The sequence below is a fragment of the Carassius gibelio genome, chromosome A17 (genome assembly GCF_023724105.1).
Source record: "Carassius gibelio isolate Cgi1373 ecotype wild population from Czech Republic chromosome A17, carGib1.2-hapl.c, whole genome shotgun sequence".
Lineage (NCBI taxonomy): Eukaryota > Metazoa > Chordata > Actinopteri > Cypriniformes > Cyprinidae > Carassius > Carassius gibelio.
Window position 1 is genome coordinate 12,386,743 of NC_068387.1, and position 144,179 is coordinate 12,530,921.

At 37.3% G+C, this 144,179-nt stretch overlaps 3 protein-coding genes and 1 pseudogene across 4 annotated transcripts; all 4 read left to right on the forward strand.

Annotated features, from left to right (window-relative positions):
* The first annotated feature begins 39,156 nt into the window (after positions 1 to 39,156).
* On the forward strand, positions 39,157 to 73,332 carry LOC128031442 (prospero homeobox protein 1-like). 2 transcript variants are annotated; one of them, XM_052619706.1, is made up of 5 exons: positions 39,157 to 39,383; positions 41,838 to 43,632; positions 47,317 to 47,425; positions 53,099 to 53,293; positions 69,476 to 73,332. In XM_052619706.1, exons 2-5 carry the CDS (start codon positions 41,906 to 41,908, stop codon positions 69,662 to 69,664), a joined length of 2,220 nt encoding a protein of 739 aa, XP_052475666.1. In that variant the 5' UTR covers positions 39,157 to 39,383; positions 41,838 to 41,905; the 3' UTR covers positions 69,665 to 73,332. The 2 variants fall into 2 exon arrangements, with proteins under 2 accessions (XP_052475666.1, XP_052475667.1); XM_052619707.1 differs by having other exon boundaries at positions 39,158 to 39,383; positions 69,479 to 73,332.
* Positions 73,333 to 90,544: 17,212 nt separating this feature from the next.
* LOC127933367 (N-lysine methyltransferase SMYD2-A-like) lies at positions 90,545 to 100,916 on the forward strand. The gene is made up of 12 exons (XM_052530317.1): positions 90,545 to 90,942; positions 92,026 to 92,092; positions 94,621 to 94,731; positions 96,323 to 96,383; positions 97,443 to 97,567; positions 98,346 to 98,413; positions 98,520 to 98,622; positions 99,019 to 99,129; positions 99,356 to 99,479; positions 99,835 to 100,009; positions 100,146 to 100,254; positions 100,401 to 100,916. The coding sequence occupies exons 1-12, from the start codon at positions 90,770 to 90,772 to the stop codon at positions 100,482 to 100,484; spliced, it is 1,311 nt and encodes a 436-aa protein (XP_052386277.1). The 5' UTR covers positions 90,545 to 90,769; the 3' UTR covers positions 100,485 to 100,916.
* A 7,019-nt stretch (positions 100,917 to 107,935) lies between these two features.
* Positions 107,936 to 116,771, forward strand: LOC127933369 (centromere protein F-like; annotated as a pseudogene).
* Positions 116,772 to 127,444: 10,673 nt separating this feature from the next.
* Positions 127,445 to 142,903, forward strand: LOC127933482 (potassium channel subfamily K member 2-like). The gene is made up of 6 exons (XM_052530511.1): positions 127,445 to 127,750; positions 131,535 to 131,652; positions 136,449 to 136,609; positions 137,784 to 137,970; positions 138,120 to 138,259; positions 140,116 to 142,903. Exons 1-6 carry the CDS (start codon positions 127,562 to 127,564, stop codon positions 140,437 to 140,439), a joined length of 1,119 nt encoding a protein of 372 aa, XP_052386471.1. The 5' UTR covers positions 127,445 to 127,561; the 3' UTR covers positions 140,440 to 142,903.
* Positions 142,904 to 144,179: the final 1,276 nt, after the last annotated feature.

Here is a 144,179-nt window from a genome sequence, read left to right on the forward strand (position 1 = left end):
TTTTTTCTTCTAAATTTTACTGTCCTTGAAACACTCTCATGGAAAACTACATGGTTCTTCTCTGTGATATACTTTCCTGTTTTTTTTTTTTTTGTAGTTTTTTTGTTGTTGTATTTTGGTCACATGACAAAATTGCTTCCTTCATGTTCATTATAGCATGGAAAGTGATTTCTAAATATGAAAAACAGAGTTCATTTTTAAATTATAATTTGAGCTTTACTGCTTATTTTTAATGAAATAATAATAAAATATAATGCCAAAAATGTATATATATATATATATATATATATATATATATATATGTGTGTGTTTTTTTGTGTGTTTTTACTTTAAGCTACACGATCAATCAATCAATCAATAATTAAATAACTAAAACTTGTAAATCTTGTAAATCTAAAACTTGTAAAACTTGTAAATCTAGAAATGTTCAACATTATTCTTCACATACATAACAAAATTTAAAACAAAAAAGACCTGCATTTTATTGGCCTGCATAATCTCTCTCTCTCTCTCTCTCTCTCTCTCTCTCTCTCTCTCTCTCTCTCTCTCTCTCTCTCTCTATATATGTTTCACTCCCTCTGTCTGTTCTCATAAAATTCTCAGGTTGTTGACTCACTTAAGACAGAAGCTCAATTTTCTTATGTTGGCAAACATGACCACCTGCCAAGTCATATTCAATGGAGAGACCTTAACCACAAATGATAATGCATGCAATATATAGACAATAGATAAAGAAAAATTAATACAAAGGAGTTTTCTGTTCAAGCCCTGTTTTCTTTACAACTACCTCACTAGAAGACAGGGGATAGTCCATTAGGGACACGTTGATAAGACAATATTTACTCAGGAGGAACAAGTTCAAAGAGACCATGCTTTTTAACCCCGGTCTTGAAGCCGAGGACATTGAGACCGGCAGGTGTTTTTGCTGAGTTGTTATGTGGTGATTCAAAAGATCCTTTTTCCTCAGTGGCATTAGTAGCTTGACTTCTGTGTGAACCATTATAGTTTGCATATCTGTCTATATTTATTCAGCCTAGAGCATGAGTTATTGTGATGTTGATGGGATTTCTCATATAAATCCTATTTCCAGGGCACAGTTTAGCTTTGTCTTAAACAAATAAAGATACAACAGAGAGGGTGTGACTTAGTCCAGAGCATGACATAGAGGAAGACTTCGGTTCAAACTGAAATTTGCTCATTATTTACTCACTGTCTTGTTGTGTTGTCATGTGATCCTATGCCAATAATTAAGTCAGGTGAAACATAGCTTGTCATAAAATCATTTTAGTATCATTGAAATTGACACCAATGTTTTTTTTTTTTTTTGTCTGGACAGTAGTTTCAAAATTGAAATACTATTTTAAAACCCATACTTTCATTTATCTTTAAAATATAGATATATTTTAAATGAAATCTCAGGGATTTCTGTCCCACCAATTAAAATCCAGTTTATTTATTTATTTTTTTTTTTTTTCATGCATCAAGCAAGTACCATTGAGCTCCTGTTTACCATCTGATCTGTGTATTTGTGTGCTCATAAGTGAATAAAAGTATCTCTAAGATTTTATTATTAACTATCTTGGATTAAATTTCAAAGATAATGGCATAAAGATGACAAAATGACAGAATATTCTTGTTTAGGTGAACTAACCTTTTAAATTTCATTCACATAAAGCCATCAAATGACTTGGAATGTAGCATACATACAGTATCATATTGACTACTTTTTTTGGAGTTTTTCAGACCTTATTATTGTATAGAAAGACAATTTCTAATTTTGCTGAAATGTACAGGTTTGGAACAACATAACAGTAGGTAAATAATATCCAAATGTATTTTTTTTTTTTACTAAACTATCACAAATGTACAGTGCATAACCATAATGATCATCTATCATCCTCTGCCATGATGAATCTTATGCGAGAGCTGTACATGCGCAGCGTCTTTATGGTGTGGTAATACACTGAAAGCTCCAAGGGCACTGCATCCCTGTGCAGATGTGCTCTTTCTTCCTCATTACCCATCAGTGCTCCAGCAGAGCCCTGATTCGGCCGGCCACAGCAGGCATGATATCACCCATCCTCTGCACGCGTGTATGTATGTGTTTCTTATCCATGTTTGTCCCTGGAATCCTTCCAAAAGTGGCTTTGCCACCCTGCTAGCCAAATAAGCAGAAGAAAGTGCAGTGTTTTTCTGCCTGGATGAACCCGACCTTTGCTTTTTCTTGTGCAAGTGAGCAAGCTGGTGACCGTTGCCCAAGTCAATCACCTCCTCCGAGTTCACCCGTGTTTACCTTCATTGGCGCTGTCATTCTCTTGATTCTGGACTTTAGCATCCTGTCTCCCTGCCAAAGGCCAGGCGCTTCCAGGGTCCCTTCTCCCGGAATCAAAAAGCAGCTAAAGAGGTTAATGCACTCAACTAAGGATGAACAACCAGCTGTTAACATTCTCATATTTAATACCTAACTCATCCAGAAGACATCAGCCACAGAGATGGAAGAGAGAGAGTCTGGAGCTTATGGCGCTCACATCTGCTTTGTACATTTGGGTTGGAAAGTATCTTAAACACTTGACAATGACAATACCCGAGATGAGCTGGACTTAAGCAGAGATAAAAGCAGATAATGGAGGGTCAATGTAAGATGATGGGTCAAGAGAGCATAAGTGTCCTTTTTTAATTTTGTTTTGGTTGATACTGCTTCTTTCATATCATTTTAATAGCGATAACAAAAACAGCTCAGCAAAAAACAAAAGCAGCCCTTAAAATGTCATCAAGTCTATAATCAAACTAAAGTTACCAGGGAAGATCTCACGTCCTGTGTTTGTCCAAATGATCTCCGCCGGTATGCAAGCAGTGCATCAATCTGGGTCAGATCTCCAAGCTGAGACGGAGATGGGATAGGGCTGTTTTTCTAGTAAAGCAGAGATGGAAAACAACTCTTGGATGCAGCTGTGTGCCACTGTGCCACCTGCCCTTGACCCTCCCAAACCTGAATGGAAAAAAGGAGATTATTTTTCCAACTTTCATGTGATTCCAAACAGGACGTTTTAGGAAGGAGGTAAGAGAGGTGGAAAAATAGCTGGCATGTAATTAGATGTTATTAATTTCTTTTTTCCAGGTGGAGATTTATGACTTGATGGTGTTAGAGTAAAATAAAAATATCTGCTTTCTTGGCCATGACTCTTTGTGCACATTTAATCATGCAAAAAAAAAATAAAAAAAAAAAAAAAAAGATTATTTTTACTAATAAAAAAAAAACAAAGTATACATTTAATCATACCATTTTATAATACTAAGTAAAGTCCTATGGCTGTAAAAGAGGAATAAAAACAAGTGCTTATTATTGAAAGAATAGCTGTAAAGTTCCTCTCACATGCTTGTCATGATTTAGGGGGTGAATAGACATGACAGCTGAGACTGGAAGGAGAAAAAAAGCTCACACACACACACAGATGCAGCCAGCACCATGCCTTCAGCCCATGACCATCAGCTGTTTAGCAAATCTGTGATCTTGAGGGGAGTATTGTCCATTATATACATGCCGCACTAAAAAGGACACTTGGAATTTTTTTTATCAAGACATCCAGGTTATTGTACTATTTTATGTTTCAAAATCTAGTAGGAGCTATTTGAGAAATATTGATTATTATGAAATGCTTATATTTCATTTACTACATAAATAGTTAATATAATAAAATAGTATAATATGTATGATATAATAGTTAATCTGAATGCAACAAAATACTAAAATAGTTATTCTTTTACCATATTTGTACAAAAAGAGGTATAAAAGCTGTAACTGGGGCATTATTATTAATATAAAATATACAATGTAGGCACTAATATGTACCATTAAGTTACTAATACGAACCATTTTTGGATTAAGGTACAAAGGTGAACCTTTTGAAAGGGTACTTCCAGTTTTGTAACAATTTATAAATGCTAAGTGTTTTTTTTTTTATGTGTGTAGAGTATTACAGTGTTATCAAAATGCTAACAGCTAATTCTATTGAAACTGAGTTGAGTTAAGTTGCTGTTATGAGATTCATAATGGTTAGCATGCTGGGTTAGAAAGAAGCTCCATAGTTTAGTAGTGCACTGCCCAGGGTGTACTGAGACATTTTTAGGACAAAGCTCATATTACTCTATATGCTGTTCTTAAGAAAAGGCCTGCTTGATCCATTGCGGTGGCCTTTGAATGTGTATACTCAGATGTTTTTAGGTACTTCAGAAGAGTCTTTGTTTGAACTAGGCTTGCAACCTAATAACTCTCATTGTGTAAAAGCAGATGCAGATGCTCACACACCCACACACAAGGAGCGTTTGCCATTATGCACAATACATGGTCGGTTGAGAAGACGAAAAGAGCCGTATATGACTCTGATTCACACAGCCTGTTTAATGATATTTATAGCCCATTTAGGGGTGTTTCCTCAGTTCAAACACTTCAAAAATACACTTATTATTTGCAAATGGACAAATGGGAATACGTTTTACAGTCATGTCAAAAGTCACTTGTACAAAACAATTGTTAATACCTTAAAACAAGGAGTTTCCAAACGGCTTCTTTTAAATGACTCCTATTTGGGAAACTCTACCAGTATTGTTGTTTTTATCCTTTCAACTTTTAAACCTTTTATTTTAATTGATAATGTTGTGTGTGTGAAGTAGAACCCACATATGGGAAATCCTTGCAATTTTGTTGTTTTTTAAACATTAAATCATTATTATTATTATTTTAACTTTTTCAGTCTCTCCCGTCTTTTATGCAAATCACTCTGTTGTGGTTTAGGAATTGGAGGACCACAGAGGTCATTTCATTGGCAGACCTTTTCTACAGGGGATAAAAGAACACTGAAAACAAGGCGTGTGCCAGGGGACCGAGGTGAGGAGGTGGGCTTAGCGATCTCAGAGGTGCGATGGAAAGTTTGGCAGCAAATTGAGCCAGGTGGACACTGCAAGGCCCCCAAGTCACCTAACAATTTTGTCACTCTTACACAGCTCAACATGCCCGCAGTATTAACCCAACGCCAAATGTGCCGGTGTCAGACAATAACAGCCTTCTGATCATAAAATTATGTGAGGCAACTGAAAAAAAAAAAACGACTTTACAACTAGTTCTAGTTCTCCACCCCTGTAATTGAAATCTACCTCTCAGCAAACAAAGAGAGGACAATAGCAGTGTTCTCCCAGTGTTTAGAGGAGCCACTCAATATGTGCTGTTGGCAGAAGAATAGAATCGTTCTATCACAACCTTCAGTATTCTTGGCCGTTAAACAAAAAGAGCCATGTGATATTCTGAAGACATCCTCATGTGACTGTGGAATAAAAAGAGGACACTGTGCCGGACAATGACGGACACCGGCATCTCTTCCATTCTTTTTTCTCTGCCTCATTCCGTCTCTTGATAATGTCTTTTTCTGCCGTCTTTTTTCCTCTTCTACATGCCGAACAAAGGCGAGAGGCTTGGCTGAAATGATCTGTGCACAAAGCAGGAAACTTTGTGATTCAGAAGTATGTCATATCAAAAAAGGCAGGGATCAGGAGGATGTGTTGCTAGGCGCCGTGATTGTGTCAGCACTGCTGGCCAGAACATTTCCTTACAGGTGAACTTTTAAATGGAGACTGACAGATATATGCTTCCTGCTATTTTACAGAACGGCGGAGCCCCCAAGATCCTTTGCATCACTCCTCGGGCCAATCATCTCTGTTTGAGGTACGTGACATGCATGGCAACTGCCCTCCTGTAAAAGCCGGACCCATGGGATTGCTCTGTTTCTCTGTGTTTGGGCAGCTTGGCAAGGTTCAAACAGGGTTCAGTAAAGTGCACGCTCAAGAGGCTATGCAAGATCTACAGGAACCCCTTCATGTGCTAGGTCTCTGTTGAAGAGTCAATCCCACAAATGAAGAATTGTGAATTTTTGAAGAATTTGTCATCACAGGCGTCCAGTGTCATTACAAACAAGCTTCCATTGTGACCCGTAAAGTTGAAAGGGCATCACCAAATATGGTTAATGACGTATATTCCTGTGTCTGTCAGCATGTGCTGCTCTGCCAAAGTTTAATTTGACCCCTTTTGAAAACAACTACTTTCCTGTGGAATTCACATTAACTGTCCAGAATTAGGCCAGATGATCTTTACAAGAAAGCTTTTCAAAAGGTGGACAAGGTGTGGAGGAGATATTTATGTCTTTGACGTAAATCGCTGGAATATGTTGCTCTTTAATTCCCACCTTAAAAATTGAGATAGAAAAATAATATAGGAGTTATATGTGTGTGTGTGTGTGTGTGTGTGTGTGTGTACAAGAAAGTATCAGCACTGTTGGTGAATACATTAAAACCCTTTTTTATCTTCCTCTTAGGGGTATTTTGTTTTTAAGTAAGTTAGTTAGAAAATAATACTTTCATACACCAAGGACACATTGAATTGATCAAAAGTGTCAGTAAAAACATTATAATGTTCCAAATGATGTCTATTTCAAATAAGTGCAGTTCTTTTGAACTGAACTATTATTATTATATTTATTATTAAAACATTGATTTTCAAATATACTGTATATATTACCATATATTATCACAATATGTTTGCTGTATTTTGTATCAAATAAATGCTTTGAATTGTGTGTGTGTTTTTTGTTTTTGTCTGGACCACTTTCAGCAGCTAAAGAGTTAAAAGTACAGCAAGACTTTGCTAACTTGTTTGTCTGCAGTAGACTGAATGGAGTCTTGAAGTAATTCTTCCCAAAGTCAGGCTGTTGAAAGATATTGCAACGGGGGAAATCCATAACGGCTCCCCACAATTATGTATCCAGGATGTCCCATTTTTAACTGACAGTGTCCTCACTGGCGGGACCCCGAGGGGGAAGAGGGAGGTACAAGGAGGTGAAAGAACGTGCCAAGGTCAAATGTGTCTATGCTCTTATTTTCTTCCTCTCCTTTAGGAAGAAAACACGTTCCAACCAGATGGCCGAGTCGATCGCAAACGAGAAAAATAAAAAAGTCTGATTGTTACTAGTATCTAAAAGGTCCTAGGGGTCAAAGTTGCTGGATAATTCAGTGAGAACATGAATGGCGTTGACAGGTGTTTACTGATTATAAACAAGCCAGTTAACTTAATTGAATTTTGTGTATAATCTTTTCTTTCTGTTCTAGCAGCTCCACAAGCGCAGCCTAAAACAGCCCTGAAAAAAAAACATCTATTCTGAGGCATTTGCCTCGACGTTAGTCAGACTATTGACGCTTTCCTGTTTGATGTCTCTCCTAGCAGTAACATCAAACAATGAACAAGCAAAACCTCTCTCAGCGATGACAGAACATTACAACTATTTGTTTAATTTTTCCGAGGCACTGAAGTGCTAAACGTGTTTAAAGAAACCTCCACAATGCGGCTTCCCAGGAGGTATTTCGAGGCTAAACGAGGTTAAAAGGAAGTTTTGTTATCTCAGACAATGTTGCTATCTGTCTCAATACATGATTTCCCTTTCAGTTTGCATGTTCTTTTGCCTCCAAACAATTTTCCTTCCCCTTTTATTTTTTTCCCCGTTGCTGAGATCAGGCATAGACGGCTGTTATGTGGCAGTCAAACCAAGAAGCGCCGAGTGCAAAAGCGCCATTCAGTAGAATAACCTTGCCAAAGGGTCTTTCCCCCACCCCTCGCGCACAAAGCTGGCTCCATCTTTGTGTATTGAGTGAGTTAAATCAATGGCAAAATGCTGGCACTTTTCACAGGACAGTGACCAGGAAGCCCTCCCCCGCGTGATTGACACTTGAAACGTGTGCGCGGACGGAGCCAGGGGCGCTGCTCCACGCTTGAAGTCTCTGCTGGGTATAACAACTGGTGACATCTGCAGAAGGGGCCGACAGAAAGGCAGTTGAAAGCCATGTTTGTTGCCTTGGCCCGCTCAGATCTTCCTGCTTTTATGAAGCCTCCACCCCCCCACTATTCTGCTTTAATATTATGATTCAGCACCTGGCTCTTTTGAACCTTGCTTTAAAACTTCAAAAGAGGAAGGTGGCATTAAACAACATGAAATAGGTATGGAAGGGGGACGACGGTAGGGTGTTGGCAGTAAGGGCTGAGAGGGCACAGGGACGCGGGTCAGATGACTGAGGTAAAAAGAAGAAGGACGCTCATCTTAGCGGGGATATTTCTTTTTGTCTTTGTTTTTTTTTTTTTTTTTTTTTGTGCGACCGCTTCTCTGCCATCTTTAGAGTTGTGTGCCATTACCGTTTTTGTAACATCAGATAGCGGTCGGGCATAATGAGGGTTTTGAATATGGGGCCAGTGGGCTAATGCATACACAGTTGTAGAGATAATAGAGACAGAAACCGATAGGGGTGTGTCTGCCAAAAACAAGTACAGGATGGCGCATTTGTAAATGACTGAGGAAAATGGCAGAGGAAAAAAATAAATAATGGAATGATATGCTCTCATCTCGCTGCCTCGAACATATAGTGCTAATGACTGCTGTCTGTGTGTCGTAGTTTGTATCTGCTGAACTTAAACCGTGTAGACTTATTAATGGGATTAGTTCACCCAAAATTAAATTTTGTCATCATTTATTCATACTAGTGTCTTTCAAAACTTTTTTGCTTTTTGCTTTTTCAGTGGAACACAAAAGGAGAAATTTAACACAATGTTAATGCTGCTCTTTTCCTTACAATGAAAGTCAATGGGGACCACACATTTCTCAAGCAAGATTTTCAGTGAATTATTACTTAAATTTCTGTGCATTCTTCAAACATAGAGATCACATTCAGCTTTAGTGGACACAATGTACCGGTAAGACAGTAATAAGACACCCCAGTATGCAATATTCCCAGTATTCAGTACCAGGAAGTACTGATCAAGAGTCCTTTTTGTGCGCTTTTACACTTATGGTTATTTTGAGTGAAAAAAAAAAAACCTTAATTCTTCAGTTTTGTTCTACAGAAAAATGACTCTTTAATGTTGTCACATATGATTACATTTTTATTAGTAGTAGTAGTAGTAGTAATAGTAGTAGTAGTAGTAGTATTGTTTAATTTTTTTATTGTATTTTTTTTCAGATTAAGTCAATAGATCTTTCTAGTGATAAATATTAAGTTGTTTTAAACTGTCAGAAAACTTTTTCGACTTTTCTGATCATCATAGTTGACTTGCTAAATAAGATCTAATATACAGAAAAATAAAATAAAAATTAAATCTGGTAACACTATGAATTACATATAGCTCCATTTATACTTATTTATAAGTAAGTGTTACAATTTTATAAACAATTTTATAAAGACTCGTTAAGACCTATACTGCATTATTATTATATAATCATTTATATATATTTTTTTATAATTACCTATAAATCATGCATTTTCTTTTTCTGTGTGCATGTTCATAACCCATTATGAACTGATTAATAAGGATTAATTCATCAGCCATGTGGTTCCATGAATGTATTTATAAAGATGCAGCTGCATTGCTATAATATTCACATATTAGTTGCAATGGGTTTTTAGAAATTCAGACGTATCTTTGTCAAATAAGTGAATATATTGTTACTAACAGCTTGAGTACTTATACATTTATAATCTAGTGTACAATGGATTATGAGCATGTACACTGAAGAAAATGCATGCCATAGAAGTAATTACAAAAATAATACAAACATAATTATAACTGTTCTTATAACACTATATAGGTCTTAATGAGTCTGTATAAATATATTTAGAGATTAGTTATACTTACATATAATTAAGTATTAATGGGGCTATAATTCATTATAGAAGGTGTTACCTGAAATCTTTTTGAATATTAGCAGTAATTCTGTTTCAAAGAAGCATGAATCCACATATTCCACCAAAGTAAATGTCCAGCATATTTTAATAGCGCTAGCACTGGGAAGTGACTGTAAAATTAATTAAAGACACACATTATACCAGCCTCCATTCAGCAGAACTGCACATTCTTTTGACGCCACTTACCCTTGATACTCACTTTTAATAGTGATCTTTATTGTGACAGGATATGAAAAGTCAAAAGTAATCACTTCATCTCAGCACCGTTAAAGGAAACTCTTCCTTTCCGCTCGATCTGTGCACCTTGCTCTCAGACCCGCTGTTGCCATGATGCCCTGAGCTGACCATAAAGGCCCTGGGTAACGACGAGTCAAGGGCGCTTAATGGATGCTAAAGCACAAACAACGGAGCTCCAAGCATGCCAGAGCAGACCTAACCTGGGGCACAGACATCAAAATGCAGGTTGGAGATCTGACATTCCTGCAGGCACTAAATGCCTCACCAGTGATTTAAAAAGAAAAAAGAAAAAAAAGAAAGGAAAAGTCAATATCCCCCTCCTGTTTCTAAACGCTCACTATCTGATGAGCACGGGTAATGCAGATCTGATTCTGCTGTGACAAAAGGGCCACACTAAGGACAGCCTGAAATGTCTCTCTCACTTTTTTCCATTTCCTCTTACTCGCACACTCCCTGTGTGTGTGTGTGTGTGTGTGTGTGTGTGTGCGCGCACACACAAAAATGCTTGCCACTATTTGAGCCCTTTGATAATAATAACGACAGTGGGAAAGATTATCACAGTTGGCCGCTCCTGAACTTCAAGGTTAAAGCAGCACTGCAATTGTGGCTTTGTGTTTACCAAAGAAAGGCTAATGATGAATTAATTAGCTGTGGACTACGTTTGCTGTCTGTCTCCAAATTTATCTGAGGACCTTTCACATAGATAACTGGAAGAAGGCTTTCAGTCATAAAGAAACGTGAGGTACTTGTGCTGTATGTAATGTTCTTAATATAAACCCCCTTATGAATATACATTAAATGAATTAGCATGTCTTCTAATCAAATGCGCTATTAGCATTCTTACCTAATTTAAGGGTTAAAGACATCGAAATTTCATGTTATTTTCTAGCTTTATTTTTCTCACTGTAATAACTAATGGATTTTAATTTATTGTAAAGATGTTCTAGGTTAGATAATAACAGCAGAACTTGCACGATGTAAGTCCTAACTCATTTTTTTATGTTTAAAGGATGGTGGATCAAACACCATTCACATATTTGTATTTAATAACCTGTTAATTAAATATGTATTGAACTTGATTTGTGTATTTAGTGTAATAGTGTATGAGCTACAGCTCTTTTTCTGTCCTAGACTCACTTTTTGCTATTTTTCACTGCCTTTTTCCCAAGTCATATTTTAGATATGATATCTGTCGCTTTTAAAAATGACTTTTTATGTTTCATTATTTACATTTTCAACACAATTTCTTTTGATTACTGCCTGAGCATTTTACATTTGAACTTGCATTCGTGCAAACCTAGTACAACATAAACAAATAAATAAACAACTTGGACAGTTTTAAGGCACTTACAATAGAGGTAAATGGGGCAATCCATAAATGTAAAAATACGTATTGTTTCAAAATTGTTGCCACAAGGCATAAACAAAACGTGTGCCAACATGACATTAGTCTGAAAAAAGTGCTTATTAACCTTAAAAAAAAATTTCTTGGTTGCCATGACTAATGCCTAAAACATCATTAAAAAAGAATAACTTCATAGCTCAAATAATACAGACATTTTAACTGAAGAATTAATGTAAGTGCTTTTATAAAATTATAAGCTTCCCATTTCTGCTAAATTCTTGCAAATTGGATTTTATTTACCTTTACTGTATTGACTTGTTTCCATGACTTGTCTTCCTTAAATGAAGGTTTTTTTTTTTTTTTTGTGAGCTATAATGTGGAGGTGGTCGATACTAAGATAAAGGAAGATCTGAAATATAAGAAAAAGAGGCAGCAGGTGTTTCCCTAAACAGTTTCAGCTCTCCTTCAGTGGACTCTGGATATGGGGTGGACAGCTTGATGGATAAATTACACAAGAAGTGGAACTTAAAACCTGCTGTAGCAGACTCATGCTGCACTCATGCATGCTGGGATGAGGGCTATAGCAATTGCAAAGGCACAGTGAACAGGTCTCTCTCTCTCTCTCTCTCTCTCTCTCTCTCTTTGCTCAGCCATCAGCCACAGCTAACCTTCATTTACCTTTGCATTGGGGGAATCTGGAACAATGCTGCAAATTAGAGCTCAACCAAACTGTCACTTTAGTTCCATTGGACCTTCTATTTCAATTGACAAACTGATTTTTTAGTAGAACTGTGTTTGAAGGAAGATGATCTTGAGAAATGAAGTTCAGTAAGGTAAAACTTGTTGGAGAGTCTTATATTATAAATATTGCATACACATTCACAAGTTCACTATTGATGTGAAGTACTTTCTGCATATTTTGAATAAGCAATCTTATCTTGAAACAAAACAGAAGAAAATGTGAGAAGGTAAACAACGAAGAATAAATAAGTTAATTAAAAGTTATGCTATTTAACTGAAATCGTTTCACCCTGCTCCTTTGAGACTGTCCTTGGAATCTTTTATTATTATAATAAGACGACACTCTAGCACGATTCATATCAAAACAAAACGGAGATACTTTTGAAAATTCCTTAAGCATATCCTTGTTAGAATTTGTATGGGTGCATTTCTCAAGTGCCAGAAACACACACTGATGCTTTGTCTAGAAACCTTGAAAAGATTTTTCTAAGAAATCTTTTATGGCTTTGTATTGTGTGGATTTTAAGTAATGTTGAGTCAGGATTTCTTAAGCCAAAAAGATGAAAGGAGTGAAATATGTATAAGAGAAAATTAAATATGTACACTAATCTGAATTTGTTTCTTGTGATCATATATATACAGTATATATACACACATTATTTTAAAGGCTTATGCTTAGTCTACTATCTATAAAAAAGTAAAGGTCTATATGTCTCAAAACTGGATTATATGATGCATATTTTCTGATGAGAAAGATTTTTTTGAATTTAAGATATTATATACAATAAATATAAATAATATATATGTGCTTTCTGGTGAGCTGAGGGAGGTAAATCGGGATGGTTACAGTTGTCCCAACCTGTACTCTAATGAAAAGGGGTCACAGGGTCAAACTGATAGTGCTGCCCCTCTTGTATAAATATTTTACTCCATGTGAATCCCATCTTTCAGAGCTCAGGACATGCTGACTGAAGGTTTCTTCAGGGCGAGGCCACACGTTGACGGACATGCACAAAAAACCAGGCCCACCAAACAAAGGCCATTCAAGTCGCTCGAAGACAAGGCCATCTACTTTAGTTTCTTCATGCACCGCCAGAAGTATTAAAATGGTTGAAAGCCTTCAGTGATAGAGTCTCTGAGCTGCTGATAATGTGAGACATTGTTCTCTTAATCATTGTGGAAAAGATGAGAGAGTGAGAAAGTCACCCGTATGTCAGGGTTGAGGACAAGCCTGTGCGGAGGAGCGGTATGAGGACCATATGTATCATGAAACAAGATTTCAAATCAAGATAATCAACAGTTTCAGCATAGTCCCTATTGTGCCGGGACACATCCTGTCTCGATCGTCAACAGAGGTGTCAAAATGCAAGACAATGCACAAAAAGTGAAGAAGGGAAACAATAGCTTCTTGTTATTGTGATGGCATGTAACATGAGCTTCTTAGAAGTCTTCTTCTTTCATCTGAGCTACAGATCATTTCTCATGCTGCCTTGCCTCCCACAAGGTGTCGAGAGATTCAGGGTTCACTAACAGGAGGAAGACCCTTCAGGTGTGCTGTTATAAAATGCACACATTCGCAGCGGTTGCAAGTTCTATTTTTGCCAATAAAGTTAAATGGAACTTACCCCCAAAGTTAGCTGTAGGTAAAAATAAATTAAAAAAAACAATTTTTTAACACATTGTGGCAGAACCAAAGTTTGGTCAGCAGAATCAAACCACACAATTCAGAATTTAACAACAGGTTCCTTTTCAGTTTTTGAATCAGACTTTGAATTTAATTGACCACACCTAACAGGAAGATGAATTTACTAAATTCATAGAATTCAATACAGGGAATGCACCATGAAAAATGAAAAGTTTTCACCTGGACAAAAGTTTTCACCTGGACAGATACTGCAAAAATCGGTTTGCATAACCAAAGAATTTCTTCACAAACTCTCAGAAACCATCTCAGGGAAGCTCATCTTTATGCTCGTTGTCCTCATGAGGGTCTTGATCTGGTGGCAGCTCATTGTCATAACCGATCTGGCATTTGTAGAGTTGTTCTCTTCACGGATGAGTCCTGGTTTCCCCTATACAGGACAAATGGCATACAACGTGTATGGTGTTGTGTGGTTGAGCGGTTTGCTGATGTCAACATATATATATATATATATATTGTGACGAGTCAGCTGCCTCCTCCCTGATTGTCACCGGCACCCCGTCCTAAATCGCCGCCCTTCACCAGGCTCCCAACTGGAGTGGGTGTGTGAGAGGAGGGGCGCTGGACGAGTCAGGGCTGGCGGCGTGTGATGGGGCACACCTGAAGGAAGTGGAGCCTCATTACCGCCGCTGTTTAAAAGCCCAACGCGCCTCTCCTCAGGAGACGGGTCTCTTCCCCGTGCATGCACACTGGTGTCCTCGTGGGTTCAGGAAGGGTGCGTTGAGGGACTCCCGCACCACCAAGACGTGAGCTGCCGGACCCGCGATCCGGAAGGGAACCGCACCCGTATACACGGCCGACGGGCCAGGATGCCGGGCCGTCCATCCCCTACCAGCGCCGCGGCCGACGAGAGAGATGCGGCCGCTAGAGGAAGCCGCCGCCCCTCGCGCCCCGGACCAAGGAGGGGAGCGCGTGCGGCCGCCGGACTCCGCCCCTTACCTGGACCCTTCCTTGATGAACACTGCCCGACCCACACAAACCCCGCAGCACAACGAGGACACCAGATTCCCTGTTATTTTGGACACTTTCCCCCTTTGGCCACTTTTATTCCCTTTGTTTTATGATTTCTGTTAATAAAAGCCTCTCCGAGGCCTGACGCCACGCCCACTGTGTCTGTCTTGTGCTCCTCCCGTGACACTGGTGGAGAATGCGGGCAGGCGGAGCCTAGACAGCGCAGTTGGGAAACGTCTGGTGACGTCACTCCCTCTCGCTTGCAAACGTTCGTGAGAACCCAGACTGGGACGGAGGAAAACTGGGGACAGCCTCCCAGCCACACAAGGGGTAAGTGACTTTTCCATTGTCATTTTGCCCGGTGGTTGGTTGAGGCTGTCACTAAAACCCGGTTTCTCTGTCCCTGTTCTGGTGCGCTGCGAGAGGGAGGACCGCCCGGAGAGGAAGCCCCGCCCACTCCGACCGTTTGGAGCCTGGTTGAGGATGGTAGCACTCCCGTGTGGGTGGCGCCCTGGGGACGGGGATGTCGCTTGGGAGGGGGAATGTGACGAGTCAGCTGCCTCCTCCCTGATTGTCACCGGCACCCCGTCCTAAATCGCCGCCCTTCACCAGGCTCCCGACTGGAGTGGGTGTGTGAGAGGAGGGGCGCTGGACGAGTCAGGGCTGGCGGCGTGTGATGGGGCACACCTGAAGGAAGTGGAGCCTCATTACCGCCGCTGTTTAAAAGCCCAACGCGCCTCTCCTCAGGAGACCGGTCTCTTCCCCGTGCATGCACACTGGTGTCCTCGTGGGTCCAGGAAGGGTGCGTTGAGGGACTCCCGCGCCACCAAGACGTGAGCTGCCGGACCCGCGATCCGGATGGGAACCGCACCCGTATACACGGCCGACGGGCCAGGATGCCGGGCCGTCCATCCCCTACCAGCGCCGCGGCCAACGAGAGAGACGTGGCCGCTAGGAGAAGCCGCCGCCCCTCGCGCCCCGGACCAAGGAGGGGAGCGCGTGCGGCCGCCGGACTCCGCCCCTTGCCTGGACCCTTCCTTGATGAACACTGCCCGACCTACACAAATCCCGCAGCACGACGAGGACACCAGATTCCCTGTTATTTTGGACACTTTCCCCCTTTGGCCACTTTTATTCCCTGTGTTTTATTATTTCTGTTAATAAAAGCCTCTCCGAGGCCTGACGCCACGCCCACTGTGTCTGTCTTGTGCTCCTCCCGTGACAATATATATATATATATATATATATATATATATATATATATATATATGCACACTTAAAATGTGTTTTCCCCATTTGGTCCCCCATCTTTTAGGGCACCAAGCACGTCACGATTGCAACTGGTGAAACCTCAATAAACAAATAATGAAATAAACTAGAATAAAATAACTAAAAATAAAAAGGTGCATACAACTCCTGGCTATTTTTTTCTTTTTAAGTGTTCATTTTCATTTTAAGTGTTTAAGGTTTGTTGTGGAAAATTAAAACTCATTCAACACAAAACAACATTTATTTCTTTAGTTAATTTCTTGCAAAAGCAAGGTTGTAAATATAAACAAAAAATATAGCTGAATATTCTAGATGCTTGTCCATCGCCATAGTAATTCACATCTTTAGAGACAGCATCCACTACCATGAATAAAAAGAGGGCAGTATTTGTGAGTGGCATATATTTTAGAGAAGTTATTATCTCAAAGCCTCACTGGCTGAGGTGAGGAAAGCTTTCAGTGTAATTTGCTCTTTCCGCTAGCCAGTTAATGTACCTGCTCTGTGGACGGAGAACTGCAATGTATAATTACCACTGCATGCACTCTGCTTACTAGCATTCCAATTATTCTCACCAGTTAGTCTAGTTCATCTAATCATGTTTTTTGTTACTGTTGTTTTTATTTATTTTTTTAGTATTTTCTTTTTTCAAATGATTTTGGGGGGGGGGGGGGGGTCTGTTTTTACTCCACCAGCATTTTTCACCCTATCTGTGTGATCTGCGATGTGTGCCTGACAAAAGTATTCTATATTCTATACGTATCGCTTCTGTCTCAATGATAGCCTGATGTTAAGCACAACTAGCACATTTTTAATTGCTCAAGGCCACCTGTTTGATGGAAAAAAAAGAGTTGCTTGTTTCTTCCTAGTTGCCCAGTTAATTGTTAATTTTACATCTGTGGCACCGACAGCTAGAAATTAAAATCTTAGCTACATTTGAGAAGCCAAAAAACAGAATGCGATCTACGATCAGATGTTGTAACAGACGGAGAATGCGTGTGCGATAATTTGTTGGGGTCTCTTTTGCCCGCTCTATCACTTAGCATCAAGCTGTTCTTCTCTGGTTGGAAAAGAACGGGTTAAAAATAAATAAGCATGTCACAGTATGTCACAACAAACAGAAGAAGGGGAGAAAAAAATGCGAACACAAGAAGCAAATTTGGCTGAAGAGATATTCAGGGGTCTCCCTCTTGGTCTGAGCGTTCTTGCACTAATTTGTGTGAGGGGAGTGTAATCATGACAAACATTTCTATCATTACCAGGTAATACAAGTTAATAATTTGGTGTACACTCTCCGTCTGACATACCATTAGAGACTGTGCAAACACTGTAACTAGAGCATTAATAAATTAAAAAATATGCCTATTATGATGACAGCTTTGGAGGTGCAAAGGAATAACAGTTATCACTTGGCAGAGGCTGATCTCGCCCCATCTGCTGAGACTTTGCATATATTTTCAGCTTCCTGAGCAATGATTAGGGCTGTCAGAACCTCTTTAACCTTCTAACTGCTGGTCCCAACTGGCCCTAATTAGAGATTAATGATTTCTAAAGACACAGGCTGTGATGGAAACTGCCTCTGCTGTTTATGTACAAATTAAGCACCAATTACTTTCAGCATCAGTGCCACTATTGACGTGTGGCTGAAATATCAGATGCAGAAAAAGGCCAATTGCGAGACTACAAGTGAACCCACTAACATTGGTCTTAGCCGGAAGAGTCGGATGAGTTGGTGCCGGTGACATTCCTTCTGAGACTGATCTTGCCAGAAGAGACACCCACACCACTCACGGTTTCCTCTTAGACACGAGCCTTGATTCTCCCGAAAAACAATCAAATCGAACCGGCGTTTCCCAATACCCTTTTCCAACGGTCACAGCGCTGGAAGACGATCCGACTGGAAGACACGCCTACAATGTTCATGATTTCCTCTCGGCAAAGAGCCCGAATTTTCCTGAAACCAACCACATGAGCCGTCATTTCACCAGCCCCTTTTCCAATGGTCACAAAAGTCAATATATCAAACTATGCACAACTGTTTGATCTAGTTTTCAGATTGCTATCCAAAGTCGCTCTCGAACAATCAACCAAGGTGCTTCTTTCATCTCCCTAATGCTCTCCACTCATCAGGAGCGAGTAAACAGCGCTAGTATTGAAAATCACGGCAAAAAGGTGTGATTAATCTTTCATCAAAATCTCTTTTATTCTGCTTTATGATATGCAATGTCTGTCATTACTTCATTGTGGGAATGTGGAATATCTATAAAATATTTATAGTGCATTTGCTTCCTTTTTGTGTGTGTTGAGACTGAAATATTGGCTGAGCCGTTCGCTCGACTCTTTGAGGCCATCTGGAGAGCCGGCTCACGTGGGAGAAATCCAGAGAGGGTCTCTCTTGCGAGCCGCCCAGCCTGCCCAGATGATGGTAACCCCAGAGATTTGGTGTCGTGCTGCATTGTGGGATCAGACAACTCGCGGGGACGCAGAGAGAAACAAAGAGCCCCAGCTCATGCCAGATCAATCCGATGACATCAAAGAGGCTGACAACTACACAGCGCCTATCAAAAGTGCACCACTCTGCCTGGCTCACAGGTTTGCTTTTTTGGGCGTCCCTAGTTTAGCATTTCAACTACAGCCTCACCCCTGCGAGGATACGGCGTGTAATTTCGCATGCATCTGTATTGTGTGTGCACGCAGATGCGGGTGTGAAAGCATGTAAACGTGTAATAACTTCATTACGTGGATTCCTGGGGTCGCTAGGGGAATTGACATGACTGGTTTGGGTGAAAGAGATCTCATGTATGCTGTATGACAGCTGGGCCGGTGGATTACGGACAATTTTGCACAGTGTGACTGTGGCTGCATCGCTCTCTGTGGACTCTTTTAAGGTCATGATGAATTGACCCTCATGTTTTGTTTGCAGACCCCAAGACCCTTTTAATTTCTCACAAAACATACTAAACACTTTTCGAGGACTTTTTTTTTAAAATATAAAATTTGATTTTGTCTTGTTTTCCAGTACAGATGTCTTTAAATGAACCTAAATGTTTGTATGCTTAAACATTTTTCAAAGTGAGTTTAAGCTTAAAATGAATGAAAATATCAGCCAATGGGGTAAGAAAAGTAAATCTAATTTAAATGGAAAACAAGTTTCCAGTCATACCAGTCATAAATTGTGGTAAAACGGAGTCAATTAAATTTTGATTAGGTCAGGGAAACTTATTAAAAAGATTGGCAGCCATATATATAAATTCAGATTGTTCAATATTACCTCCTTTTTTTTTTCTTTTTTTTTAATGAGAAATCATTCTCTGATCAAAGTAGACAAAAATGAACTGAATTGAACCGCTATTTTTATATATATAATGTTATTGTACATAAGTTATAATTCATTTATAGATTGACTTTAAGGTTTTTATTTATTAATTTCAGGGTAACATTGATGTGATAACATAGATCCCAAACAGAAATTGTTATAAAGTTTAAAAAGTTACCAGTCATAACTTGTGTTAAAACTGAGTCAGTTAAGTTTTAATGAGGTCAGGGAAACTTATTAAAAATCCCCGAAAGGAAATAAGAGCTTAATTTTGACATTAATATTATTATTTTAAACATACTTCATTGTGGTCTGTGGGACTCAAAAAAAAAAACGTATAAAAATGTTGAAAATAAAATTCAGAAAATAAACAATCAATTCAGAAGCTTGAGTGATTTAATGTCCTACCACCACAGCAATGAAAAAAAATAAAATAACATATTGTAGTCACTATAATAGTCCTGACTGAACAGGCCACATGGATGCTTTATACGGCAGCAAGATCAGAGTAAGACCAATCTACTCTCTTCTCTTCATGCCGATCTGCTCTTGTCAGGAGGTGTTGGCCCAAACCTCCTTAACTTGGCATAGCCTGGAAAGTCTCATGAACACACACTCCCACACACACAAGACAAAGAGGTCTGAAGGCCTGCCAGCAATCGGGCACTTTTGTTATGTGTGCTCATGTGTGACGGGGTGAGATCACCAAAACCACATGCACCTGAGTCCCTTTTCTCCAGTATTTATTCACACTAATCTCTTCACTTTGGAGGAGAGAGAGGACATCAGTTCTCACTGGGAAAATGAGGTGTTCAGAGAACGACTGCAACAGTTTGCACGACTTTATTGAGTTGGATGTATTCAGTTATTTAAATACAAAGTCAAGTCTACCGTCTTTGTAACAATTACTTGATATTGCATAACCGTAAATTGAATATAGAATTCTGAAGTTGTATCAACTTGCAAAGAGTTCAGTCAGCTGAACTCATGTACAAATTATTCAAGGTCATTTTTGTCAAATGTATCAACCAATTCATTGAAAACTTAATTAAGATTTGTTCTTGAATCACTATTTCACATATGAAAACGTCAAAGAGAGCCAGGGTGGGTGTAAAGATTTTCAGTGAATAATACAACATTAAATGTAAGAAATGACTGTTTCACTTTTGGGGCAAAACGTTAATTCAGATTGTTCAATATTACCTCCTCGTTTTTTTTTTTTTTTTGTTTTTTTTTTTTTTTTGTTATGAGAAATCACTTTCTGATCAAAGTAGACTAACATGAACTGAATTGAACCACTATTTTTCAATACAAGTCAAATTAAACTGAGAAAATTACGCAGTAATCCCTCTCATATGTTATGTTTTTTACTTTCACTTTGTATTTTAGAATAGCTGAACACCAGCATTTGTCTGCATAATGAAAGTATAGGTTTTCATTCAAAATATTTTCTTTTGTGTTCCACAGAATAAAGAAAATCATAGTCAAAAGTCATCACATCAATATCAAGTAAATGACGGCAGAATTTTCACTTTTGAGTGAACTATACTTGAAGTTCTCATTTCAAACAAAAATATACATTCAAACATCCACTAGAATAGGGTAGAAATGGATCTATAAGGTAACAAACGCACGTTAGCACTATTTATGGCATTTAATTGAGGATTTGACCATAACCGTGACATTCTCCATTCTTTTGAAATCAATGAATTTGCAAAAAAAAAAAAAAAAAACATCAGTTAGTTTTAAACGAAAGTCTTTCATCACAGAATACTGGATAAGCACATTAATAGAGGTTACCCCCCCACCCCGAAACCCTCAAGTGCAGAACATTTTGAGATTCACCCCATGAAGAATAAAACACTAACTTAATTGCAGTCAACAAGTCCTGAGTGGCCTTGGCAAGACCATAGCGCACTCTCCTTTTTGAATTATTATTCCTTACTTTGTTGCAAGGTAAATGTGAAATGTTTTTTGCTCATAGTGGGGAAAAATGACCTTCATAATCTAAGGCCATTTATGGTAATTAGATTATGTTTTCAGACAGGATTCATATGTATGCATAAAGCAATGGATGTTTGAACAATGATGGTAAAGTACTGCACATAAGGAGCAGACCCTTAACTGACTTCTCTAAATTAAGACTAAAAGCACAAGTGCCCCCTCTCCACGTCTTTGTAATAAGACTTTTTGAAAGCAGCTCAAACTGTTTTTTTTTTTTTTTTATCTCTAATGGATTTTTTTTATTTCTCTCAAACATGCATAATAATTAAGTTCTTCCTTATTAATTATAGATGCGGTTTTCTTTCATGTGATTTTTCCATCTGAGCTCAGAGCCTGTCCATAACAGCAATGCTTTGTGTCAATGGCATGCAAGGTTTTCCTGTTATGTGCACAAAGCTGCTTTGCCTGAGTCTTCAGAAAGCTTTACTTAAAGAACGGTTTCTGATCAAGTTGGGGTATTAAATCTCCTGGCAATCGAAAATGATAAAACATCTTTTCTGTATATTTTGGTCTATTTTCTCCCACGTTTCTTTCAAAGCAGCCATTATTAAGTCAAACTTCCCAGAAATGTTGTGTTCCTGTCGGTGACTCACACACGCTGCAGAACATTTCCTCAGGTCTGGGTTCATCTGTAGACCATTGCTAATGGCTACTGACAGGTCAAGATCAGGTCAGAGGGTAATGTTTGTTGGATGTCCTTTACTTTGCTTTGAGGTGTTAAATGCAGAAATAAATAACAGGTGGAAATTGCAAAAACGTAATACTAAAAACTTTTCTAATATATATATTTACATATTCAGTCAAAAGTTTGAAATATATATATATATATATATATATATATATATATATATATATATATATATATATATATATATATATATATATATATATATATATATATTGTTTTTGAAATAATTTTTCTAATGTCAAATAAGGATTTGTTTGATCATTTGTTTACTTACCTTTACCTTAATTTAATCAAAAATGCAATAAAAAGAGTTACACAAGTGTTCCATTCTATTATATTTGAAAATGTATTTTCTTTAAAATACATTCTTTTTTTATGTATTATTGTGATGGCATTACTCCATTACTTCTTCGGTGTCACACGATCTACCAGAAATCCTTATAATATGCTGATTTGCTGCTCAGTTATTATCAATAATTATTGGTGCTCAATTATTAATAATGGTTCTTATTATGAACGTTAAATACTATTTTTGTTGCTCAATATTTTTGAGGAAACGGAAACTTTTGGAGAGAGTGTGTTTGTGTGTGTTTTTTCGTGTTTTATACAGGTATTCCAAAAGCATGATATATATATCGACATGCTGTAACTTGAAACAAATTCTGTAATTTATTCAGTTTATATACTATAACCACATTATATAATATAACCACATACCTAACATGTATTGTCAAATCAGAAAAAAAGAAAAGTTGAGCAGCGTCTCTAGCGGCTGCCGCACAGATTTTAGTCTTCACTGGCAGTTCTGTATGTGAGAATCCTTGGCACAGAAGGCCATCCCAGATCCTTACTCAAGAAGCAGATGCTAACTTACTCCTAACATATGCCCAGGAGTAAGAGGAGCCACTGCGGAGGATATTAAAGCTATGACCCTCGTACCCGGCCACGGCGGAAGATTTAGAGTAGAAAAAGCCTTTAACTTTCTAATGAATGCCCTGAACGCCAAGCTCCTTCTGAGAGAAACAAGAACAGATGGCCATGAGACAGATTCCGAGAGAGACGGAGATAAGGATTTCAGCAATGTTTGTATCTAAGCAGGCTTAAGGTCTGACGATAGTGTTTACCGTATTCACACTATAATACCGCATGCAATCTCAAATCTTCTGACTGCACATGCATTTATATTGTGCTCTCTGTTTGTTCTGTTGTTTCTCCTAAACATCTGACCGATTTGTGTGTGTTACTAATTAAAAGAAGTGGTTAAGTAAATATTACTCACTGGGTCATTAGTAATTTAGTAGTAATTTACAGTAGCATGTTGAAACTTTTTCATCACATTTGTGTCGAAACACATTTCCGCACACATTACAGCTTTACAGTTATATGAACTGAATTAACAGCAGAACATCCTCGACTTTCTCTTGTCTATATCTTTCTCATGTGAATCTTTTAGATGTTAGTCATTGAGATGTTTCTGAATTTACTGAACCATTTAAATGTACATTTATTACTGATTTCAATAATATTACAAAACAATAGAATTCTGTGTCAAATGTTGCTGTTCATCATAATGTTTTCTAGTTTTATTAGTAGAAATCACTATATACTATTTATTGGTGGTATTTACTATGTGTGTATATATATATATATACACTCAAAATAACTGAAACACCAGTGAGAAGGTCCTAGAAAACTGTCCTAGGAAAGTTTCACAAGTGACAGACCTAGATCCTAAAGCACCCACCGGCCTGCCTGTGCTGAATGGGCTTTTTCATTGTTTTACTGTATTATCTATAAATTGAATAACTCCTTAATCTGGGGATCTGATATAAGGGATTTTGCCACAACATACAGCTGTGATAAAGTTCACAGTAAGTGGGGAGGGAGGGGAAGATTACTCATCTCATAAGAGGTGGCCCTGTCCAATGTACCAATATGTTTATATATTTGTTTACTTACCTTTACCTTAATTTAATCAAAAATGCAATAAAAAGAGTTACACAAGTGTTCCATTCTATTATATTTGAAAATGTATTTTCTTTAAAATACATTCTTTTTTTATGTATTATTGTGATGGCATTACTCCATTACAGGGAGGGGAAGATTACTCATCTCATAAGAGGTGGCCCTGTCCAATGTAGGTAACATTTTAACATCACAGGTCTTGGGCAGTCATGCAAGAAACCAATAGCTTATAAAAAAAAAAAAAAAAAAACACAAGTTGCATATTGTGACAGATGCGTCGAAGATTGGGACTCCCCAACACACACACACAAACGTTTGTTTTTGTGAAAACTGGGGACATCCCATAGGCGTAATGGTTTTTAAACTGTACAAACTGTATATTCCATGGCCCTACACCAACCCTACACCTAACCCTAACCATCACAGGAAACTTTGTGCATTTTTACTTTCTCAAAAAACTCACTCTGTATGGTTTATAAGCGGTTTGAAAAATGGGGTCACCCTCTCCTTGTAATACCTGTGTCATACCCATGTCATTATACAAAGTTGTGCCCTGATATGTCACAAAAACAAGAGCACACACACACACACACAGAAATTCCCCCATTCTCCCATCCTACTCTCTAAGCTGGGAGAGGACAGTATGTAGGCATCCTTGACAATTTAAACACAAATCATGTGACATCCATAAAGTATAATTTATTTCTACTTCCCTCAGTTATCTACTTATAACTTAAAAATTCTTGGGTAGATTTTTCACACTTGTTTTACAAAATTAAATTATGTCAATGACTTGTCGATGGGCCATTTATCCCCCGTCCTATTAATTAAGTGTAAAGTAGCTCTCACACACACAGTTTATTATTAAAGTATGCAAAGCATTTAATTAACCTTTACTGTAATTATACAGAGTGTCTTAAGGACTTAGTTGTTTTTCATGAATTGTATCTTGATGAGGACAGTGCTTTAAGACAATGCTCAATTTATATGATATTTAAATTAGGCTTGGAGATTATGGATAAAGTTTTTAATTATACTGATCTGCAATTAATGAATAAATAAACAACTACTGTTGAAGATCAGCTTGGAATAAGTGAACCTGTTTACTTCATGATGAGTTCCAAAGCCCCCTACATTTTTAAAAATTATTCAGGAAATTAAAAGCTTGCTTAAAAATCAGATCGTTCTAGCTCTAAATTCTGATGAGCTGTGGGCAAGCTTTGTTGTAAAAAGTAATCATAAATATATACCTGTTACCCATAATATATCCATGCATTTAAAGGACAATGTACGCAACTGAAAACAGCCAACCGTTGCAATAAAACCAATAACACCAATAATAATAATAATAATAATTATTATTATTATTATTATTATTATTATTATTATTATTATTATTATTATTGTTGTTGTTGTTGTCATTATCATTACAAATATATTAATGTAGTTATTAATAGTAAATTAGAATGTATAATAATCATTTTAATAATATAACAACATTTTTATCATTAATAATAATGTTCACCATCTCTATAAAGTGATCTTGGGTTTTAGAGAGATGCAATATATATTATTATTATTATATACATTGAAAATAATTATACAGAAATGATATATATATAAATAATAATTATTAATTTGTTATTAATCATTTAAAAAACTTTTTTGTCACCAATACCCCTCACCCATGGTAAAATCACTGTAATTGCTTATTTCTTCATAATAGATGTAAATGCATGTCAAAACAACAAAATTATGTGTTCTGTGTGTATTAGCACTTCACGTTCCTTTTGTGTATATTAAGATATTAAATCAACTGCCATAACAAATTTCCAATGTGCCTGAAAATATCTCCTGCTCCTGCTTCCTGTAGGCCCGTCTCCTATTAACCCTAATGATGTGGGATTATGGAATTAAGGCTCCATGTTGCACACACTCCCCCCAGTCCCTCAGTAAATACTGTAAGCCCATTCCTGCTCCACAAAAAAAGTGAAAGCTCACCGTCTGCTCTTAAGCTGCACACACAGAAGGGTCGTGATCCAATCCAGATCCAGAGCGAGTATGAGAGAAGAAAGCGGTCTGACCATTTTTAATCCTTGTCCTTTTCATTTCTCCTACCCGTGGGATTGGAGTGATTTTATTTAAACTGTCGGCTTGAGCCAAGGGATTGAAGATCAGGATTTGAGTGATTATCGTTTTATGAAAAAAAAAAAAAAAAAAAAATTATGCATGTATATTGTGAGGCACTGGTGTGTACAGACATCCGGGCATGATGGGAGATGGGAAATCTCTATTGTCCAGGAGATTGTGGAAGTGCATTCTAGTTTAATATGTATATAAGGGTCTATGAAGGTGGCAAATTACCCGCTTGACCCTTAAACTGTATTAATTTTGCCCTTTTAGAAACCAAAAAAGGGAAATGGGGATACCATAGCACTTTCAGTTCAGTCTGCTGTAAGAGATTAGTCGAAACATGTAACAATGCTCCATCGCAGGGCTTTCTTTGTTCTGTCAAATAATTTCAGTAAGTTTGTGTGTTGCTTTTACAAACCATATTTCTCCTTTAGACAATAGATATGATACAAAAGAGGAAGCAATCCAGCTAATTCTCAGAAATGGTCTCTGGTCTCTTCCTCCCACTGCAGACTCTTGCTGGATGGCTGAATCTCCTCAGTTATTCCATCTGTTTTAACAAGAATGGGTTTAAAGGTGAAGAATCAAGTATTTGTTTTAATGAGTTAGCCATGACTAATGGTTGGAAAAGATACTCTAAACCACTCCAACCGTTCAATCTCACATGAAACAAGGCAACTGTTTGAAACAAAAAGGACATCTGGTAAGTGTAGTTCACATACATTAAGAGGACCATTGTGCCAGCTTTTTGGGGCCTTTTAAAACTAATTGACACTTTTTGGCAAAATCCATTTACTTTGCTAAAAAGCAACATTTTGGCTCTTGCTCAAGAGATCCTTTGCATCCTTGACACAGATTTTACAGAATTTATAAAATGGAGAAAAATATTATGTTAAAAAATATTTGGAGGTATCTCACGTAGTGCACACTTGATTTCACATTAAGAAAGTTTTAAATACAAATATAAAGTTTGGATTTATGCACTATGCATTTATTTTTGTCAGTGAAACTTTCTTGACAAAAGCAAGCATCATACATTTTAAGATATTGTTATTAACATAAAAATATTGCTACTGTAATACCACTTATAATGCATACACTATATAATGATTTTTGCATTCATTTAATCAGAGAGGAAAATATTTCCTAATGCATTGTTTGCTGAAATAACCAACAAATTGCATGGAATATGGGACTAAAAGTTGAAAATACATTATGTAAGGCATGCTTGTTGTTTCATTTAGATGCATTATGTGAGGCATATGCACTGGGTCTCCCTGGTGTCATTTAATGATTTTGATGTGACAGATGTTTACTTATTATATCAAAACATGACTATTAAAACTAGCTTGTGCTAAACCACACAAATATGTATAGTGAAATTTGCTGTCAGGCTCGGGAGGTCACCCAAATATTGAAAAATGATCTGTTGAATTATAAAACATTCAGTGGTCAGATAGTTTAATACAAGATGAAAACAAGATGAGAAAAAGAATATTACCATGTTTATTAGTTCTTTCAATCTTTTATTTTCTCATTACATAACATAGGCTATTATAGCCATCTGACGATAATCAGAAGACACACGGTTCTTCCTCTGTGTTTACTGCCCAACACTTTCACATAATAGGATGAACAAAAAGGTTATCACTACACAATCTATCGGTTCTTTTCTTAAACCACCACTCGAAATTACCTCATCATCCAAAATAAACTGCATGTCATCCCCATTATACATGACTGACTGAACCCAAAGAAGCTAGTGTCCGTTTCAGTAAGCTAGCCCATTATGGCATACATACATAATCCCCTTTAACATCCTTCCTGTCCTCTCTTCATTCCACTTGCATCCTCTCCACAGAGTCTTGAAACAAAGTTTTTAACAAAAACGGGTTCGGGTCTTTGGTGCAATTAAGCTGACATCATCATAGAGGCCAAACCAATGAAGTGGGTCAAGATATTGGGCACTTCTGTGTCTTTGTGAGCTGAAAAAGAATGCTGATGCCAAGTCATTTGGAGTGGGGTGATTGTGGCAGATGGGCCAATGCTCCAAACTGATTCCTCTTCTCTCTGTTCTATTTTATGAGATATGATCACCAGGGATTATGGCTTGTCACAACTTCATACATAAGTGACTGTCCTCAACCCATAGTTAAGGATCAAGGGAAAATCTCCTCTTTGGGGACAATGTGAAATCATTCTCGCTCTGGCAAAAGTTTGATCTACTCAATGCTAAAGATGTTTTTCTGAACTCTGTTGTGTCAGTTTTTTTTCTGCAGCATGCATTTTCCCAGTTAGATGCTGTGATGGTTCTGCGAGCCTTGTTTTAAAAAAATCCAGTTTTTGTAACTCTTCTGTCAATTATATTTTCAGTACTACTAACAAGGAAATATTTTAAATAATAAAAAAACCATATATTATTATTATTATTATTATTATTAAATGTTTATATTAAACAGGTCTACTACTGTCAAACTCATAATCTTTAACTACACAATGTCATATGAACTAACTACTTTGTTCATATGACTGTACTTTCAGAAAGTACAATGATCTAATCTCACGAGTCTTATGGACAACAACACAGTAAGCTGTAAGCAAATGTGTTTGACTCATAAGAGCCATTCATTCGAGAATCAGACTTTTGTTAATGATTTGCTCAAAAACCGACTCTTAAGAGTCATTCATTCATGAATCACGCGATTGGCTTGTGTATGTTTTTGTTTATTAAAACGTGTCGGTTAATTATAGTTACTTGTTAAGGAATCGCACATCACAGGTAGTGCTTTATGTTTTTGATTCACTAATCAAACTGTTTTCTTCAAAAATCAAACTACACAGTCTGCTCTCTCTTGTGTTTCCCAACGTGGATGCAGTAGCTGTTACAGTGTCATGATCGATAATACAAATTTTAAAATACATAATTAAATACATAACTATTACAATAAACTCTGTCAGAGTATTTTAGTGAGTTTTTTTCTGACTTTTAACTGACCTTTAACTGAGTTTATTTCAACAACATTTCTTAAAAACTGTACCTTAATGACAAAAGATATCACATGAGTTTTGGGGCATGATTTTTAATCAAAACATTAAAGTGTTCTAGGTCATGGAACTTTTTAAAAAGTAAAAAAAACACTTGTGGTGACTTTCATCCATCAAAACTTAAGATGATTTGGGACACCTCTTAACGTAGAACATACTGTAGTAATTAGGGAGACTTTTCTGTTCCAGAAACACAAGACTTGCCTGCAGGGACTATTTTTCAAGCCGCTACAGTCAAAAGCACTGCAAAATTAGATGATAGTGAGAAGCCCATATTTCTGTTAAATGACCACTTCCCCTATTTAGCTCTTCAGACAGGAAGTAGTCACTATAAGAGTGAGGAAAAAGCTATTCCTCAAAACGGCCAGACCCGTTTGAAGACACGTGCACTGCTCACATACTCAGACGAACGGAAGTGACCTCTCCTGGCTCTGACACACAATATGCAGGATGTTATGGTTTACTTAACGCTTCACGGTGGTGCACAGACAAGGTGCGCACTGCCCTCCACTCATGTGCTGCCATGATTTATAGCAGAAATGACCACTTTTCCTATTAGGAAGTTTTTAAGAGCTTTAACAAAGGATGCAGCTTTATAATTTGGGGGTCTCCTTTTATACCTGGGCAAAATTCATGTCTGCAAGCCCATAAATCAGGTGTACAGAAATGGAAGGGAAAGGTAATTTGTTAAGATCAAGTAGTTAAACCTCAGATAAAAGGGTAAAAGGCGAATAGTAAAACAATCAATCATAAGCAATACAAAACATGTAAAAATATAATATATTCTGAAGAATTAGCTCGCTAATCATCCTCGCTGCTGCAAAAATGCAACCCTTCATGCTCATAAGGTGGCAGCAGACAAAACAAGACATGAAAGAGAGGAGGACATGGGTACATGCACCTGTTGTTTGTTTTTCTCCAGAAGGAGCAGGTTGAGAAAGTCGATTGGCTCGTTGGAGAGGCTGAGCTCATGGATAATGCATAACACTCAGATGATGCGTGTCATATGGTCAAACATTGGTAATGAGCAGAACAACACATCACCTTAACACAAGGAACAACAGACACTTAATCACGCACCCCCCCCCCCCCCCCCCCGTCCACCACCTCCATTTTTCTATCATCTATTATCACTGAAAGACACAGATTTACCAACTGTGCCTATTATAATAAAGTTGAGTATACATCATTATATATGATATTGTCATTAAAGAATATTGTCACTGTATGATAATCCAATCAAATAAAAGAAGAAAAATGTTGTGTACAGCGGAGGTCCCTTAAGTTGTTCAGGAGACAGACCACTTAAAAAAATTTTTTGAAACACACTAAAGTACACTGCCATAATAAGAAGAATAAGAATAATCATAAAGGTGCAGGAATTTTCAATCAGAAATTGCTAGTAAAATTTACAAATAATTATGAAGAAATGGCAAATAACATTGTATTAAACATTTCCTTTCATTTTATTTACAACTTTAATGAAATACTATTTGAGTCTTTCTAGTTTAAACTTTCACATTTCATTCAATTTCCTTTTAATCATTTTTTAAATGTATTAGCAATTTTTGAGTGACTCAAAGTAAATGATTTTCAGTGTAGCCATAAGAGGTTAAACCAAACACTACATATTACTATCAGTTATTGAACAAAATACCTTAATTTTTTGTTGATTAATTTGTTGATTAATTTAATGCTAAGAAAAAGAAAAGCACATTTGATGATTCTTAAAAGCTTTCTTACCTTGTATCTAGTAGTAGAGGTGAATCAGTCAGGCCTACTAACACAGATTCCATTCAAAAACAACAATACCTTTTGCCACTGTACACAAGCCAGATGTCCTGCTCTCTGTACATGCCCACACCACTGTTTAGCAAAAGACCACACGGTTTTATCCTGCTTCATTGATGTTTTTGAACTAGTGCTGCTTTGAAGAATTGCACTGTCATTTATTTTTTCTTATACATCTATGACGAAGGCTATATTACAACCTATAATAACACGTATTTATATTTTGCGTGGCAGCTCTGAGCCGACCTCTATGCATTTTTCCAAATGTCAGTATCACATTGTAATTATGGAAGCAAATCCTCTGGGAGAATAATTATAAGCATCACGTACACAGTCTTTTTTTTTTTTTTCATCTCAGCAGCAACAAAATAAATAAATAAAAGCTCGTAAACAAACCGCCAAAAACCACGAGAGGATGAGCAGTTTGAGTGCATCGCCATTCACCTGTACTGCTAAGGTAAATCAAGCATGGGGCATTTCAAGGACTAATTGCAAGGTACATCTCAGCAGAAAGAAGTGTTTATGGGTAATCATCAGCAGGTGGGGTGCTTAATATGGTGGATGGGTGGCCAAAAAAAACCTCTCCGTTTTACCAAGCCATGGAAAATGACCCAAATAACTGCAGCATGCTCTGAACAAAACCTGGAAACCTTGCAGTTAAATAAATCTCGCTAGATTCCCTATGGCTAGTGGACATTTCAAAGGCATCTAATACTTATCTATAATTTTTATTCATAAAATAAATTATTTTGATGCCAGACCAATGGTTGATTTGTCCAAATTTCAGCAGGACATCATTGTCAAATTACAACCACCAGTTCACACCAATACATATTTAGCACATACTATGAATACAAACAAGGTGTGTCTTTTATGATGAATGCCTACACCTAGAATGTTCATTTAAGAATGTTTAACTCCAACAACAATAATCCTATACCTTTCTAACCCTCTAATCCATCATCAAATGGCCATAAATATCATTTTCTGCAAATTAAATGCACACATTGTTCCTTATAGCTGTGACCTGATGTAGCTCCACCCCTAATCAAATAGATTACCGCTTAAGTCAATTTAAACAGTGCATTATTTGATCCAGAGTCAGAAATAGACATATTAGTACTTGCATTAACATAATCAGGCATTAACCGTTTCATGTTCAGTACAGCAAGTAAAGTATCATGTCCTCCTTCAAGACAAATTTAATTCCAGTAGAGTGAGCATAACCCTAATTTGTAATTATTTACTTATTTTCACTTTATTATGTCAGCGTAATATCCTTGTTACTGTCCAAATAGCCTAAGGTTTTTCCTTACGTGCTTATCGGAAGAAAGAGTCAAAGAGTATTGTGATTTCATTGAGAGTGGAATAAAGATAATCCTAATTGATTTTCATTAAGTGCGCTGCTGTAGAGCCCATGACTGGCCTACTTTCTCGATGTTCCAATTAATCCTTTATCCCCATTTATACAGGGGGAAAAATCCTAAGGACTGTCTCAGTAGCGATTTATGTATTCAGCAATTTGATCAACAAAAAAAAACTGAGGTTGAACACTAATTGTCTATTGTTTTATGATTATTCATTCTACGGATCTCTGTGATCCATTTTTGCTATTGAAGTGTTCATAGCACACAGAAGATTATATTCTGACATTATTTTTAACAGTTTTTCTGTGATGATGATCAAGTAAACAGTATTACTTTAGCAGACTCTCAAATATGGTTACCACAGTGTAGCCAGAAATCGTTTTAAAGGGCAGAGCAAGCATTTCCTTTTATTTATTCTTACTTGAACGATACTGAAGTTTCTGAACATAGTCAAATATGCAACTGAACCTAACAGTTTTCCTGACAATTTTCAATATCATGTAGATAAACAGACCCAACTGTAAAAATCTCTCTCTCTCTCTCTCTCTTGTTTTAAGCAAATTTGCTTTTCAAAACATCCATTAAATTGCCATGTTTATTTTCGTTTTATTCAGATCCACAAGCACATGCATGAGCTGACAATTTCATCAAGGCTAACACCGTGATGCAACAACCCTTTCAATAAGGTCCTCTCCCCTCAGTATTTTTGGGGCCATTTCCAGCATTCTAGGTCTTTTTTTTTCTCTTTTTTTTTTTTGCAGAGTGGGAAACATGAAAATAAAACAACAAAAATAAGCCCCCCCTGACAAACTGGACGAGTTCAGTGAAGTTGCAGGAGGACTGGAGTGGAGAGGAAGCAGATAGGATTGTTTGCTGAAAAGGCTGCCTCAGTTCAGTGCAAGGGTGTCTGAAGACCTCTATTCATTCTGAAGGCCGTGGCAGTCTGGGTAGGGTCCCGCAGGCACTGAGGCACGGGGCCAGGCCTGGTCCTCTCCGCACTGCCAACTCGCCTCAAACCCTGACCTAGCGGCCAGACGTGACAGGAGGGAGCAGGAGAGCGAGAGCAATTTAGTCTCAGCGGCTACTCATTCATTCAAAAGCTTATCACAGGCAGGGCTCACGATTGTGTAATTATGTGTTAAGTTTAAGACCTCGGCAGTGAATTTTAGGGGGGGGGGAAACACAGCAGAGAAATGAATAAATACATACGGCCACTATGGAATAAGCAACCAGTTAAAACATTGGGTTGTTTTTGGAGGGTGCACAAATGAATAATTTTAAAAGTCTTCCTGAATTGTTTTGTGTGCCTTGAGAGAAACCGAAAAAGAAGAGAATTTGGTTTTCAGGGAAAAAAGGATCCATAATAATAAAAGTAAAGTATTTTGAAAATGACATTAAAGAGTTTGCTGCCACTTCTCAAGCTAAGTATTTATAGCCCAAAACTATATGCAATTTAAACTTTCTTTTCCACCATAAATTTAATACCAATATACAAAGATCATATGGGTTTCTTTGCAATCTAAGTGTTTTTAACATACAAATTGCCAATTTAATAAAGATCTCTCTCTTGATTTTGATCCTACTGTCACTTGTTTAGCTGAACAAAGTGACCTTTCAACCTAGAGAGTGTTTGCATTAAGGCTTCACTCTGTCCATGGCACAAAACAGAATTGATTGTTAATGTTTACCAGGGAAAGTTTTGGTAAACAGTAGATATAATCATGTAGAATTAAGCCGGTATCTAATAGCACAGAGCGGGGTTCATCAGTCCCATAAGAGTCCTGAACTTACTTTGGTCACATTAGAGGCAATATCTCAGCCTCCAGGTACACTTTAAACACCTTACATGTTCTAAAGCCATTATATTCTGTTACCTCACATCTTGTCATCAGCCTGTTCTTTTATTAACCCTCCTTATTTTTCAGTGTGACGGTAATGGTTACATGTCATAACATCGTTTCAACGTCCCGTACCATATTCGATTCCCTGCTCCGGCAGTCTTGTAAATGAATCCAGCATGTCACATTGTCACATCGAGAGCCTCCCATTTTTGCGGAGTACCAGGGGTCTCTTAAACACTGCCCACTCTTAGTGCCACATCCTTTTTCCTGAAGACCTCCAAGACCCCTTCAAGCATAAGAGCTTTTAGCTAGCCGGCGCTAATGTGTAGAATAATAGCTACTCCCTGAATCTTGATGGCCCCTGGAAGCTGACTGAATTTGTGCACAACAGCATCTACAGTGCAGTAATATTCCCCTTTTTATATCTATTCTTGTGTGCTGCCACCCCTAATCTAGTCTTATTACATCTCTCCCTTCTATTCTCTTTGCTTCATATGGCCTTTCAATTTTAGCGTGATTAGTAAGGTGGAGGGTATTATCTGTTCTGTTCAGAGACGTGATAGAATATTATGGAACAAGACTAATATTACAATTATGCAGTGCTTCACAACTAGAGACAAAGAAACCAAAATTGCTGTCATATCAGCACATAGACTGGGTAAGCAGTAGGCAAAATCTTGCAAAATATCCTGCCGAGTACATATACTTAAGACAGTACTCAAGGATTTTTGTCTGTTTGAGCTTTGAACTACATTTGAGACCAATTTTTCCAGTGGTGTCTCACGTTAGGGTTCAGGTAGCAGGTCACAGATCAGCATGAAAGGCCAACATCAGTGTCCACACGGCGTTAGATACTGTTTATCTGTTTGCAGTCTATCCCACTGATCCTCTCTTTACCACTAGCCCCCAGGACATCTGTAATCCACAGAAATGACATATGAAGCCCGGTTGATTTCTTTTTTGCGCTGTTTGTTGATATTGCATCTGAATTGCTAATTTATTTGGGCCATCTACTTTGGTCCTTTGAATAAATGTATGCTCTAATAGTAGGATGGATTTAAGTTAAACAGACTGCACCAGCTTACTGTGAATAACTGTCACATCTTGGAAACACCACAGCACAAACTTATCCTGAGCAAAACGCATTAAATAGAATAGAAATCCAACTCCGTGTCAGCTGCGTTTCCGGATGGCCTTTTGACAAATCTACCCACATGTTGCCAAAAAAATTTATAAAAATAAAATAAAAAAAATAAACGGAAGGATAGTTTTAGATGTTCATTAAAAATAATAAATAAATAAAACAGTGCTTCCACTGCAATTATGTGTGTAATACAATTGTAAAGGCTACACCTCTTCTAAAAAGTGATGAAAATTGTGGTGCTAATAGCCTATCATTTCTGGTTTAAAAGCAAGAATCTGTCTATATTAAGCCCACAAAAATAATATAATAAACAAGTAAATTCTCGAATCTCACTTTTAAGATAAGATAATAAGATATTCATAATATAGCCTATATTATAATATAATTATATTATAAGATATCCATAGTATATATTATAATATAATATTATAATATTATAAGATAATTCGAATTCTATTCGAATTAACACGGTTCGAATTATGGAGGGGGCGTACTCAGGAAGTGACAACAAAAGGTATTGTTTTACAAGCGTTTTATATGTTTCAGTAACGTTCAGTTGAGTAACGTTTAAACAATACCATTAACCACAAAAAAAAAAAAAAAATGATTACAAGTTAAAGTTTGCTAAATATAAACGCGCGCAAACAAAACTCGCCTTTGCGTGATTAGCCATAGCAACACATGTTCCATGCGTAGCCTACATAAACAAACACAGTAGCCTACTGTTATCATTTATCGCGTTATTAGTAGGCTATTATTATTTTACACAACAAATCGGTTGGTATTTTGAGAACATCGCTAAGGTAGGCTACTTGATGTTTAACTATTGCATATGCGCTAGGGGCGCCAAAAACAATTCGAATTGCGCGAGACGAAATAATCTTCAGAACAATTATGACAGAAATGACTTTAAAAATGTCCCTCTCCTTTAAGTCATTAAATAAATCGCACAGTGCATAGATGGAGCCTTTGCTCAGGGGGAAGTCTAACTGTAGCTGTTCAGTGCAGCGTTGAAGCAGGGGAATGAACGCTGAAACTCAGACCCACAAAGCAAATAAAGTTGCAATACTATCGGAATTTAATTATAAATAAATAAATAAGCTACATTAAAAATGAGCAATTTCTGTTGATCTCTTTAAGTCCTTCCTTTCTTGAAATATCTGTGAACTGAGTGAGAAAAAAAGACTGTGGATGCAGGTGAGCACATTGTCTTTCAAAAACAGACCGCGTCGAGAAACCGGTGAAATCATTTGGTTGAGATAAAGTTACGTCTCTTTGAAAATGTATTCTATTTCTATTTCTAGCCACAGTTTAATGCAACAGTAGTCCAACTTGGCAGGGTATATTGACAACTGAGAATTGTTGCGCAAAATGAAATCAATCACTTTGCGCAGACATCTTATATTTATTATTATATATTCGATATGATATTTAAGTGCTTAGACTTTATCCCTCACGAAATGCAAGCGAGTCTAAGACATTTAGTGACTGGGTGTCCAGCAGAAAGGTGACAGAGAGATCAGAGGTGGCGGTGTTAATAAACAGGTTTCCTCTACACCTAAGAGGCGTTTTCCTTCTCCAAACACTATTGCTTTAATGTTGTCATGTATTTTTCCACTAAGCTCGCACTCCGAGCGTGCCTTTGGGGAAAGATGCTAACAAAATAAGTTGGAACACCTGTTTTGGAAAAGAAATTCATTGCAGCTAAAATCCTGCCTTCCCAGTCGTTTATTCACTCACAATAATATTTGCTTGCGACATGGAAACTGAGTGAACAACACGCCTTTCCTTTTGTCCTCGTTCAAGGAAAAGAAAAGAGCTTGTTGCTGTGAGAGTGAATCCTATTGTAACTTAAAGGAAAGTTGTATTTTCATTTTTATATAAGTTATGAATACAAATAAAAACACATAATCCAGTGCTTGTACGTACTGAAGAAGGAATATTGTCGGGGGGAAATACTCACCATTAGGTAAAAATCTCGAGGGATGCACATCTTTAATAAAATAGCTAACATACTAAAATTGTAAGATAATAACATATGTGGATAATAATCGAAAACAATAATAATCTAAATAAAAAAATGTGCAATGATATAATCATACTAATAATTATAGATAAAGTTTTGTTTTAAATATTTGCCGATGTCATTTCTAACCCAAATTTGCTCAATAATTTCCATCAACACTTACAGTAAATAATCTCATTAATAGGTCAAACAGCTGCGCTCCTGTCATTTGCACTGACAGCCCAAACATGCTTTGGAATGAATGAGACAACTGAAATGTGCTTTGGAGGATTTTTCAATAGCGGATTTTTTTTTCAGGAAACCGCAATTAATTATGTCTGGTATCACATGAACTGCTTGATTTATTCCAGGCTGGCAAATTATAATTTTATTTTGTATCAATAAAGATATTTTTATCATTAGGCTACTCACAACACTCTGCAGGGTCACATCACATTTCGTTCAAATGAAGAGGGGCAAAACTTTTACATTTACGGAGGAAAACGAGTAATGTGCGACGTTTTGCATAAACATTTTAATTTCAACAAAGAGCAGGAACAGCGACTACAGAAAAGTAGGTTAAGGCTTTGAGAAATCTGCTTACATGCTGAAGCACCTGATAGGATGGTGAGAAATCAACATTTGATTGGCTAATGGCTCTCTAAATAATGTGTCCAAATAATCTTATGTTTTTTTTTTTCTTCCATAAAGCAGAACTTTATTTTAGCGTGGTAATTCACATCTATAAGCAAGACAGATGTAAATGCAAGTTAATTGGTAATGTTCACGAGTGCTGCACAGCAACAGTCTGTTTAAATCTTCTGTGCGTAAATCAAACCTAAAGGAACTAGGACAGACACCACTTTTCTATTATAGATATTCAAATGTTCAAGATAGGGACCGAATACATCACACTGGTTATTTTTATAAACTTGCCTTATTTACTGAACATAAAGGCACACATGATGGATATATGCTCTACTTTACAATAAGAACCTCCCAGGTTTTTTTTTTTTTTTTTTTTTTTTTTTTTTTTTGGATAATTTTATAGTTTTATCTCTTGAAGAATAAGTCTGTCTTGCCCTATTCATAACAATTAAATAAAGCATGTCAAAGCTTCAGTATATTCTTCATATGTTGACTGTGAAGGCTAGGAGGAGGTATAAAGTAAAAGCAAGGTATTACGTAGAAAGAAGCCACTAGCTCAAAGACAAGTGAAACTATTTTCACGATCCCATGCACGCACCAGGTCGCGGCTGCGGTCACTTATCGGGGCCCTGGGGCCTGCATACCACATTTCATGATTTTTTTTATTTTTTTATTTATTTTTATTTTTTATTTTTTGAGAATCTTTTTTTTTTTTTTTCAAACATGTAATATAGCTAGCTACTGTTCGCATTTATGAATACATGATGATATAGAAATAATACGAGAGTAATTCGAAAACAAGTTGTTTTTAATTTTCTGTGAAAAAAATATAAAGTGCACTTAATAGTATACATTGGTGCGATTTATATTTCAAATGCATCATGATGAGCATGCATCTACAATAAAGAAGTGTATAAAATTTCAGTCAGCACAAACAGCGCTTGCACATATTGTGAACAATAACTTTAACACAATCCACACAGAGAACATAGGTATTGTTTAAAGAGTGCGTATCCTTACAGACATCCCACAAAGGTCCCCGTATCATTCGCTTTTGCTCGAGCGGAGTCTTCAAACTTCACTTGTTTTGTATTCCTCTAAATCCAGCGGACTGCTCTTATTGGTAGGTGCGAGCGTTACATCACAATGATTATGACGCGCCGTCTTCCTGCTTCCTTCTGCCGTGTCTTAAAGTCAATCTTGTTGGTACCGAGCGCGCGCTCTCAGCCTCCTCCTGGCCGCGTGCGCTGAGACACACAGTTTTCATGCAGAGAGAGGAGCGGCGCACAAGAGCTCGTTCTCTATCTCACTCCCTTCGCTCTTGCTTGTCCTGAGAAATTACAATATTCATCACTGGGCGAACAACCCTCTGTATTCTCTGTTACACTGTCGCGAAGAAGCTCAATTCGCTCTCATCTTCAGAGTAAGTAACCTTGTCATTTGCGCTCGGCTCGCACTGAGTTTTGTTCTACTACGATGACTTTTCATGTGATGCGCTGTTATCGCTTTACCCTTTACGCTCTGCGGTCGCTGTTATTTTAACTTTATCATAAAACCGTGTCATTTTGGAGGGATTGCATCCTTACGTTTTCCTTAAAGTATAAATACGCTCTTGTAATATTGCTTGTAGACTTTGGAGAGGCGACGCAAACATTACGTTCAGTTCTGAACTTGCAGTTTATTCTTCGCGATAGGGCAGTCTGTCTGTCGTGAGGCTTTATGCCGTTTTTACATTTTCTTTATCTTTATTACTTCCGTATGCTTTTTGTCAGGCGTCTGTTGTTTTTATGACAATAACAAATCACCGCGTCATTTACATAGATGCGCTCGCTGAATTTACGGTATCGCGTAAAAATAAAGGTTTCAATAGAAAGGGGTTTCCAGACTGATGTCATAGGAGAATCTTATAAGTTTCACAAAAAGCTTATTATTCATTAGTTGTTTAGAAAGGCTTGCTATACCGCTTTAAAGAGCCATGAAACAGCGACAGTGAAGTGAGGAACCTATCATATCAAGAACTTTTTTGATCAATCATCCAAACTGCAGAAGTACAAAATAATGTTTTTTGATAAGAATGTGGCTATTTGCTGAAACTTCAAAGGTGCTACAAATAACCATTGATGAACGGTTTATTTTTAAGGGTGTACGCTTACATTGAGCCTCTGACTTTTACTGCCACTCCAGCTTGACGCGTTACTTCATCATCATCATCATCGTTTTCTGACGTGAAAGCCAGATACATCAAAGCTTTGCTTCAGTTTACGGGCACATCAAAATCATATGTTTAAGAAAGAATTGCAGGCGTATAAAGACGTGAAGTCTGTTTTAGATGTTGAGTGTCTAAATGAATGTCAAGCACGTGGTTGTTTATATATATAAAAAAAAAAAAATAGGTTTGAGGTGCAATGTATAACACTGTTCCTCTAAAGACGGAGTTTCAATCAGACTCCGATTAAAAAAAAAAAAAAATCATAATTTATTACATTTGTATGACATTAAACTAATGTCGAACTTTCTAACAAAGTATATTTTAAACAATGTATAGTGTTATTTAATGTTTCTTATTAGAAGTTACTGAAAAAAAAAAACTTTTTAGTGTCTAGTGTGACTACATTAATATTTTGACTGTTTAACACAGCAATTGAATCACAATAACCGTGTGATCACATATACATGTAGTTACCCTATGAATTTTATTATCAATTTTATTATTTTATTATTCTTTCTATCACAATTTTTTGGATTTAAGTTGAAATATTTGGAGAGAAAGGGTGCGCATATAGGACGCAATGGCCGTGTGAGGTGAAAGGTGAGGTTTGATCTAAAATTAACATATTTTGTTTCTCGTTTTCTTAACTTGTCAATTGTCTATATTTAGTTACAGCAAAACAATTGTTACAAGTCTTATATGGCGCATGTCACACAATATTAGATATTTATTCAAGATATTTACAAACGACTGTTTGTCATGGCCGTACTGGTCAGTATGAAGACACTATCTCTTTATATAACTGCACTTTTTCTTTTCCAAATAACATTTCATTTGTATGTTTGAAGGAAGTAGTCACGTTATTCAATACCTGCTTAGCAAAGCTGTGCACTTTATGCTCAGTGCGAAATGAAATAGCCTAGTCTATTTAAAGTGCGCTACATTCATAACGAGCAAAGCTACATATTTGCCGTTTTATTATGCACGGAGAACACAAAACGTTTTAACAACCGTTTTTTGTGCCATATATTATGTTGGCCAATCTTAAATCACCATATTATCCATAAAAGGGGCTTGTTTTTAATTCATTTGATCAACCACAAACTGTTTTTGTTCATCCAGAATTTAATTTATGTGGTGTATTATATTTGTTGTATCATTTGTTTTTAATTAGATGGGGGCACATATATGCCTGCTAATCTCCAAAAGATAACATTAAGGCCGCTAGTGTCTTTGCATATATCAACTTTAGCTGTTTTACTGACAGAAAGCAAGAGTACCTCAAAACTTTTGATCAAAACTTAAGTGATCAAAGCCTGCAAGCAGCTATGTGAGCACAATAGTTTCAGGGCATGTCTGGCTAAACACAGAAGTGTGATTTTTAACTGGTTACTGGTTCTTACATGTGAATTCGTTTTTTGGGTGCAATTGTGTGTTTGTTTATTTTTTATTTTTATGACAAGTTTGTAGCAGTTCTTAATTATATACTTATTGCGGTTAAACTCTTTGTCAATTTTTATTTAATAAACTATAGACAGACTTAAAATATTTTGAATACATTCTGTGTCTGTAGAACATTAGTCTATTTCAAATTGCATTTAGCATTGGCCACAAGAAACTTGGAGACATATAAAGAAAATTATTCATCAGTCTTTTCTTTTTGGCTAGGTTCCCAGGGTTCTCGAGCTGTGCCCAGATGACAGGCTTTCAAAGATGGCACAATAACAGTTCCAGTGATGCCTGACCATGACAGCACATCCCTCTTAAGTAGACAAACCAAGAGAAGAAGAGTTGACATAGGAGTGAAGAGGACTGTTGGGCAAGCGTCTGTGGTTTTCGCACGAGCAAAAGCAACCTTTTTTAGTGCCATGAATCCCCACGGCTCCGACCAGGATGTTGAGTGTTCTGTGGTACAGCACGCAGACAGCGAAAAGTCCAACGTGCTTCGCAAGCTGTTGAAGCGGGCGAACTCTTATGAAGACGCTATGATGCCCTTTCCGGGGGCAACCATCATCTCCCAGCTTCTGAAAAACAATTTGACCAAAAATGGAGGCAGTGAGACTAATTTCCAGGGAAGTGGCCTCTCGAGCACTGGTTCAGAGATCCAGCAAGAGGATGCTTGCAGCAATTCCTCACGGGGCAGCCCTCAGGAGTGCCTTTCACCATTCAACAGGCCCTCCATGACCCAATTTGATATAGAGAGGCTAACAGATGAGCATCTTAGGGCCAAAAGAGCCCGAGTGGAGAATATCATCCGTGGGATGAGCCATTCTCCCAGCGTCACGCTCCGTGCAGGTGATAATGAGCGCGAGGGGGCAGCCCAGCCCCCGAGTCCTCGTGAGAACTACCGGGAAAACAAGCGCAAGCAGAAACTGCCACAGCAGCAGCAACAGAGTTTTCAGCAGCTCGTCTCTGCGCGCAAAGAGCAGAAACATGAAGAACGCCGGCAACTGAAACTGCAGCTGGAGGACATGCAGAAGCAGCTCCGGCAACTGCAAGAGAAGTTCTACCAGATTTACGACAGCACTGATTCTGAGAACGACGAAGATGGAAACATCTCCGAAGACAGCATGCGTTCCGACAGAATGGACAATCGTGCCCATGACTCTGTCCCAGATCGCTCCGACAACGAGATGTCTGACGTGGATCCGGGGCACTTCTTGGATCGAGCGTGTGCACTTATTCGAGAGCAGAACATAGTGACAGAGGGGGACAAATCCAAGCGCGATGGGTCACGAGGAAAGAACCAGGGACCAATCTCCATGCATGCAGAGGGCAAACAGCTAGCAGAGACGCTAAAACAGGAGCTCAATACAGCAATGTCCCAGGTAGTGGACACTGTGGTGAAGGTCTTTGCTAAGCCTCCACGCCCAGTTCCTCAGGTTTTCCCACCCCTGCAGATGCCTCCTGATCGTTTCGCAGTCAATGGAGAAAACCCAAACTTCCATACTGCCAACCAGCGCTTGCAATGTTTCGGTGATGTCATCATTCCTAATCCCCTGGACACTTTCGCTAACATGCAGGTGCCCAACTCGAATGACCAAACAGAAGCCCTGCCTTTGGTAGTGAGAAAGAACTCCTCAGATCAGACTGGGTCTCTTCCCACACCTGGGGGTCACCACCATCCCTCCCTCCACCCCTCACACTTATCTTCCGCAATGGGCTTTAGTCCTCCCTCTTTCCGCCATCCTTTCCCCCTTCCTCTAATGGGCTACCCTTTCCAAAGCCCCTTAGGTGCCCCAACAGGGCCTTACCCTGGAAAGGATAGGTCTTCTCCCGAATCTCTGGATCTGTCCAGAGAGACCACCATTCTACGGACCAAGATGTCATCCAACCACCTCAGCCACCATCGTTCCATCTCACCAACACACCCAGGGAATGAAGGCTTGTCCTTGTCCCTCATCAAGTCAGAGTGCGGAGACCTTCAGGACATGTCTGACATCTCCCCATATTCAGGAAGTACAATATCCTTTAAAAAAAAGAAGGGTAAAGCATATTTTGCTTTTTGTATCTCTATTTGTTTAGATTTAAAAAGAAAACTGAGACAGTTCTGATGAGAGTGCAGCTTAAATACCATATGAAAGACAGATATTGAAAGATGTAAACGTCATTTCAATTAATCTCTATTAATTGCCACATTCACAGTCAGTGTTCCTCTAGTAGTACAAAGATTAAAAAGAGCTCAGTGGATGGAGGCTTTTAAGTGTGTCGCTATATGGAGAAGTGGTGAAAGGCCCCGCCGTGGCTAAGATACCTCCCATCTTCTCTGTTCTCACACTATCACAGGGAGACTCACAATAAAACCCCCTCTTTCATCACAGCGCATGCAAGACTTTGTACATAAATGCTCAAAGCAAATCATTATTTCAAAGCCAGGAAGTAAAAGGACAAGTGGGATCCTTTGCTTAGAGGCCCTAGAAAGTTGTGTTAGAAGGATGGTAAAAGACCCCTGTCAGTGAAGGAGCGCTTCATTTAGGAGGATTTATGCTTATTTGGTGTCAAGTGAAGGCAACAGGGGTAAAAATGTCCCTACTGTTAAAAAAATTAATTCTCCTTCATTTGCTTTTAGTTTGCATTATACGTGAGCTAAAAACAACAAAGCCTATTTCTTATTAACACCACCAGCTTGCTTTTGGTAAAGGTACACCGATAGCTGTTGCCTGGTGGTAGGTCTTTTCTTTCTATCCTGTTTCTCTGGTGTGAACAGGTGTTTGCAGGTAGCTGCTTTTCTTTCATCACTTTCCCTCTTTTTAACCTTTAGCCAAATGGCTACGAGATCTTGGATAAGCTTTGAATGAAGTCAAAATGAACAAAACCCAAATGTTCAATATAAAGTATTTGTTTTTATTAAATAGTAACTTTTGAACCTTAAGATTAAATATTACTTTATTTAATTTATTAATTAGATTATTACATAATTTATTAAAATTAACTGGCAAAATAGTTCATCCTAATGATGCAAAGATAATTCACCAAGTAAGCACTCTACAGCTCAGAGAGAATCTATTATTTCTGTAAGTATACTTGCACACCTGCACAGTTGGGACCTGAACAACAACTTCTCAATATTTGCAAAATAGGGTGTTTAATCAAATATGAATTTCTATTCAAATTCTAGAAGAAACAAGCAGCCAATTATCTTCAGCCATGGTCAGTATGATCTTCCTTGTCACGTGCTCTCTTTGCATCTCAAGAAAAATAGCCTTGTTCAGTTTCCCCCATCATTTGCATATAGAGAGACCGAACAGCTCTGGCACAGGGCTGTTGTAAGAATGGGGTGGGGGTGGGCGGCAGGTGAAGCCAGTTTGCATGTCTAATATATTAGATGAGGACAGAGGTTCATGGTTGCACTAGCTCCAAGCTCAAGTGCTGAGGCAGCTATTGCACATAGATTCAGGTTTCATCAATTAAAGCGAAGCAAAGAAAACGTGCACAATGAATACATCGCTCAGATCACTTTTCAAACTCGGTTGCCAAAGTGGTTTAATAAAAGACCTTCTCAATTTCAAAATCACTCTGCCAGTGAAATGACACGGTTCGAGTCAGTTCTAAATGATACATTTTTATGGCAAAAGATTGTCAAGTGATTCATCAAATTATTTTATTTTTTTCCAGCCGACAATCTGGAAAAGCTTTCTATTCTATTTTTCTAAGCAAGAGCTAAAGTCTCTGCTGTAGTACATTTGTTGCTCTAATCTTTCATATTGCTGAACAGATGTCTAGCATTAATTTATGGATTTAGCATCCCTATGTCCTTTTTCCCTCCTTTCTCTCCTTACACCTGGCTGTTGGATCACATTTCACTAGTTATTGTCTCCCTTACATGCAACATGCTTAATACAAAACCAGACCTAAAAACGCCCGATGATGCTGTGCATCTATGGTGGCGTTGTTTATGTAGTATCTCATTTGGCTATAAACCACAGCTGCCCCATTTTTCTCCTCCCCTGAAATACTTCATATTCATGTTTGCATTATGTCCTTCATTCATGTTGACTATGGACTGGCTTGTCTTACACTGAGTGGGCCAGTGTTTACTCAGTCTATTTTGTCATTTCACATACTTGCGTATCCTAGAAACAGCTGTATTTTTCTTGGAAGTCAGGTCTACTTGTAGGAAATGTGCATTAGTTGAGTCAAGCCTCGTCGAGTCATCCTCAACGCATTGTTCCCAAGTTCTACGACAATTTGATTCATTTAAAAGTAAATGTCTTGAATGTTAATGGCACTGAGTAATGAGATACCTGGGATTTATGAATGTTGTTAACAGCACCAGAGGAAGGGCAGAATGAACTGATGTAATCGTTGCTCTGTAAATACTGTGTAGAGATTGAACAGTGGCAACTGCGAACGCTTCCTCACTGCTTTCAGTGTGCGACGCCCATTAGATTAAGAGCATCTCAATGCGATCAATCTATTGAAGAAAAAAAAAAACTATGAAGGTGTTTATCAGCCCTCTCATTCCAGACTCCAACAAGGCCTATTATTCGCTCCATTTCATGAAGAAGCACTTTTGAGAGGCGGCCCCGCTGCTTGAGCTTTTCCCTTCTCTTGGTTTTTAAATGAGCCTTTAGGTCCTTGAAAAATCTGACTTGTTGTGAAAAAGACAGCTTAACTCTCTCTCTCTCCCTCCCTCACTGTCAATCACTGCTGTTATTTGCTGTATGCATTATGACAGATGGTATGAAAGAGAGTAATGCTCTTTTGGTCTTCCCTATCAGCCTAATGGAGGTCACCTAGGGTTCTCCTTCTCTCCTCCTCTCTTGGCAGAAAGAACACGTCAATCTACATAAACACCATTACTAAAGAGGCTCACTGTTGGAAATTGCACGGACAGTAAATTCTTATCGTTCCTTAAATGTTGATGAATTTTTTGTTGTTCTTGTATCTTGCAAACCATAGTGACTGTTCCAGCCCTTATGTTTTACATAACAGACACAGTAAGGTACCGTTTTCATTGCGAGCTGCCATGATGGTGCCATGCTTTATAGTGAAGGGGGGTAGGCGAGTGCTGGGTGAGTCTCTTAATTGACCTTGTGGGGGCCCATTGATTTAGCCCCACATGCATCTTCATTTCTGATAAATTATAAAGCCGTTAATTTGCAGAGGAAATGGCTGGGCCAGTCTGGAGCGCAGATGTGGCTAAAGCCGGCCTAACTGGCAGAGTGGAGGCTGTGCCAGGAGGCTCAGGGTGGACGGTTGGGGGCTGGGGCTAATTGTAATGGGTAGATGGCTCTGGTTAGCCACAGTCTCTCCTGGGACCCCCCTCAGCTGCCCTCTGTTTACCAATCTAGAGGGCAGTGCCACCTCCAGATAAATAGCATTTTATTGGGATAAGCAGACGATAATTGACTTGCAATGCTACATTGACTGGGATTGTGTTGGTGTTAATATGAAGTCATCAGAAAATGTAAATAATTGGGGATATTTCGATTTTCACAGTTTGCAGTGAAGTAATTATTAGTTTTGTGATAAATATATAAAATATGTAAGGTTGGCTGACTTGGTTGGGTATCTTTTTATACTTATCTACTGTTTTGTATATTTTATTTAACATTCTAAATAACTTAGATTCTAAATAGTTTACTATCTGTGAATGTCTAAAAAATATTCTATTTAAAAAAAATTCCTTGACCTTTAAATTTCAAATCCAAGAAGGGCTTTCTCCGAACCATCTAAAGAAGGCCAAGCTGATGTTCTTCTACGCACGCTACCCCAGCTCCAACATGCTGAAGATGTTCTTCTCAGACGTGAAGGTGAGTTTGCCGTTGACCGTTAACAATGTCGTGTGAAGTAGCGCTGTCCCACCAGTCCAGATGGATCCCAAACAGACGGCCAGCTCCCCCACCCTCCACCCCCCAATTAAAATAACTGGCCTTAATCTCCGAGTGGAGAACAACACGGCATAACATAAGTCCCACTTTCCCTTTTACTCACTTACGCTTTCATTTTAAACATTGATTTTGAGATTACGGTTTTTACTTTTTTTTTTTTTTTTTTTTTTTTTTTGCTAAGCAAGCACAGACAACCAGTCTCTGTTTCTGTTAAGTTTTTGGGATGATAATTTCCGAGAGTTCCCATCCCCAACTGATCTGTGAAAGTGGGAGGTAGAGGGTGATAAGAGCTGAGAAAATAAGAGGTTCCGCAGAAACGAACAAGCGAAAGCGGGTGGGGACGGGGAGGCGGAGGGAAACAACAAACAAAATGAGCACAACAACACGAACAAAACAATGGCAGCGATTGTCTTTTATTTACAACTTAATTTGTTGTTGATGCATCGTACAGGGAGCATACGGAGGAGAAATAATGTGACAGATTCAGGCCACATTATTTAAATGAGGAGAGCATGGTCCTCTCACTCCCAGCTGCCCCTGTCCCGGGTCCAGGGTGACCACCTCATCCTCACACACATGCTTCTGTTGCATCCATCTAAATCTGCCAGCAGCTTAATACTCATGAGAACGTACTCCCATTCATCGCTCGCTGTCAGCACGTATGCTCCAATAGGAAATTATATAATTTAATACCTATAAAATAATGTGAATGTAATTTTTTAGAACCCAATATATTTAGAGACAGTACTTTAGTTTTGTTTTTGTTTTTTTACCTAATTTTTTTTTTTTTTTTTGACTTATGAAAACCTAAAAACTAATTAATAATTCAACTAATTCATTTTATTTTGTACCTTCAGCCACAAAACAGAAAGTTAATCAAAGCCTTAAATTAAAGACGGCCCAGTTTTAATTCCCCTTTAGACAAGGCTGTGAAATTCTGTACACATTAAATTAACATTTTCCATAACAAGGTCAGTGTCCTGGGAGAGATGGTTTTTTAGGGCTGCTTAAGCAGAAGGGAACAATGGGTGGCATGTGTTTGTTAGATCAACTATTATGTATGTAAGGGAATTAAGCATAAATTACTGACTAATTACGGCTGTATAAGCCCACGAAAGTTACAGGAATTAGTGATTAAAGACGTTTAGGCATCATAATGATGGGATTTAAATAGGAAATAATGACTGTGGGAAATAGGTTGACTTGACAACTGTTTTACCTAAATTGTCTGTAATCGGATGATAAAAAATAAATTAAAAAATAGAGTGAATATTTAATGGCCTAATTAAAATGTAGAATTAACTCTTTGAAAAATAAATGTCTAATAAAAGTTTTAAAAATCAATTAAAAAAATATAAAATTAAAAAATAATATAATAGTAATTATTATTTAATTTTTTTGCATGCTATAAAGAGAGAGATAGAGAGAGAGTCAAGGCTGTACAGTTCAACTATAAATGTTAGAAGTGTGAGTCAAAGAGAATTTGACTTTAATCATGTTGGTGGTGATAGATTAGAGGTTAGTCAGGAAGAGGAAGCTGCTTCTTACAGGTAGTGCATCAGAAAGGGAGAACATTTCCCACTAATGACTTCACATGGTCATAAAGAGTTTAAGACAGCCTCCCTTCACAGGAAAGCAACAGGAAACTGTGACAATCGACTGATTTTAGTTCTTATGGATAATAGTTTTGTCTCTCCTCAACATCTCTTTTTCATATTTGTTCCTTGACCTGTTATCCGTTATCACGTTTATAGAACACACTCACTGTGATTGTGATGGGTGATTTACTGCCAAACTACGATGTTCATCCTTTACACCTCACTCGCCCCCTGTATTTCTTCCCTATTTGATCACCATAAATCCCATATGGCATATTCGCATTACTTTGTGCACTGAGAGGTGGTCTACTGGCCTGGTTACAGTAGCCTTTGAGGGCTAAATAAGAAAGGGTCAAAGGTTAAGAGGAGTATTAGCAATAAGGAGGTGTGACACTGATTATGAGCAGTCAAAGCAAGTATGAACCGGGCTTATGTCACCCCGAAAGGGTCAAGGCATATACGACAGCTCCAGCAAGGTCAACTATAGGTCAGGGAAATTATTTTAGCCACTCAGGATTTATCACAGGGCTGCCTGACTGCCTTTAAACATACAGCATACCATTTAGCATTAACAGCCGAATATCAAGTAACCTACTGGGGCACTTAGCTTACTTCCCCCTATAGAGCTCAACTTTTCCCAGATTCACAATCTAAGTGCATGCTGTGTGTGAGGTGGTGGAGGGGGGACTTAAAATGCACAGACCCCCATATAAGTAGCGTCCCCACCAGGCGTGTGTGAAAGCCTGTATTGTCCATGGCTAACAGAGGAAACGTGTGGAGTGACAGGTCAAGTCTTCCCCCGGTGGAATAATCTTTCACAGGCCCATGAGCAAGAGTGTGTGAAACACTCTCAATCCTGCATGATGTTCTCTGAGTCAACTGCTGCCCGGATACATCACGGACGTCAGACTGATTTGTTTTATGAATCTTTTGAGCGTGCTCATTGGATATATAAGGTTTTTTTGTGGGGGTAGAGAATAACAGGATGGATGTCCCATGGGAAGCATTGAGTTTGGTGTTCTTAGAACAGTACTGGAAATTACGTCCAGAATGAAATTTTTTTTTTTTTTTTTGTTTTTTTTTATTAAACTAGCATGTTTGTGCAGGTGTAGATTTTTACACATACAGAAGCATCTTGCTGATTGAAAGTGCAAGTGGATTGTGATTGCAATCCAATAATAATTATAATAAAAATCCTAATAAATCCTCAATAAAATCCTAATAAAGCTGCACAGTTATTGTAATTGAAAACTTTTCAACTACACATTCAAGTCAAAATTTCTTCTGGACAGAATTTCTTCTAGAAAAGTTAAGTCAATTAGTTATGATGATTGGATTATTTCAAATATATATAACAATTCAGTATCAAAACAGTTTTGTAGTTTTTATAATAATAATAATAATAATTCATTTTAATAATGAATAATCATTTATTTTATTTGTATGGCACTCTTCATATTACATATTGTTTCAGAGCAGCTTCACAAAAAATGTTTCAATGTTACAGTCAGAAATAATAATAATAATAGTAATTTTGTTTAGAGCACTTGAGTGAGGACTTTCACTAGTTCTCCTGAAAACGAAATATATAGGTCTATGAATTACAACGTCAACACTTTAAAAACTTTTTAAAAAGTTACTTGTTAGCTTGAGTCAAAAAACATATTGTTCAAAAGGAACTCATCTAACTTTCTCTCCCAAATGAGTGTTTTTTATTTTTTTATTTTTTGTGCTACAACGTATCAGTGTTTTGTTTTTTTGTTGTTGTTGTTTTTTTTCATGGGGTGGCTGAGAACTGAGAGAGCTAGACTGGTTATTTCTGTTTGACAAGCAGATGACATGATCCTTAATTGCTGAGTTGTCACGTTCCAGCAACGCAGCTCCATTGTCCCCCGAATCTCTGGTATTTCTATTCGGCAACAATGCTTTTTAAATCTCCCTTTATACAGCGCTGCCAAACGATGTCATGCGGACTTACTTTTCTGCGCTCTCCATTATGTCATCCACTAGCCATTCTAGAAAAAAATTCCCCCCTCTCTCGCCTTTTAGCCGTCTCTTCTGCAAGCCCCACTCAGATGAGACAATGTCTTATGACAATAGAAGAGCCTAATCTCCATGTCAAAGCAATTTTCATTCCCCAGTGAGCAGTCTGCTATCATTTTGTAATGTTTTGTTTTTTATTCTAAAAGAATTAAGGGGGTGGTGGGGGGCTGGAGTAAGTCGTCACGGGGCCGGGGGTCTTTATCTCAGTGTCTGGAAATTTGGACAGTGCATTTTGCTCTTCAGATAAAGCGGAAAAAAGAAGCCCCTTGAGTTCAGTAGATCCTAATAGGTTTAACGTCTATTGAAACAGGGGTAAGTGAGAGATCAGATAGCCTTGCTTCTTTGGTTGTTCTTTTTTTCACCTCTTTCTTTCTTTCCTTCTTTTCAACCTCTGTTCTCGCTCACTGTTAGGCTGAAATAAGGCAGAGGCGACACACAGGCCAAATGTATAATTCTTGGATAGGTTAAGTACATGTTTGAACTTCTGCAGACTGATGCCTCGGGATGACGACTTAATCATTTTCGGCTGAATTATGGGAGAAGAACTCTCACGGTGGCGCGGTAATTATGCTCTCGGCTGGCCTTTTGGGGAAACCTATCAAGCCGTCGTGGCTTCTGACTCTTTCTCCAACTCGGATTCCCTGCTACGATTTCTCATTCACATTATTATCTTACATTTGCAAGCATGGAGAAAAGTTTCTACACGGTAATTACATTGACCCTCAGAAAACACGGTCGCCCTCCACCCTCTTTGTTCCTTGCCCTTCCTCTTTTTTTTTTCTCCTTATGCTCAATCTCTCTCTCTCCTCAGCTGTCATCTAAACAGAGACCTGCATGTTCTCATGGCCACAGATAGATAAGTGCTCGCTGTTGATTTTTGATTAATGCTCTTTAGAGATATGGAAGGGGAGGCAAAGGCAATGAAGGTTTGACGAACACCCGTAATGACAAAAGGCAGGAGGCTGCATGTCAGAGCAGCCAACAGAAAGCCCGCTGGATTTATAGCTTTTAACTTGGCTGAATTCAACTCAGCTGTCCTGTACATTCACACTCTTGGCAGCCGCAGCTTTCGCACACACACATGAACATACACACGTAGCTGCACACACACAGAAAGGACCAAAGGCTGTCACACAGGTCATTCGCTGAGGTCGTGGGGCAAGTACACAGGGCAAACAGAGTACTGTGTATTTACTGGTCTAGGATCTGGTGCTCCAAATATAGCTCCCACAACAGTGTACGAAAGCCAGCTTTGAGCTGCCGAGCTCAACTATTCAACTAGAGCTGTACTTGTTGCAAGGTTTTTAATGGAATTTTGATTTCTTCACTCAGTTTCACTCTTTACTTGATCACTTACTTCACTCGATTATTAATGTGGGGGAAAAAACCTGAGGCATGTCGGCATTAATTCGGCTATATGTAAATTAGCTTTTACTGCATTACAAGCTACAATCTACTCAGCCCTGAACTGTTTGCATTTGCGCACAACAGCAAATATCTGCACCGACCGTGTAAGACTTGTTGAAAAAAAAAAAAAAAAAAGCCTGACCAATCTGTCTCAGCTACGGGTTTGTTTGCTTACCCATCATCCTCAAGGACAATGTGTAGTACACACGTTTGTAGAAACAAATGCCTTATCTGTTGTCTTGACATGTGGTCTCACTGGCTAACCATATTAGAACACCTGATGTTACGATTTCTCAATAAAAACAGACTAAAGATTGAAATTGTAGGAGCCTTCTGGAGTAAATAATAAAAAACAGTTCTAATAAAATAATATGATATATTATGGAACAAAAAATCAACAATTACTAAATTTCTTTAAAATAAATAAATGTACTGATATGTACTGAGCACAAATGCACTATAATGAATATCAAATGAATTTCTCTGTGCTGAACCTACTGGAACAAAAATTACAAGTGTTTCTCTTTTCCCCCTTTCTCTCTCGAAGTTCAACCGCTGCATCACATCTCAGCTGATCAAGTGGTTCAGTAACTTCCGTGAGTTCTACTACATCCAGATGGAGAAATTCGCTCGGCAGGCCATCAACGACGGCATAACAGGGGCAGACGAGCTGAGCGTGAGCCGGGACTGCGAGCTTTTCCGCGCTCTTAACATGCACTACAACAAGGCCAACGATTTTGAGGTGAGCCCTCGTCCGTTACCTGTGGTTCACGCTTCTAAGTGACTGCATTCACCTTATCAGACTACACTGTATTGTAAGGTGAGATACATGCAGTGATGCAAAAGGCATTACTTTGAATCTCAAGGCTTTAAAATGAATACAGCTAAATGATCTCTTTATATGATTAGACAATGAATGGCAAGCTGTTCATCCAATAAGCCCCACCCCTTTGCTCCCCCTGTTTGCAATACTCCTGGGGTAAAGTGAACAAGAATTTTCTCTCTTTTTTTTTTTTGGCTGAAACACAGTCATGCATCTGTCGGTTTGATGAGGCAGACAGGGAGCAATGCTTCAGGCCCAAGTGTCCTTGTCAAATACAATTTGCAAAGCTCACATTTAGCGTTCAGCTCACTATCAATATCTGCCCACTGGGACTCTGGTCATTCAGACACTATCCTTACAACATCATCATCATTTAGCTGACTATTAGCAAAAATCTGCCCCCTTCCCCCTCCCCTCCCTTTCATTTAGATCAGGTCAAAGCCAAGGTTTATTGTGATTGCAGGTACGGAGAATGTGGCGCGCCACACCTTTCGCGACCAGGAAGATATTTAGGGACATGATCCCTATTTTCATATATAAATGCAAGATTTGCATGGCTGTGGAAGAAAGTGCAGGGCACCATGAATAAGACTGTTGTTGGTAGAGAAGTCGAACCGAGGGAGAGATTGTTTTGCATATCAAGAGCCACAAAGGCTGCACAGGTGTACAAGCAGGACAGCCTAAAAAATTTTCCCAAATGCTCATTTTCCATGCAAGGAAAACTCGATCTATAATGCAAATTTTAGCTCCCTGGTCTGTTCCTTTTTTCCTACCGGGCCAACTCACCTCTTGTCGTGTCTCTCTAGCGTGCGATGATATCCCACAGCAAGTCTGTGCCGCAGAGAGAGGTCACACAACCTTTAGCGGTGCAAAGGGACACTTCATGCTGAGGCTTTTTTGTACTAAATTTTCTCTTCTCCACCTGTCAGACTGTGAGGCATGAAACTGGAACCCTTGCCGATTCAGCAAGTCGCTCTTTCTGCCAAATTTAGCATCATCAAAGTTCCACCTTGCTAGCTCCTCCTGAATGAATATACCCTCTGTTGTGCTGATCGTTTGATGTTAATCTAGTCTGTCAATGTGCACCAGTAATGTGCTTCCTCCTCCTTTGAGACTTTCTTTTTTGTTGTTGGGCCCTGTCATTTCTCTCTCCCTCTCTTTGATTGCACTTCCTTTCGCTGCCTTGTGTCTTTTCATCCCTCTTCGAACGTACTCACCCCTCACTTTCCCATTACAAAGTTTTTAATGGCATAATTGTCACATTCCTCATGGTGGAATGAGCAAAGGCCATAATTAAAGGAGCTTCATTAAATGCCTTCAATGCACTTGTGTTGTGTGTTCACCAAGCTTGCTCTTTTCTTTCAAGTTGTTTATCCTTCATTCGGCTCCTCCTCCATCGTGCTGTCTCGATGCGCCGTCATTTCCCTCCTAATTACTGCTCTGTTTGTCTTAGCTGGACAATGACACAAATGAACACAATCAAGGACATTTGCATAGACACAGCTTATGATGTCCAGACTCTGAAACCTCCCCCCACCCCCCGGCCCCAAAAAACAAGTTAAGCTTCCTTTCTCGTCTTTTCTCCTAAATGTGACAACCAGCAATGTGACAAGTGTTATCTCTTATGTACAAAGCAGATGTGATCAAACCTAACAGGCCTGCTTAATTGTTGTCTGGGAACATCATTTGTCTATCCTGCGAAGCTAAATGAACATATTAGAATGATATTATATTAAAGTTTTAGTTTACTTAAACATGAAAATTTGGTCACTATTTACACTCCCCATGTCCTTCTGAACCAGTATACTGTTATTTTTTTATTTTTTATTTCATGGATCCAAAAAGAAGTGTTTTTGAAGGGTCTTCAAGCAGCTCTTTTCAAAAAACAAGAATTCATTGACAGGATACAAAAAAGGAACCATAAAAATTGTCCATGATCCATAAGTCTTCTGAAGTCTCGCGTTGTGTGTGGAACAGACTCAATTTACATTGTTATTCACTGAAAATCTTACAATTTGCAGCCATTAAACCATATTCTACATGAACTGTTGAACTGTCAGTGAAATTTAAAATGTTGACATGATATTTCTGAAAAAAAAAAAATTATTGTCAGTGCATAATAATTTATATTTATTGTCAGTGCATAACTTCTCATATAAGGCTAGTGTATGGCTCCTGAAGACTTGGACTATAGACCAAGAGTCATATGGACCACTTTTATGGTGTTTTTTCTTCTATTTTGAATTTATATGGAAAAGAGCTGCATAAACATTCTTCAAAAAAAAATTTTTCTGGTTTACTGAAAACTGGAGTGCGATCACATCCACATCCAGCAACAACAAAGTTGCTGAAAATGTAATCGTAGAAAGAAAGTGAACACCTGCAGAGTTACGCATTGTTAGCCAAAGTGGCGTTTCCTGGCCCTGTAATTGTGGCATCTGGTTCTCAGGAGCCGTCTTCGCTCCATTGAAGAGTTCTAAGGGGGGTGGGGTCCAAGGGCTCCACTGGGAAAAGAAGACATTTTTATGACGGCTCTGGGAAGGTTTCATCTTTCGGCCACAAAATAGTTTAAGGCTCTTCTGTCAAAACCCCTTGTGTGAACCCCCCCAACTTATCCCAGACCAGCCTTGTCTTCAGTCCTCATACCATTTTCTGGCTGACGTGAGCAGAGAGTAGGCTTAGTCTCTCTTTCTTTGGTCCCTGTGATCTCTGAGCCTTTTTGAAAAAGTGTTGGTGGCTATATACCCACAGCATGCTCACACAGACCTCCTTTGACTTCAAGTTCTCGAACTGGTATCTTCAGGCTATCAGGTGTCCGTGGCTATTATCGCACTGAGTGAATGAAACTTTAAAACTTTGTTTGTTTCTCGCTCGTAGTTTTGTCTGTGTGGTGAAATCCCAAGGTTAAAAAGATACTGTTATAGCTGAGGGAATACTTAAAGGTGAAGTGTGTAATTTCTACCGCCGCTAGCGTCAACAAACGGAACTGCTAAATTAATGGCTTTAATAAAAAATAAAAAAAACTCACCTGCCATTGGTCGATCAAGCAGATAGCACCACCCACAACACGTGCTATTGGTTGATTCAGTGTTGCTGTTGTCAGGTTTTGCAAATGAACAGAGCCACAGTGTTTATACTTTTACAGAAAATCTGAAATTAAAAGTTAGCAAACGGCAATTTAAGGTAGAATATCATATTTAAAAAAATAAATGTCTACAAAAAAGCATGTAAATGATGCAATATAAGATGCTCTGAAGAGCAACACTCTCCCCCTCAAAAAAGATCAATTATCCAACATCCAACACGTCCCCCCTCTTCTCCAGGTTTCCCTTCCCCTTTGTTTCTTCTCTCGTCTCCTCTTGTCCATGCCTGGTGTGACCTACCCCAAAGGCCTTCATTATTAATTGTCCATTGGAGACAGGGAAAAGTTCAAAGACTGCACGGATGGTCCCTTTACTGCGACCGTCTATTGTCTAACATTCATCTCCCTTTACCCTTGTTCCAGGAGTGTATTATCTCCCCTGCCTCATGAGAAAAGAAGGTTATCAATAAGAGCTTAGAGAGCTGCCATCGTGACTGCCAGGAGGTCCTGGCCTCCCAAGTCCACACACAGCTCCCCCACAGAGGGCTAGTTTACTGTTGTTTATCTTTGAGCTGCTAGCTTTTGCCACGCTACACTAGCACATTTTAGGATTGGGCTCTGGTTTCACTTCTTCCTCTCTGACCTCACACTGACCTGCAGTGTTGTCTGCCAGCTTACCTCATGCTCCCATTATAACGCCACTCAAAGCTACGTACAGTGCTATAAGATAGCGGTGGACATTAAAAGAATACATTAGGGACAGTTTAACTTAATCTTACAGTTGTAACCGCTTAACATAATTTTCTTGCTGGGAAAAAAAAAAAATTGTTTAGCTTTACATTACTTTCTCTATAGGCCACACGCATCAATGAACTGAACAGCAAAAATAATGACTGTCCTCACTAAATCACGCCATTGGTTGAGCCAATGTTGCTGTTGTTAGGCAGGTCGGGATGCTCAAACAAACAAAGTAATGTTTTGAAAGCATCGCAGAGCCGCTGTGTTAATGCTTTTAAAGGTATATCAACCTACGAATGGCTGTTTACCTCACACATGCACATATAATGCTATTTAATGTTCAAATTAAATGTAATTAAATTAGTAATACTTCAGTTATATTAGTTTAGCATTTATGCCTTAATTTAAAAGCACAGAAAATGTGCAACAAAAGATCAAAATTCAACTTTGCATCCAGTATGCAGCAAAAGTATAAAAAATATCCGCTTGACTGAAACCGAAGACAAAGTCGGACTTGGTGCCCCATTGTGTTGCAAGCGCACATGCAGCTGGGATGGCACCCCTCACAATAAGTGTTCTGTGGTAAACCCTTGGCCCGTCATGTGATATCAAGAGTCACTGTGGTCAGATGATGCAGACTATTGTCTTCAAGGGCTCTTGGCTCACAATCATCTTCCTCTGTCTAATTAGATCATACTGTCTGATTGACTGACACTTACAGTTACAAGATAAAAACTACTGTTTTTGACAAATAAAAGAGAAATTTAAAACAATTACAATAACATATTACTAATAATACAAATAGGATATAAAAATACTTCCATGCTTTAATATCAAGTACAGCAGGTTTAGCGGTATTCCGCTAACAGCCTCTTATGCTCAGTGTTGAACCAATTCATCACCTGAGAGCTAATGGATAGGAGACTATAATGCATTTCCTCTTTTTTTCACTACTGCTTTACTTTAAATGTCATGCTTCACAGCTCCCCGTCACACTTTACGTCCCCAGCTGAACATAATAAAGCTCTATGAAAACAAACTCCCTTCATATTAGCTTAGTTATTACCATGCTTCACGTCAGAGGAGCTCCAGTAATCTAGTTATAGGACGACATTTGGGTTCTGTTCCCATTGTGGCTGCTGATAGAATAAGGCTGGCACTCTTTATGTCTTTATTGAATGCACTTCAGGCAATATTTTAAATTAAACTGGCAGAGAGTGAGTTTAACAGTATTCAGGTTTGACAAAAAATAGTTTTTTCTTTTACCTGCCATGTAAGGGAATATCCGTTCCCATATCTCTGTTGATGAGATCACTCGCAGCGGCTGTGATCTCATGCGGTTCTTGTGGGAACTGAACTTCCTCAGCGTGTTGGTTAATCATTAGTGGAGGTGACCTGGAGAATGGTACAGAACAGCACATTACATCCAATGGCCTTGACTGTACTCACCGAGGGACAGCGTAATCGCTGCCATCAAATCTGCATTAAAGACTTATCTTTTGTTCGTTACTAGCACAAATAGCAACATCAACAAAGAGATGTAATTTAATAATTCATAATGGAAGGTGCAACGATAGCACACCTACTTTAAACTGCTGCACTTACCAAACACAAAGAGTTTTTTCAGCCTAACTGTCTGGCGATGGCAGTTTAGAGGGACCTACTGCTGTAGGCACTCTATATTGTATATTACTCAGAGAAACAGAGACAGAAATTAGATAAGGGTGCGTGATGCTTTCAGGCAATGTTTTTTTTTTCTTCTCTTCCAGACAAAATGACTTATTAATGGTCAGTAAGTTGCACAGAGGGACCAAGCCCTGCAGTCTTTAGCACCAGCCAAAGAAATCGACTACACACACACACTGGCACATACAGAATAAATCAAAGATGTAGTACATACTGTTCAAGTTTAATTCTTCCCCTAATGCTATAAATCTAATATGAGTGTTTCGTTTAGCTACTTAAAGGTCCCATATTGTCAAAGTTAAAATTCCTGCCTTTTTTCACGATAACTGAGGTCTGGGGCCATATACTGTAACTACCATATAAATGTAAAAAAGTCAGTCTTCAGTAAAATGCACACAGCATACATAAAGTAGCTGTGATTTTACATGAACCATTGTATATCATACACGACATAGTGAAATGCAAGAAACATATGGCAAAAATCTGTATATAACAACAAAAGACAATACTTTATTAACCCTTTTCAATGTGTGCTGCAAACACGAGCATTTTTGATGATCGTTTCTGTCCAGTCCACTCGTTTTATTGCGTTTAACCATAGCCGTCATAGGTTTGTTTGTCTGACAGTGGCAGCAGATATGCAATCATATTTTTTGTCTTGTTTTATGCATAAGCCTCAAAACATTTTGTTGGATTTAAGCTTAAAAATAGTGATACACAATGTACTGGTACCATATTGATTATTGGCTCAATTTTTTTTTTTTTACTGGTTTTAGTTGATATCGAATATATAATTGAATGTTTATTTCCAGTATTTTATTTAACATTAATATTACCTTTGCCACAATTTAACACTTAAAGTTAATATTTAAAACAACCCAATAATTTAATAAAACTGTTATATATAATCTTTAGCAATTTCACAATGCATATTTTTACAAACTGTACATTATATGTTTTATGTATTTACTGTACAATTACTGATTTTAGTTTTTAGAGTTTTATTTTGATTTTATTTAGAAAAAAAATATAACGATTTTAAAAACAATCATATCATCAGGCATAGTATAAAAATAATTATGGGCTAATCGCTATCAGATACGTTTTTTATAATCAGTCAGAAACAAAATTGTTAATTCAATATGTGTTCTCTGAAAACAACTCTTATACACACTTATGCAACTTTGCTTCAAAATAATTTTGTTGTTCAGAAATTTTCTGAAACCTTTTATTCCTTTTCACACAAATGTTACAGTTTCGATTAATTAAGCATATTTTTTGCACATTTACTTTAGGAATATCATGTTATTACTTCAAAACAATATTAATATGCTGGGAGATTTGAAAATTGATGCTTTTGAATATTAGCACTGCACATATCCAGCTTCATATCTATGGGTTTTCATAGACAATAGGTTTGTTCAGTAGCTCACGGAGTATGTAGACGTACTTGAGAGGCAATGAGCTCCATTTCAAATCCTGTGTAAAGATGAATCGACATTTGATAACACTATCAGGTAGGTTTAGGGTTGGGTTTGGTGTAAGGCATATTTCCAACACGATACAGTATTAACTTTTAGGCAGTCCTGGGATATTTGAATTCTGAACCGCCACAATACGTACAGTAACTGATGCAACATAATAAAAACACAGCTATACGTACTTATATCAACTTAAAAAAATGTGCCAGGGTTCATGTATTGAACCGGTGTTTTAATGCCACTCATTGTACAATTATCTGTGGCGAAACATGAAGTATAGTATGTAAAAATGGTGTTAGATAAAAGTACACAGAGGTACATATTTTTATGAGACCAGGTTGCTGTTGTTGTTTTTTTCTCGGATTAAGAACACAGGATGAACTTGACCATGTCCCACCAACAAGCATCACATGCTTCCTGCCCTAAAGTGTGACATTGTGGCGCTGAATATCCACTTCCTTTAATTGCCTCTCAGAGTGAAGTGCTGCCTGCCATGGACTTGAATTCTGGTGTCACGAAGCAACCTGTGACAAAACATAAACTGTGCGTTAAGTAGCTTCTAAAGGGCCTGCAAGCTCACTAGAACTCCTTCTTCCTACAGTCAAGTTCCTGGAGTGGCACAAACTGAGAAACACCTGCCAGTGCCAGTGCCAGTGCCAGTCTTTATGGCTCCCTACAAATAGCTTTTGATGGAAAGTTCTTCCATGGACTAGACAGGTCTCTTTTTTTTCCGCCCAGACTCCTTGCATGTTCTCCCATGTCACCTTGTGTGCAGTCTGCTTAGTGACACCACTGGTGATTATGTCATTATTTTGCTCCAGGGGGTTCAAACACATCTGTAGCACTCATGCACGGCTTTCTCCAAACCCTGGCACATCTCCCACCCAACCGCCCGTCTCTGTCTCCCTCCTTCTTCTCTTCATTAGTCTCGGTGCCAGATCCTTTCTTCAGCCAGACAAGACCCAGCTCCAAGCTGCCTTTCTCCTCCTCCTGCTTGCTCCAGTCCTTAGGCCATTCTGTCCTCCATCTCCCCCTCCTTCTACTCCAGATGTCCCCCTTTCTCTCTTTCCCTCCCTCAAACACTCTCTTCTTTCATGAGGTTCAACTGCAATTTGAGACAAATGACTTCATAACCCTTAGCCCAAGCAGGTTTGAGCCCAGACCCTCCTCTAGGTCAGAGACCTAGTGCCCCTGAATTTCAAGTGCACATGTCATTATGGCATTGTTTGCTTTAGTAAATGCAATGATATAGAAGGGCGAAAGGACATCTTGCTCATATGGCGAATCAGATTCAGCATAATAATCATTCGTTATTAAAGGAATAGTGAAAAATGAAAACTCATTATGACTCACTCTTGTTCCAAAGCTGTATGACTTTCATTCCTCCATGAAGCACAAAGCGATAGATTTACTGATCCTTCTTTTTCAATGAAATCTCAATGCATTCAAGCTTCAAAAACATCATGAAAGTGTGCATACAATCTATGTCTTCAAAATGCATCTGACAAATTCATGTGACAAACAGAACAAAATTTTAAGTCGTTATTCACAGAATAGTTTGTGGTACTTTTCTTATAAGTTTATTCTTAAAATGTTCTTTTGTGATTCAAGAAAAAAAAGGCGAGGAGTAGGCTAAATAATGGCTTTTTTGTTCTTTTTCTTTTTTTTTTTGGCTGAACAACTCCATTTATAATGCTCATTTCGTCTTCTGTAAAAAAAAAAAAAAAAAACTAATGACCTTATTTAAAGGTGAGCGTAAATATATCCACTCACGCGCACACTCACTATGTGCCAGCGTGCCTTGAGAAATGGGCATATGGTGCTTGCTCAAAGTTTTCTTAAGTATGAAAAATTTTTTTCATCAAGGCCAATGCAGAATCAGCAGCAGCACGCGTATGTTTGTCCAGCATTTGCAGTTAGCACCTAGGCCTGCTTCAAGGTTGCCGGGACAGTTTGTGGAGCTCAGTTGCATCACAGTGGGTTTTGAAAGAATCTTTATCAGAGAGAGAAACATGCAATCTGTTTGCCTGATTGACACTCCAGCCAAGAGTTTATCAAACTGCAAGGTTTTTCTTTCTATGTGCTATTGATTAGCTGGAGCTGAACGTCCAGCGTTCAGTGTAACGTTTCACGTTCATTGGGATGTTGTTCTTTTGAAGTTCTATCTAGCTCCTGGACAAGCAGTGGGTGGGAGGCAAGTGGGGTGGACTCTTATGCTTTCAGCCCCCTGGCCTTGAGACTTGTTTGCTCTCTGTCAATCCGTTATCTCCTTTAAAAAAAAAAAAAACTCCTGAAAAACTCTGCGTTATTTAGATGTTATATTTATTTAAAAAGGTCTTTATTTTGTACTTCAATACATGCGTGTGTGCAAATATAAACAGCTTTAAAAAAATGTTTTGAGGATCCTTACCAGTAGTGAAAGGGAAGTGTTCACTTCTCAGATTAAAGTTTGAGATGGGGAAATGGTGATAATGATGAAGTATGAATTGTGAGTTGTTGTTTTTTTTTTTTTTTGCTGTATCATCATTAGATTCAATTATCACTTAATTTCATTAATATTAATGTTGCATCATTAGCATTGAAACTAAATGTTTTCATTTTTCTCTTTAACGATCTCTGAGAAATCTTACTGGCTAGCAGGTGAATTTATCACCTTTGACTGGACAGCTTCGCCTGAGCAAATACAAGCAGTGAAATACACCGGCTCCATACAGAGGCAATATCAAACAGGAGCCACAATGAAATGGAAAGTAGACTCTTCCCCTTTAATGATTAACTCTGGTGAGAAAACCAGGACTTTCTTCCCAAGAAGAAACTCTTAGTAGGGACAGAGAGTGGGTCTGGGCTTTCAGTTCCCCATGCTGTGGCCTTCTGAGATACAAAAGTTTCACAGACTGTGTCTTCATCTATACCGGTACTCATCTATGACATTTCCCACACACGTATTCGCTCAGCCCTCCTTCCCCTCCCCACACAGACCTTGATTTGTATGGTAGTTATCAGGAGGTAAGGCTCTCCTCAATCAATATTTACCCAACAAACAGAGTTGATTCGAGGGCAGTTTGTATAGAGGGCCCAAGTGCACACGCAGTGGGGTGAATGAATGCTGGTTGAAGTACAGGGGCTGCTGATCATGACTGCTCTACGTGTCCCGTCCCCCACCCCCTACACCTCTTGTCTTGTGTTTCTCAGTGGAGGCGTGATATAATATCCCTCTTTTCATAAGACAGTCCTGTGTCCTCTCATCCTTGGCAACAGCAGCGCTGAGGATGCAGTGCTGCCAGAAAACTGATCAAGCTTGGGGGCAGGAACCAGTGGCCAGATAGTCTTGTAATAATACTCAGAAAATAAAACCACGCAATAATCATTTTTTCAGTACAAACTGAGCTTAATTGACAGAATTTGTGGCATAATTTGTCCTTCCTTTTCTGAAAAAAAAGCAAAAAAACAAGGTTACAATGAGACATGAATGGGACACAGTAATATCTACAATAATAGAAAATATAGATATATTATCTACTGGTATAGATATATTATCTACAACATAAGAAGTGAATGGGACACATTTTTTGAAGGATGTAAAAAAAGAAAAACGAAGCTGATAATTTTACAAAATAATTTCTGTTACCTTGTGTGTTAGACACTTGTGTAATTTTCAGTTTAGGGTTTTAGGGTATATGACATTGTGTTAAAAAGGTAACAATTGCATATAACTTTATAACACATAAATGGTTACCAAGCAATTTTTCACACTAAAATCCCATTAACACTCATATTGTTTACATTTTGTGGGTATATCATTGAAACAATGAGTATTTTCCTGTTTTCATTGATCCTTTTAACTTCCATAGTAAGCTCCTCACTGTAACCCAGATTTCTGCATTAAGTCGACATAATTTTGGGGGGCATCAACATTATGCCACAAACGCTGTCAACTGAGCTGAACACTGAACCCAGAATATTTCTTTAACTCTTAATGTTGTTGTACTGTATATTAATATGACCTATTAAAACTTAAATCGGAACTTGGAACTGCTGGAAGTAATTGAGTAATCACTTACGCTTTTTACACTTTCACATCATCTACAGCCAAGAAGCGAAACGCAGCATGACAGCGTGCACAAACACGGCAGCCACAGACACACATAGTGTTTTTTTTATTAGTATAAATTTTTCTCGGTGGGCTATGTGGGCCATTTTTAACCATGCCCGACGTATTTTTCCTCTCAGCTTGACTGAATCAGGAGTCCTAAAGAGGGCATATGAAATATTGATGTGGAATTGTCTGCCGTGCGATTCAGCTGTGTTTACCACACAGCAGAGCGGCCTTAGAGGCTTAGCCTACACAATAGCCGTAACAAAAGAACAACAGCTGATCCGTGTGAGGCGAGGAGGTGACAAAACAGTTAAAGCATGCTGCTGGCTATGGGCAAGCAGTCAGCAGATGCAGACAAAAGGGTTTGTGACAAGAATAACTCTCCCTCTCCCTCTCTCTCTCTCTCTTTTCCTCTGTCTATCTCTCTCTCTCTCTCTCTCTCTTTCCAAGGCAAGCAGTCAAGAGGATCCAAAATACCTATACCCTTTTCTCCTTGACATTGTCTTCTTCCCTAGTCAGCATTTTACTGCCCTTTTATGGTAAAAAAAAAATGAGTTGGAGAAATTCCTCACAGGAATATTCTTAGCAATGCAGCACTCCTGGGCTTTACCCCACATTAGCATCAGTGGCTACGGCTACGCAAAGTAATCAGATTTGATGTGAACATATCTCTCTCACACATTGGATAAATACAAATCTATTAGCTATAAAAACTTCACATTAGCACTAAACAGATGTGCACACCTGCTTCATAAAAGAGCCAATCAAGTTCAGGACTTGCATGCTCATTGAATCAAAAAATCAAAAAAGTAGCTTCATAAAACTGAGAAATGATATTGAACCAAATCTCTAAAAAGAGTCAAGATAGACATAAAGTGCATTGTGTCAAGCTACACCACAACTTGTTGAAAACTCAAGTTTGTTTCTTGAAAATCAATTCCATCATGCTGCATTATTTTTAGGTAATTCTTTTTGTACAGGAGGATTTGCATGAACATCAAATAATGTGTAGTTTTTTTTTTTATGATTTATGCTTTTTTTATTATTATTTTTATTGAAACACAGTCATTCAAACAAATTCAGCCACATAGCTAGCCGAAGGCATTACCAAGATGGCCGCCAAGCAGCCTGACTTGCCTTTAAGGTACTATTGTAGCATCCAAAAGAGACGGACTCCCCTCTGAGACCACACAAATTTGAGAAAGGCACCTTTATCACTTTTTTCTTTCTTTCTGTGTGCAATTATTCTGATGTTTTTTTTCCAGAAAGCTGCTGGCCATTGTCTGAGGGGGTGGAAGAATTATAAAAGCATGAAAAAAAATAGGGGAGAGGGTATGTTGTGAGTTGGGGTGTTGGGAGGTTGGATATCTATAACCTTTGTAATCCATCCCCCCACCCCACCCCACCCCACCTCTCTTCTCTTTTGCTTTCTCACCCCCTCCATTCCATGTGACATTCATTCATCAGCCAAGTGCGTTTGGCAAGCCCTTCGCCTATGAGCGCCGTCCCAGTGACCACTAACCTTGGTATGTCCTGACACTCGTGATGAGTATCTGCAGGACACAGAAGGCAAGCAGGCTGCTATGTCAGGCCTTTATTGTGTACTGCCGAGGCTGGGGACAGTCAGCATAATCAAACAAATGACCCCTGAAGGCTGTGCCCCTCGGGGAGGGAGAAGTAGAAGGAGACAGAGCTCTGGCCAAAAGCACTTGGGCAGGATTTCTTTTCTTTTTTTTATCCCCTCTCCTCTTCTCTCCCCCTCCCTTCCTATGATCTTGCCCCAGGAGAAGGAGTGGAGGAGGGGAGAAATTACTGTACAGCACTGTACAAAAATGTCACCCTTTTGAGACAGACAGAGTTCAGGCACAGCAGTGTTGAAGAGATACTTTGAAACTGCTGTATGATTCTTGTCATTTAAAACAGTTTAACTACAGTCAAGCTGCTGTAAGAAAACATCATATGTTACACTATAGGTGGAAAAGTAGCTACATTAAAGCTATATAAGATGCTGAAATATCTAAATAATGTAATTTATTGATTATATATAATAAAATATGAATTATTATTGAAAACAATCAAACTTCAATACACATAAATTTATACTAAACTGATAAAACTAAACAGCACCCTAACGTCTCTTAACTGAATCATAAATGAATCCATTAAACATTTTTAAACCAGTCCAATAAAATTAATCATCTAAATGAACCATCATAGTGCTATTTGAAAGAGACAATTCCAAGAACAAAATTGAGTAGTAATTCAGATGGATGAATTAATAATTTTAACCAGGTAATTTAAATGGTTTGTCAGAATGAATAAATTCACTAAAAATGAGCCAGACTACCCATAGCTATTTGAGAAAAATAGTTCCATGAAGAAAACTGAGTGACAAATGAAATGAAGTAATTAATAATTTTAATGGGTTCATTAAAGTGAATCATCCAACTGAACCAACTCACTAAAATGAATCAGACTTCCCAATGCTATTCGAGAGAGGGCTACTTGTTGAAAACACTGGAAAAGCTATGATATTATCTTACACAATTCAGTTAGCAACACCGATACTTTTAGCTATTTACTCCCTAACACCGGAACACATCATAAAAGGGAGGTAGGCTGGGGCACGTTACAGCATATAAACCCAATCAAGCCATCAACATCACTCTGGTGAATCATACCATCTAATTTAACTGCCATTGTAAGTCCATTATTTATAGCCATGCTATAATTTAATACTGCATCACAACCAAAAGTCAAGCACTTATGATTGTGGCGGCAGAGTGAAACATCTTCCACACCGGTCAAGGCCTTTCAGACAAGGGTATGCCTTTGATGACAGTATATTTAACACACTTAATGGAAAAAAGGGAGCTGGGGATGGCGTGGGTCGCATGGATGAGATTCTTTATCCAGACAACTGCTCACCTGGCAGGGCCTTTGAGGAGCAGTCAGAGTCTGATTGATAGTACTGATGCCAAACTAAGCGCTGATCCCGATCCATGGGGAAGGGCTGCATTGATAAAACCAAACATTGGACTGCAACTTTAACCTTGCAGTTGAGGATGAATATTAGATGGTGGCATGAGTTTTTTTGCTAGTGCATTGATTTGGGGTGGTTGGAGGAAAAACTGCAAAAGAAGATATTTTTAAGAATGTTTAACTGTTTTTGTCCATACAATGAAATCCAATGGGATCCAAAACACCACTGGATCACACTGACTTTTATTTTCCCTGTTGAAAAAAAACAGCATATGCTATGAAGCATGGTGGCTGGTTTGAGCTGGTTTACTAGCTGCTGCTCAGGACCAGCTTAAACCAACTCATGACCAACTAAGGACCAGGTTAAACAAGCTACAATGCTTCAAAACCAGGCCATTCTCATCCCAAGGCGTCATATACTGACACTTTTGACATTTCGTCAACATCCTACCCACATGGCACCCTCCGTCAATATTAGACGCAGATCAATATGGGCCAGAACGCCCCTAGCGGCCTAACCCTAACCCTAACACTAAACCTAACCCATATTCTGCGTTTAATATTGACGCTATAAGGTGCCATGTGAGTATATGACGCCTTGGGATGAGAATGCGTTATTCAAAACATAATCTAACCCAACAGTGCTATGGAGAAAAAAATCGTCGTACAGTCGTACAGGTTTGGAACAACATGATGGTGGATAAATGTCCAAATGTTTTACCAATTTAAGCATTCCTACTGTATCCCTCAAATGCTAGTGCTTTCTCTATGGCCTGTAGTAACACTTTTAATATGACAGCACTATGTTTTATGTCCTCATATGCAACCTTTGTGTCTGTTTCTTTGTGCCTGCGCCTGCTTCCCCATCTGTGTTCGAGTGAGTGGGTGTTTGTGAGTGCGTGTGGCAGTAAGCACCATGTCTGGGAAGTGTCTTGTCTAGCTGTAGGGGAGGTGACTTAGTTATTTGCCTGGCTAATCATCTCTATAGTGTTAGTGGAGAGGGACTGTCACTGGTGCTAAAGAGATCACAGGGCCAGTCTACAGTACGCCCCCGGTCTTGGCCCTTTCTCAGGAACAAAAACCTCACGCCAGAGCGGATGCATTCTGGTTGTAGAGAATAAACTCCTCAGTAGTACCTGATTGCTTTGCTTGGGAAAACACTGCAGTTAGAGGTCCAGACCTTGTCTAAGAGCACCAAGTTCACTTATAACTTTCCTTGAATTCCTCCACCTACGATAGAGACTACAATTTTGGCTCGAAACCTAATGCCCAAGCAATAATTTACATGTTCATTACAGAATCTAGTTTCACTCGAACTTGATAAGAAGCAAAGCAGAATTTAGTATTTTATGGGCCGCTGTCAGTGGCAGAATCTTCTCCTTCCCCTTCTAGAAGTGGAAGCATATTGAGACAAAAATATATTTTATGAGACATTGCTAACAATCTTGTGTCAAATAAAGGGAAGTCAACAAATTATGTTTCGCTCCCTCTAGGAAGTAGACTCTAAAAGAGGAACAGCTCAGGTAATGTTTAACCCAATGAGTTCCTCTTGGTTACAACCTCACTAATTCTGCTACATTCAAAACATTGACTGTAAGGTGTTGTTATGCGATACTTTGACCTGTTTAGATAAAAAAAAAAAAATACTTGTTGCTTTTTTCACTGTAACCTTTCAGATGTGATGAAGTACTTTCACGTCCCCCAATGCTAAACAAACAGGCTAAACACAAAGGTATTTGAATCAGCTCCACCAGAATGTGTTTCAGCAACTGAAACAAAGAGGAATTAGTGTTGTGACGATGTTTGGGGCCATTCTCTACGTCCTCTCAGACTTGGAAACCCAACACTTCTCTTCTCAGTTTCTGCCAGAAGGGTCATTCGGCTCTTGAAGGGTCCTGCTTGCGTCTCAGTGCAGAATTTTCTTTTCTTGCTCCTTTTTACTTATCTCTTTTTTCTTTTTCTTTTCTTTTCTTAACTAGAGACTTGGGATTGAAACCTAATTTGTTTATTAATGCCATTGTCTCCTTGTGTATCAGCAGGTTCCGGAGCGATTCCTGGAAGTGGCACAGATCACGTTACGGGAGTTTTTCAATGCCATTGTGGCAGGCAAAGATGTTGATCCTTCCTGGAAGAAGGCCATATACAAGGTCATCTGCAAGCTGGACAGTGAGGTCCCAGAGATTTTTAAATCTCCCAATTGTCTGCAGGAGCTTCTGCATGAGTAGTGATTTTAATTGCGTACCAAGTATCATCCCATCTTTTCCTGAATCTTTACGAAGTAAGAAGTAGCATTCCTGTTTTTAAGTCCCAGCTACTTTAAATTGACTTGGCTGTTAATTTTTTTGGGGGAAAGTCTATCAAATTCTTGATTGTTTTTGACTGTGTTCAATCCTTACCCCCTTTTTCCTTGCCTTTAAAATGGGCATTACTATGTTGACCACACAATGGTTAACAAATGGAACTGACTCCCTTATTTTCTCTCTTTTATTGGTCATTTTTGTTGAGGGCTTTGTTTTATCCCCGGATGTTTGCAATGTGTGATGGTTTTACTATTGCTGAATAAGATTTGGATTTGTAGCTTGTATAGATGTAATTATTATTTATGATTAATATAATTATTACCATTAATGTTATTAATGCTTGCTGCAAAAAAAAGGAAGGAAAAGAAAGACAAAAAATTGACATGTGATATACTTGTTTCTCATGGCAATGCTACAGAAAATAAATTATTCTTTGGAAACAAATAATACAAATAAAGAGGGGTATACATTTTCTATGTGGGAAATTCATATATCTATATATACATATATATTTGATGTTATTCTTGAAAGAAACAGCATTAACTGTTTTTTTTTTTTTTTGGTTTAGCCATTCTTCTGTGTTGGCTAGGGTCCAATGTTCTTGTGTTTTGTGTCCACATTGATAGCACTGGCTCTAGGGAGGGAGGCCTACTCATAGTATTTTTTTTTTTTTCACGGAGCAGCCTCTCCTGTAACTAAGCAACATGGCCATTTCATACTGGGGCAAGCCAGTTCGGCACAAAAAAATGGATGCCTTCCCACTGAGAAACCATTCTTGCTCATAAAAAGCACACTGTCACAACTGCTCACATAAACACACACACCGCTCTCATCCATACATGCTAATTCACAAAAACGCACACTGTCAAGACAAGAGAATTGCAGAAACTGCTAGTTGGGAACACCTCTATAATTGGACAGTAAATTTGGTAGATTCTCCAGTTTGGTTTACACAGTAGAGATTTTGGCTCACAATAATTAGTTTAACGTTAGCAAAAGAAAAACTTTTCTCTTCTTCTTCTTTCTACTTTCTACGTACAGGATTGTACATAGTTTGTACATTTGTTAGAAATGTACAGATTTGCTTAATATTCACAATCATCTGATTATGCTATGGCAGTGTACCATTCATCAGTAGTGAAACTTCATGTTAGCGAGATATTCAGTTCAGTCGTACATTTTTATGAATCATATGAAGTTCTTTGATTGAATTTTTGAAGCTAAGCCTACTAAGAGATCCACACAAATGTAACCAATTACAATGATTAGCCTACCCTATAGAGAGAGGAAAAAGCACAGTTTCTTATCAAAACAGTGTCCACAGAAGAAAAGAGGGCCTTTTAGACTCTTTGTGCATCGCTTCCTAGTTCATAAATAAGAGTCTGCAATAGAGGGCAAGGGCTGGACATGTGATCTGCTCTGGAAGCCTGTGCCGTTTGCATTGGGCAAATCCAGCTGATGAATTGAAACGCAGGCCGGCAATTATTGTCAGCACAATGCCTTAAAAAACCTGCTGACTTCTAGATTAATGGGCACAAAAGAGCATGAGGTGCTGTCATTCTGTCGCCAGGGCTGGCATCATCCACAGCCCCCGGACAACACACAAAACACCAAGCTATTCACTCTGCATTGTAAAGAGAGTGAGAACAAGAAAAACAAACCCAAAACAAAGATAGGAGTTAAAAAAGGAGATGTTTGGCCCTGTTCTATTCTCAGGTCTCTTGCAAGGCTGTGCTGACATGCGTTCTCCTTTACATGCATTGTGATAAATAAAGATTCTTTCAAATTCTCAGAAACTCTGTTATCGATATTAATGTATTTAAAGGTGATGTTTTGCAACTAAAAGTGAAGGTTTTGTCTCTACAAATTAATCTAAACAGGCATTAATAAATCTGATCATTGCCTGTGCCTAATATTAATTACACCAGCAAATTATTTTAAATAAAAAAACTCATTTTTACCACATATTTGAAGAACAAGTATGACGCTTAGTTCCACATGAATCTGATGTACTTTAAACCATTTAACGTAGCACAGAGGAAGGCAATACATGTGCATAAGTGTGTGCATAACTGTGCGTGCGTGCGTGTTCGCTTACCTTTGTGTGTGTCTGTTTGCAGGGAGTGTGTGATATACATGCATGTTAGTGCATTAGTTTTAGTTTATTGTCTCTTTTTGAACTTTTATTTGTATTTATCACTGTATCTTTAAGACAAACCGGGAGGTTATGTTCAACATCGCGATTTCTTTTTTCTTGCTATAGTACTTTTAGAAATGTTATGATGTTTTTAATTGTTTCGAGTGGCTCTCAGTTGACTGTTTTCTCCCCTTCATCTCACCACCTCTTCAGGTGTTCTCAATTGGTCTGCATTAATTTGGTATTGAAATGAGATGGATCTGTTTGCGTGGTCACACAGGGTCATTTGTTGCTTTGTGAAAATCCTAAATGTAGCCGTGTATATTTCACACTCCATTAGGGACACTCTATAGAAAAACAACACAAAACAAAAAAACTCTGAATAACCTTGATTCAAAGTTTGGATGATGTGCACTTTCATCTCACTTGTGATACACTACTGTGCATTTATATTTGACATAATAATTTTTTATTTGTTTCCATGCAATGGGGGAAAAATAACTCATGTAGTTATCTGTACAAATCAATTGCCAAACTCAGTTTGGGACTGTTTTTTACTACAAAGAAAGATGTTACAAAGAGAAAAGGAAGAAAGAAACTTTGTATATGACTATATTTCTGGGAAGGGGAACAATTATTTGTACTGAATGCAATGTGTTGTACAAGACTCTTGACTCTTTGTAGATCTGATGCTGTATTTATGAGGTGTGTGCTCCCTGAAGGGTTTTAAACATGATTTCACTGGCTTCAACGTGTATGTGAATACAAACCGAAAATGAGGAAACACTGCCTTTCTATGATTTAGCAATATGATGTAAATAGCATTGTTATGTTTTTTTTTTTTCTTTATGAAAGAATTCTTTGATTCTAGTATGCTAATTCCAGCTGAAACTGTTACAATTTCCTTTAATACATTTGAAGGATACTCACACATTGCTAATGGGACAGCATTGTGGATTTTGTTGTCAGTTTGTCATGCATAAGATTCATAATTTATTGGTTTAATTTATCATAATTTATTTGGTGATGGTATAAAAAAAATTGGTATTTCTGGGGATGTATTGTAATATTATTTGGTAGACAGAGACCATATGAATGCCCTCCTAAGCTCCTTAACTCTGTAGAGACATAAAGAGACACCTATGTCCGGGTAGCCAGTGTAATTTCAGACACTGTAGTCATAGGATAGGCTTGAAAATAAAATAAAAAAAACTAAAGGAAGAAAAGAAAAGGAAAAAAACAACAAAACTTTTCTTCTATCTTGTTTGGAAGGTGAAAAAATTTTGTTTTTTGAAGTTTTATTTCTAATCACTTAATCTGGCTTTTACCTTTGCTTTTACCACCTACACAATACAGTAGTCAAAGTGCCTCGTGTGCCTTCCATCTCCTCGGAACTGAATGTATGTGCAGTATATATGCAAGCTTGTGCAAAATAAAAACTAAGTCCTAGATCAGGTGTTTCCTTTTGCCATTTGTCATCATTTAGATCAGCATGTTAATCATTGAAAACCAAGGAGATTTGGTGTTTCCTGTGATGCCAGAAGAACGGACAGGATGTAAATGTGGAGATATTTTCACATGCCTTTATATAGCCCTGTTTTGGGCTTTATGGGCTTTGGATATAAAGCCCAAGATACGTTAATTTGAAAAAAATGTTGTTGAATACCAGAATAATTTTTTTAAATAATAAAAGGAAAATCTGGGTTACAATGGAAGTGAATAACAGAAAAATTGTGCAATACAATAGTACAGTTTCAAAAGTACAGCCACAATACATTAACAGTATGAGTGTTAACAACCTTTTCTGTGTTATGTTATATTAAATTTAATTTTTTTCCATTGCAACATCAGATGATAGATAGATAGATAGATAGATAGATAGATAGATAGATAGATAGATAGATAGATAGATAGATAGATAGATAGATAGATAGATAGATAGATAGATAGATAGATAGATAGACACTTATCCAGATTAATATTATCTGAAATGGAGATAAAAATAAATAAAGTGCTTCAAATACGCACATCAACATTAGATCTTAATTGCAAAGAAAGCGGGCGTAAAAAAGTGTGCGTGGGGAGAAAAGAGTAGCGCTCGCGCTATTGTGGCTCATGCGGCCGTGTGGAGGGAAGCGGGGCGGACGCTGCTGTAATTTATAGTCTGATACAAAGAGCCACTTTAGCAGGCCCGGACCGCTCCAGCGGCTCCACTGAACAGGAGGTGGGGTCAGCCTCCCCCCACCGCCACCCTCCGTGCCATAATGACGAGCAGAGCCGCTCAGCGCTCCACTTCTGTTTGATTTCATCATCGCGCCTTTGAAAAGCACATCTTAACAGCACAACAATAAAACAGCTGTGTTTGTGTTGGCCCATTCATTGTTGAGAATTTTACCACCATCCCCTCTTCTCTCCACCTCCCTAAAGAGATAACACGAGAATAATGTCGCTACCGTGATGCTCTCTCAGAAAAGAGAAAGGAAAGATCACTGTTATTAATTGGTTGTTATTAAAGCAGAGGTGGGATAAAGGATTTTTCTCACAGGCCTGTCCGTGAGGTACAACGAATTTTGATCGCTTTAGTAGCAATGTTGTAAGCATGTGAGATTTTGAAAAACCTTTTCACAAATTGGAAATTTGAAAGTTTTTTTTTTTATTCAGACATCCTAAAGCTCATGTAAGTGGCGCACCGGCTGACCTCTGTCAGATCAGGGCATTTTGTTTTGATTATGTAGAACTAGAACTAACAGGCGTGTGTGACCTTCCCTTTATTAAGAAGACAATATCCTCATCATTCATTCTGGCATTGCATGCAACTTCAGATGCAGCTGCATCGGTTTGGATTCAGAACTCATGGCTGAATCCAAACGACATGGAAAAACACGCTGAAAAGCACAAGGCTCTTTTCTTCTGGGTTCTTTTCATTCTTTTTGCGAACCTCTGGGGCTTCCCGCCTCAGCTCTGAGCCGACAGGCTCCTTGCAGTTGGGCAGAAGCAGCATCCTTGCATTACATGAACAGTCTGCTTCATAATCAAATACCATCTGTCGCTACATCTGAACCTGTTTTTAACATCTGTGCTTTCTGGTCTTAACAAAGCTTTAAAACCCAATTCACAACTTTCACAGCTCACTGAGCTGGATGTGTATATTTACTACCTTTAATACATCTTTCTGCTACTTTTATGAGGACTCTGCTCTCTCCCAGCTGGGGGGCTGTTAGGAGGCCTGCTGGTGGGATGATACTGCCTTGCTCAAGTACTGTACCAACTGGCCTGCCACTAGCAGCCAAGTGCAGAGCACCACCGCACACTGGGTCACGGAGGAAAAGGAGGGAGACGGAGGGAGGGAAAACAAGGCAAAATGTGCCCCGATGAGAGAATGAACACCTTTTGCCAAAACAAGTTTTGTCCATTTGCCCCTCCGATGAGGAGGTTTGGAGTTGATCACGCTTGAAGCCCTATTACTGGAAATTACACTGAAGGCCGAATGGCAACCAAGGGGAGAATCAGGAGAGTGGAGCAGAAGTGTGTTCTGGGTAAATGGGTAAGTGAAAGGTCCCTCCGAGGACAGATTGGTCTGTCACCTCGCACATGCCGAGGAATCTGCCGAGTCTCTTCTACAACTTCGAACCCATTCGCCGGCAGATGTTACCGGTGAGGGTTCCAGAAAACATGATGGTATCTTCGCTAATGCTAAAAGTAGATGTTAGGCCATTGTTTTCTAGTTGCTTTGTCTCATATTTGCTTGAGCTTGTGCAGTCTCTCTATACAGTTGTGTTGCAATTTCATAAAGAAGCATATAAATTAGATTATTTGAAACAAAATGACATAAAAAGACATTCTAAAGTGCCATTGGCTAGCAATTTTGAATGGGTCAATCACAAATAAGGAAAAACTAGTTCTTCAGCATATTATTTTTGTATTCATGTTGGTTTGATACCATCAAGAGTACCAAGATACAATTTGAGTCATTTTTTTTTTGTAATGACTTTATAAAAATGTTATGTGGTATAACCATCAAGGGAAAAGTACTTTTGTATTTTCCTTAAACCTTTACCACAAGTCAGCGTACACATAATCATTATTTTCAAAAAATGACATTTTATAACTTAAACTACACTCAAAATGGTGCTAAATAGCACTAAAAGTTGTTCATTGGCTTGTAATCATAGGGAAACCACCTACAGTATCCTTAAAGGTGCTACACAGCACCTTTGTCAAATGATTTAGATTTAGATTTTAGATATGTTACTCCACTGTCATATGTTTGGTACTTTACTACAATGGCAAAATCTGTTTTTAATCACTTTTATGCTTTTCTGAGGTCATAAAGTCTTGTGTGGAGGGCCATGAAGGCCCCTTGGGGGCAAAAAGGATGGGAACCTAAATACACACACATATATTACTTTTAATTCGGAAATTAAAAACATGCTCATCAGCATGAAAGAGGTGTACTCGAGCCATTTTATGTATTGTTGAATAAATGAATAGATGCAGAAAAAAATTGCCATATAACAGACTCTCATTCATATGTTTGTTTTGTAACATTTAATGCTACTTAATTACACAAAGCAGAAAAAAAGTCCCTTTTAGAAAAGGCTAAAGTTTCAGATGACTTAGTGACACCTGGTGGCAGATTCATTACTGTGTTCTGTGCTGATAGAGTCCTACTCCACCAATGTTGGGGGAGGACAGACCACAAGCCCGTCATTAATTAAGAGCTACATAAGATCATTAAAAAGTCAACAGGACCTTTCAAGTCTGTGAGCATTTTCAGTATGCCAACTCAAATCTGGACCTTTTAAATCAGAGAGGCAGAATAGCCACAAGCATTTCACTTTCAACTGGCTTCTGTTTCACTTCCAAGTTCTCCTCCATTAGCATTTCCAGAGCTTTCCTATGTAAAGCCCATCTCATATCTGATAATGTGCCTCAGTGATATTCTCTACGGATGGCTCTCTTTTCTTGATATGTATGATGTGCATGAGTCTGCCATGGCTGCTTGTCTGTGTTGTGTATTTGAGCAAAGACCTTCTGATCTGAAGACTTCTGGACAAACTAGCTTTATTTTGTGTGGTGTGCTTCGATATCAATTAAATCTACATTGGTTTTAAAAGTCAAATTTTGTTCAGATGTTAAGCTGAAGTTCTCTACACAGAGGAATTGGCTTGCTCAAAGGCAAAACATAAACATAGGAAGCTTCTTAAATACAGAAGCCTGTTTTAACTTAAAGAAAATAAAATTAATCCAAGTGAACACAAACACACACACACACACACACACACACACACGCACACACACCCGGAGCAGTGTGCAGCTGTATTGCTGTAGTGCCGGTTGGGGGTTCGATATTTTGCTCAAGGGTCTCATCTCTGTCATGGTATTGAGGGTTGAAGAGAGTACTGGTTATCCACTCTCCCCACAGATATTTCCTGCCAGACCTGAGACTCGTACCCACAACCTTCGGGTTACAAGTCAGACAATAAGTCAGATAATTTTTTTTTTCATGTTATGGCTAATATTATTGATCCTACTTAGTCTACACTAGTTAAAAAAATAAAAACTACAGCCATCCATTTTAAATGCTACAAGTAAATTAAGACATCACAACAATGTCATTTGCAGTATTTTCTAAGGATTACATTTAACAGTTAAAATATTAGTGTTTTTGAATATGAACTTCATTTAGCAATCAAGATGAGCATGTACAATTAAATCTAATATTCACCTAATATCAGCTGATAATCAATTTAATGATATATTGCACATTTCTTGTTGCTTGATAACATTACAATGGCAAAACAGCTCTGATGTGGCATTTTATTTACACAAAACCTAAACTCGTCAAAAACTTTTGAGGGACAACTGTGAAGTACTTCAAGATCCTTCATCTCGCACAAGGAGCGAGGAGACAAGAAGTACACAAACAGCCTTTAACCCATGCGACACAGGATACATCAACACTGGAGACAATAGAAAGCACACCCACATAACAAGCAGACCTGACAGGTATAATAAGCATTGTATATAAGCACAGACTTATATACAATGGATAATTAATAAACACAGGTGACAGGAATCATAATCAAACTAACCGAGAAAAGGAACATGTCCAAATAAGGAAACACAGGCAGGCACATGATGAGGAAACACACACAAAACACGGACCAGAGTCTGACAAATGCCAGGCATTTTCTCAGACAATGGATAAGAAAGACACAAGATGAGGAATGGCATGCTTGCAATGTGCCTAAGAAGTGTGTTTTATTTTCAACTTTTACAAGTTAGTTCTTGTCCTCCTGAGGAATAACCTTGCCCTACTCGTGTCAAGGCAAGGCATGCCTTAGAAGGATATATCCTCTTGACAGAGCAGGCCTCTCATTCCTAAAACACTCCATGGTATACTTTTAACACTTGGGTTACAGCCCCTTAATCTGAGCTTCTCATGAGTGATGCATTGATATGGTTGATATTTATACAACACACATATGTTAGACAACCACAGATTGAAACACACAGTGGACAGTGCTACCTTACCACATATTTCTCATCATTGCAACAAAATAGAGGTTAGAAAATAATAATAATAATAATAATAATAATTCTGGGCTCCACACACACACACACACAAAAAAAAAAAAAAAAAAAAATATATATATATATATATATATATATATATATATATATATATATATATATATATATATATATATAGTACATTAAAGCTTATGCTGTGTTCAGTGATGCGTGAAAGAAAAACTGGTATGCACTCCAAAATTATGATCGCATTTACCATTCCTTTGCAAAATTATCTGAGCCAAATCCAGTCATTTATCAGCTATCTCAAATTTTGTGTAAGGTCAAGACACAAGATTCAAGTTTTTCATGTGAATTTGCTGCACTAACCAACAGAATGCTTCTTGGATTGGAAGTGACTCTTGTTTGAGCAGTGTTTTTGTGCCTCACTACATTATTGACAATGGATAATTGAGCTTTTTGATGGTTAAATTTCATTAATATTTCACTATTGTGACCCCACCTTAACAACATTATATCTGATGAAACATTGAGGCACAGAGTCCTCTCTAAATTCTGCCTTTAAATTATTGTCCAAAATTTGAATTTTTTTGGAACAATTTCATTTGCTCTCTGGAGCCCTTTTTCTGTGATGTGAAGTATTACCAGATAGCTCTAGTGGGTGATGTTTCATGTAGCAAACATAGTGTGATTAGTTCCCCTAATAATATTTTCTGAAGATTAGCATATTGTGATATTACCATTGAAAAGTGTGGGAAGCCCAGAGGGGTTATAATATTGTAACACACACTCATACTCCAGTCAAGCCCAATAATTCTACAACATTTGGGTATTTACCTACTGAAGATTAAATGATCATAAAGTATTAATGTGGGGAAATTTCATTAGGGTCCACGATAGTCAGATTAAATCTACTTGGAGTGTAACTGGATATTCAATATCAATTCCGACAAGGTTGTTGTGTAGAAAATCTATTATGTTTGCTTTCCCTCCGGAAACCAAGGCTAATTCATTTAAACTTAAAGATGTCTATGCAGACAAAACTCAGTTTATTATGAAACGGTGTAGTTTGTGGGAAACAGACTATGCTGAGATGTCTAGAGATTATCTATGAACCAATGCCTCTGACTTTGCCAATCTCCTTCTGCATTCGAAATGCCACAATCAAATCTATTTGAAATCTTCTTACGAGTAGGCTAAAAAGATTAATATCTTTTTAACCTTGCAGGTTATTACTTACCTTACAGAGGAGGGATTATTGCAAACCTGTTTTCTTCCAGGAACTATTTCTGGGTATGATTATATTCTAATGTAAGCAGGACAGGGTGACCAAACAGAAGAGAGCTGGACGTAACATGGTCTCATGTCTTTGATGATGCTGTGACCTACAACCCTCTGTATACGGTTCTGAACCTGTTTATCAAGAAGGCCAGACAAGTAAAGTCTTAAAGGGATAGTTTACACAAAGATTAAAATTCTCTCATTATCTACTCCCCCTCATGTTGTTAAAAAATAAATAATAATAATAATAATCTGACCCATTGTTTTCTATGTGATGAAAGTAAATGAGGACTTGGGCTCTCAAGCTTAAAATGAAAGAAAATTGCCCACAGAATGTGAAGAACAAACCAAAATTCAGTACTGTAACAAAGTTCGGTGGAAAAAGGAGACGGGAACTGGTGAATATTTAAACATAAAACTTTAATGATCAAATAATCAAACACAAAAGAAAAGCGGCAGCCCCTCACAGACGACTGCCGCATACAAATAATAAAACATCAACATAAATAGTCCAGAACTGGTCCTCTCTCATCCTTCACTGTTGTCACTTCTCCTTTTATCCTTCTGGAGCTCCTCTGTGTGACTCAAGACTGGTGAGTGGTGCAGGCATCGCTCATGATCATTCACTCCACTTTCACGGCTCTTGGCCCCCGCCCCACTCATTACAAATACAAAATACAAACCAAATCACAACATCTACATCATTTTGAAAGTAGCCAACCCAGTCCTCATTCATTTTCATCAGACAAGAAAGAAGTGACCAAAATATCCTTCAAATATTGACCTTTCATGTTCAATGCAAGAGGGAGTCAGTCATTCATTCAGGTTTGGAAGAACAGTAAATGATGACAGTATTTTCATTTTTGGTTAAACTATCCCTTAAAGGACCCCCAACATTGAATAAAGCACCGCTCTCACATCTGAAATATAGTTTCCCAGCTTCATTATTTTTCCAGTTTAATGGTATCGCCGCTTGACATTGTGTAGTAGAAAGTAGCCGCCAAAGAAACAACAAACTTAACTCTTTTTCCAGCTCACATGTCACCACACTTGACAAAAGGTCTTTGAGGTGGCCGACATCAACTATCTGCGCTCTTTGTAACCTTTGTTTGTGGGATAAATGTGTGAAGGCTGAGGTGCCATAAGACAAGGGATGACAAGCTGGACAGCTGCAGCCTGCAAACTCTAATCTTTAAGCTGCCTGGCTCTCTCAGTCCAATTGTTGCGGGCATGGCCAAGGAATTTCATTTATCATGAAATAGACACCCCTCCAAGAACTCTCCTCCTCTGTACCTCACTATAAATAACCTTTTTTTCCTGCAGTAGAAAAATAGCACATAACATCTCATTGACACACCATTCCAGGTAAAAAAAAAAAAAAAAGAAATGGGGGATTGACTTTAATGGGTGTTGAAAGACTTATTGGCCAAAAGAGGTCGCAATAATCTCGACTATGTTTCGACCTTTTTGTTGGCTCCTAAATGCCATTTGATCATGGAAGAGTGGCAGTACCAGTTGATGGACACGCCATCTGTCATTGTTTAATTGTATTTTAGAGGATCACCAAAGGTAATAATTGTATAAACAGAGACGATCCCAGTAATACGCTAATACTTGGGGCGAACCGGGACTCCTTGGATCAAAGTGTGCTCAGGAGAAAGGCTCAACGGGGGTGAGGGCATTGGACGTAAATGTTATCTTTGAGAAGAGACTCACTAAGGCATCTGTGGCTTGTGTTCCTCAACAACTGTTGCCAAGATAGTTAAGAGACAATGCAGATCAAGCCCAGGTATCCGACAGCTGTTAGCCAACAATAAATGGAAGAGGAGAGGCAGCCATGGAAGAAGTTACAGCATAGAGCATTCAGTCAGCCCCCTTCGCAGTTGTCGCTTGGACTATGTCCATCAAAGTCCAATTTAGGATGGCTATTGAGGGAGATGGACAATGCAGTTCTTTTTTTTTCTCCTTGCTTCTTGGGATGCCAGGAAGATGGAGCCGCTCAAACACACGTAGGCGCACGAGCTCACACACACCATAAATAAGACAATGACACATTGTTCCCTTGAAACCATGAATGTCTGGACTATGAGAAGGTCAGCCGAAGGAGAGCTCTTGTTGGGGAGGCATAAGCAACATGGAAAGAACACAAGAGCATGCCAACTGGCACCACGGCAAAGCACATTCTCAATCACTATCAGCGTGTTGACATGACATGATGTCCGCAAGAATCCGCTAGAGGAAGTCAGAAAGGCGTCACACGTCTCCATACAACTGTGGCCTAAATAAACTTCTCTAGATGTTCAAAAAGGTTTTTTTTCTATCTGAGTAATCTGATCGTTAATCTTACATATTCTTGGCATCCTTACACATATCAATTATTTATGTTCTCCATTTGCCTTTCTCAGGTAGCCTAGCTCTTATCAGAATATTGTCTAGACCCATAACAAAGCAGTTTAATACTTTCCGATGTAGTTGCAGATGAGGAACCTTTGAGAGATACAATATAAGAAACTCAATGACCAGATTAAGAGACTTCAGCATCCAGATATTGTGGAACATATTGTATTTTTCTAATCATATGATCTTCTTATTTTTATGAGCTGAAGATTGAAACACTAATCTAACCCAAGATTAGGCTCAACTCTACCAATGGTTTTCATCTACGGTGGCCCCAATAGTATTAGGATACTTAAGAGTAGATGTATATTTTAATATATATTTGATATATTTCAATATAAATCTTACTCTGGTTTCAAATACTGTAACAGTGACAGTGACATTGGGTACATTTATGATATTACAAAAGATTTCTATTTGAAATAAATGCCAGTGATGACAAGAAATGTGTCTGGAGCATCAAATCAGCATACTATAAAGGATTTTTTTATTTCTGAAGTATCATGTAACGATTGAAAACTGGAGCAATGGCTGCTGAAAATTCAGCTTTGCCATTACATAAATAATTTACATTTTTCAAATTACTGTATTTTACTGATTATGACTAATCAAACAAATGCATCCTTGGTAATAAGAGGGAATCTTATTTATAAACATAAAAATAACTTACCAAAACCATAATTTTGAACCGTAGTGTATACAGTATATCATTATTTCTTAAATGTATTTACGTAAAAAATCATTTGAACACATTGCGACATGTCCACTGTAACTAACTAATGAATCAATTAATTTATTAATTACAACAATAATAAAATAGAATTACAGGAAAAATAGGACTAGTAATAAAAAAGGGTTTAATATCTTTTGTTTGCTAATGTTACATAATTGTAAAGTTAAAAGTCGCTAAAATCCCTTTTTGGGACAATTTTATATAACATTCCATATATTTCCAGATATCACAGCACAGTTTGTATTATTTAGCACTGAATTTTAAGTAACCGTGTATTTAAGTATTTGGATTTGAACCCACATAACCCGGAACAGCAACTGTTTATTGTCAAATCATCTGTTTTTGGGACCACTATTAGGCAAAAGCACTATTAGCAATACCAATGCCACAAACCAATAGAGATGCAATTTAATTTTTTGATAAACAGTACAGGGATTACACAACCTTCTCTCATGAACATCACCTATCCTAGGAGGACTTGAAAGGATTTCATCATGGAACAGCAATTAACTAAATGCAATCTAACCCAGATGCAATAAAGACATTTGGTAAATGTAATATTTTCTGACGAGGATGCTTCGGTCATTGTGTTTAATCCACAAAGAAGCCTCCCCCCTCTCTCCTCAGACAATCTCATCCTTTTCATTCAATCAAAACATAAGCACACAAGAACATGGTCAATTCATCAAATCTGTACGCTAGGACCAGCTCAATAATATTAGGTCCTTCTACTCCGTGATGGGATGATTTTTGGAACAAGCCAAATGCTTATACAAAGGCAAGCACAACAAATAATGTTTAAATCTATTCTTCACGTCAACTGCGAGACATTCAGATTTCAAGATGTGCCAGATAAAAATCAGCAGAAAATGGTTAAAAGAGAAAATTGCTGTTGTAACAATAAGAACATTTTGAGCTAAGAAAGATGGCGTCTTAATTTTTAGAATTTGTTTTTTATTTCCAATGTTTATCTTGTTAAACAAGAAATGTCCTCATCCATATGAAACAGGTCATAGGAACATCTGTAAATGGTTATAAAACAGCATCTGTTTAGCATGCATAATGTCTCGCATTTAAATGTCCAGATGTCCCGTTTTACCCATATTAATAAAATGATTGTGGTGGAGGAATTAAAGAAAACTGCTCTCATCAGCTCAGTAGAGGGTGGGCTTGTATAAGCACAGCAGGGACTACATCAATTCGAACGTTTGCCTTTCTTACTTGAGATCATAAAAGAATATGTGAATCTAGCTTTAGTTTAAAAAACGATTTCTTACACGTATGTCAACTTTAATGTTTTTTTGACATTTATAGTAAAAAATTGTCCTTTCAGTGTCCAGTATATAAAGTTATATCAATTTGAATTGAAACTGAAATCTCAATGATTCTAAAATAGCGATGCATGTATGACAGGCGCTTACACTATAGTAGGTACCACAGAATTACAATTATGATAATACTTACTCTGAAGCAAGATCTTATTTGAAATGCAGTGAGTTAATAATAAGTGTTACGTTTGCCACAACTAATGTAACTGGGGTGAATGTAACATATATCACATTAATTATGTCATTCATAACAGAAGTGAGACTATCACCAACTTCAGCTCAGGTCAGTTTTGCACCTGTTTTGAGTGAATCAGGCAGTTGAATTCAAAGCTTCACAGTGTAAACAGAGATCAGCATGGTGATATTACAAGGCCATAAATTTTCCACTGAATCTTAGCAGAGCATTGTCTACAACTGTGGGGAATTTTCTTAAAGCACTTTATGGGCCAACAATCGCACATTACTCATATCTGCAACAGCTGCTGGTAGAATTCTGTGATGTGACCTAAAGGAACTGTGGAAGAAGAGTATGTGGAACAAAGATTTTTTAGGGGAATTTTTGCAAGTATGTTTGTGAACAATGGTTCCTTCACATAAGGCACTTTATATTATCATACAAGGGGATGTTCAAAAGAAAGGTCAGCGGATCAGAAATGACGGCAGATAATTTTTTTTCTTTTCTTTTTTTTTTTTGTATTCAGGGTCTAAACTCAATGAGCTCCGAGTGTAGCGTTAAGCCCTATGTTTGTTAGGGGGAGATTTAAGGGTTCAGACTGCTCTCTGTCATCTGCACAGATTGAAGCATTTTATCATATCTGAGTCTCCTTGAGAGCTAAATCTACTTATATATATATTTATTTTATTTTTTTTCATTCCTTATTATTTTCTTTAATTCAAAATGACAATCTGGACTATCTAATCCATCTTCCTTTATTAGAAAAAAAAATATTACTATTATTCCCATAGGCTCTGCCCTTGCTAATATCAAAAATGATTTAGTATTTAGGACATGGCGACTAGGGAAATACCAAACAGAGGGGGGGTTTATGTCCTAAGAAACATTGTATTACAAATTAATCAAGAAAAGAAATGAAAATGATTCACAATATTATTCATTATTCACAAATGGATAGGTGTATTCTTCATTGATGGCATTATAAAGGGTTGTCTCTTTGATTTGATTGGGCTGCAGGGTTGGATAAAACCTTTAGGTGCATGTTTGTGTCAGATCCTTGCATTTATCTGAAAGGTGATTTTATTAAATTTTAATACGGAGAAGAATGGGGCAGAGAGGGAACTCCGTGAGTCATTTCTTAATCTTTGATCCCTCCCCTCTGACTGCTTCATGAGATGAAATTAAAGCACGATGGAGTCTCACAGAATCCCCTGTCAAATTTCACTGTGAAATGTAACATAAAAGTATTCATAATATTTGAAAATGGAAATGTTGTTATAATAAAAAGAAATAGAAAGCCTTTGCATACTGTAGACTGGGTCATCTGTAACAAAAAGGTGGCCACAAATTAAAGGGGGGGTGAAATGCTATTTCACGCATACTGAGTTTTTTACACTGTTAAAGAGTTGGATTCCCATGCTAAACATGGACGAAGTTTCAAAAATTAAGTTGTACGTTTGAAGGAGTATTTTTGTTCCAAAAATACCTTCTTCCAGTTTGTTACAAGTTTCGGAAAGTTTTTTTCGAGTATGGCTCTGTGTGACGTTAGATGGAGCGGAATTTCCTTATATGGGTCTTAAGGCACTTCTGCCGGAAGAGCGCGCGCTCCCGTATAGCAGAGCACTGAGAGCACTACAGGCATTCACTGATCAGAGCGAGAGACCGAATTGTCACAAAAGAAATGTGTTTTTGGTTGCCAGGGCAAGACAACCCTGCACAGATTACCAAAAGAAAACAGCATTAAGGGACCAGTGGATGGAGTTTATTTTTACAGAGCATCAACGGAGTTGTGCAAGTGTTATTGTTTGTTCCCTGCATTTCGAAGATGCTTGTTTTACAAACAAGGCCCAGTTTGACGGCGGATTTGCACATCATTTATTTCTTAAGGATAATGCAGTCACAACGAAAAAGGGTCACGATCGTGTGTTGGAACCGCAGGCGGTGAGTAAAACTGCTTCAAATATCTCTGTGTTGTTAACTTAGCTATCGGCGCGTAAGCACATCAAGTAAACAACATGCGATGTTGTCATCAAACTGCGTTTCCACATGTACAGCTTAAAAAAAAAAAAAAGACGACAAAGTGGAACTTTTTTTTTTCATTTTCCAAAACCACTAAGCAAATATATACAGTTTCAGTACATACCACATAGAGATGTTGTTGCTGATGCTGCTCTTGTTAAATTTCAGCCTCTGGATCTGATTCTGGATCATAAATAAACGCTGAATCTGACTGTTAGCTATGGTTTGTTTTGGTTGGTTTTGTCCTCACGGTAATGCCACAGCTTCCAAACGCTCTCGACGCAAAAGCTTACTCACGCTCGTGATTCTTTAGCTCCGCCCACACGCCACGCCTCCAGACGCTTTGTTTTTCCGGGAAAAATCGGTACAGACTATCTTTCTCTTATGAATATAATAAAACTAAAGACTTTTTGGAGTTATGAAGGATGCAGTACTACTCTATAGGTACTCAAGATTAATAGGATATTGAGTGAAAATGAGCATTTCATTTTCTGTAACTTTGCCAATAGGACTAATAGATGATTTGAAAGTGAATACTGGCCTTACTTTACCACCCTTTAATGTAGGATCAGTTGGAACCATTCAGACATGAAAAGCTCAAACATCTTTGTTTTCAGGGTTTCTTTTTTCTAATACCTAACTGATGCATTGGTTCGTTTTGTTTGTCATGTTTGTTTGGAATAATTTCTCCACATGCAATTCTTTGCCAAAATTCAGATATTCAGATTGATACTGGAAAACAACAACATTTGTGTTCACAATAGCAACACCTTTGCCTTATATATATATATATATATATATATATATATATATATATATATATATATATATATATATATATATATATATATATATATATATATATATATATATACACATTAGGTTTTTCTGTTGTTGTTTTGTTGTTGTTGTTTGTTTATTTTTTTTGTTTTTCGATCCCAGAGTATTGGAGCAATAAATTGTTGTCTCATTGAGTATAACCAGAGACAGTTTAACTCACTCTCACCAGCAGATGGGAATATTGGAGAGCATGTTTCAGCATGCAGTGCACTATATGGACAGCAGATGGAAGCAGACATTAAAGAGTCACTGTGTGTATTCTGTGTGTCTTTGTTGATGTGAAACACATGTAAACCATGACTCTTACAAATTACCAGTTGTGCTTTTTTTTATTATTGTACTTTCAGCTCGCTTTAGAAAAGACACTTGTATGCGCTCTTAATGTGATTATGTAATGATGTATAAGTAGGCTAATCAGTAGTGATTGTTATTAGTGCTAATTTCTCTCTAAGAGGACTTGTTATGGCCCATATAGCAGGATGTACTTAAATTATAGTGCCCACAGTTGAGAAAAAAATAAATAACACAAATAAATACAACAAAACAAACATATAAATTAAATAAATGGTGCTTTTCACGTTTTTTATGTAGGTTTAAACGAGAGATTTTCAGGTACAGAAGTTGTAATCTAATGTATAACTATAGAAAAAAAATTATCAGTCAGAGAGCAGTTACAGATGCATTAAAAAGGTTTTTAATGGTGAAAATGTAAAACGTTTAATACTGTGGAATTATTTAAAAAATGAAGACACTTTAAACCTGAAATTAAAGCCGCCAGTAGGTGGCAGCAAATCACTGTTAATGAGCAAATCATTGAGATTCAACCGATTCATTCAAGCGCTGATTCACTCAGGAAGTGCTGTTCAGAGACGCAAAAGAATCTTGTGGACTTTGGGACCATTTTCGTTGGCAAAATACAGCGAAACAGACGATTTGGTTTCTAAAATGTAAGTCACTTGATATTAAGTTTTTGTTTATTAAACTGTACGCTGAATAAAATCATCACATTTGTAATCATGCTAATATTTGGAGAAAAACGGCACTCTTTGTATAATATTGGTTAGGGGAGAGCAGGGGCGAAAGTACCATTTTTCAGAAAAACTTCATTTTAAAAGATAATGTTGTATACAGAGATATATTTCTGCTGTGGTCAGTAACTCAGAAGTGTGGTCTAACAATACCAGGTTGTATTTTGTAGAAATGTAGAAAGACTTCAGTATAATTTCACTTTGAACATAAGTTGAACATTGTTACTTTCGACCCCATCCGTTGGGACGAAATTAACACACAGGTGGGTCAAAAGTAACACAACAATATAAGCTAGATTTTTTTTCTGTTAGTCTTATTTTTCTTAAGTATACCTGATTGTGACCTTGTTAATAAATAACTGCAAACATATTATGTCCTTTATCTTTGCAAAAAAAAATTATTAAATTACATTTTCATATTTTCATTTTAAATGTAAGTTTAAGTTTCATCAGATGTCTTAAAACCTGACTGTATTTTTTTATTGTAAATTTCAATGTATTTTTATATAATAATAAAAAAAATTCTACAGAATGCACAATATAAAAATTTTATCACATTAGCATAATAAAAAAACTCTAAACATAATGTAACAGTAGACCTATTTATGTTTCCATCCAGTTGTTTTTATGCATGAATTGAAAATGTGAATTAAAACATCTGGAAACACTGCAAATTCACAGGTGGAGGTGTAAAGGCTAAGATATGGCTAAAACCTAAATATAAATATGACGTAGCAGCTGCCCAGAGAGAGATGTTCCTCTATGTCCAGAAACACCCTCTCAAAAACATCTGGATAAAACCAGACCTCTGTCTGTCTTTCTGACCCTCACTCAGACATATTCTTTTGGTATAATATGACATTAACATTTGTAAGAAATGATGCAAGACACAGAAATTCACAATATAGCTTGCACTGGAACAAAATAAATACTTTTTGTGACTGTAGCGGGACAAAAGTAACAACTGTTACTTTCGTCCCGACAGGAACTCCTGACATTTAAACTCGTTGCATTTGAAAATGCAAACTTTAGGATGTGTTAAAGCACTAAATAACCTGTAGATTGATCATTACTTTGACACATGAAACAAGAAAAACAACACGACTAATAAAAAAAAATTACCGCTTCAACAATTTACTTTTTGTACTTGAAAGCAGTTTTACGGACCTAACTTCGGGAAACGATGAGGAAATCACATGATATTTCTCAGCTCCGTCAAGAATTGCATGCTGAACATGCTGTCATAGCTGGGAATGCAAATGAAGAAAGAGGCTCGGAGAGCCGTGTTACTTTCGCCCCGGTTCTCCCCTAACATAGATATTAAATTATATAAATATGAAATATGTACAGGGGCATATTTGAATTCTGAGGCATTAAGGCTAAATCAGGTGCACAAGTCTAATCTACTAGACTACATCACTTAGTGCATGCTGCACAGAATGGGTGTGTTTTTGTTTGTTTTTTGTAAAGTGAGACGCATACTCAATAATATCAGATCGTTAAATCAACAATTACGATATCATAGACTACATATAACGCACACCCTACAGCACTGGCCCGATCGGGCAAGTGACCGTTCTGTCTCCTGTCCCGAGCGTCATTCACTGAAGCCTCAGGCAATCGGGCAGGGCCCCTCAAGAGGTAAAGCCCAGGGGGCCCTTATAGTCTTAATGCTGCCCTGATTGTAGCCTATATGCAGCGTGCAAAGAGTGCTCCCTTTTAAATGTATTAAAAACTGTCACTCATTCATCATGATCTAACAAAGTAAAAGAAGAAAAAAATAACATGACTACACGGTGAAGAGTTTTTAAATGTCTGTGGTAGAAAAAAAAAGTTATGAGCATGATCAGCATTGGACAAAAAAAAAAAGAAAACGGTGACTGGAGCGGTGAGGGCGTGGATTCCAACCTTAACACATCTGATTGGCCATTGCGTTTTAGAAATCAACAAACATGTCTCTGATTGGCTACATTGCTCACGGATTGATGCTTTTCAAAGAAGAAGATTGACAGTGGATTGTTTACCAAATCTATTTTGTTATGCTATTATTACAAAGAAAACTGACATTATGGGCAGCTTTCCATCTAAATGCAAGCAGAAGACTATGACTAATATTATATACGCTAAACTCAAATCTGACCGTCCCCCTCTGTCCGAAGGAGAGGAACAGGGATGTCCATGGGGGGAGTGCATGCCCCCCTGGTCCCACCTCTAGGGCCGGGGCTGATTAGTAATAAAATAAAACAGAAAATTGACCAAAACTCACTTCCGCCCGATGACCACGTGATGGCGCCATGAAGCCAAGTAACGAGGTGGGAGGCGGACGCAGGCTGCTCGTGGACGGGCTTTAGGACCGCTGAGCGTGTGTGGCACTGTTGAATTCCGCCTGTCTACTGGTTGGTGCAGCTCGGTTTTCGGAGTCTTTTCGCCGAACATGTGGTGTGGCAATGGTGTGACTACACTTGCCGCAGTCACTAACACAACCGACTGAAACCGTGACGCCGCTTTCTGACTAGGGCAAGGAAGTGTGACACGTGAGCAGCAGGTCAAGAGCGATGAAAACCGAAGGAATTGAGGGTACCGAAAGGTTTCTGAGCCCCGATAAAGGCCGGGGACTCAGAGCCACAAAGCATTTCAAAGTTGGTGATCTAGTGTTCGCCTGTCCGGCGTATGCTTACGTGCTGACAGTGAACGAAAGAGGCGGACACTGCGAATGCTGCTTTACCAGGTCAGCGCTCCTTATAAGTCCACGTCTGACACTTTGTTTTTGTGTACGAGTCTAGATCCTCGATGCATGTTTACGGATATTTCACATGACAGTGCATGCACGTATAGCATCGTAATAATAATATTTATTAACTTTTATTATAGGACATAATCAAATATTTAATGACATCTTTGACAGGAAGGTAATCTGCATTCACTTCGGGACTGATCCCTCTTAAAGATGGCTGGCACATGCTTTCTGTTTGCACTGTGTTTAAATGCTGTTGGGTCGTGCACTGGGTAGGGTGACCCACTTAGTGAGTGCTGTGGATGAATGTTCAGTGTAGTCTTTCTTTCCAGGCAGTCAGTCAGTAAATTTGACTGGAGATGTGTGTGATGGACTTTCTAGACTAGATAAATCCACAACATGCAATGACAACATATCTCTACAATAAGCAAATGTCAATTCAGACGGAGTATGTAAATTATTATATTCTGGCTTTAATGAAAGCTTTTGTTGGGATCGGTCCAAATCATTACAGCTGGTGGTACATCTGAGGTACAACAGCAATACTGTGGAGTTTAGAATCAGTTGTCAACAGTGAATTTGTCTGATCATTTTTGCATCTTACTTGCACTGAAGGCACTGACTTTCTTCCATGGAACAAGAAAAGAGATGTTAAATTTGGTATGAAATAAGTTTTCACAGTATTTTTTGGATCTGGTTGTGAACAACTCAACCATGCATATTGTTAATCAAGCGTTGTAATTTTTTATCAAAATGTTGTGACTTGATTTTCTGGTGACCTAAGCAGGACTTCTCCAATCATTTAGTCAGCTTACTCTGCCTACATCTCAAAATCCTGTCAACAACGATGCAAAGAGCCTATAAAGCTAAAATGAATATTCTCCCACCATTTGCTCACTGTCTAAAAACTAATTTAATTTGTATAGAAAAAGTATTTTACAGTTTTTGAAAGGCATAAGGGTGAATAAATGATGACAGAATTTTGGGGTGAATTCCCTTCAACATAGATTGAAATAATGGCATGCTTAAGGTTAAATTCACAGTCATCTGATCAATGAAACTTTATTCCATTCGCAGGAGAGAAGAAGGGCTGTCGAAGTGTGGAAAATGTAAACAGGCCTATTACTGCAATGTAGAGTGTCAGGTAAGTCTGTGTTTTGTGATTTGAATGGGTAGTTGAAGGAAATTAATGGAAGTCTCTGTGTGAATTTGCTCCATGATCTTTGTTTTGCAACATGAATAATGATCTTCTTTGAATGCTATGTAGTGATTTAGTGAACTGGTCAAAGCTGTTACTATAACATGGAATGGAACACTGGAACGCTGTATTGACCAATCAGAAGCCACAACCTTAATGATATGTTCTAGAAAGTAAATTTGGCTTTGTCAGCATATATCAGAGCTTTTTTCCCTTTGCTTAGTACTTACACTACAGTGCTCTAATTGTGAGGATGATCCCACTGGAGCAGCGATAGCTGAAGTGCTTTTCCTGTCTATGAGTCAGAGTCTCAGAATGAATTGCATTGATAATGGACTCTCTTTACCTGGAATCACACATTGCAACCTTGGTGTTAGCAGTTCGAAATCAGCTGGACCTCCACCACTCTTTGCTGCCTACAGTATTTGAGACTGAGTAAATACAGCTGGATAAAACAAAAACTGTGATTATTTTAAAGGGGAGTGATTCTTTTCTATACACACTGAATATGTGGCAATAATATTTGAAATATTAGTTTTAAAATATATTAGCATAGATGAGTAATTCAAATTGTAGTTATATTTCACAGTATTAATATTTTTACTGTTTATTTTAATCAAAATAAGTGATAATGAGTATAAGAGGCTTTCAAACTTTTGAGCAGGAGTGCATCTCTCATCAATGCAGTAAGTGCTGAGCGCCAAGCAGAGCAGAAAATCCAGATCATCAATAATAGATTTGCACTCTACTACAAGGCCCTTCTGTCTTGTCCCTGCTGTTTTTGTGGCATTAGAATCAGCTTATCCATCATTACACAGCTGTTTGGTTTTTCTTTTCAGACTTGTCCCTTCATTAGTCTTTGTTTTTCTGTCTGAACTGAATTGCAAAATTACACAGATGAGCATTGTTTGTCCAAAACATACAAATTTGCTTAAAAATGTAATCACAATAAATAATCCACACGACTCCAGTCCATCAATTAATGTGAATAACTTTGTTTGAAACTTTCCATAATGAAAGACTACAGTAGATGGACTTTTTCACTGGAGGAAGCATTATTAGACATTTTTTGTTTTAAAGTTAAGAAACCTTAATGGATTTGTTTCTTGCAAACACACATTTTCTCTTCACAAGACCTTAAATTGATAGACTGGATAGATTGAGCTACATTATATGTTATCGTCAGCTTCACCGAGGAGGAAATGAAGAGCATTTTTGTGTTGTCACCTCAATTTTCATGCACCATTCTCTGTTTAAAGGTGCTGTAGGGAACTTTTGTAAAAAAATATTTTTTACATATTTATTAAACATGTCATTATGTCCTGACAGTAGAATATGAGAACGGTAATCTGTGAAAAAATCAAGCTCCTCTGGCTCCTCCCAGTGGTCCTATTGCCATTTGCAGAAACTCCATCGCTCCCGGTAAAAAATAACCAATCAGAGCTGCGGTCCGTAACTTTGTTTGTGTTCAAAATGTAGAAAAAAGTATATAATAAGTGAGTACACCATGAATCCATTTTCCAAACCGTGTTTTTAGCTTGTCCTGAATCACTAGGGTGCACCTATAATAAGTGTTTATATTCGGACTATTTTAGATTGCTTCGGGGATACCGCGGCGGAGTAACCCAGTACCTTTGTGATTCTTCATAGACATAAACAGAGAGAAGTAGTTCCGGCTACGATGTTCTTCCGCAAGACGCAAGCAGTTCTGTTTATTAACCGCTAGAGCATCAAAAGTTCCCTACCGCAGCTTTAAATGACAGAGTTTCACCCCAAAATTACGCCATTGATTTTGACATGTCTGACTATTGTGTGCAAATTAACAGAAATGTTTTGATAGCACCACAGTATTAGCACTCCTTGGAAAGTAAGGAGGCTACAAATGGTTGTCTCTGTCAAAGAAAGAGATTTTTATTGCAGAAAAAAATTAACCTGTTGTCCATTTAAATATAAAAAGCAAAAGCCAAAAAAAAGAACCGCAAACCAACATAGTTTAAGCAGTGTTCATGGAGCAAGTCTGTGTGGACGGTTTATTTTAAGGGACTTGGTTGTTGCTTTATTCCTAAATTGAGCTGGAAGGCCGCACTGTTGCTATGACAATCTATCTCCAATGCATTAGGGATCAGTTTCTGTTTGCTCGCCAGAACGCAAGATTTAGTTTATACATTGCCCAGTAGCCTGCGAGGCAGCCTGAGACTAATTCAAAGTCTTATCTCAGGGATTCTCAAAATCACCTTGAGGCTCCATTCAATGTGGAAGCATGACTCCTCAAACGGAAGTGAGCCGACATGCGATCAGTTATATCAGAAGCATATCATCTCAAAAAGAGCTGTGACCCTTCATGCTGGGTTTTATTGAGCTCGGAAAGTGTTTTGTTTGTCAGAGTATATGGTATGATCTGCCGATGCAATACAAAAATATGCTATATGTTTCAAATATGTGTGAAAATAAACCTATCCTTGTACTTCCCTCAGAGAGAAGACTGGCCCATGCACAAGCTGGAGTGCTCAGCCATGTGTGCATATGGAGAAAATTGGTGTCCGTCAGAAACCGTACGACTGGTCGCCAGAATAATTCTGAAACAGGTGAGGACAACCTGCTTTTTTGGTATGACTCTTTGTATTCAACTTTAATGTAAAAGTTCACCCCCAAAAATACAAATAGTCAACATGATTTCATTTTTTTTGTTGTTGTTGTCTACAATAGATATATTTTATATCATATTTAATACTGTTTACGCCCAGTGCTGTCAATCACAACACACACTGGCCCAGCTAACCAATCAGCACATTTCATATTTCAGAAGGCAGGCTTTCGTTTGATTCAGGAACTATTGGATCCGTTCATGCCAGACTGGGGAGGGAGGTGTTGTAATAATGTAAAAATGTGAAAAATTAATAGTTTTTCGAACAACCTAGTATGAGAGCCTGTTCTAGTACACCCCCAAAACAAAATCAAGACTTTGTAAAAGAGCATAATAGGACCCCTTTAAGTTCACATTGTCTTCAGATCCTGCAGCTCTACATGAAATGTATATTATTTTCTCTGAATGTACTGAAAAAACAGTAGTTTTTATGAAGGGGAAGAGACTGAGGAATATTATCGCCACATATATGATTTGTGCTATTATATACGCTTTTCAATTTTATAAAATATTTTAAAAATGACATGTATTTTTGTGATGGTATAGCTGAATTTTCAGCAGCTATTACTCCAGTCTTCAGTGTCACGTGATCCTTCAGAAATCATTATAATATGCGGATGTGGTGCTTAAGAAACTGTATTTATAATGTTGATCACATGCCATGGTGCATTTTTTCAGTCTTCTTCAATGAATCGAAGGTTCAAAAGAACAGCATTTATTTGCAACAGAAATCTTTTGTAGAATTATAAATGTTTTTGTCACTTTTGAGCAATATAATGCATAAAATCCTGCTGACCCCAAATTTTATAAATTAATAAAAAAATCAACCTCCCCTATCCAATGGGATTTTTATTCATGTGCCTGAACACATACACAGAATATTGTGGGAGATCATATGCAGCAAAAACAGCACACGTCTCTGCTGTCTTCAAAATCCAGCCAGATCAAGGAATTTCAGTCGACAGGATGTTACACAAACATTGGATTTAGATGTGCCATGTTGCCTTCCAACCTCCATATGTTGCCTATGAAGGCAGCTTTTATCAGGTTTCAGACACAGGCAGAGAGGGACACTGAAGGAACTCGGATCTTTCGGTGACACCTGTTACATTGTACAGATGATTAACCTTCACAGGTGTAAAAACATGGATTGGTTTTCTTTTTTTTAACACAGTAATGCAAAGGTCACCAGTAGTAATATTTAGTTTTTTTGTTTTTTTTTTAAGAATCAGCACAATCCAGCGCACAGCTGATGATTAAGTCTAAGTTTAGATTTAGATGTAGCATTTTCAGGGCTGCTCTGGCACATATGATGCTACCATGTGTTTTTCATTGATGTCTTTTTTTCCCTGAATGCATCAGCCCCGGCATCTCTATGTGACTCACTCAGCCAACACATGGTGCTTTGTGTCACACAGTTGGCCGGAAAACTTATGTTTTATCAAACACTGAAACAAGTATTTATTTTGCATGTTTGACAGTTTGCAAGGGTCACGTCAGATCTAACTTTTAAACATTTTCTTGCTTTTCAGAAGTGCCAAACAGAAAGGACTCCTTCAGAAAGAGTGCTGACTCTTACAGAATTAGAAGCACGTGAGTGTCTTAATTGCTCCAGACATTATCATCATATGGTTTTAAAAATGCAAAGGCTTTTGCTTAAAAGAGGGTTGGAAGTTGAAGTCAGTAAAGCCAGAGACTGCCCACACCTGTTTAATGACCCTTAACAGCTGTTCTGTTGGCCGTCTCAGATATATGACGCCTAGAGTACTAGGACATCAAGTCTTCGTCTGTGTCTCAAATTGTAACTAGTGGAGCCACAAAAAATGTCAGACATTGTACGTTTAGTTGTAGAGAGAGCCATTTCTGCTGTTCCCCTGAAATTAAATTATATATTTTTATTCTACCCAAGATTCGAATTCCGGATCAAGGCTCTATTTTTACAGCTGAGGCTCGAGCATTACTTCTTGTTCTAGAAAATATTGAGAAGGGTCAAGAACGGGATTTTTTAATTGCCTCTGACTCAAGATCATGTCTTCAAGCACTTGAATCTCTAAAAACTGATCATCCCATAATTGTTGAAATCTTAACCAAATTAGATCTTTTAAAGAAAGATAACTTTAATGTTATTTTTTGCTGGGTTCTAAGTCACATTGGACACTGCTGCCAGGGATGCACTTGACCTGGAAGTATCTGGCTGTCAAATACCACCTTCTGATTTTAAACTAGCAATTAAGTTATATATTCAAGACTTACCCATGGGTATTTATTAATAGGCGAAGTTCCTCCTTTATGTCTTTCATGTAAAGTTCCTTTGACTATTAAGCATATTTTGTTGAATTGTAATTTTTATGATGCTGCTAGAAAACGCTTTTATTCAGAAACATCCTTGCATGCAATATTTGAAAATGTACCACCTAAATGTAGTTTAGATTTTCTATCTTATGTTAAGTTGAAATGTTTTATATAATGTAAATCTTATGGATGATACTGATCCTTTTTGCCATGTAAATAGCCATGATGCTAACATGGCGTAAAAAACGTAATAAACAAACAAAATAATTATTCTACCCAAGTTGTGGCATAACCTTGATGTAAGACTGAAGCATTTATGAAGTTGAAATGTTAATTAAATTTTCTTTACACGTTTGTCAGATCTGGACAAGCTAGATGATGAGAAGAATGAGATGAACGATACAGACATTGCTGCACTACACCATTTTTACTCCAGACATCTCGATTTTCCTGATAATGCAGCACTCACCGAACTCTTCGGCCAGGTGAAGTCAACTGATTTCCATTTTCTATCCTATTCTATTTATTATTTAAGGCTTGGGTGTCAAACTCAATTCCTGGAGGGCCGGAGCCATGCAGAGTTTAGATTAATTAAAAACCCAGCTGATAATCAAGTCCTTCAGGCTTACTTGAACTCTATATGGTATGTGTGTTGGAGCAGGGTTGGAACAAAACTCTGCAGGGCTCCGGCCCTCCAGGAATTGAGTTTGACCCCCCTGATTTAGAATATGAATGCATGTCTTATCAAATAAAAATATATTTTCTCAAATATAAAAATTTAATTTAATACTTGGTTTATTTTAAAGGCAAAGGTCACCCAAAACATAATGTAGTCAGCCTGTAAAAACTGTATGACTTACTTTCTATTATGGAACAATGGTAACCCAACAATATCATCTTTTATGTCCCACAGAAGAAAAAAGAAAGAAAGGAGAGTAATTGATGACAGAATGCTCAATTTTGGGTAAACTTTAAGGAGAATGACAGACTCTATTACTTTCACTGTATGGAAAAAGATGTGATGAAAGTGAACAGTGACCCTGATTGTCATTCAGTCTAGCGTTTCTTTATATGTCCCATGGAAGAATGAAAGTATTGTCCATTTTGAAAAAATCAAACATTCTATATTTTTCACTCCAATCCGTATACTCCATTCGTAGAAAGTTCCAAGTCTTTGTGTCCATGATGTTAATGCGGGGAACATTTTACACACCTGGATGTCCATCTCACCCACATGCTAATTCCTCCATTTCTACACCAAAGGTGAACTGTAATGGCTTCACCATTGAAGATGAGGAGCTGTCTCATTTGGGTTCTGCTGTATTTCCAGAGTAAGGTTCATAGAATTCAAAACCATTGCATTGATCTGAATTTATTAAATACTTAATAGTAATTTTATGTATTTTTCTGTGTTGCTGTTGTGGTTTTTTGTAATAGCGTTGCTCTGATGAACCACAGCTGTAGCCCAAACGTGATTGTGACGTATAAAGGTACTGTGGCCGAGGTCAGAGCCATGCAGGACATCAGCCCTGGAGAAGAGGTTAGATGAGCCACATCATGAACATGAGGCGTTTAAAAGAACATTGCTGCTTGTATCACTATTCATTAATAAAATGTGTCTCAAATTATACACTCAATGTAATGCTCAATTTCTGCTGAAAAGCAACCGCTCTTCTGTCTTTACTGACTGGCCAGGCCTAAAATGATTTCCAGTGGTGTCACTTTCGGGAAGCCTTTGTTGTTTATTATTTGCATGATTTGCAATGGAATTATAGCCATTGTCATTAAATTGTAATGTAAAATGCTTTGTAATACTTTCAAGTCGGTATTGAATTTCCTGACATCTATCATCTCATAAGTATTGCATAATCATCTCATTACTAATTTAAGTGTGGTATATTGTGTGACGTTTTTTTCTTTTTTTTCTCTTGAATAGATCTTCAACAGTTATATTGACCTCCTGTATCCAACAGAGGATCGAATTGAACGGTTGAAAGATTCTTACTTCTTCACCTGTGACTGTAAAGAATGCACCTCTAAATCAAAGGTGAGTGCCATTTTAACCCTGTAATAACAGGTTTTCAGAAACGTGACTGATGTAGAAAGGTATAGAAATCATTATTTTCAGTTTGTTCCACATTATTATTATTTTTGTGTGTGTGTGTGCATATTGGAACATGGTAAAAATGTGTAATAACGGTTTGAATAAAAATGAATAATAATAAAAGAACTAAAGTTGATATATGTGGAATGACAAACTCCTCTTTTTTTAGGACAAAGCCAAAATGGAGATCCGACAAAAGCTTAGCACACCTCCAGAGGAAGAGGAAATCAAGCAGATGGTGATGTATGCCAGAAATGTCATTGAGGAGTTCAGGAGAGCAAAGCACTACAAAAATATCCTTCCTTGGCCTTTTCTCTTTTAGTGTGTGTGTGTGTGGTTTATAGTTTTGTGCTATTGCGCAGTATTTTGAATATGGGGCAATCCAGAGACAGTGGGATATTTTTAGTCTCTACTTGACAAAGCCATACTAGCCTTTGGGATATGTTGTGTCACATAACATAGACTAGTGTTTTTTTACGATTCACAATTGCTTGTGAAGTCTGAGAAAAGGTAGACCGAAGCAGAGCGATGGTGCTTAACCATGCTCCAACTTTGTCTAAGACAACATGCACTAGCATTAAGAAGTTTGAGGTTTGTCTATATACAATTGATTTTGGTCTGACTAAAAGTTCCTTGACTGCTAAGTACCCCCTAGTGAACTGTTGGAGATCTGTGAACTAAGCCTGGAGAAAATGGGTTCAGTCTTTGCCGAAACCAATGTGTACATGTTGCACATGATGTATCAGGCAATGGGAGTCTGTCTGTATATGCAGGATTGGGATGGAGCAATGAAATATGGCGAGAAAATTATCCAGCCCTACAGGTAATGCTGGTTCCAGTGCATTTCCTCTCTAAATGTCTTCTTACATTTATTTACATTATTTGCATTTTAAAAGTTGAATAATAACGAACTCCTATGTCCACTTTATTATTAATATTCATTGTATATATCTTTCTAGTGTGCACTACCCTCCTTACTCACTGAATGTGGCTTCTATGTACCTGAAACTTGGAAGATTGTACCTAGGACTTGAGAAGAGAACACAAGGAGTTAAAGCCTTAAAGAAGGTAAGGTGTTAGCGGTGCTAATGTAATAATAATTCAGTAGTAGATGTGGGTGTCCTTTTTGAAATCTAAATGCAAAATATGAATCACTGTAGATATTTTGGGACACATTTAGGCTTTAAAGATTGTTGTGGATTAATTTGTCACAGGCTCTTGCAATCATGGAGGTTGCCCACGGTAAAGACCACCCATACATCACTGAGATTAAGAAAGAAATGGAAGAGCAGAAATAATGTGAACACATGGAGGAATATGCATCAAACGCTGGCATGTGTCTTAAACCACTCCTGGGAATATTAAAACAGAGACGTCAGAATTGTCTGTTCATCTGAGATGTCATTTAAATGATTTTTAGGTTTGTAAATAGATGACCTGAATCTGAAATATTTTGTTGCTTGTATTGTCTGCAATCTGAACAAATGTGCTGCACTGTTTTCTGTGAAGAAGGGCTAAGAATTAAGAATCATATCAATATATGCCAGGTTTTTAAAAAGATATTTTGCCCTAATGTAGCAACAATTATTCTTGTTTTCAATACCTAACGAATGTAAATCATTTATATATTCTCAATAATGCAAAAGACTCGGATCACTGACACGGTTTTACTTTTCTGTTTGCATGGATATTGTTTTGTGTTGATTAAAATATATCATGGATACTTTTGAGATATTGTACTTCCATTCGATCAGTGCATTTCATAGTGTTACTTACATTATAGCTTATTTGTTAGTTAAATGTTTGTTTATCTGTTAAGTATTGTGCAATATTGGAAGGTGGCATGGCAAAAAAAAATAAAAATTAAGTATTGCAGACTGCCACATGCTAAATTTTAATGTGACACTAAAGTAATAAATTGCTTATGACAAAAACTGACTTTATGGATTACAATTTATATATATAAAAAAAAAAGTATAAAATCACTTATAAGTAAAACACATTATGTAATTAAGCCATGGTATTAACCAGAATTAAAATAACACATTTATCTTTGAATCACTAAATACATCCAACATCTTGTGATCGTCATCTGCTATTGTTTTTGTCATAAGACTCTACATAAGCTGTGTTGCATCCCTGGCAGTAACCATGGTGATTAAATCCTTATATGGCTCTCATACCATCTGTTATGACCCAGACCAGAGCGCGTGTTTGGCAGAGCACTATGGAAGCAGTATGGTGCCATTCATCTCCCCACAGATCACTGCATTCAGGAAGACAAACAGGAACAGAAGTGTAACCATTCAGAAGTGTATAACAGCACAGGATTAGAAATAATTACGCATAATCACAAATCATTTGTGGTGCATTTATTATGATCACCAGTTTGCTCAAAGCCAACAATACAGATAAGATAATGGTGTTTCATATATTTGAGTTGTTCACAGTATTAAAGATATGGATTCTCATGCTAAACATGGCCAAAGTTGTAAAAAATAATTTAGAAGAATGACAGAATTTCTGTGCTGAAAAATTTACTTCCGGGTTGGTACAAGTTTCGGCTGTTTTTTTTCGATCGTGGATCAAATGACGTAGACTAGAGCGGAACTCCTTATATGAGCATTTCTGTCGGAAAAGCGTGCCTGCCCACACACTCATGCTGGCTTGAAGAGAGCGAGACCGCGCACATAAACGTGCTTCAAAATCTTGGCAGCGCTGCGTAGGATTTGTTCGAGAATGCCTCCAAATAAGAGCATTTTTGGATGTGAAGGAAAGTTTACCATGTTCAGCTTCCCCAAGAACCCAGCGTTACATGAACAGTGGATGCAGTTTGTTTTTCCGAGTAAGCCACGGATTGTATCAAGTGCGTTTGTGTGTTCTGGTCATTTGAGTGACGAATGTTTTATAAACCAGGCCCAAGTCGATGCTGGATTTTCACATTGTTTGCTATTAAAACATGGAGCTGTCCCTGTGATAAAAGACCCCATTCATGTAAGTACAATTGCATCAATTTTCTGATTCAGATTTTTTTTGTAAATCAGCACATAAGTTTATATATGTTAATGGAAACAACACGAAACATCAGTATAGCTCTGCCCACGGCACGCCGCAGGAGCTCGGCCTTTTCCGGAAAGATTCGGAAAGCTGTATTTTTCTTTTACAAATATGATCAAACTAAAGACTTTTTGGATATATGAAAGATGCAGTACTATTCTAAGGTACTCAAGATTAACATAAAATTAGGTGTTATGTACCCTTTAATAACTGAAGAACACAAGAAAAGAAGAACCTTTGCTGGAAATAAATCACAGAGTTACCTTGAGGGGTTCGTTCTTTAGTTCTGGTGTAGAATGTAGTATATGAATGTTGAAAGTTGGATATGTCCACTGATCTAGAAATATATATATATATATATACACAGATCAGTGGATATGTCTAAAGTTTTGGTCCGACCACGTGATGATGTCTGTCACGGTTTCGTACTAACTGCCTCGTGTTTATTTTATATATGAAATAAAACTCTTATATAATGCCTAACAACTGTGCATCTCCTTTTAATTATAGAAACGAAAGATGAAAACGTTTTCATCCTGTAGGTCCTCCTTGCAGATTTCACTTGATTTGAGTAAAAAAAGATTGAATTACAAATCCAGATGATAGGTTTTCTGTTTTCATAGCTGAAAAAATAAAAAAAATAAAAAAACTGAAACCATCCTTTATTTTCCATTCATTAACTGAACTCAGCTGAATACTAGATTTGCCAGTATTTATAATAAATATATTTTTTATTAAGTGATACGCAATGAAACACTATTTATATGAAAATGAAAGAAACATTAGATTGGTTTAAAACATAAGTGAATACTTCTGAACACTATGAACAATAATAATGAATATTATTAATCATCATTTTAATAGTGTATACTATTGTAAATTATGAATTGTATGTATTGTTTTTGTTTTGTTTATCAGTTTTGTAGCCTGTCAGAGCCCTATGCTATGGTATTATGGAGCTCTATGGTATTATAGAATTTTATATGATTCTATGATGTTTCATCTGCATGACTGTGGGGTTTACAGAATAAATGTCTGTCTTATTGCCTTTCTCAGAGCATGTCAGAGCGTCTTTGAGGAGCAACATCGATTTTTCAGTAAGCGTGAGCTAGAAGAGTGGAAGCATGGCCTTCCTGCAAAGGCTTTACAAAGATTGAAGGCCAACTTGACAAGTTAAAAAAGGAAAGACAACAGAAACAGTTTCAGCTGGATTCCCTTGAAGCTACATTACAAAAACAGAGGGAAAAGGTCAGTTGCCTGAGAAGCAGTGGAGTAGATTTCCTCTTTAGCATCTTAATGAATGCAATAAAATTTGCATCACATGTATATCATATTTCCCTACAGATGGATGGTGAGAAAAGTGAAGCATCTGCCCTTAAGAGGGAAGATCAGTCTTTAGAAGGAATCTTGTGAAAGTTTGGAAAAGTCTAGACAGTAACTTAAGCATGACATCCAAACCAAGGAGTAACAGGTGAATTATCTGGAGGGTCAACTCAAGTCGTGGCAGAAGCAGGTTGATAGACTAGAACAAGAGGTCAAAAAGTAAGTGGACCGTGTTTAATACTTTACGTTGTACCTAAGCTATCAACATTATATCATAATTTTTTTACATATTTTTTAACTAGCCAAATAAGACTCATCCTGGCTTAATTGTATCTATTGCATTCAGATACAAGCGTGAATTGGAACGGTCCCGAACTTCACATGTTTCAGAAAGTCAACAGTGTAGTATGCCACAGAAAGCATTTACCACCCCTGTGACAACTAATCATTGGTAACAGGGTAAGATATGTGTCACAGAAAGCAAAAAGGCAGTTCACAATGAATGCAACACACTGTAACACTGTTGTAATTCAATTTTCAGACTCAAAAATAAGTGACCTACAGGAAAAGTACAATCGAGAGGTTGAGGAGCGGAAAAGGTTGGTAGCTGAACTCAAAGTTACGCATTTAAAAGTAAGTAAAATCCATACATATTTTGTGAAAAGAGCCTTGTAGCTAGTTATTATATTAATCTACTAAATAGTAATAATGAATCTCCTTTTTTTTTTCGTAACACTTAGCTTCTGAACCAGTCTGCAGTCAGCCATAAAGACATTGCAAGACAGCAGGCAGGGTCCTCAATTTTCCCTTGGCAGCAAGACCAAAAACACAGTCATCAGTCTCTGACTGTGATAGAGACACTCTCTAGGAGAAGAAACAGACCCTCTGGGATGTCATGGTCTTATGATGACACACCACTTAATCCCTTACCAGCAGTTCACATCAGGCACTCCACAGCTGAATCACAGCAGATGGAGCAATTTAAGAATATATATCGAGGTTGGTCTGACCTTACAGATAGATAAAAACATTTTATGATGTAAATAAAAATATACTTTTGAATACAGCACTACAGTAATAATCTTAATATGCCTTTAGGTAACACATTTTGTTTCCTTTTTTCTCTTTCTTATGCTGCTCAGATCTGAGGTCAAGGGTTTCTGAGTCAGAGCTCAGTTTTAATGCTCAAGAGAAGGAAATCAGATCAATAAATTCAGTGAAATTCAAAGTCGACTTGAAATGGCCAGGAAAGATCTGGCAGAGAATCAATCAATCAATCAATCACCTTTATTTATATAGTGCTTTAAACAAAATACATTGCGCCAAAGCACTGAACAACATTCATTTGGAAAACAGTGTCTCAATAATGCAAAATGATAGTTAAAGGCAGTTCATCATTGAATTCATTGATGTCATCTCTGTTCAGTTGAAATAGTGTCTGTTTTAATTTGCAATCAAGTCAACGATATCGCTGTAGATGAAGTGACCCCAACTAAGCAAGCCAGAGGCGACAGCGGCAAGGAACCGAAACTCCATCGGTGACAGAATGGAGAAAAAAACCTTGGGAGAAACCAGGCTCAGTTGGGGGGCCAGTTCTCCTCTGACCAGACGAAACCAGTAGTTCAATTCCAGGCTGCAGCAAAGTCAGATTGTGCAGAAGAATCATCTGTTTCCTGTGGTCTTGTCCTGGTGCTCCTCTGAGACAAGGTCTTTACAGGGGATCTGTATCTGGGGCTCTAGTTGTCCTGGTCTCTGCTGTCTTTCAGGGCAGTAGAGGTCCTTTCTAGGTGCTGATCCACCATCTGGTCTGGATACGTACTGGATCCGGGTGACTGCAGTGACCCTCTGATCTGGACACAGACTGGATCTGGTGGCCACGGTGACCTCGGAACAAGAGAGAAACAGACAAATATTAGCGTAGATGCCATTCTTCTAATGATGTAGAAAGTACGGTGTTATGTGAAGTGTTCCGGTTCCAGTTTACCTAATTAATGCAGCCTAAAAATCCTTTAACGGATTTGGATATTAAAAGCATATTAGTATGTTATGTGTATGCCAGGTTAAAGAGATGGGTCTTTAATCTAGATTTAAACTGCAAGAGTGTGTCTGCCTCCCGAACAATGTTAGGTAGGTTATTCCAGAGTTTAGGCGCCAAATAGGAAAAGGATCTGCCGCCCGCAGTTGATTTTGATATTCTAGGTATTATCAAATTGCCTGAGTTTTGAGAACGTAGCGGACGTAGAGGAGTATACTGTAAAAGGAGCTCATTCAAATACTGAGGTGCTAAACCATTCAGGGCTTTATAAGTAATAAGCAATATTTTAAAATCTATACGATGTTTGATAGGGAGCCAGTGCAGTGTGGACAGGACCGGGCTAATATGGTCATACTTCCTGGTTCTAGTAAGAACTCTTGCTGCTGCATTTTGGACTAGCTGTAGTTTGTTTACCAAGCGTGCAGAACAACCACCCAATAAAGCATTACAGTAGTCTAACCTTGAAGTCATAAATGCATGGATTAACATTTCTGCATTTGACATTGAGAGCATAGGCCGTAATTTAGATATATTTTTGAGATGGAAAAATGCAGTTTTACAAATGCTAGAAACGTGGCTTTCTAAGGAAAGATTGCGATCAAGTAGCACACCTAGGTTCCTAACTGATGACGAAGAATTGACAGAGCAACCATCAAGTCTTAGACAGTGTTCTAGGTTATTACAAGTAGAGTTTTTAGGCCCTATGATTAACACCTCTGTTTTTTCTGAATTTAGCAGTAAGAAATTACTCGTCATCCAATTTTTTATATCTACTATGCATTCCATTAGTTTTTCAAATTGGTGTGTTTCACCGGGCTGCGAGGAAATATAGAGCTGCGTATCATCAGCATAACAGTGAAAGCTAACACCATGTTTCCTGATGATATCTCCCAAGGGTAACATATAAAGCGTGAAGAGTAGCGGCCCTAGAACTGAGCCTTGAGGTACTCCATACTGCACTTGTGATCGATATGATACATCTTCATTCACTGCTACGAACTGATGGCGGTCATATAAGTACGATTTAAACCATGCTAATGCACTTCCACTGATGCCAACAAAGTGTTCAAGTCTATGCAAAAGAATGTTGTGGTCAATTGTGTCAAACGCAGCACTAAGATCCAATAAAACTAATAGAGAGATACACCCACGATCAGATGATAAGAGCAGATCATTTGTAACTCTAAGGAGAGCAGTTTCAGTACTATGATACGGTCTAAATCCTGACTGGAAATCCTCACATATACCATTTTTCTCTAAGAAGGAATATAATTGTGAGGATACCACCTTTTCTAGTATCTTGGACAGAAAAGGGAGATTCGAGATTGGTCTATAATTAACTAGTTCTCTGGGGTCAAGTTGTGGCTTTTTTATGAGAGGCTTAATAACAGCCAGTTTGAAGGTTTTGGGGACATGTCCTAATAACAATGAGGAATTAATAATAGTCAGAAGAGGACCTATGACTTCTGGAAGCACCTCTTTTAAGAGCTTAGATGGTATAGGGTCTAACATACATGTTGTAAGTTTAGATGATTTAACAAGTTTATACAATTCTTCCTCTCCTATAGTAGAGAATGAGTGGAACTGTTCCTCAGGGGGTCTATAGTGCACTGTCTGATGCGAAACTGTAGCTGACGGCTGAATGGTTGCAATTTTATCTCTAATAGTATCGATTTTAGAAGTAAAGTAGTTCATAAAGTCATTACTGCTGTGGTGTTGGGAAATGTCAACACTTGTTGAGGCTTTATTTTTCGTTAATTTAGCCACTGTATTGAATAAATACCTGGGGTTATGTTTGTTTTCTTCTAAAAGAGAAGAAAAGTAATCAGATCTAGCAGTTTTTAATGCTTTTCGGTAGGATATGCTACTTTCCCGCCAAGCAATAGGAAATACCTCTAGTTTTGTTTTCCTCCAGCTGCGCTCCATTTTTCGGGCTGCTCTCTTTAGGGTGCGAGTATGCTCATTATACCATGGTGTCAAACTGTTTTCCTTAACCTTTCTTAAGCGTAAAGGAGCAACTGTATTTAAAGTGCTAGAAAAGAGAGAGTCCATAGTTTCTGTTACATCATCAAGTTGTTCTGAGGTTTTGGATATGCTAAGGAATTCGGATACATCAGGAAGATAACTTAAAAAGCAGTCTTTTGTGGTAGAAGTGATGGTTCTTCGATACTTGTAACAAGAAGTAGAATTTACAATTTTGGCTATATGAAGTTTACACAGAACTAAATAATGATCTGAGATATCATCACTTGGCTGAATAATTTCAACACTATCAACATCAATTCCATGTGACAGTATTAAATCTAGAGTATGATTTCGACAATGAGTAGGTCCTGAAACGTGTTGTCTAACACCAATAGAGTTCAGAATGTCTATAAATGCTGACAATAAATGAGAGAAGGACAAACTCTTCAGCAAGTCCAGAAATGAACTCACAAAGGTTACAGGGCAGTATGAGCAGTCGGTCTCTAAGGTAATCTACTGTAGGTCGGCTTAATGCATTTATATTTGATCTTATCTTTTAAGTTAAGTTATTAAGTTGTTTTATATATAGTGGCCCCAGAAAATATTTGGAGACTTAAAAACACTTAAATTATATGAATGTCCTTGTATAATATTACAAAATGTTAAAATAAATTACATTTATTTTAAAGCTAACATAAGCACACTTTCAGGAAAATCATTGCACAAAAATATTTAGAACTATTTTGCTTCAAAACTGCGGTTGTTTATTAAAAATAATTGTTACTTGGCTTGATGTTTTAAAATTGATTAGATTTTATGTATAAGGTATCAAGATATTTCAACATTATCAGTAACAGAATATGTTGACATGCTTTAATGGTCAAAAAACACATTATTTTTCAAATATTGTACATTATTGCATGTCCTCTATGCCCTGCCTCTCTCAAACATGTAGTTTTCTACAAAGTCCTTCCTTCCGACAAGCACAGTCTGCTCTGATTGGCCAACTGATCCAGTGCGTTGTGATTGGCTGAACACTGCAAGCATTGTTGGAAATGTAACGCCCCTTTTCATAATCTTGAGCTTCTTCTTTCAACATAAATGTAAAGACAGTTAATATTGTCCTTAGTTTTACCATCAGTTTAAGCCCGAAAGGGGAACAGAGTAGATTGAGAGTGAACTAAAAATATTTAATTCAATTTAGAGAAGCACATCCTGCCCATGGAGGCTGACATAGAAAAAATACAAGAACAGAAACAGAAACAATTGACAGAGCTTGATCCAGCTAAGAGGACAAATTGCAGCCTTGAACAACAACTTAATATAACTATGGCAGAAGGTGGGCGACTTAAAGAAGAGCTTATTTTGTGTTCTGCTGAAAGGGAAAGGGAAAATCTCTCCTTAATGAAGTGGAAAGAAAAGGCTGAGCTTCTGGAAACGAGAAAGATGAATACACGAGAACTTATAAAAGAGCTAGACGAGGACATTAGGATGGGGAAAAGACAAAGCATGGTGACAGCTATCCAAATTCATGTCCTGCTGAAAGAAAAAGAGCAACTAATTCAACAGACTCAAAACCTTGAGAATACAGTGGCCCTTTTGAATGAAGACAATAAAAATATTTCAAGTGAATTAAACAGTTTAAAGAACAATGAGAATTTTGCTTCTGAAAACATGTCTTCCAAAATCCATTCACTAGAGCTTGAGAATATCAGGCTTGAACTGTCCCTTTTGGAGAAAGCCGAAATAGCCTCTAGGTTGTTTTCCACTCAGGAGGATGTAGCTCAGATGAGAAAAGGCACTGCAAAACTAAAGGTACGAATTTAATCTGATGAATGGAAAAAGAACCACACGAGTCTGCTGCTCAAAGCTGCACAGAGAAAGGCAGATGTTCTTCAGGACAATATTGAAAACCTTGAGAGAGAGAAATAACTTGCTGACCAGAATCTAGAGGATGCCATTCTTCAAGCAGTCAAGCAGACTGCCAAAGACGAGCTTGAGAAAGTACAGGCTAAGACGAAAGCTTACCAAGACAATTGAAGAGATGTTCAGTGAGCTAAATGATCTCAAGGAGGAGAAGTATAAACTTGAGCAAGAACTTCAAAAACAGAACAACCTAATCGACGAATTGTAGTTGTCCAATCAAGCAGCGACTGTAAAGCTTAAATCTGTGGAAAAGGCAAAAGTGGACCAGCAACAAATGATCGAAGACTTCCAATCAAAGGTTTGTGTCATGGAGGAGGAGCTTCAACTCCGTCGAGCAGATGTAGAATCGAAAGAACTGAAAGCACAGGATTTGACCACTCAGTTGCTGTCTTTGCAATCTGAAAACAAAGAGATTTCACAGAGGGTCCTTGAATATGAAAGGTGTCAAGTGGATCTCATTCATCCTTTGGAGAGTAATATCCAACAGCTAGAGAGCCAGCTTGATGTTATGAAGCTCATGAACTCAGAACTAACAGAAAATGTATTTTTTGTCATCTTTAGGCGTTCTTATTTTATCCTCTTGTTTTTATTTCACACATTAATTTATTCATATTCGTTTTCAGTTAAATGCACTACATGAGAGCAGTTTGCACCTCCAGACATCGGCAAGAGCTGTGTGAGGAAAAGGAAAGGCAGAATGCTTTGGAGATTAATCAAAGTCTGTTAACTTGTCAACTGCAGGAGTTTCAATTTTACAAAGGTACAAATTTACACTGGCTTCATGGATGTTCAGTCTCGGCTTACACTTAATTTTCATTACACATTCTAGCTCAGCTTGGAAGCACTGACAACAGAGTAATATATCTGATATTCAAGAAAGTCATGATGTTCAGATAAAGGAAAACAACAAGGGGCATGAGGAGAGCCTTAAACATGTACAGCAGCAGATGGGCAGATGTAACATTGCAACAATATTAGCAACATTGTGCTTAATGAGAGTAGAACTATGCATTCCTGCAGGAGGTGTTATGGTAAATTCATAATCATCAGAATTAAAATTAAGTTTGATAAAAATAAAAAAATAATACAAATAGACAAGGGTTATTTTAATATTTAATAATATTTCACAAAATTACTTGTTTCGCTGTGTTTCTGATCAAGTTAATTTTTTTTTTAAGCTTTAAGTCATTCAAATGTAGATGCGGACTCTACCTTCAATTAGTTACAAAACCAACTGGAACATTGTGAAAAAGAAAAGGTATTGTTTTTGTTCCATTTTTTTCTATTCCTTTATTATCATTAACAATACACATATATTTATAATAAATATTTATTAATGTGTTCTATATTTAACTTTTAGTCAAATAATTAACCATCATATGTACTGGTCTTGGTCACTGTAGGCAGAGTTAGACTCAAAGGTTGTGTGCTTGTCCAATGAGAAGGACAGTGCTATGAGTAAGATCCGTTTGTGGATGAATTCGAGCAAACAGCTGGAGAGTGAGAAGAAGGCACTTCAGGAAGAACTTCAGCAGCAGCCACAACAGATAGCAGTACAGAAACATGGTATGGACAAAACTAGATTACAAAACATGTGGTCTAATATTATAAACTTAACTTGCATTGGACTGTCAAACTTTTATTTATTTATTTTTTCTAATTTGTCCATCTTTACTAAGTTAACATGAGGTGTTCGACAAAGAAACAATATGTAATATGAATAAAACATTATTTAGGACAATGCACTGTTCATTTTATGTATGAATATGCACACACACACACACATATATATTACAGCATCTTTCTTGTTAACAGGTGATGCCCGCAGCAGTGATGGCCTGCAGGAAGAACTACAGGACCTGAAGGAAGCTCTGGAGGAAAAGAGCCGTGAAGCGGATGAGAGTATGGACCGATTTTGCAGCTTCATGATCAAAGTTCACAAGCTGGAAGAGACCAATGAAAGCCACAAGAACCAGCTCAAGCTGTTGAGCACCCAGACAAAGACCCCCAAGAACAGGAGGTCCCTCAGTTCCAAGAAGAGTGACCCGGAGAACAGTAAACCAGTGGAAGACACAACAAATGTGCCAGCAGGAAAGAGACCTATGAGAGCACCAGATGACACTCCTAACAAAGCACATGAAGCCCTGTACAGTATCGCCAGAGACTGAAAGCTGAAGCTGCCACATCTAAAGCCACAGTAGATGATGAGGATTTCAGACCAGAGGGTTTGCCAATGCTGGTTCAGAGAGGTGAGAGATTATCACTATTTGTCATTCGCTGTACTTCCCATCAAGTGTACATTCATATGTGAGTTTTACTCAATAAAGCTTTCACAGTGAATGTACACATGTACATCACTTCTTTCTTTTTGAACAGGTTTTGCAGATATTCCAGTCGGGGAGATGAGCCACTTCATTATTCGCAGGACCGCAGTGCAGCGCTGTAGCACTCGTCCGGCCGCCCAGAAGGCTGCAGCACAGCAGAGCTCAGTTTTAGCAGAACGGCCTTACAAATCTCCAAACAGACAGCAGAGGGCAGAATGTCAAAAACTGTGAGTAGGACTACCTCTGTCTGTTTCCCACAACCACAACAAACTACATCTTTCATCGTCAATATAAACTTTACCTTGAAATAATTGCAAATTATGATGCAAAATGATGGCATTGATTCCATTAACATTTATGTTATATTAACAACTGTATATATTAATCTTCCAATGGCAATATTACACATGCACATGCAAATAGCAATATCTAATATTTCTTCTTTAATGAGATTCTTTAAAGGGCTCAGATTGGCTGTTTGTCTAACAATTCTATATCTTGTACAAAAATTTTAATTTAAGTGGTTTCCATTGCAATTTTATTATCAGTGAGATATTGTTATAGTTTTATTTTTTCATTTAAATTAGCATTTTTAATTCCAGTAAACTAAACAGAAAAAAAGATGTTGCTTTGGCAATTAAAGTAAAATTAATTTTACATTGACCTTAGGAGTTTATATATTTATTTACCTTTATTTATTTATTATGGTTATATGTCAAGTTTTTTAATGGTTTTAGTTTACTTTAATAACCCTTGTGGTTTCATGCAATGTGTCAAAGGTCAGCAAAATAGTCATACTGGATTGGTAGCTAACAAATTTGGAAGCAATTATAAAACAAGTCGTCAGAATGAGCAGTGCAGTTATAGCACATTTTAAAAGAGAAGACCAGAATAGGTACAAAGTTAGAAATGTATATTAGAAAAGTTATTTAGAACAAAAATCATTGTTTTGCTGAAAACATTTAGTCATTCTTCTTTAACCACAGGAGGGCATTAGAGACCCTTAGAAAACTGATTTATACTACTCTTAAAGTCACTGACCATTAAAGCATTTCTTGTCATGAAACTCTGCATGACTTTTCAGATTAGATGGAAAGACGTTTAGTGCTGTGAAGCATTAAAGCTCTCCTGTCAGCTTTTGACTTCCTCCGAAGTCCTAATCATGTCACCTTTCCAAAGTTCACCATTTCCTGGAGATTTCCCCAGTTATTCTTTAAGAATTCAAAAAGGGAGGCAAAGACCACATGCTGTAGAGTAACTTTTATGAATATGAGCTATAGTAAAGTAATTGTGAATTGAATAGCGCCACAGTATAAGTGAATCTTGTGGCTATACTTTTGAAACATTGTGCAAACATTTCTGCACATAGACCTTCAAAAACTGCCCTTAATCCCATAGCAAGTGCTTCACTAAGTTAAAGTTGTTCTACAATTGACATACCTGAAGCTGAAGTTCTTAATGAACAGTAAACTTCAAGTGAAACAGATGCAAGTCATTGACAGGATGAGCAAACCATTAGTTAGCTTGCAGCACAGCCAGTTTTCAGTTACTATTCAGCATTGGTTCTTCTACTCAAAGTGCATGTATATGGGTTTGGGGAGGACAGAAGATTGTGGTTGGTTGATTGCAAGATCTTATATTTATACATTTGCACTTATCCACATCTTGACACTTTCTCCAGAGAGGTGTATAGTACAAGTTGTTTTGAACTTTGATATTGCCGCTGGGCATTCTTGACAGCACACCATTGCTCTCTCCTGACATCATGTTCATGTTCTTTCAGGTCCAGGTGCCTAAGGCGATCCAGAGCAATGCTGCTGTATTATCTCCACTCACAGACAGTCCACAGGAAAACAGCTGTGAAAGCCCAGCGCCTGCTACAGAGCAGAAAACAAGTAGGCGCTCTCGCAGCTTCAAAAAGGAACCGATCACTGCCTCTCCAAAACAAAACGACAACTGCCAAGTTCAGTGATTACTGGGATGTCATGAGAATTTCCTTTTTTTAATGCTATATTTTACAGGATGTTTATGCACTGGCTTTTTAGCTTTGTAAATGATATTCAAAGGCAGCTGTATCATTTGTATTTGGTTTTTGTTCTGTGTTTTTATTTATTTTCTACTGTTTTTGTGTTATCCTTAACATAGAATAGCTGTATCATTTGATATATATTAGATTGACCTGATTTATTTTATCCTTTTGTTTTTATTTTTATAGAAACATTATAACTACTTTATATGGTATAACCATTTTACCATATGTCATTGCTTTTTCTTACTGCTTTACTAAAATTCACTCTGTCCTACAAATATGTTTGTTTGTGTACTTCTGTTATATAAAAGTGGCCTTTTGCCTGTTTACTCTCACACAAGAATTACAGCAGGCCATTTTAGTAAGGATTGATAAATGACATCCTGAAAGCATTTAGCTGTATGTAGAAATTTATATGGCGGATGTCTAATACATGTCTGTTTTTAATGGACACTGTAACAAACAGGGATCTAATTCTCTATCAGTTCACATTCTGACAGATTCAATACAGGTCTGTCCAGGCCTCTTAAATCAATACCTTTGCTCTTAAACTCGGTCTGAAAATCTCCCCTAAAGTTCGGTTAAGGTTTACTTGAGAGGATTTGGGAAGAAAAAGACTATGTGAGGATGCAAAGAACAAGTGTTTAATTCCTCTAAATTTGTTCGCTGAAATACATTCAATCCATTTGACATTAATTGACATCTAAAGCGGCTTTGAATGTTGAGTTTAGTTCAACTATAGACTAGAGTAACTATTACTGTAGACAACTTTTTAGTCGTGTTCTCTCTACCTAATAATAATGCTATTTTTTCACCATAATATGATCCAGTGTTATTTTAGTATTATTTATAGACTACTAAAGAATTTATTAATATTTTGACTGTTTTTATTTTAAATTTCAAGCTTTAGTTTACATGTGCTTTTTTATAATATGCCTTTTTTTATCCTATTTTTTTTTTTCAGAGTGTGCTGACTCTGCTGTGAATGATACTGATTAAAATCAAGCACTGTGAGGACATCATGTTAAAATAATCAGCTTACAATCCGTGACAAACTATGTATGTGCTGTCTACTGGAGGAAGAAAAATGTTGCCTATACTTTCATGTGAGGTGCCAAAACTGTTAACTGTCCGAAGACTGATCGGATCATTTCTGAGCTGCCAGTATAGAAAATGGCTAGGTGACAAATCATCACACACTTTTTCGCAGTCTAGTGAAAACGAAAAACCTGGTCTGAATAAATTATCTGTACAAAACAGCACGGTTTGTGTAAAACAACTACAATTGCATGTAAAAATTGCATTATTCATTCTGGTACCACCAAGAGTAAACACTACAGAAGCAAATTTAAGACAGTTGTTCATAAATAGAGTTTTACACTTATATTTTTGTTTTTCTATACACATCTGATGTTCTGTTTCCTATTTAGCTCCAGTCCTCAAATTTGATTGCCTGACCGTCGTTCCAAGAGAGCTGATACAGTGCACTGATCAACCACAATATTATAACCACAGACAGGTGAAGTCAATAGCACTATTTATATCATTACAATAGTCAGGGGGGGAGATATATTAAAAAGATAGTTCACCCAAAAATGTTGCAGTCTGTCAGTCACATAATGTAAGTTAATGGGAACTTATGGCGTGATACCATTTTACTTACATTATACAAAATATTTAAATACTTACAACATTGTGTGTGTCCTACTGAAGAAACTGGGGGTAAGCAGATAAACATCAAATTTTAATTTTAGGGTGAACTATTCCTTTAAGCAACAAGTGAACAGTCCATTCTTGATTTCCATGTGTTGAAAGCAGAAAAACTGGACAAGTGAAAAGATCTGAGCGACTTTTGAAAGGACCAGTGATGGCTAGACTTGGTCAGAGCATTTCCAAAAGTTTCGTGGGATGTTCCCGGTATGCAGTGGTTAGTATAACTACTAAAAGTGGTGCAAGGAAGGACAACTTCCCTGATGCATGAGGAGCAAAGGCTGTCTGGTCTGATCACACAGAAAAGCTATACTGTATAGCTCAAATAGCTGAAAAACCCAATGCTGGCCATGGTAGAAAGCTTTCAGAACACAGAGTGCATCGAGGGGGACAGCATGAGGGGTACTGTGATGATCCCTGTCCACCACCGGAAGCACTTATAATGGGTATATGAGCGTCAGAACAGGACCATGGAGCAATGGAAGAATGTGCCTAGTCTGCTGAATCATGTTTTCTTTTAGATTAGGTGGATGACTGGGTGCATGTGCACTGTTCACCTCAGGAAGAAATGGCAGCAGGATCCACGGGAGGATAGCAGGCAGATGGAGGCAGTGTTATGCTCTGGGCAATGTTCTGCTAGAAACCTGAGGTGCCAGCATTCATGTGGATGCTACTTTGACACATTCCACCTAATCTGAAGTTTGCTGCAGACCATGTATACCCCTTCATGGCAATGGTGCTCACTGATGGCAGCTGCCTATTCCAGCAGGTTAATGCATCTTGCCACACTGCAAATTTTTCAGGAATGGTCTGAGGAACTTGACAAAGAGTTCAAGGTGCTGAACTCCCCGGATTTCAATTTGACTGAGCATCTTTGTGATGTGCTTGACCAACAAATCAAATCCATGGAGGCCTCACTCCACTAACGTGCAGCACTCAAGGGATCTGCTGCTAATATCCTGGTGCCAGATACTACAAGACACAGTCAGAGTGAGCTGATTCATTGTGTGTTGCTCAGAAACGTAGTTCTACTTTGGCAGTTTTTGGAACAGGGCAAAAACAGACAAAGTTACTGGTGAGTGTGAATTCCATTGGAATTGGCAGAGCCCTTGAAGTGAGGACTTTGAAAGGAAGCAGGGCAATCGTATCTTAAAATATAACCGTTTAGAACACACTTGGTGAAGGGAGCAATAAAAGACAGAGTTATTATCTTCAACATGAGAAGCGTGTCATCCATCAACCCATTAGCTATTCTTCTAAGGAATCTCTTATTATTGTTGTTAATAAAATTGTGGCAAATAAATATAATTCTAAAGAGCTTTTTTATATGCTTTATATTTACATATATTTACTCTCAAATGTATGTGTCTCTGCTATTAAACTTATATATTTCTACTAAATGTAATTAAACTCAAATGCATGTGTAATATATCGCAACAAAACAACTCAGATTATTTTAATTATATATTATTTGTATATCTCCTATTTTTGCCTTCACAATAAATCACAAGGACTTGGGTCACATAACCATAAACGGTAAGATTATTTCCTTAGTAATCATCTAATATACCCTTCGTGAAGCAGGGGTAGCCATTTTTGCTGCAGCCCCAAGGGAGCAAATGGTGATTAGGTACCTTGTATCCCCTAGTTGTGGGTATTGAGTGTGGAAGAGAGTGCTGTTCATTCACTCCCCCTTCCTTCATCTCCTGCCAGTATTGACAATCGAACCTGCAACCTTCTAGTTACAAGTCTAACTCTCTAACCATTAAGTCACAACTGCCCCAGACTGCACTGACCTTTCATATAAAAGCAATTTTGGTTGGTTTGGCACAAACACACTGTTGCACGATTATGTGATTGCCACAGAATGACATATTTAAAATTAGATTTTCATTTTAAAACTATGAAAGTATAACAATCTTTTATGATGAAAGGAAAAGTTTTCATAATTTGATTCTTTTTTTATATTGCTGCTGTTACAGAAACACTCTGTAGACTTTTCAATAGGCTCACAGTGTGAGAAGAGGTCCACAGTATATCTACTCGTTTGCATTCAGTTCACAGAAAGAGAGAAAATAATCTCCAGTTTTCCCTTGCTGCAGCCTGTGTTTTGAGTTCTGATAGATATTTTATTTCGGTCTCTCATTATAATGCTCCCCTTCACCTCACTCTCGGTCAGCGAGATCTGGGGGAGAAAACCAATTGATGCTGAGACAACACATCCATCCAAGCTATAGGTAGAACACACCTCACCCTAGTAATGGGTCAGTGAAATATTCAGTTAAATTGACACTTCTAGCTTCCACCTGGGATTCCAGCCAACCGCCTATAACAACACACACATACACACAGAAAATAAGTAAAAAATACATAAAAGAAATTCAAGAAGCAAAATGCGGAGTAGCTGTCCATCTGAGATCTAAAGTGGATCAAAAACAAGGCAGCATAGATGTTTGTGAAAGTTTCTCTGGCTGTAGCAGTCATATCCTTGACTGTACTTGGGAATTACAGTCAAACAGCATGTGCCGACTCCTCATCCCATCCAATCCCAGAGGTGACATGATGTCCATTCTCATCCTTACCTTCGACTTCAGAATTCCCCAGCGGAGCTGTAGATAAGCAGAAAGTGGCACGTAACTGGAAGTTCCTGATAAGTCTCATCTCTTCAAGCTCAAGCATAAATAGGTAAAGAAGACCACCAATCAACATTCACGTGAACTGCTGTATTTCTCCCAATCTTTTCCTCAAAACAAACAAGAAGAAAAACCTTCTATAGGTTAAGAGCTAAGTCTATTCTTCTGGTACTATATTTTCCATTTCACATTCAAGGCTGTCAGTGGTCTTTTCTGGAGGCATTGTTCAACAGTCGCGAATTTCCTAAAGGGCTGTAATGGGCTTTATAGCCTATATATTTAATTTGCATTGGCAAAGTGAAGGAGGCTCTTAACCTCTATGAAACCTTCTAAATGGTGCACTTATATTCCACACTTGTAGTCCATTGCCAAAGCAGTACAAGGCAACTGGTAAGAACATAAGGACCCTGTGAAATTCAACATTGGTAGCTGCTTTGTAAGTGTCATCTTCCTTGATGATGGATGTGATGATGGATGAAGGATGTGCTCCCCAGAGATGTTCTATGCGGGAAAACAGTTTGGGCACTTATGATTACAATCCATCTGCTCAGAAAGGAAACTTTATAGAATGTACAGTAACAACAGAGAACTTAGAGGCTTAACAAGACATAATGTTTCATGAACGCCATCCTTTTTTATGATAAAATACAAAGTCTTGGAAAACTTTTTTTTTTTAACCATGCCTTAATAAACTACATCATCTGTTTACGAGCCTTTTATGTAGAGATTTTTAATTTGAACTTTGTAAACACTTTCCAACTCAAACTATGAAACTGTGTTTAAAATGATGATCATAAAAAAGTGAAATATCCAAAAGCCATTTCAATATTTAATGGGTGAAAATGGCATATTTTTATTATTATTTGTTTTATTATAGCTGTGATTCAGTTCTGATGTAATTCCACCTCATGAAAAGAGATGCTTCTAATAGAGATTTTTCAAAAGGTATAAACAAGGTGAAAGGTGAAAACAGCATTAGTGAAAAAAATGCTAGGTATTAAATATGAATCATGTGATGTGTGAAAATTTCAAAGAAGAAAATAATTTTATGGCAGACTTGACAAAATGACAGAGTTCTCCTGAGATGTTTATACAGTATTGTTCAAAATAATAGCAGTACAATGTGACTAACCAGAATAATCAAGGTTTTTCGTATATTTTTTTATTGCTACGTGGCAAACAAGTTACCAGTAGGTTCAGTAGATTCTCAGAAAACAAATGAGACCCAGCATTCATGATATGCACGCTCTTAAGGCTGTGCAATTGGGCAATTAGTTGAATTAGTTGAAAGGGGTGTGTTCAAAAAAATAGCAGTGTGGCATTCAATCACTGAGGTCATCAATTTTGAGAAGAAACAGGTGTGAATCAGGTGGCCCCTATTTAAGGATGAAGCCAACACTTGTTGAACATGCATTTGAAAGCTGAGGAAAATGGGTCGTTCAAGACATTGTTCAGAAGAACAGCGTACTTTGATTAAAAAGTTGATTAGAGAGGGGAAAACCTATAAAGAGGTGCAAAAAATGATAGGCTGTTCAGCTAAAATGATCTCCAATGCCTTAAAATGGAGAGCAAAACCAGAGAGACGTGGAAGAAAACGGAAGACAACCATCAAAATGGATAGAAGAATAACCAGAATGGCAAAGGCTCAGCCAATGATCACCTCCAGGATGATCAAAGACAGTCTGGAGTTACCTGTAAGTACTGTGACAGTTAGAAGACGTCTGTGTGAAGCTAATCTATTTTCAAGAATCCCCCGCAAAGTCCCTCTGTTAAAAAAAAGGCATGTGCAGAAGAGGTTACAATTTGCCAAAGAACACATCAACTGGCCTAAAGAGAAATGGAGGAACATTTTGTGGACTGATGAGAGTAAAATTGTTCTTTTTGGGTCCAAGGGCCACAGGCAGTTTGTGAGACGACCCCCAAACTCTGAATTCAAGCCACAGTACACAGTGAAGACAGTGAAGCATGGAGGTGCAAGCATCATGATATGGGCATGTTTCTCCTACTATGGTGTTGGGCCTATTTATCGCATACCAGGGATCATGGATCAGTTTGCATATGTTAAAATACTTGAAGAGGTCATGTTGCCCTATGCTGAAGAGGACATGCCCTTGAAATGGTTGTTTCAACAAGACAATGACCCAAAACACACTAGTAAACGGGCAAAGTCTTGGTTCCAAACCAACAAAATTAATGTTATGGAGTGGCCAGCCCAATCTCCAGACCTTAATCCAATTGAGAACTTGTGGGGTGATATCAAAAATGCTGTTTCTGAAGCAAAACCAAGAAATGTGAATGAATTGTGGAATGTTGTTAAAGAATCATGGTGTGGAATAACAGCTGAGAGGTGCCACAAGTTGGTTGACTCCATGCCACACAGATGTCAAGCAGTTTTAAAAAACTGTGGTCATACAACTAAATATTAGTTTAGTGATTCACAGGATTGCTAAATCCCAGAAAAAAAAAAAAATGTTTGTACAAAATAGTTTTGAGTTTGTACAGTCAAAGGTAGACACTGCTATTTTTTTGAACACACCCCTTTCAACTAATTGCCCAATTGCACAGCCTTAAGAGCGTGCATATCATGAATGCTGGGTCTCGTTTGTTTTCTGACAATCTACTGAACCTACTGGTAACTTGTTTGCCACGTAGCAATAAAAAATATACTAAAAACCTTGATTATTCTGGTTAGTCACATTGTACTGCTATTATTTTGAACAATACTGTACATTGCTGCACATTATTAATAGGCAAATTAAATAAACTAGTGAGTGTGAAAAGACCATATTTTCTGAAAGTGAAAAGCAAACAGCCATCCATTCATTATTTATGAATGGAAAAATAAAAATTTCTTTGTAGTTGTTTCACATCAACTACTAAATTATTGAAGTATTTCACCTGTCACCATTTCACTTTCAATGTAATGTGTTTTGACATGGAGATGGACTGAAAAAACGTTTGCTCAGGAGAACGTTCCCACTGACCACACTGTATGGTGACCCTTCATGCAATGTCAGTGTTTTTCTATGGCATAGCATAAGCTCATTCACGTGCATGGCAAACAATAGCTAAATATTTTTGTTACTCCGGGTAAAGGGGCTGCTACTCAAAATGTTATGTAACATGGATTAGACCGTTATCTTGCTGAGATCAGAAAACAGACCTCTATTTATATACTGTGTGCCCCTAAAAAAGAATAGGCACTGTTTAACTTTCCAGTGCCGGTGGATGTTCTCCCTGTCAGTCAGAGAGATGCACACTGAGACAGCAGTTTGACATTTGACCCAAGTGTTTTTTCAAGTAGTCAAGTGAAGTGAAGAGTGAAAGCCAATAAATGGACAAATGCTAGTGATGAGCTTAAACCCAAATGTGCTGTGCATAAACATGACATTTTTTTTTTAATTCTGCAAGGCCAAACAGCAGGAAGTAAAGGCATAACAATACTGCAAGACCTACAGCCCAGGCTGATCTAACATGTTTAAACAGACATAGGGCGAGTAAATTAATCTTCATTTTTGATTGGACTATATCATTATGCCAAATTAAATTAAATTTGAAAATATACATAAGAATCACTTTACATCTCTTAAAAACAAATATACAAGACAGATGTGTGCTGGTTTGTGGTAGTTTTTGCTCTGCAATAAACATTTGTATCTTTTATTTGATTCTCTCTAATAGATTATGCCACGTGGTTGTTGAACAAAATTTAGAAACACTTTTTTTTTTACACTGAATGTGTGTGTTTTCACTCAAGAACTATGTTTTAATGTTTGTTTTAATGAGATATTCATCAAAGAATAAAAATTCTGCACAACAACCAGGGTCTCTTACATGGAAACTCTTTGATGTCACTGTAAAAAAACAAAAAAAAGCACTAGATTTATTTCTCATAGTGTGAGAAATAATATTACAGGAACCTCATTTTCAGTGCATTACAAGGAAGGATGTGCTATAAATAGAAAATATGACACTGTGTCCCTGCACCTTTTGACCTGAAATATATCTTAGTGAAATGTTAAAGTTTTGGAGCAGGGCATGGTTCATTTCCATTATGTTGGTGTTTTATTATTATTTTTTATTTTTATTTTTTTCCTAAGTGCTATACCACTAACACAGTCCCTTTTTCCCACTTTTCAGTATCACAATTATGCTTTTGCCCGCCATGAATAAGATATAAATAACTTGATAACTGCATCTAACTGTTACATAATCTCTATGAAGATACCTAATGTTGTAAAATATCATCATAACTGTTGTCCTGTGGCTAGCCTACAGTCTCAATACAATTACATGGTGCATATTTTTCTGCTTCCTGGCTGTAAAAATGGATTTACGTGGAAGACCATAGGTCAAATTCTCATCAAAAAGAAATATCTTTAATTAGAAGCCCGGTACAGTGTAAACACAACTCTTCTCTGCAGGAGTCACAGCACTAACTTTAGTTTAATGACAGTTTGTGTGCGCGCTGCTTAATAAACTAAGCTGACAGGAGTCAAATGCCACTGTTTATGCTTCTTACACCATATTACAGTTTTTTGAAGATGTGACTAGCACTGTAGACTTAAGACGTAATGCCACGAGACAGCAGATGTAAATCCTAATTATAATCCTTTGCAGTTCTGCAATTGTATTTGTTCAGCCTGCAAGTAGATACATTTGGGTTTATGATATGATAAAATTATATACATATATTTACAGTCAACAGTTCATTGTCAAAAAATACGTTTCATGATAATACCAGCTGCGAGTAGGCCTACATTATCCCCAAATAAATTATAATGTGTTCGTATATAACATTGTCATGAACATGCACATTTAGTCACAGCAAATGACTAATTATTATTATTATTTTTTTTTTTTTAATGAGGGATTTGTAGACATCAATATTTTTAGATTTGTGAAGTAAATATGAGTTTTTAAGGAGGCAATTCTGTTACTGTAACTATTGTTATTTACCTCATAACATAACATGACACTTATAGCTGAGTTGTAAAAGACTGGATATTAAAGATATGTTCACAGCACTGCAAAACTGTTGATTGAAATAGGATCCATACATGAGTAATATGGTGATTCCAAAATCAAACTCGCAGAGACCAGCCGCAGTTCATGGGGGTAGTTTATGAACACTGTGAGCATGGAATATGAGTGCACATGTGCCTTTGATGTACCTCTGTCATTGCCCAAAGGACCCTTAATTTTAGCAACCTCAGTGAGAGAAAGTGCCATTGCCAAGGTGAAAAGACAAGGGGAAAAAGGAAAAGGAAACAGACGCTAGCGTATATGGGAAATGATGGTGACTTTAAGTTTTCAGCACAACTGTATTTTAAAACTATGATGTCTTAACATGAACTATGGGAACTATCAGCTATGATAATTCACTACATCATCTCTACAGTTTGTGCAGTTAAAGCAAGGGCAGTGGTTATGCAAAGTCAAATAAACTCTTTAAAACTAACACATTATGCATTCATATACACAGTAAACACTTGCCACAAACACACTGTATGCAGTTACTGTCATTTGATTTTGAAAAAAAACATGTCTGATCATGTTCAAACAAATATATGAGGTAGAATGCTTCTTCCCTTAAGCAACATTGTGCCTTTTCATTTTCATCTCAATGGGAGATGTATTAGGAATGCAGGTCTTTAATACATTCACAGCTGGAACATTGCATGCACCAAAGCCATTATGGAAATTTTGTTGTACTGATGGATGGTTTGAACTAGAATGGCACATAAGAAGAATATATATCAGTATTTTAATAAAAATTTGTCAATGCAAGCTGCATAAATATTTGAAATCTGCACAGAAGCAGCCTTGAACAGTGTTTTGTTTTGTTTTTTTTGTTTTTTTTTTTTTTTACAAAAATGTAACTCTACACAAGATGTACTCCATAAGCGAGAGAAAACATTTCTCTCATATCTCTTAACACAGAATATACAGATATTAGGTTTGTAGTCCTAAAACCTAAAAGAACATTTGGAGTTATAGCCTATGGGTTTTTTATTGGGATATATTTCCAAATCTTTTCTAGAACATAAATTACAAACATGCCAAGCCTAAGTTTTAAAGCGTCTGTGTTTTTTTTTTTTCAAATATATAAATAAACAAGGACAACTACCAGAAAGATATGAATTTATGACAACCATTAGTCCTTTCTACTCTGTTCATGATACACTTAAATGCCCATAACATTTTGGACAAGAGCACTTTCCCTTTATCGATGACTTTGACGTATTTCATATTGAGGCATTGTTGTTACCAGTGCTGACAAATTCCCGAACAAATAACTCTTATGAGCCGGTGTCTTTTTTAATGAATCACAAAATACAGCGTGATCAAACCTCTTTGGAGTGTTACAAGCTGATTGTGCATAGATAAGATCTCTGAAGTTGCAAAGACTAAAGTCTCAAAACCAAAGATATATTCTTTATCAAAGTTAAGGCTCTGCCACGCCCCCTAAAATGGCTCATTCAAACATGCCCAACATGTCTACATCACTATGTGGAAATATTTGCATAATGCTGCCCAAATGTTCACGCAAAGAAAGAAGGCGTGGTTTCAGTAATCGCAAGTATGTGTGTGTGTGAGAGAGAGAGAGAGAGAGAGAGAGAGAGAGCGAGAGAGACGGTCACACAGTGGAGTCAGCTAACTGTCCGTGGCTTTAATGGTAAAACTAAGGACATTATTAACTGTCTTTACATTTATTTTGAAAGAAGAATCCAAGAAGAAAGAAGAAGAATCAGTCAATCACAACACACTGGGTCAGTTGGCCAATCAGAGCAGACCGTACTTGTCAGAAGGAGGGACTTTGTAGAAAACAAGAGAGGCGTGGAGTTTGAGAGAGGCTTGGCATAGAGGACCTACAATAATGTGCAGTATTTGAAAAATAATGTGTTTTTTGAACATTAAAGCATATCAACATATTCTGTAACACCAAATACATCAATTAATTATCTTTAAAAAAGCAACCTATGACTCCTTTAAATAAAAAATACAACGCAGACAAGTCCGATTCTCAAAACACTTTCAAGAATAACTCAGACCATTCTGAAATAATCAGACTCACTTAGCTTCCTTATTCACAAGTTTAGTTTCGTCATAAAGTTACTGGGTTGTTTGTTTGTTTTATCTGCTTTGTTGAACTCTGAATTTATCTTTTAAGTTGGCAATAAGCTGCTGAGGGTCCTTCCATCCCATAACCAAATATTTATTCTTCAAAAGTACTTGAATCGTTCAGAAGAATCGGAACCAGAATAGTTAAATTCCTCGCGATTCCTTATTTCCCTATTTCTGACAGGCATGCGATGTGACCTGCGCATGAAATCCTGAAACCTGCCCACAGTTTGCGAACACACGGAGAGCGCGGAGACGGACATTGAGCGCGCTCATGATGAGAATAGCCCGTTCAATTACCCGTGTGCCCCCTTTGGACACTCCCTTCTCACTCCAGTGCTTACTCGACCACGAAATCCAGCGCTGGATTCCAAGATACTACTGCTCGCGTGGAGATTTAAAACTGGACAGAGGCATGATAGTCCAGAACAGAAGACGGAGGGATGCGAGTGCGTTTGGTGCCATGATTAACATCCCGTTTTTGCCTGTGTGCTCCTGAGAAGAACGGAAAGACAAGTCAAGTGTTCTAGCACTCAAGCCAGCTGATGAGGAGCAGCAGGAAGAAGAAACTGACAAAGTAGTAAGTGCGCAGTGTTTGTTTGAATAATTTAATTGTTTATCATGTGTTGCATAGCCTAAATTTGGCACGATACTTAACCCATTCAGGCCTGAATTATGTTTGTGGGACATTAAAATATGGTCATGCTTTAATTATTTTCGAAATGTAACCATAACTGTTAACAATAATCAAAATAATAATTTTTTTTTTTTTGTTCTTTTTCTTTTTTGATAGTTTTTTCATAACGTGTCGTAACGTATATTGTGAACTATAGTAAAATCTTAATAATTATTTGTGCAAGAGTTAATGCAATATCATTGTAGATTTGGTTCTAAAATCACTGTTTCATAAAATTATAATTATTAATAAAGTAGCTGGAATTAAGTCTCAATGAAAGCACATAAAGGTAAAATATAACAGTAAACACGTAAAACAGTGTAGTACGATCATTGCAATGCACTTGCTACAAAGGTGATGGCTATTGGATTGCATTCTGCAGGGTCTGAACCTGTAACCTTTCAGTGACCAGCTCAGATTATGTATCACAGCGCCACACCACCCACACAACTTTGACATGTTTCCAGATTTGTAGGAGGAATATTACTGCAATCAGTTTTGCAGTACAGCGCTGCCTATCATAAAATAATACAATTCTTTAATGTTATATAATGACTTTTTAGATTCAATGTAAAAAGAGATGACAACAAAAACATTTTAAAAACACAAAAGAGAAGTGATTTAAATGGATCTGCTTATGATTTAAATTAATGAATGGAAAACAATGAAAACGTGGACATGCGTTGCTGGAGCCCTCTGGGGCTTCAGTAGCTAACAGATCGTTAATAAGCGTTGAGGTCTGAATTATGTACAGAGGGAAAATCTGAAACTCTAAATTAGTGCTAAAACATGTTTTGCCTGCATGGCAAAATGCATACTGGCTACTAGTGAGGAGAACATTATGTTCACTATCACTGGTTTGAGAGGCTTTTCACACTTGTTTGGAACACTGCATAAGTCAGTGGAGAAAGAAACAAATTAAATTCCTCTCAGATGAAGGGCCAATGTCACTTCTTCTATGATGTCCTTGTATAAAAATCCTCCCAAGTTCCCTTTTAAATGCTTGTAATTAGAATTAATCAGTTAAATGTTTGAACATATATCATGAACACAATATTCCTACAAACTCAATGTACAATACTCAATGATTTTGATTCACAATAATAACAAGCTATAAATGTACGTCCATAATCTAAATCATATTCATCACTGTTTTTAAACCCTGCAGACTGTCTGTGCTTTTCATAGCTGCTGCTATTATTTATTAATGGAGCCATGTAAAAAACATGAATGTGTTTTTTTTTTCATGTACAAAGATACATGGGAAAATAATGTTATAAATATCGGTAAACAAAGCAGAACTCTTTAAATTAAAATACAGAGAATTATTAAAGCTTCATCAGCAATCATTTCTTTAAAATGTCAGCTGCCTTTTATAACCCATCTCTGTCTCTCTCTCTCTCTCTCTCCTCGCTCTGTCTTGCCCTCTCTCTCCCTTTGTTCGCCCCAGTGGCTGCACCTGATCTTTTAGATCCTAAATCAGCCACACACAACACCAAACCACGGCTGTCATTCTCCTCCAAGCCCATTGTATATAACTCGGGGGATGATTGTGATACCATAACCACCGTAATGAAGTGGAAAACAGTAGTGGCAATCTTCCTGCTGGTTGTTCTGTATCTGATAATAGGAGCCACGGTGTTCAAAGCCCTGGAACAGCCCCAGGAGAGCACTCAGAAGTACCTCATCATTCAAGAGAAAATTAACTTCCTTTCCAGGCATGCCTGTGTCAATGCCTCTGAACTGGAGGACCTGGTCAAGGTACAAACTCCAATTATTTACCTGTGTGCTTGAAATTAAAATGCAAAGTATCTGTTTGTATGGGTAAAAACAGTCTTCTGGATATTGATTCAAAGCATATAGTGGTTTTGTCTGCAGGATGTTGGGAGAATAGACTAATCTTTGCCAAAATCAATAATGACAGCTCGGAAGTTGGCAGAAACGGTCTGTAATCTGATTAATTGGAGCCAGAAAACACAATTGGACATAAATTGTTCCGTGCATGTTGTTCTGTTTCTGAAGTATGATGCAGTGTTATTTCTTCAAAAGATTGTAATACCAAATCATAAACATTTCAGATCAATCTGATCTGTTTTGACTGTATTTTTGTAATATTCATATGCTTAAAATAATGAATACACTTTATCTGCTTTCCAAATTGGGGTTGCTGGCAGTCGGGTCTGTCCGTTTTAGTGAGTTCACTTAACACTATTTCACCTGTGTGGAAATTAAATGCACTCTTGACATTACATCACTAATTAGCTCCGTCTTGTGAAGTCTGTGGTATTTACCTTTGTGCAAGAAGTAGACTGAATTTAAAGTGACATTTTATAAGTGCAGAGATTTTTGTCTGCTCTAAAATGTACTAAATCGTTCTAGTAGAAATGTAAAGGTCTTGGATGATTGTGTGTCATTAGCTTTCATTAGCAGTTTTCATCCACATTTTTTTATGTGAATCTTGAAAAAAAAACAGGACAAAAACAAAATGTGAATCCAATTTCTTAAATGTGCATAAAATCATGTAAATTTGGGATAGAAGTGCTGCTTTTTGTATGTTTTTTTTTTTTTGCATGTAAATAAATACTTATTTTAATAATAAACATTAAATTTAAATGTAATTTGCAACTTGGATGGAAACTGTTTATTTATTTGTTATATTTGAAGAATATTTCTTTGTATGATTTGCATACTTTTAGTGCATTTGTAGTGTTTTGTTATTTGTTAAAGTAACATCCTATCCAGTTCTCTGATTGCCCATAATTCTACCTTTTCCAACCCCTCCCCATTTTCTAGCACCCCTCCCCCTTGACATTACATTGAATTACATCCCAAAACACTGCATTCACCTACTTCCCATCTCTTGATTACTGGTGTTACGATGCTCACGCTCACACACACCTCTGAACAAATGTTTTTTGCTGCCAACAGTCCAAGTCCAGTGGTGATTGTGCCGACACTTGGAAGGTGTTCACAAACAGGAAAACTTCCCCGAAGAATGAATGGGCTCTCTTTGTCTCTCACTTTTGGCTGAGCTCTCGTGCAGCCAGCTGGGAACAGGAGGCGTTGGGGAGCAGATGGGATACGCTGAGGGGTCTTACTGCATCCCTGCTATACTGTATATAGGCCAGGAGAACCTGCACACTCATGTGCAGATGTTTTTGAAAGTGTTTACATTCACTAACTGCTTAGTGAAATGTGCTCAGTTTTGTTTTGTTTATTGATTGATTTTTTTTTTTTTTTTAGCTACAGATTTCTAGGCTGTGAGAAATGGTCTGGAATATGGAATAGGTCAGCAATAGCATGGCCAACATCTGAATTAAAATTACTTTTACTTTTAGGGCTAATGTGTTGTAGTAACCTAATGTCACATAATTAAAAAAAATGTATATTTAAACACCTTATTGCAATGTTGCTGTTGCATACTGCTGGATACATTGCTGGTGCATACATTTTAATTTTGATAATTCAATAGCAATCTTATAACTTCCAACCACAATAAAAAATTTGCAATGCAATTTGTTGTTTGAATATTAATTGCAATTGTATTTTTAATGTTTGCAGGGCTATGTTTGTTATCTGGACATTACATTTTATAATTAAAACTTTATTTTTCAACTTTGCAATGCAGTTTACTTTTCTTAACTTTATTTTCAGTCTTTGTAGTTTCTTTTTTTTATCTGAATATTACATTTAATTACTGAAACTTTATTTTTCAGTTTTAAGTTTCCCATTATTTGGACATTATCTTTTAATTGCAATTTTTTATCTTTGCAGTGCAGTTTTTCAATTATCTGGACATTACATTTCATAGGTGCAACCTTTATTTTTCAGTTTTGCAATGTAATGCTCAAACAATGGTAAAGTGCATCTCATTATCCCAACTTTTAAAAATTATTATATTATTTTTCAGTTATTTGGACGTTTCATCTTAATATTGCAACTTCATTTTTTATTTGTTAATGTTGCATAATTTGATCATTACTATTCCGAACTTCAACTTAATCTTTTAATCTTAGCAGGTCATTTTTTTTTTTTTTGACTATACATATTATTTTGCAACTTTATTTTTCATGTTCAATTTTACATTATTTGGTCATTGCATATCACAATCGCAAATGTATTTTTCTATTTTGTTATATAATTTACCATTATTTGAACATTAATTTTATTATAATTGCAACTTTATTTTAACAATTTTCCATTGTTTCAACATACATCTTGTAATAGCATATTTTTTTTTTTTTTTTTTTGCAGTATAATTTTCTGTTATTTGGACATTATTTCTTGCAATTGTATCGAGATGACCATAATACATTCTTGCATTACGTACATATACTGTAGAACCCCAAGTCATGTTTAGCTGAGAGAGAGAAATAGTGAGTCAGCTAGCGAGTCAGCTACAAGTTAAGGACCATGGACAGCTCCACTTTTTTAGTCCTTCATTTAGTTTAATTTCTAAAATATGCATACTTATGAAATGAGAACAGAACAACTCCAGCAAAGCTTTGACCGTCCACTTACTCTTAAGAGTAATTTGAGTCTCTAAAGTTTTAACTTACCGATTTAAAAACAAAACAACAACTCTTTAATGAACCATACATTCCCTAAGTTTGGAATCAATCCCATCTAGTACTAAGTCACTTTAGGTCTTCAGGGAACACAATGATCAGAGAAGGAGGAATATCGATCCCAATTATGCAAGGATCGCTTCTTTAAAAAAACAGGCACAGTCTGAAACACAAGAAATACATGAAGTATAATATTATCCCTGCTGCACAAACACAGGCACACACATTTGATAAGGCAGCCATTTACTATAACAGATTTGACAGTTAATTATATTACAGATTCAACTCTGTCTTAACTCCCAACTGACTCGGTAATGTGTGACGTAAAACCAGAGATGCAGTGGAAGACTGATCAAGAACAGACTTGTGTCTTTATTTGAGGCTTTGAATGTGGGCAGTTGGAGCCAGTCATCCTGTTCATTCAGAGACATGCAGTCTGCTTTAGATTTAAACATGTTACACACAACTGCTTCCCCTGGGCTTGTACTGAAAATAGCATTGTTGAATAGTGTTCCTGTAGCTCAAGTGGTAGAGCATTGTGCTATCAAGTGCAAGGTTGAGGGTTTGATTCCCCGGGAACACATGATAGGTAAAAATTGATAGCCTGAATGCACTGTAAGTCGCTTTCGATAAAAGCGTCTGCTAAATTCATAAATTTAATTTAGTGAATGCAAAATATAGTGTTCAGTTTCTAAATAAACATGTCCTGTGTATTCATGTTATCCCTTACCTGCTGAGCATTTGTCATCATTTGATCACCTTCATGTCATTCTGACCCTGTAATATTGGTCTTTATTTTGTGAAACATGATGGCAGGTACTAGGCAGAATGTCTCCTTTTGTGTTTCACAAAGAAAGTAAATACAGAGTCAGTATGACATGGTAAGGGAGTAAATTATGTCTTTTTATATTTCTGTGATCTATTCCTAGTTTAAGATTGTAGTGGTTTGTATCCCTGACCTGTTTTCTCATCCACAGCAAGTGGTGTTTGCTATCCGGGCCGGGGTCAATCCTTCGGGTCACCCCTCCAATGAGAGCAGCATGTGGGACCTCAGCAGCTCCTTCTTCTTTGCAGGGACTGTCATCACCACTATAGGTGAGTAACAGCTGGACTCATTAGGAATTCTCTAATTGATTATTTAATCGATTAGTGGCTTTTTGAACTGCATTATCACTTCATTAAGGTGACAAAAGCAACTTGGTGAAACAAGTTTTACTTAGAGGGCCTGGAAAATAAACTGAATAGACAAGAAGAAGGGCTGCATAAATAATAATATTTTCGATTATAGTTGCTGCAATTCATTATTCTTGAAATGTATAACTTACAGCATTCCATTTAGGTGTGCTCCTGTAAGTCACTCAGCTTGTTTTTAGTGTATAGGTTCTTCATAAATATTTTAGTAAGAAACCTCTTATGCTCACCAAGGCATTTATTTGGTCAAAAATACAATAAAACAGTAATGTTGTGAAATATTCTTCAAATTTAAATAACTTTTTTTTTAAATCTATTTTAATGATGTAATTTATTCCTTTGATGGCGAAGCTGTATTTTCATCAGTCAGTACTCCAGTCTTCAGTGTTACATGCTCTTTCAGAAAACACTTTTTCTGATGTATTGATTTGTTGCTCAAAAACATTTCTGATAATTATAAAAAAAAATGTTTTATTATTAATAAAAGTTCCAAAGAACAGCATATATTTTGCGAAATAGAAATCTTTTGTAACATTCTAAATGCTTTTACTGTCATTTTTATCAATTTAATGCATTGTGACTGAATAAAATCATTCATTTCTTTCTTTAAAAAGGTGAAGAATATGACATGCAGTTACATAAAATAAGTATCTTTAAGGGACAGTATATACAAAAATAAAAATTCTCTCATCATTTATTCACCTTTATGTCTTTCAAGACCCTTTATTTCTTTATTTCTTCAGCAGAACACAAAGGACTAATAATAATTTTGGGTAAACTGTTTGAACAATTAAAATGAGTTGTTTACATTTTATTGTAAATTCTATCGAATTGCAGTTAAAATATCAAGTATGATAATCAACAGGAAAAATATGTTTGTAATAATAGTGTAACCCTGATTATTTATGGACATATAGGGTTATTTTACATACATGTAGGGTTATTTAGGGTCTACACACTTAGCACATTATGGATACATCTCTCACTTAATAATCAGCAGCAGCATTTTTCATTTTGACTTCACTGAGGTTGTGTAGGAAATTGCATTAACGTTATTTAATAAGCTTGATTAATGAACCTTAACAAATCCTCTGGACAGCTTTGACTGTTCCTGAATTCATGTGTACAACACCTTTGAAACCTGCTGGAACTCAGCCAAGTAGTGGATTAAAGAGCAAGCCCCCTTCATCAATCCCCCCAGTGTTCTTCTTATGTTGTGAAGTGTAAAGTGCAGTTAATGAAGCGAACGGGTCTGATAGCTTGACCTTATATGCTGATGAAAGAGGCCAAGGTCTTGGAGCTGCTTCCCATCATATTAGATCTCCAGGATTTGTATAAATGTTCAAAAGTCTGGGCTCACTAACATTTTTGTTTAAAGAATTTAATACTTTTATTTAGAAAGGATGCATTTAAATGTTCACAAGCAACAGTAAAATTAGAGAAGATTTCTGTTTCTTTGGTTCATTAAAGAATCTTGCAAAACAAATGTCACCGTTTCCAGAAAAATTTTAAGAAGCACAAGAGTTTTCAACACTGATAATAACAAGAAAAACTTTTTTTGCACATCAAATCAGCATATTGAATGATTTCTAAAGGATCATGTGACACTCAAGACTGGAGTCACGGCAGATGTTAAAACAACATCTTGTTGTTTTCAGTTATTTTGCTTTCTTTATTTTATTTGTATTATTTTATTTATTTATTTTATTTGTTCACATGAAATGAACATCATCCATCATCTTTTATTTGTGTTTGTGTCACCTAGGGAAGTCATTCACAGGCTTGGCCTTCAAGGCTCATTTGTTCATCAATAGGCACCCAAATAATCTTTCTTTTTGTCACCTAAAAAAAAAAAAAAGCAATTTATTGTAATTTGAATGAAAACCTGTCAACTCCCCCGTCCACCCCAATCAGCAAAGACACACACTTAAACAAGCACACACACACACACACTTTTGTCCGCATGTCATCTGTTGGTGAGAGCATTGCATTCACTAATACACATGATTGCTGAAAATGTGCCAATGCTGAAGCCCTCACAAGACACACTTGTGTGTTCATTAAGCTCATTCAGACACTGTTGTTACATCAGGTTTGCGTCAGTCATCATGTAGTGCTGCTTCACTAATGAGGGTGGCATGACATTTTTTGCTACTTGTGTCAACTGGACTTGTTTTGTGTCAGCACATGATTTCTCACCAAACTGGACTGAGATTTCTGTCAGTTTATTGCTAAGAACCGATATTATCCTGCTTTTTTAACACATGATTTCAGTCATTTAGGTCTTATGATTCGTGAATGTGATCATGGTGCTGATTGGTTTAGATCAGGGCATCTCAACTACTTTTTTCAGAGACATTTTATTCTGTAGTCCTGCCATTTCTTTTAGGACTTAACAAAGTTTTTATTTTGTTCTGGGTTATTGAAACCAGTGACTCAGATTTGTGCTTGATTTTCCTATATTTCACAATTTAAATTATATCCAAAACATCAAAAATATGAATGACCCCAAATAGTGTATGTGATTAACAAATGTCAGACTTAAAGACAACAGGGGTGAGTCCATAAAGGTGGCACGGGGTGGCAATTTCCAGCCTAAAAATCAGCTTTGCCACCTCATTTGCCATCCCGAAGCAGAGTGCAATGAGAGCAGAGTGAGGAGACGAGCAGCGTGATTTTGACTGAAGCAAAGAGAACTTCTTGTCAGTGCTGTCCTGTGATTTATCAATAAAGTTGCTTAGAAACAGAAAGGTTATAGTGAAAATTCCGGTGTGCTTTAGGTAATTAAAACCCACAGCTACACTGTTACTAGATAGATGTTGCACAGACACTCTCACAAATGCATTCATGTTACAACACCAAACCCATCTAGCAAGCCTGTGATTACTCGTAGTGGTAGAGTGGTTAAGAAACCTGTACAACCGTGTACCTGGTGGCAAGCCTCCACTTTGGGTTCTAGGTTCTCTGACTTATCAATTATTACATGTTGTTTGTCTCTAGTTAAGGTCAGGAAATTAGATTTTATCTGAACAATGATGAGTTTGCCCATAGTATTGTTTGTATCAGGAGAAAATAGAAATACTGAAGCCATTAACACACGTTATAAATTTTTACTGCTAAGAAGCGTACGTCCTTATAGTTAATCTGCTGGAACAAGTATATTTTTATCCAGCCATGAACATATTTGGATCATTTTTTACAAGAGAGACTATGTGTAAAGACATTACAGTTATTCATCTCCATTGTGCCATGTGTAATTAAGGTTGTCTCACAGATAACCACTTTTTATGGGTCTTTCAAGGTTTATTTATTTAATTAGATTTCAAAGAGGACAGAATGCATGAGGAGAGATTGAGCCCAGTTAAAGAGCTTCAAGTGAAATGGAGATGTAATGGGATGGAGGCTCTTGCGGAAGTGCCCCCCACTGCTCTGCTGCTCTCAGGGTGGTTTTGTACAGCGGCTTAGCTTTTTGCTCTTGTAATTGCTTAAATTCTGCTGTGGTACAACCACAACTACTGGTATTCTCGCTGTCTCTAACTCTAAAACTTTCTTGCAAAACAATGAAGAGTCAAGTCACATTAATGTCTAAAACAGCTCTGAAAGACAGTAGGGTCATTATTTAGCTCAAGCCAGTTCAGTGTTTGTTCAGTTCATCTTAATATTAGTGAAGTTCATCAATCTGAAACAAGTTCAATATAGCTAGCATTTCTAAAGAGTCCCAATCATAGTTTCCAAAAACGTTTTTTTTTTTTTTCAACCAGCACCAGCAGTTTGTAGTCTCACTGTTTCAAAGGAAAATTTGAGTAGAAATTAATCTGAATCTACATAAATTGTGGCATATTGTTGATTACACAACAAATTATTTAAACTCTTTCTCACACATTTTCAAAATCAAGGTTACAGTGAGGCAGCTACAAAGGAAATAAATGTAGACGACCTTTAAAGCGTTTAAAAGCATAAAAACACTTATTAAATCTTCTGTGTATTTTTAGAGTTGCGGCATTATGTTGTCATGGCAACAAAGTTGTAAAATTTGTAAAAACAAAAACAAAAGTGCTGTTGTTTGAGCTTAACTTGTACTGAACCCAGAAAATCCCTTGAAGTGAACCCAAAGATTGAATCCTTGACATTAAACTGATTATTATTTTATATTTTTATGCCGCTTAAATCAAGACATATGCCAATGGGTGAATCTGATATCAAGTATAATTTACCGAGCCTCACCGCTACCATATCTGCATAAATCACTTATTCCTCCTCTTTCCATGAGGCCTGAATAAATATTAAAATGAATGCATTTGCACATGCAGCTGAAATTCATCCTAGTTGCGTTTCATTCATCGCATTTGCATTTCTGTAATGATTTTATCTGCTTTGCTCTCGTGCTATAGCTAAATTTAGGCATTGAATGGTATTCACTAGGAGACTCTCCATGTAGGCAGGAGAGTACAGCTCTAATGTTTCCTGACAGATAAATAAGGCATCTCAACATAAATTCCCATAGAGCTGTCTGCACACTAAATTAAATAAAAATCTCTTCAATGCACTAGGGGAGTATGGTTTGAACATTTTCTGCTATTTGACTCAACAAAATATCTTCAGAAAGCAAAGTATTACCTATTTATTTCGGCAGATTATGCCCACACATTATGCCTGGGATCATCAGAGCCTTGCTGACAGAATGACTTCTGTTTCTGCAGGCTTTGGAAACGTCTCTCCACACACTAAAGGAGGCAGGATCTTTTGCATTATCTATGCCCTGCTGGGGATCCCTCTCTTTGGGTTCCTATTGGCTGGAGTGGGCGATCAGCTGGGAACCATATTTGGCAAAGGAATCGCCAAAGTGGAAAAGATGTTTGTGGTGAGTGTTTCATTAACTTTAGTGGAAATCATTTAGCAAAACTATAAGTATTCCTCACAGGATATTCAAGATTAACACAATTTATAATCTACCATTTTAATCTATGTTCAATATTTTACATAAAAAATATCAGAAATTTTGGAATACATTTTTTTTTTCTGAACAGTATAAATAGCTCTTCAGGTTAAAACACTAGATTAGATCAGTTCTGTGAAATATTTATTTACCACTATGGAAAGTCAAAAGATTACATCTAAAATTAATATACCATTCATTTAGAAAAACAGTCTGTGCTCCTCAAATCCCTTTCATCAGAAATGTACTATATTGTCTTCACTCAATAAATCTCCTGTGGCTCTAAAATAATGATTGTTTTGCAGAAAGGCTTGCTGACTACTCTTTACCTGGTTTTGTGGTGCCGTCACATTTGATGATTCAATGTAATTACTTAAGTGCTTCTGGAACCATCTTGTTTACACTCGGTGCACATACAGTACACACTTTTATTCTCTGCTGAGCTGTTGTGCTTTTGCGGAGGAACAATTTTGAGCATTGACATGTGCGATGAAGAGCACAATATAGTATTTTTCAATGCCGTCAATGCAGCATAGTGAATTATTTATTGCTGGTGCACTCATTCTTTTGTATAACATAGTAAACAATTCTTGAAGGTTGAAGGGAAAAATACATGGTTTTCAGGACAAGTGTATATTTCTCAAACTCTACTAAACTGAGTGCAGCCTTCTGTGCTGTGTTGACACTTTTCTACATTTTATTGCCTTTAGTTACGTAATGAATGATTGTTTATGCTAATGGTTATTTGCAGTGTTTGATTGGACAAAACTCTGTGTAGTGCAGCATGAGTCATCAGTTGCCTTTGTCCATTTTTTTTATGATCTATATTTCCTACTTTTTTTATTTTTTATTTTAGAGTTCACTACTATATAGGGTTCCTCAAAGCTTAAACACAATGTTTAAAGCCCATAAAACTCTCACTTTGATTTCACAGGGTATTTAAACTAGTTAAAGGCTAATACTTAAGCCAGGCAGATTATTAGTTTTCAGACGGTGTCTGGTCGAGTATTGTAGATGTCTGTCAACAGTGATTATAATGAGCTTAACTGTTTTTCCACCCAGCATTCTGACCTCCCTTCTCCTCTGTTTTTCCTCTCAGAAATGGAACGTGAGCCAAACTAAAATCCGTGTGACATCCACGGTCCTGTTCATCCTGTTTGGGTGCCTGCTGTTTGTGGCCCTTCCCGCCCTCATCTTCCAACACATTGAAGGCTGGAGCACTCTGGAGTCCATCTATTTTGTTGTCATCACTTTAACCACTATTGGATTTGGAGACTTTGTGGCAGGTGAATGAAGACACTACTTTGTTCTTTCAGTCCCAATTTCAAGGTCCCGTGTTCATTTTTGAAAGCAATTACATGCCCAGAAAAACAACACAAACTGAAATTTAGTCATGAGTTCAGTGGATTGATATGGGTTTATTTATCTCATTTAGGAGGCTCTGAGATTGAGTATTTGGACTATTATAAGCCCATCGTGTGGTTCTGGATCCTGGTGGGTCTTGCCTACTTCGCTGCAGTCCTCAGTATGATTGGAGACTGGCTTCGGGTCATCTCCAAGAAGACCAAAGAGGAGGTATGTGATTGCTGAAAAAAAAAAAAAATCTTACCAGCCCTCAAATTTTCAATGGTAGTGTAATTTATAGTGAATTATTATAAAATTTTAAAACTGCACTTACAGCAGTTATATTAATTTCCTGATTTTAATTTCCATTTTGATTCTATATGGAATGAAATCTCAGATTTAAATTTGAATACAATTCTCCATTCTATCTGCAACCTAAATATAATTTGAGGAATTAAGTGTGGAAATGTAGGGCATACCCAACTCAGACATAAATGCACAACCTTTTTTCTGTACATATGCATTTTTGCCAAGGAGTTACATCCCAAAATTTTCCATCACAACTGTGATTTTTCTCTTTATAAAAACATGCAAGGAAAGTCTTTCATAAAAAGGAGAAATGTATGCCTCAGTATTCTGCAGCTGTGTATGAGGCAGCAGATTACTGTAAATCTGAACCTGAAACCTGAGTCCGTTTTCACATCTCACCAGAAATAGAGGAGAAGGAAGTGCAGTGAAGGATTAATATGAAAGATCTGAATGACCCAGTTCTGCTACCTGATTCTCATCCATAATACATCACCTTTCGGGGTCTCTTAAATGCCAAAAGGTGCTGTGTAGTACACACTCATATTTTCTTCTACATCAGGAAAAAAATTCTCAAATTATAACTTTTCAAGAGTCCTGTAGGGAGCCAACTTACCATCTAATGACCTCAGCAGAGAGGAAAGCAGAAGTTGCTTGTTTACATTCATCTAATATTCTCATTCGTTTTTTAGTTTTTGTATTGTTTTTCTATTACAGCTACTGTTTTGAGAGGCATTGTTTCATAGTCCACCCATGCAAGTCATCTTGATATTGTCAAGGCCCATAGTGAACTATTTCTTCGTGAATAAATTATAGTGTGATTATAATATATTTTAAGAGGCTTCCTGGTAGTAGTGCATCAGCAAAATTATATTATCAAACATTAAAGAGTTTTACCATGTATAATTTCTGTATGTTTTGGAGGTTTGGTAAGTAGTTATGAACATTACTGATCCTAAAATTGGAGTGCATTAGCAGATAGATGATTACACTGTACTGTACAAAGAGTGCATTATTCATCTAGGATGCTTTAAATTGCTCTAAAATACTGTAAATGACATATATAATTTTACAAACGGCTATTTCTATTTTTCAGGGGCAGGAATAGGGTTAGGATTAAAAATGCTGTACTGTATTTACTCAAATAAAAAAAAGAAGAAATTATATATATATATATATATATATATATATATATATATATATATATATATATATATATATATATATAATTATATATATATATATATATATATATATATATATATATATATATATATATATATATATATATATATATATATATATATATAATTATATAACAGCTTGGAAATTATGACAAGTTTCATATATATAATATATGATAAAGTTCAGCTTGGCAGCTTATGCATTCAAACAGTTAAAAGCCAGAGTTAAAGTTAAAAGCCAGAGACAGTTAAAAAGGAATTAGACACACTTAAATTGTACATGATAAGCCTAATAAAAGCCCATTAAAAGCCCAATAAAAGCTATTGAATGGGATTGAGGGGGCCCTAAAGATCCATAGCATCTCTGCACATGGTGGATGAAATGTAGAGTCTTATAGTAGTACTCTAGGCCTGAATTACTTTCTATAACACTCCCAGTTGCAAGCTGAATCAGCCCACATGCTTCTCATTCCCTCGAGCTGAAACATTTTCACAGAAAACAGGTTTTTGAAGTTCTGCTTTACACCTCTTAAATGTTTCTAAACACATTTGACACCCGACTGCGTTTGGTCCCACTGAAGATTCTCTCTGTTCCAGGTGGGAGAGTTCCGCGCTCACGCTGCAGAATGGACAGCTAATGTGTCAGCGGAATTCAAAGAGACACGTCGCCGCCTGAGTGTGGAAATTTATGACAAGTTTCAGCGAGCAGCGTACATCAAGCGCAAGCTGTCATCAGAGCTAGGCCAAAACCCAGGACAGGACATGATGCCATGCAAGAGAACCCTGTCTGTAAACTTCACAGATGAACTTGAGAAAGATGGTCTCCCGAGCTTGACCAGAAATGGCAGCCTGTACCTGAACGGTCTTACCCCGGACTGCCCCGATCACGGCAAGATATCCATCATTGAACATCTCAAATAAAGCTCAAGCTTCTCCTGCACACGCGAAAACAGAACAGGAAGATACATTTGTGTCTACAAAAGCTATATCAGGAGCGTTCATATCTTTCCTGGATGTAGACTGATCTACTAGAATCAGTGAGAGGGTGACTTTATGCCTTGTGACAGTCAGATGAATCTGTCTATACATTTTGTAGGAATTAAGATGTTTGATAAAGTCTTGTGTTCTTGCACAAAACATGAAAGCAGCTTTTATTATCCAGTGAATTATATTCGTGCCTTAAAATCACCAGGAATGGACTTCCCAGAAGCTGCTACACTGATACTGAAAAAGTTTTTTTTTTTAATCTTGTCCAAACACAAGCAAATGTAATTGGTTTTTGGATGTGTATCCCAAGCCCAGCATCTGTGGTCGTCTGTTCAAAAACCATTACAGGGTATGAGGCAAGAATATCTGAGCTTTTATGCTACTGACAGAGCTGTGACTGGTGGTTCACCAGTTTAGTTTATATCTTTCGTTAACACATGGATTTTTTTTTAAATCCACATACACATTCTGTTTAAAAGCAGCTGTGACCAACAATACATGAAACAATGCTGGAGTGGAGGAATCTCAGCTTGTTTCATTGCATTAATTTAGATGTGATTTGCACCAATAGCATGATTCTGTAAGCAAATGAAAGTTTTTGACTGAATTGGTCATAATTGGAAATATGTCCAAAACACAATCATTAACATTTCATTGGCTGCTGAATAAAGAGAGTTCTGTATTAATGCAATGTATAAATATATTTATAGCATAAATACATTGTATGGCAGTTATATTTGCCTTAACCTGCACAAGGTTTAAAGTGATAGCTCAACCAAAAATTACTTTCTGCCATCATTAACTCAACCTTATGTTGTTCCTTATGTATATAAACTTATTTTAACCATTTGACATTCCACTTTAATTTAGTTGAACAGCATTTACTTAAAGAACTAAAACTGAAATAAAATGAATTAAAAGACATTTTTGATTAGGGAACAAATTCACTATTAACAAAGAGTTTCCATCAATAAAGTTGTAATATGCTGCTTATTGATAGTAAGTAGTGGTTATGTTTAGGTAATGGACAGAGTTCAGGGACCTAGAATATGCTCATGGAGAATAAGACTTTAATATGTGCTTTATAAGTACTAATAAACAGCCAATATGCTAGTAATATGCATGCTTAGAAGCAACTTGCTATAGTTAGAATAGTGTTCCCTAATATAGCATGTAACCAAAACTACTAAAAATGACAAAAACACAATAAAATTAGTAATCATCAAAATTAAAATGGAAAATATACAGTTCAAAATATTAACAAAACTATAATAGTATCTCAGTGATTCTAACATAACTAATGTAACTGACTTTCTTCATTGTAACACAACAAATCATTCTTTTGATATGAATTTTTTCAGTGAATTGCTTTCAGATTTAGTCATGAAAATCTTATGGTTTAAAATGGCATTAGTGTGAATAAATGATGACAGAATTTGACTTTTAGGTGAAGTTTTTCTTTCAATTCACTTACTTTAAAGCCAAATGTCACTTGATGACAGTGGAAGCTGGTGAACAGAAGCATGGCCAAAGATAAGAGTGTTTTATCACCGCTTGAGATAAAACTATGACTTTTCAGACTTTTCTTTTGTCACAAGCAACTATTTTGTCATATGTTTTTAATAATAGCATTTATGTGCCATTATGTGATGCTTTGAGGATTAAATGTACTGGAGGAATGACCATGAATGTTCTGTCAAATGCATAAAGGTTTTGTGTCAATGCTAAGTGGATAATATACAATAATAATAGATTTCAGACAAATAGATTGCATATAACAACCCTCAGTAGACTGAAAGAAAAAACAAAATCAATCAGGTGCATACAACCTTTTAGCTTTCTTTTTATTATTATTATTGCAAAAGCTTTATTTTTTACACATGAACTGAAACATTGCCTGTATCATCTCTTCATAGTGTATTATTAGGTTTTCAATGAGAAGTATGAATGGAAAGACTTTCAACACCAGCTAAACATCCAGTTCATTACACTTTTTCAATGATGAAATGCGGTTTATTCAGACAAGATATACTCATTTCATTGTAATGATATTTTCTGGTTTTAGAATACTGAGAAACTGGAAAATCGAAAATATTTTTCACTATTTTCTTGCCTAGATTTTAACGCATTTGATTTGTCAGCTGATTGTCAGAGGATCAGTGCCATACTTACTGTAATAACAGTATGCTCATCTTGCCTTTGCTCTGTTTTCACAAGATAACTTTTGAAAACTTGTTAAGCGTTGATTGTTCTTGCTATGCTAATATCTTTGTGCTTTTTTTCAGCAGCATTTTTATGAGCATTTCTTGAGCATTATTTGTGGTGTTTCTACACAGTTTTAAATCTCTGTGCTTTGCCTTTAAAGAAGCAGAATAAACAAACCAATATTCGTATTCTTCAGGCGATTGAGGGTGTTTTTCCTAATCAATGTCTAGTAAAATTAGCACTTTCAGAAAATTATTTTGTTCCTGAATTAAAGACCTTTAGATCGGGCCTTTGTGGGAAACTGAACTAGATCGGGTCCGTGTGGGAAAGAGCAATGCTAGCGTGAACAAGAGGCACACAAACACACTCTCGATGGCTAATACAGTCGGAAGCTGATGTAAATCTTGCCGTCATCAAGAACCAATCAGGACTCTGCACTTCAAGCATGAGCAGATGTTATGTAAGCATGTCTGAGCGTCCAAAGAATACAAGAGCCACAGTGTGAAAGAACATTTCCACTCATTAAATCCTATGCCACTAGTTTGATCAGAGGACATCCTGAAGAAAAAAACCACCAGACTTGCACAACCTGTGTAAACTTTGTGAATTCCCAACTTTAATGACTTACAGATCAATCGATCGATCAATCGATCAATCGATCAATCGATCAATCAATCAATCAATCAATCAATCAATCAATCAATCAATCAATCAATTTATATATCTATCTATCTGATCTATGTCTGTCTGTCTGTCCGCCCATCTGTGTTTGTTCTCATTTATAATTTAGATGCATGTGAAGAACTAAATGTCATAATTTAATATATACGCTAACTGTTCCAATAAAGTAAGATATTTTATCATGCACTTTTACAAAAAGCTGGTCAAATTAAAACTGTCTCAAAAGATAATTTGCTCCCAATATTATTATATTATTCTATAATATATAAAATACAGAATTCGATGCATGTTTTAACAAAACAAATGCTCTGTTTATGTCAGTGGGAGTTAGCACTGGAAGGAAAGGGCTGCATAGACGAACTGCTGGCCTTCCACACAACATTCTTCTCCCTACCTTTATACCTTTTGTTAATCAGTCTGTTCTTCTGCAATTGTACTGTTCTATTTTTAACTGCTACTATGGTGTATTTGCTGGGAAAAAAATGATCATGAGGAATGGAAGAACTTTTATTTGTATTTACAAGACTTGATTAAGCTGTAGGCAGACCCAGAAAACAACAAATCAAAATCCAATTAACACAACATGTTTAACCCATCACAGAAATGATATTACATTCCAGTTAAGCATTGATTTCTCTGGCCAAACCTCTGTGCCTGTTCTCTAGTGTCCAGGTCTTTCATGTTACTGCAGAACAATCAGTGCGGAACTACATCCATCCAACATGCTTTTACATGTATTGCCTTTTGATATTCCGCTGATATTTTCAATATCAAACTTCATAGCTTTC

What these genes read in the sequence shown, in the direction of transcription:
- LOC128031442 (XM_052619706.1), top strand. Translation starts at nt 41,906, where the DNA reads ATGCCTGACCATGACAGCACATCCCTCTTAAGTAGACAAACCAAGAGA. An exon ending in TCCCCATATTCAGGAAGTAC is followed by an intron (nt 43,633 to 47,316) that starts AATATCCTTTAA and finishes CTTTAAATTTCA; the next exon opens with AATCCAAGAAGGGCTTTCTC. An exon ending in ACAAGGCCAACGATTTTGAG is followed by an intron (nt 53,294 to 69,475) that starts GTGAGCCCTCGT and finishes CTTGTGTATCAG; the next exon opens with CAGGTTCCGGAGCGATTCCT.
- LOC127933367 (XM_052530317.1), top strand. Translation starts at nt 90,770, where the DNA reads ATGAAAACCGAAGGAATTGAGGGTACCGAAAGGTTTCTGAGCCCCGAT. An exon ending in GGTTCTGCTGTATTTCCAGA is followed by an intron (nt 98,414 to 98,519) that starts GTAAGGTTCATA and finishes TTTTTGTAATAG; the next exon opens with CGTTGCTCTGATGAACCACA. An exon ending in GAGTTAAAGCCTTAAAGAAG is followed by an intron (nt 100,255 to 100,400) that starts GTAAGGTGTTAG and finishes AATTTGTCACAG; the next exon opens with GCTCTTGCAATCATGGAGGT.
- LOC127933482 (XM_052530511.1), top strand. Translation starts at nt 127,562, where the DNA reads ATGAAGTGGAAAACAGTAGTGGCAATCTTCCTGCTGGTTGTTCTGTAT. An exon ending in AAGTGGAAAAGATGTTTGTG is followed by an intron (nt 136,610 to 137,783) that starts GTGAGTGTTTCA and finishes TTTTCCTCTCAG; the next exon opens with AAATGGAACGTGAGCCAAAC. An exon ending in CCAAGAAGACCAAAGAGGAG is followed by an intron (nt 138,260 to 140,115) that starts GTATGTGATTGC and finishes TCTCTGTTCCAG; the next exon opens with GTGGGAGAGTTCCGCGCTCA.